General features: G+C 46.5%; 1 protein-coding gene across 1 annotated transcript; it reads left to right on the forward strand.

The window, feature by feature from the left end:
• Nucleotides 1-98,983: 98,983 nt before the first annotated feature.
• Nucleotides 98,984-103,018, forward strand: LOC123060910 (serine carboxypeptidase-like 26). Its single transcript, XM_044483780.1, has 10 exons — nt 98,984-99,417; nt 99,596-99,703; nt 99,825-99,920; nt 100,017-100,109; nt 100,824-100,912; nt 101,231-101,506; nt 101,581-101,729; nt 102,014-102,109; nt 102,367-102,472; nt 102,596-103,018. The coding sequence occupies exons 1-10, from the start codon at nt 99,132-99,134 to the stop codon at nt 102,740-102,742; spliced, it is 1,446 nt and encodes a 481-aa protein (XP_044339715.1). The 5' UTR covers nt 98,984-99,131; the 3' UTR covers nt 102,743-103,018.
• Nucleotides 103,019-144,179: the final 41,161 nt, after the last annotated feature.

Consider the following 144,179-nt stretch of genomic DNA (forward strand, 5'->3'; position numbering starts at 1 on the left):
TGATGTTGTTGAATCTGATGATGAGCTTGAAACTGAAACTCCTGAAACACCTGCTAGAACTAGCCTTCCTAGATATGAATTGCCTAAGGTACCGGAAGGTTATGTTATGAATGAGGAGACAACTAGAGATATTCTTGCTTGTAAGGATAGAGATGATTTAGAGAAACTATTATGCAAGTATAAGGAAAAATCTCTGAATGCTAGAATGAAATATGATCCTAAGTTTGGTACTTCACTATCTTTATTGATGATAAGGATTATGAATTCTCTGTCAACCCAGAGTTAATTACGTTGGTTGAATCTGATCCTTTCCATGGTTATGAAACTGAAACTTTTGTGGTGCATCTTACTAAGTTGAATGACATAGCCACCCTTTTTACTCATTGTCGTGGGATATCCGTGGCCACCTATGGGACTGGGCGGCCCCTTGCAGGTTTGGCGGGGGATGTCGCGTTGCACAAAGAGCAGACCAACGTGTGGTAGCACGGGAGAGAGCACACAAGCAATTTACCTAGGTTTGGGCCGCCACGAGGCGTAAGACCCTACTCCTGCTTTGTGGATTGATGGTGGAAATGACCATGGTGGTGTGTGGTACACTTGCCTGGCAAGACCCACCTCAGGGCTACGGTGACTACACGCGTATGGTGGCATGGGTTTGTCATGCTTCCAACCCTCTAACCCCTCCTACGAATGCCATGGGCCTCCTTTTATAGATTAAGGAGTTGCCACAGTGGCAAAATGGTCATTACCCACTAATATGATAGCAAACAGTGCTATCATACCTAACTCTGCGGGCTGACAGGGTGCATTAAATGCACCGCTCAGTGTCACATCACTAGCTGCCCAGCAATGCCTACCGGGCTTATCTCGCCAGCTCCGCATCTGTTGTCTTGACACATTGATGGACGGGTGTCATCTGTGGGTTTCTTCCATAGGAGACGGCTGCCATGTGGCAAATGTTGCCACTTAATCACCTTGCGGCTTGACACCGCACTGATTGACGACGTGGGTCGTACTCACATGGTTGGCGGGGTGTTTCAGCCCCCGCAAGCCCCCGGCAGACCCAGCCGAGGAGTCTTGGTTGCTTGCTTCTGGTGGTAGCCTGGCCCCTTGTCGGGCTCGCCTGCCCGGCAAGGGAGGCCCTTTCCTTGTAGATATCTTATTCTCCTGGCTTGTCCTTGATCTTTTTGGGTTGTATGTTGGTTCTTCAAATATCTTGATTCTCCAATCTCTGGCTTGAGCCTGTGCTTCAACCTTGATCTTGTGCATGTGCACAGTTGATCAATATACCCGGGGTCTGTTGCACCGACAGAAGCCCCCAGGCCTGCCCCGAATGCGCTGCGGAGCATCGTCGGGGTAGGGCCAAATAAGTGCACAAGCAGGGCAGTTGAAGGGGCTGGCCCCTTGAAGTTTCCCATTGCTGCTGCGGTAGTCATGATTCCGGGGTGGTTTCTGATTTCTCCGTGCGTGACGTAAAGCCAATAGTGGTGGGACCGTGATAGTGATGGCCCGTGAATGACTTTAGTGCACAGGGTAGAAACTGCCAAATTACTCTTCGCACGACGCGCTCTTATCCTTGGCCACGTATGTTGCATGCATCACGTGGGGTAGGTAATGGAGGCACGTGGCGTGGGTGAGCATCTTGAAGAGGGCCTACCTGCCTTGAATTAGCAGAGGAGGGCGGTGGTCGCCCGTTGATGGAGCAGCCTCCCTCCTTGTCCCGCCTATAAAAGGAGGGGTGAAGGAGGGTGGAGTCATTCATCTCTGCATCCCTTTTCTTCTTTTCTGGTTCTCTTCTTCTTCTGGTGATGCTGAAGAGAAGGGCCCGGTGCCAGCCCCCGGGCTTCGGCTTGGAGAAATTGCTGCCACATGTTGGTGCTGACGCATGGGGAGTGAGCCTGGTCCTTGGTGCAATGGATCTCTTGATCTCTTCGAAGCTTGGCTAAGAGGCGGAGCTAGGGACCACCAGTAATCCCAGCATTGCTCCTCCTAGAGGCCTTGGGGTCGTTGTCGATGAGAGGCGCGCCTTCTGGTTGGTTGGAGCGATGGTAGCGGCGTATACCCGTTGTGGGTGATGCCGCTACCGCCTCTGCCCCTTCCCCCTCTCCCCCTTTCCTCCTTTCGCTCAGGGAAGGACGACGGGCCTTGGTCGTCTCCTTGCACAGCTCTTGGGTGCACGCCACCTACTGGTCGTGGTGGATGTGACTGCTCCGCCGGTCCCTTCGTCGCGACCCTCCCCAGATGCTCCTTTTATTCTCCTGTCCCTCTGACCTTGGCACCCTGGGACTAGGAGCAGAGAAAGGAAAAGAGGGGTTATAGTTTTTTATCTTTTTTCAATCTTAAACTTGTAGGCAATCGCCAGATTTTAATTCAAATAATGTAATCTCTCAAGTTCATCTTTGTATTCTGTAATGCTTGTACTTGTAACTGCATATGAATGAAAAATATGAACCTTGCCAGGAACCCGTGCATGTGTATGTCCATGCAGAGGCGAAGTGCCTCTTTAATAGAATAAATGAGTTTTCTCCGACAGGATATCCTGCCGACACCCTCTTCTTCTGCCAGAGAACTAGGTCTATCGGGGAACAGATAGAGGGCCAGCCCCCACCAACTCCTTTTTCCCAAAGGCCACTGCGACCACCCTGACCGAAGCAGCGTTCGAGTCATGGATGAGAGCACCCAAGTTTCAAAGAGAGAGGCAAGGTTTTCTCATGAAAAGTTGTAGCTTTACGGAATACTAATGGACAAGAGGTGAACTTATCTGTATGGCTTGCCGAGGATCGCCATGCCGTGTAATCTTCTCGTCCTTTGTTGGAGCCAAGTTCACGTCAAGAACCTGTAAATCCATGTAGACGAAAATGAATGCAGGATGCAATCCTATCTATATGCATATGCAAATGCTCATGAAATGCTTATGCAATGATCTGGGTGTGCTCGTGCATGCATGCAATCTTAGTTGGGGCCCCCCTACAACGCTTCTTTATTTTCTCTTACACGGGGTCATTGCCCCGGCTTGTACAAGGGGTTACATGCAACTTCAGCAAGGCCATGTACAATGGGTGGCTGTCGGGCAGGGCCCGATAGCCTCTGCGCCTTACGGGTAGAACTTACGGAGATGCTCAATGTTCCATGAGTTTTGCAATAGTGTGCCATCTCCAGTCTCCAGACGGACTGTGCCAGGTCTAGTGACTCGTACTACCCGGTAAAGGCCTTCCCACTTCGGTGATAACTTGTGTGTACCCTTGGCGGACTGAACGCGCCTAAGGACAAGGTCACCTTCCTCAAAACACCGGGCACAAACCCTGCGGCTGTGATAGCGATGCAGGGCTTGCTGATAGCGTGCAGCATGCGTAGCGTCCCAGAGGCGGTTCTCCTCGAGTAGCACAGCATCATCATGCGGGTGCTGATCTTGCGCTACTTCATCATAGGCAAGCACCCGAGGAGACCCGTAAATGAGTTATGTGGGGATAACTGCTTCTGCCATGTAGACCAGGGAGAAGGGAGTCTGCCCGGTAGCTCGATTAGGTGTCGTTCTGAGGGACCAGAGAACTACCGGCAGCTCCTCGATCCACCGCTTGCCGTATATCCTCTGCAACAAAAAACGAGTAACAACCATGATCTCATGGGCTTGGAAGTAGTGGCGCAGTTTCCCTTGAGTCCATGATGAGGCCAAATATCAACTTTTGCACACCAGAGTACCTCGACCTAGCTCCTTGTAACAAGGAGCTGACGAAGTAAACTAGGCACTACACCACTTTCTTCCTTGCCACGTCCTTGGGGCTGCTCTCGCTGACTAGCTCACTGCTGTCCTGTTCCTCTACTAACTCTGTCGTGATCTGGTCACTTTCCGTATCTTCTGCTTCCCGCTGCGCTACCAATGCTGCACTGACTACTTAGTTGGTTGCCTCCAAGTAGAGCAACAACGACTCTTGGGGTTTTGGTGCAACCAAGGTGGGCACAGACGACAGGTAGGCCTTCAACTCTTGCAAGGTTGTATCTGCTTCCGGGGTCCATTTCATTGGCCCTGTCTTCTTAAAAATGTTGAAGAACGGCAGGGCACGCTCGGCAGACTTGGAGATGAATCTGCTTAGCACGACAACACATCCCGTCAAGCGCCTTACATCCTTGACTGTCATTGGTGCTTGGATCTGCTCAATGGCCTTGATCTTGTCGGGGTTGGCTTCAATCCCCCGGTGGGACACGAAGAATCCAAGTAGCTTGCCATAGGGAACACCAAATGCACACTTCTCCGGGTTAAGCTTCAACTTGATCTTGTGCAAATTAGCAAATGTCTCCTCCAAATCCCGGATAAGGGTGGTCTTATCCTTGGTCTTGACCACAATGTCATCCATATAGGCTTCGATGTTTCTATGTAGCCGTGGTTGAAAACCAATCTGGATTGCTCTTGCAAAAGTAGACCCGACACTCTTCAATCCGAAAGGCATGCGGACAAAATAGTACGTACCACATGGAGTGATGAATGATGTCTTCTCTTCATCTTCTTTGGACATGAAGATCTGGTGATATCCGGAGTATGCATCCAAAAAATAGAGCAGATCACAACCTGAAGTGGAATCTACAATTTGATTGATGCACGGCAAGGGGAATGGGTCCTTCAGGCAAACCTTGTTGAGATCTGTGAAATCAATGCAAAGCCTCCATTTCCCATTCGCCTTCCGAACTACCACTGGGTTTGCCAACCATGTAGGGTGCAGTACTCCTCTGACTAATCCGGTTGCCTCTAACTTCTTGATCTCCTCGGCAATGAACTGTTGTCGCTCCAAGGCTTTATTCCTAACTTTCTGCTTGATGGGTCAGGCATGTGGGCAGAAAGCAAGGTGGTGCTCTATTACCTTCCTGGGAAAACCGGGGATATCAGATGGTTGCCAGGCAAACACATTGATATTCGCCCGCAGGAAGGCAATGAGCGCGCTTTCCTATTTGTCATCAAGGGTGGCGCTGATGGTGAAGGAACGAGCCATAGCAAGCGACGACGTGGCGTGCCGAGCGCGCTTTCCTATTTGTCATCAAGGGTGGCGCTGATGGTGAAGGAACGAGCCGTAGCAGGCGACGACGCGGCGTGCCGCAGACCATCAACACCAGCTAGCCCTGCCGGGATCTTCTTCACTTGGGTGCAGCAACCTTGGATCTGTTGGTGTTGGAACACTCCGGCACGTCATCAACGGGTGTCGTGCACTCGGAGGGGGCACGCTTCCCGGACTGCTGTCCGGAGGTCCTACAATCCCTCTTTTCCCTTGCTTTCCTTGGCAGGAACCGTTGCTACCGCAGCCTCTGCTACGACAGCATCCCGATACATCATGTCCACACAGATAAACGCATCCTTCTCATCTGATGGGATGGATATGACTCCCAATGGCCTAGGCATCTTCAAAGTGTTGTAAGCATAGTGGGATGCTGCCATGAACTTGGCCAAGGTTGGGCGTCCCAGAATCCCATTGTACGGCAGGGGGAGCTCAACCACATCAAACACAATCTTCTCAGTCCTATAGTTCAGCTCTCCCCCAAACGTCACCGGCAACATAATCTTTCCCTTGGGACGGCTCCTGCTGGGATTGACTCCTTGAAATGTGTCGGTAACCTCCAGCTCTTCCTCTCCTATCTGAAGCTTGTTAATAACTGCTAGGGAAATCAGATTCAACTCGGCCCCGCCGTCCACTAACATCTTTGTGACCTTGAGGTTGCGAATTGTTGGGGAGACCAACAACGGCAAACACCCTACCACGGTGGTGCGGCAAGGGTGGTCATCCTCATCAAAGATGATGGCGTGCGAGACCACTTGAGCGGCTTCCGAGCCTCTGGCGCTGGCTCCACAACATTGACCTCTCATGCCCATCGCTTGAGCTGGCAATGGGAGGTGTGCAAGGATGCACCTCCATCGATGCATAGGGCATCAGTGGCCCTCTAAAATTCCTGCTCACTTGTTTCCTCTTCATTCCCTCCATCACTCAAATCATCATAGATTTCCTTCTCTTGGCCCCTGGTAGGTTTTCCTTGGTTCCGAAAGGGTTTGGCGAGGTGGTTTTCTTCACCGCCTCGGCCCTTTCTGCCAGCAACATTCTGAACTTTCTCCTTATCATGCTTCTCATACTATGCTCTCTGTCTCTTGACGAGCTGCTCAACTTGATAACATTCATGAATGTCGTAGCCTTTGGTCCGGTGGATCTTGCAGTATGGCCCATTACGTTTCCCAGCTTTTTCCGCAGCAACAGCTTCCCGGTAGGCAGTGCATGTGGCAACTTCCTTGCCAGGGGCCTCAGCTTTGGCCTTGGTGGTACTAGGCGTGCCAGAACCTTCCATAGTCATCACTGTGTAATCTCTTGGCTTGTTGTTGCGCTTCTTGCCCTTTCTCTGACTGGTTGATTCATCTTCATCCTCTGAATCAATATTGATGCAATCTTCCTCTCTGGGCAACTTCCTTTGTTCCTCCATCCAAGCACACTTATCCACTAGTGTGTATAGCTCCTTCGCAGTCTTAGGCAACCGCACACTCACCTTAGAACAATGTGACGGTTGCGCACATTGGACTAGAAGGCTGCTATAACAGCTGACGGATGGATATTTGGAATATTCCTATGAACTTTACTGAATCTTTGTAAATACTTATGGAGAGTTTCTCCTTCCTTCTGCTGGAGTGGTTGTAGGTTGCTGGGCCTGTCGGGCTCCTGGTGACCATCGGTGAAGGCACCAATGAACTCGTGGCACAGGTCTGCCCATGACGAAATGGAGTTCTCCGGCAGGTGCATGAGCCAAGATCTCATGTTGGACTTGAGGGCCAATGGGAAGTAGTTGGCGAACACCTTCTCGTCTCTTCCCCCGACAGCCTGAACAGTGATGGTGTAGATGCTCAAGAACTCTGCCGGGTTCAGTCTCCCATCGCACTTCTCGGGTATCTCTGGCTTGAACGTGCGAAAGGATGGCCAACGGACTTGCCGCAGCTCACGTGTAAAGGCAAGGCAGCCGACCTCGAAAGGTAGGCACCCACCAACACCGAACGCAGGCTCGTCGACGTTGAGGCCGCCGCACCCGTCGGTCTGGCGGGGGTCCTCGAGAGGCCGCCCCATGGCGACACGCGCGTCTCCCCACCGCGTATCCTCCGGGGTTCACCGTTGGCCTGGACGTGCTCGAGGGTCGAAAGAGGCCATCGAGACGTCATTGGAGTCCAGATCTTGTTGCGCCCGTGTTTGCTGTCATGGTGGGGACTGCATGGTAGGGACAGCCCCCTTCGTTCGGCTCGCAGTATGGGCGGTCATCGTCACTTGGGGAGGTCGTGGCGGGCCAGCACGTCGCGAGCCCCCAGCCTCAGCGAAACCGAGCAGACTCTGGATGGTGGCGCGCCACTCACATCCATCTGCTCGGCTGCTGGCGGGAACCTTAGTAGCAGATGTGGCCGCGCCATAGCCTCAGTGGCTGTGCTTGGCATGGATGTTGATGACTTTGACCGCACCATCGCTTGGCTCCTGACGGTGCCCGCGGCGGCGGTGGCGCGCCCGCACTATGGTGGGAAGACCACCTGGGCAGCGGGGTCACGCGGCGATGGCGCTCGAGGGTCCACGGCTCCATAGGGTGCAGTGGTTGGGTCGGCTCGCCCGGGAGGTGACACACGCGACGTGACCCCCCCCCCCTGTGGCAGGGATGGCCGAAGTGCGGTGGCTCATCCCGGATCGAGCGTCGTTGTTGTGGCTGCGCCCGCTGGTGGGAGGAGGGCGTGCAAGCGGAGTTACCCTCCCGTCCGCACCTTGCGGAGCTTGACCGTCGAAACGCTACTGAAGGTGTTCTCCTCCGACACCTTCAGCCCCGTGTTGTCCGCCGGGGGAGTGGCGATGGCGCCACATGCTCCTGCCACGCCCCCAGCAGCACTCATGTCCTCACTTGTCTCCGCATCCCCTGCGGCATCTGAGGCCGCGGGCGGCGGAGCCTTCGAGGTGGATGGCTGGGCTGAAGGGCCGGACTTCTTCTTCTTGGGAGCCATGGTCGATGGCCTCGCCGAGGATGGAGATGGCGATGAAGATGACGCGTTGCGCACGCTTTCAGGTTCGCACAAGCGACCCCCCTACTTGGCACACCAAAGATGTCGCGGGATATCCACGGCCACCTATGGGACCGGGCAGCCCCTTGCTGGTTCTGCGGGGGACGTCGCGTTGCAAAAAGAACAGACCAGCATGCGGCAGCACGGCAGAGAGCAAACAAGAAATTTACCTAGGTTCGGGCCGCCGCGAGGCGTAAGACTCTACTCCTGCTTTGGTGGATTGATGGTGGAAATGCACGTGGTGGTGCATGGTACACTTGCCTGGCAAGACCCGCCTCAGGGCTACGGTGACTACACGTGTATGTTGGCTTGGGTTTGTCAAGTTTCCAACCCTCTAACCCCGTCCTACGAATGCCATGGGCCTCCTTTCATAGATTAAGGGGTCACCACAGTAGCAAAATGGTCATTACCCACTAATATGATAGCAAACAGTGCTATCATACCTAACTCTGTGGGCTGACAAGGTGCATTGAATGCACCGCTCAGTGTCACATCACTAGATGCCCAGCAAGGCATGTCGGGCTTACGTCGCCAGCTCCGCGTCTGTTCTCTTGACACGTTGCCGGATGGGTGCCATCTGTGGGTTTCTTCCATAGGAGACGGCTGCCATGTGGCAAATGCTGCCACTTAATCACCTTGCAGCTTGGCACCACACTGATTGACGACGTGGGTCGTACTCGCGTGGTTGCCGGGGTGTTTCAGCCCCCGCAAGCCCCCGGCAGACCCTGTCGGGGAGTCTTGTACTGGTGCGCGTCGGTCCTAAACACACGGTTTTTAACCCCTTTCCGTGATGGCATTCGGAACCGTCGCCAAGTGAGTGTGGGCGATAGGGGGTCCTTCCCACACGACCCAGAAACCGCTGGGGATATGCCCTCCTGGCACACACGCTAGGAAAAATGAGGTCCTGTGCGACCGGCGAGCACTCAAATACAGAAATACGTACAGTAGTGCTAAGAAAATACAATTATACAGGCGAAATCATTTCCGATTGTAAGTACATCCCACACAGTCAGTCCTCGCTAAATGTTTCTGTTTGTATGTACGTCCCACACAGTCACTACAAGGAAAACGTTTGCGCAAGGTGGCGTAACGCAAACAGTTTTGATGTGAATGTCGTGTGTGATTGTTCATTGATCCAACATAGTTATTCCTAGAAACTGTGTGTGTTGCCTAAGGTCATCGCCCACGGTGGTTTCTCATTAACCGTTTGCAATAGGAAAACCCAGTTAGCAAGCTAATTAACCAATTAGTGGGCTAATTAACCTATTATTAATATTCCATTTACTAATATAATTGACATTCATATTAAGCACATAATATATTTCATTTCCATATTAAGGAAGCATGATTTCATAATTGAAATACATCGGAGTACAACATGATATAGCTTCAGTACTCAGCTACCCCATTACACAACTGCACAGCAGCAAGTTTCACATGCAACATCTAGAACCTTTCGAAATTAGCATCATAGACGGTACATAGAGAGATGCATCTGATCTGGAAAACTGCTGAAGCAGAAGGCGAATATTGAGCCTTCCTTCATGATGAAGGTCTTTGCAACTTTAGGCCACTGCCTGTGGATGATTGACCGTCCATCCTTCGACCTCTTCAGGAACACTTCAATATTGAACCGTGGGTGTTGTATGAAAACTTTCCTCGCCTCCTGACCATAGAGTTGGTTTGAGAGGTAATCATCAGTGAAGCCTGAAATCAAGGATGTGCATAAATATCTTCTCTATTGGAAATGGGGCAAAGGAGTACAAAAAGGCAAGGTATAATAGTTAGTATCATCTTGTAAACCTCAGTGCTTCCCATTGTTTCCTTGCAACACATATAAGGTAGTTAGTAATCAGGTTAAGTAAGGGTTCGCATGCTATCAGTAAAATATGTTGATGATAAATAAGCACATTACAGATTCATCAGATTAATTCAAGCCACATGGAAAACCCATTTATCCTAACCAAGCATGATTAAGAACTAGGAAATATAGCACTTGTATATGTTTCTCATGTATTAAGTGCAGCCCAATTTGATTTATTCCTCACATGGTATACAATAACAGAATGCAGCCACAACAATTGAACATCGCATTGCAGAATTGAACCAAGCAGTTAACTAAACACCACAACAAATGAACCAAACGTTAACTGAGCACCTTGCACAATATAACATACTCCTAATAGAAGATTAGACAGTTAACCAAAGCAAGCATGCTTAACAACTTAGAAATATAGCAATTTTATTTGTTTCTCATGTATTTAGTACAGCCAAATTCAATTTATTCCTCACATGGTATACAATAAGAGGATGCAGCACAACAATTGAACATCGCATTGCAGAATTGAACCAAGCAGTTAACTAAACACCACAACAAATGCACCAAACATTAACTGAGCACCACATTGCACAATATAACATACTCCTAATAGAAGATCAGACAGTTAACCAAACCAAGCATGCTTAACAACTTGGAAATATAGCAATTGTATTTGTTTCTTATGTATTTAGTACAACCAAATTCAAATTATTCCTCACATGGTATACAATAACAGAGTGCAGCCACAACAATTGAACATCGCATTGCAGAATTGAACCAAGCAATTAACTAAACACCACAACAAGTGAACCAAGCCACAACAAATGAACCAAGCAGTTAACTAAACACCAATTGAACAATACAACATACTCCTAATAGAAGATCAGACAGTTAACCAAACCAAGCATGCTTAACAACTTGGAAATATTGCACCCTGAAGAATGGAACATCACATTTGCAGAATTGAACTAAGCAGTTAATTGAACACCACATTACACGACATATAGAACATATACACTATAGCAGAAGATTGAATGGTAAAAGAAGATAGCACAATTCACTAGAATTTGTTAAGGAAAGGCAGTAGCTAGCAAATTGAACATGGGTCCTTATAGTGAGCTAATAAGACAAGCTACTCCTCATTGTCGGAGATATCGATGACGATTGGCTCCTTGGACATGGAAGAGGGTGAGGCCTCCGCATTGTGGGTGCCCTCGTTGTAGTGGTGAGTTTCCTGAGCCACTCCGGGCACCAACCTGCTGGCTCTCGAGATGAGGTAAGAACACGCACGCTGAGAAAACACCTCGTAGTCTTCGTCGACGGCACCAACGGTGGCCTCGAGAAAACGCCATGAACTGTCGTTTAAAGCAGCCAACCACATCGTGGCGTCGGCGCGCGAGGCGTCAATGGTGGCCTCGACGGCGAGGTGCTCCTCCAAGATCTGGGGATCGACACAAATGGCAGCCATCGCGACCTCATCCGCGTGTGCGACCGCGATTTGCTTCTCCGCTGCCAAATGCTCCTTGAGGTCCTGGTACTACTGTGGGCACCATGGCTTAAGCAGGCGCTTATTTCGTGGAGGGGTCGGTGCTTTGGGTGGAAGGTGGCGTGCTCGCGCCAGCGGTCGGGGCATGTCGGATGTGGAAGGAGGAGGAGGAGGATGGGGGTCGGGTGTGGATTACCTGTCTGGATAGGCGAGGCCGAGCGGCGTGAAGGAGGGTCGCCAACGAGGAGGCGGCGGCGCTGCAAGCAAAGAGTGAAGGTTTCAACTTGGAAAGGAAGGCGGAAAGAGGGGAAATGTGGCTTTTGGTAAGGGGGAGGGGGCGGGGAGGTAGATATTTCCGCTGAAGCCGAAAATTTGGAATCACTTCAGCCAAAAAACTGGCGCGCAAAGTGTCATCAGACACGGTCCAAAGATATTTTGTGCTGCATCTCACACAGTTTAAAGTAAATTGTGTGGGATCTACTTGATTTTTCATCTTGATTTGAATTACATAATGGGATCACAGCGGCCATGGACGGTGTTTCAATTGCTAGAACTTTTATCTGCAGTGAACATGCAACTATAGGTGTGTCATCAAAAAATTGGAATTATTCAAGGTTCGTTTGGACATTTTAATGCATTAAGTGAGTTTTCAATGCATTTATGTGCATAATTTAAATTTGAACTACATGCACATGCTCCAGTGCATATAAATTGGTTGAAAAATCAAATCTTTGTCCTTGGGTGCACGCTTAGGTCCCATGCAAGAAATGGGAATGAACGTCAAACACCCTGCCACCATCACTCGGCCGCAAACATTGAGATGCCTGGTTTTTAAATTCTAGTCAATCCAAAACTCGTCTGAAATTCATGAAACTTGGCATGCTATCATGGAGCGGTATCAACATGCTATGGTAAAAAATTTTGTCCCATTTGGGGCAGGTTTGGGTATATGCTTCTCACAAACCAGAGCTTCTCACAACAAGCATGATGGTTTTCGGTAGGGAACCCCCCACCTTTGGGGATGAAACGATATCCATTGCCTCTTATTGCTTTCAATTTTTTTTCTCATGTCAACATAGAACAACAGGAGTGTTGTGTGAATTTTTGTGATTTTTCGGGGTTCGTTTGGACATTTTTATGCAGTATCCGAGTTTTCAATGCATTTATGTGCATCATTCAAATATGAACTACATGTGCATGCTCCAGTGCATATAAATTGGTTGAAAAATCAAATATGTGTCCTTGGGTGCATGCTTAGGTCCCATGCAAGAAATGGGAATGAATTTCAAACACCAGGGCACCGTTGATTGCTGGCAAAACATCGAGATGCCTGGTTTTTAAATTCTAGTAAATCCAAAACTCGTCTGAAAGTCATGAAACTTGGCATGCTATGAGGGAGCGGCATCAACATGCCGTGGTAAAAAATTTATCCCATTTGGAGCAGGTTTGGATGTATGCTTCTCACAAACTGGAGCTTCTCACAACAAGCATGATGGTTTTCGGTAGGGAACACCCCACCTTTGGGGACAAAACGATATCCATTGCCTCTTATTGCTTTCAAATTTTTTTCTCGTGTCAACACAGAACAACAGGAGTGTTGTGTGAATTTTTGTGATTTTTCGGGGTTCATTTGGTCATTTTTATGCATTATCTGAGTTTTCAATGCATTTGTGTGCATAATTCAAATTTGAACTACATGTGCATGCTCCATTGCATATAAATTGGTTGAAAATCAAATATGTGTCCTTGGGTGCATGCTTAGGTCACATGCAAGAAATGGGAATGAATTTCAAACACTAGGGCACCATTGATCGCCGGCAAAACATTGAGATGCCTGGTTTTTAAATTCTAGTAAATCCAAAACTCGTCTGAAACTCATGAAACTTGGCATGCTATCATGGACCGGCATCAACATGTCGTGGTAAAATTTTTGTCCCATTTGGGGCAGGTTTGGGTATATGCTTCTCACAAACCAGAGCTTCTCACAACAAGCATGATGGCTTTCGGTAGGGAACGCCCCACCTTTGGGGACAAAACGATATCCATTGCCTCTTATTGCTTTCAAATTTTTTCTCGTGTCAACATAGAACAACAGGAGTGTTGTGTGAATTTTTGTGATTTTTTGGGGTTCGTTTGGAATTTTTTATGCATTATCTGATTTTTCAATGCATTTATGTGCATAATTCAAATTTGAACTACATGTGCATGCTCCAGTGCATATAAATTGGTTGACAAATCAATTATGTGTCCTTGGGTGCATGCTTAGGTCCCATGCAAGAAATGGGAATGAATTTCAAACACCAGGGCACCGTTGATTGCCGGCAAAACATTGAGATGCCTGGTTTTTAAATTCTACTAAATCCAAAACTCGTCTGAAATTCATGAAACTTGGCACGCTATCATGGAGCGGCATCAACATGCTGTGGTAAAATTTTTGTCCCATTTGGGGCAGGTTTCGGTATACGCTTCTCACAAACCGGAGCTTCTCACAACAAGCATGATGGTTTTCGGTAGGGAACGCCCCACCTTTCGGGACGGAACGATATCCATTGCCTCTTATTGCTTTCAATTTTTTTCTCGTGTCAACATAGAACAATAGGAGTGTTGTGTGAATTTTTGTGATTTTTTGGGGTTCGTTTGGACATTTTTATGCATTTTTTGAGTTTTCAATGCATTTATGTGCATAATTCAAATTTGAACTACATGTGCATGCTCCAGTGCATATAAATTGGTTGAAAAATCAAATCTCAAGGTAAAGGTTGATAACTTCACTTATAATCTATTGTTTAACCAAAAATTTGTTGTGCATACATATTTGCCTGCGCCTGCTCTTTTTGACTATCACAGCAAAGGAAGATATTTTGTTCTTGAGAGCGAGGCCCGAGCTCACAACGCAGCAGTGGAAGCAGCACGGCAGGCGAAGGCATACCGAGAGCCTCCGTAAGCTACCACACCAACTACTATCTAGGCTACTGATTGACTACCAAGTTAGGCCAAAAGCCTAAGCTTGGGGGAGCACGTGTTCTCACCGACGTTACATTCATGTCCACTTATTTTCATTTGTCGGTGTTCACACTTTTCAGTGTATCATCCATGCTTAGATTTACTTTCTTGCTTTCTTCTTGTGTATTTGAAAAACTTTAGTAAAACAAAAAAATAGTTGTAGTAGTTTACTTTCTTTGCATGCTTAGTAGTAGCCCTAAAAAGAAAACCCAAATAGATTTCCTTGTTCTTGTTTTGCTTGTTGGGAGCATTCCCATGTAAATAGTTTTTCTCGTTTTTGCTTTTCCCTTTTATTTGCTTGTTAAAGAAAGCCAAAAACTCCAAAAATATTTTAGTGTGTTTCTCTGAATTTCTTTTCTTTTTATTCAATTTTTACCGAGGAGAAGACCATGATGAAAATGTTGAATGGCCCTCATATTAATAAATGTTAATCTAATAAAGAGCCCATTTTACCTTGTCTCTCCCGTTGAATAAAATGTTTGCAGATTCCAGATTAGTCCACGGCACTCATGCACTATTATTATTTTCATATCGTTCGGTCGTGCAAGTGAAAGGCAATAATGACGATATTCGATGAACTGGTCGTGGCAGAGAGAAACTGATATGAACTCGACTTGTTCTGTTTGTGTAAATATGTTTAACCTAGTATCCACGTGATACATCTCTGATGTATCTATAATTGTTGATTGTTCCATGCCAATATTCTACAACTTTTACATACTTTTGGCAACTTTTTATACTATTTTTGGGACTAACATATTGATCCAGTGCCCAGTGTCGGTCCCTGTTTGTTGCATGTTTTTTGTTTTGCAAAAAATCCATATCAAACAGAGTCCAAACGGGATAAAAACTTACGGAGATTTTTTTTGGAATATATGTGAATTTTGGGAAGTGTAATCAATGCGATATGATGCCTGAGGGGCCCACAAGGGTGAGTGGCGCGCCCCAGGGGGTAGGGCGCGCCCTGGGCCCTCGTGGCCACTCCGTAAGGCGGTTGGTGCCCTTATTTCGCCGCAAGAAAGCTAATATCCGGATAAAATCGTGTCAAAATTTCAGCCCAATCGGAGTTACGGATCTCCGGGAATTTAAGAAATGGTGAAAGGGCAGAATCAGGGAGCGCAGAAACAAAAGGAAACGGAGAGAGAGAGAGACAGAGACAGAGACAGAGACAGAGAGAGAGAGAGAGAGAGAGAGAGAGAGAGGGAGATCCAATCTCGGAGGGGCTCCCGCCCCTCCGCCTCCATGGAAGCCAAGGACCAGAGGGGAAACCCTTCTCCCATCTAGGGGGAAGGTCAAGGAAGAAGAAGAAGAAGAAGAAGGGGGGGGCTCTCTCTCCCTCTCTCCCGGTGGCGCCAGAACGCCGCCGGGGCCATCATCGCGACAATGATCTACACCAACAACTTCACCGCCGTCATCACCAATTCTTACCCCCTCTATGCAGCAGTGTAACCCCTATTTTACCCGCTATAATCTCTACTTAAACATGGTGCTCAACACTATATATTATTTCCCAATGATGTATGGCTATCCTATGATGTTTGAGTAGATCCGTTTTGTCCTATGGGTTCATTGATGATCGTGATTGGCTTGAGTTGCATGTTTTATTATTGGTGCTGTCCTATGGTGCTCTCCGTGTCGCGCAAGCATGAGGGATCCCCGTTGTAGGGTTTGCAATATGTTCATGATTTGCTTATGGTGGGTGGCGTGAGTGACAGAAGCACAGACCCGGGCAAGTAGGTTGTTTGCGTATGGGAATAAAGAGGACTTGATATTTTAATGCTATGGTTGGGTTTTACCTTAATGATCTTTAGTAGTTGCGGATGCTTGCTAGAGTTCCAATCATAAGTGCATATGATACAAGGAGAGAAAGTATGTTAGCTTATGTCTCTCCCTCCTATAAAATATCAATAGTGATTACCGGTCTAGTTATCGATTGCCTAGGGACAAATAACTTTGTTGCATGACAAGAAGCTCTCTACTAAAACTAACTTAGTTGTGTCTTCATCTAAACAGCCCCTACTTTTTATTTACGCATTCTTTATTATCTTGCACACCTATCCAACAACACCTACAAAGTACTTCTTGTTTCATACTTTTTCTAGGTAAAGCGAACATTAAGCGTGCGTAGAGTTGTATCGGTGGTCGATAGAACTTGAGGGAATATTTGTTCTACCTTTAGCTCCTTGTTGGGTTCGACACTCTTACTTATCTAAAGAGGCTACAACTGATCCCCTATAATTGAGGGTTAGCAAGACCTTTTTCTGGCGCCGTTGCTGGGGAGCAATAGCGTGGGCTGAATATTCTCGTGTGTGCTTGTTTGCTTTATCACTAAGTAATTTTTATTTGCTGTTCTAAGTTGTTCTCTATCTTTAGTTATGGATATGGAACACAAAATACCAAAAAAATTAGGTTTACTTGCTACTCATGGAGATGGGGAACCTCCTAAAACCCTCGGTGCTCATTATGTGAAAGATATTATGCACTACTTTAATAATCCTGAGAAAACCCCATTCAATTATTTAATGGGAGACACGTTGGATCAACGTGAATACTTTAGGGATTATCACTTGACTCAAAAGGAAAACTATTATGGGATCAAATTTATATGTTGCATTGGTATGCTCGGCAACTATGCTTGAGATATAATTATACTTGTTGCTCTAGGATGAAGGCTCTACACCTTCCCTTTTCATGCAAATTTAATGATAATGAAACCATAGCTTATTATGCTATTGATATATATGATTACTATGATGTGGAATGAATAGAAGAATTTGTTGCTTTTAAGGGTGCTTGTGAAATTGAATCTTTATTTAAAGAGTTTGAAGATTTTGATGATTCAGTTTATAGACCTGAAAATTTAGCTATCCTTAAATATTGCTATAAGAATTATAAATACAATTATGATATTGATGAATTGATTGAGAAAGTCTCCGCTGTCCGAGAAGAGAATAATATTTTGCAGCTGTCTATGGAAGAAGAAATTTATAAAACTGTGAGCTCATTGGATGAAAACAATGATGAGGAGAGCGAAGAACAAAAGGAGGAAGATCGGATTAGCTACCCGTGCCCACCTTCTAATGAGAGTAACTCTCCAACTCATACATTATTTAATGTCCCTTCATTCTTAACGAAGGATGAATACTGTCGGTGTCAAAACCGGCGGATCTCGGGTAGGGGGTCCCGAACTGCGCGTCAAGGTCGGATGGTAACAGGAGACAAGGGACATGATGTTTTTACCCAGGTTCGGGCCCTCTCGATGGAGGTAATACCCTACTCCTGCTTGATTAATATTGATGATATGGGTAGTACAAGAGTTGATCTACCACGAGATCAAGGAGGCTAAACCCTCGAAGCTAGCCTATGGTATGATTGTTGTATATATTGTATATCTATCGACTAGCCTGGCCTCGGTTTATATAATGCACCGGAGGCCTAGGATAACAAGAGTCCTAGCCGAATACGCCAGTGGGGGGAAGTCCTTGTCTTGATCGCCAAGTCTTGTGGAATCTTCCTTGTATGCGGCAGCCGTCCGAACTGGCCCATGAGTATACGGCCACGGGGGTCCTCGGCCCAATCTAATAGATCGGGAGACGACGTGGTGAGTACCCCCTAGTCCAGGACACCGTCAGTAGCCCCCTGAACTGGTCTTCAAGTTAGGGACGCTCCTCGATTCTTCCGAACTGTTCTTCATCTTCGGTTGCCGGTCTTGAAAACTGGTTCAACAAATCTTCTTTATCTTCGATCTTGAGGATCGCCGAAATGCATTCGACGAGTTTACACGTCGAGTATCCGAGGAGCCCCTTTAAGTTTCTGGCCTTTATCAATGCCTTGTTTATTTTTATGCCACACCTCGGGTTTGAAGTTGTACCCGAGAGGCAGTGTCCTCTTGCGTCCGAGCTCTAACGCCGGACTGCATTTGAGGTATCTTTTGCGGCCGAGCACCAATGTCAGACCGCTTCCGAGCTCCAACACCGGAATGTATCTGAGCTCCAATGCCGGACTATGTCCAAGCTCCAACGCCGGACAGTGTCCCAGCTCCAACGCCGGACTATATCCGAGGTGTCATATCACCTTGGTTCAAAAAAGTTGAAGGAGTTTAGCCGAGCTTAATGCTGGAAATGCCCTCTATGGAGCCAGCCACTAGCGCCCGAGCTTTATGCCGAACTGCTTCCGAGGTGGTGCACCACCCCGACTATGGGCTGATTTTTTGTCAATATTTTTTATTGGTGCAATTTATTCTCTGCCGAGATATATAGCCAGTAGCCCTCAAGGTGTGTATCGGTCTAAAACCCGAGATGCACATGAAGGATGACATAAGACCGCTGATCCCAGTAGCCGCTGAGACTCAGGTTGATTTGCAAAATCGGCCTGAGGATCAAGTCCTAGCTCGGTAGAATACTTCGGGACACAAAAGCGGCATGCTCAGTCCTCAAGACTCAGGTTGGGTGCGGCCGACCAACCCGAGGATCAAAATCTCCTCGGAAACTATATTGCACATAAAATTTTCTGCATTGGACAAGCAATGCAGTAGCCCCCGAGACACTGGTCGGGTGGCAACACCAGATCGGGGATCGATGTGCCCCTTTAATATTTGTAAATAATAAGCCCGAAGCCCAGTAGCCCCCGAGCCTTAATGCGGGCACGGGTGGCCGAATTAAGGATCAATATCCATAGTAAAATCACAAATTATGTGTAATGACTCTATGTATCCAAGTACTTTACGTCATTAATGCTCAGATCCGCATTGTACCAAACTTTGTTGACCGACCATCGGCTTCCACCTCCTCGGCCAGTAGCCGAGGAGTGTTTGTCCTACTTTATAAAGCCTTTATGAGGGCAAAGATTTACAACAAACAAGGCAATCTGGCCATACGGTTTTATAAACAAAGGTACGCAGAGAGATATGTTATATTACTGTTTAACAGAAGAAATGTATTCCAAAGAAAATAGTCCCGCTATCGGTTCCTTTCTTTGGGTTGTCATGCTAAGCATGATCATGAAACCTCAGTTCGAATGTAAGAGCAAAATATCGAGGATTTAGTTTGGGAGGCCAGTTAATAGCCCCCGGTAGTGTTCGGCGACAGTCGAGGTCAAGCCGTAAACACTTCGGCCAATGTTATGAATGGCCCGTCATAGTCATCGGATCGCTGACCAGTTTACGCTTATTGTGACAGTCAGTTTTCGGCTTTCTCCACTAAGGTGCTTAACCACGTGAGCTGGAAGCACAATCCTAGTGGTTCTCCCTTTGCACGCCTAGCTGAACAAAACAGAACGTAGGAAGCAAGTGCAGGAGCCGGGCAACCCAACTATTGACCGAAGAGACAATTTGAAACCGATGCATATATAGCAATATCTGAGAATGTTTTTGCCGAATCCCTAAAGGTGTCCGGCGTTGCACTGCGAGACTAATGCTGGAAAAGCACAAATAGTTTAAAAGTGCCAAAAAGCTTGGAAAACCAAGAAACTTCAGTAAAAACATGACGTCCGAACAATATCAAGTGTTCGGTGCCAATCCAAAAATTGGTCTTAGAAAAAGAAGTGCTTCTGTCGTGCTTTAACATGATACATCCTATCTCAAGACTTCGAGTAGGTCAGCCTACGGCTTCAACCTCCTATCCCGAGGGCGGAGTACTTCTCATCAGGCAAGTTTAGCAAACTAAACTCTAGCGGCTTTGAGAGAGAAATTAGGCTCCCCGGCTAGTGACCGCACACTCGTGTCGAAAAAAGGAGTGATAAATAATAATAAAACTTTGCAACGACTAAGAAGAAGAACACTTATTATAAAACAACTCAAATAAACTTAAGATCCCCCAAGTGACTTGGGTAGAAGAATGATTGCATGTACCAAAGTACTTATATCATATCTATGTTCAACCGAACTTTAAATGTGTCTTAACCGACCGTCAGCTTCTCCCTCTTCGGTCAAGGACCGAAAAGTGTTATGTACTCCATCGGTCGAGAATATCGGTAGTGTTTCCAATAACCAGGCAATCAGGCCATAAGGCTGTAACAGACAAAGCGCACTCAGGGAACTTATGATATATTACCGTGAAGTGTAAGAAGCATCTTCGAAGAAAATAGTACCCCCACCGATACCTTTCTTCGGTGCTCATTGTTATTATGAGACTTGTGCAATAGATTTTTTGTACTCATGAGTTCCGTTGTGTGCCGACCATCATTGAAAACTATAAGAGCGCTAGCTTTCGGCTTCACCCAATCTGAGGTCCGGCTCGGTTGACCCGATCGTGACAATCGCAGAGGTGCTCCCTTTACTCCCTAGCCGAACAATCGGGAACGTAGGGGTAAACACAGGAGCGAGGCAACCCAGCTTGCAAATCGCTTAAGTCAATATGGTACATATTGTGGCGTAATACACGAACAAGGAACGAAGCCGTACAAGTATAATCATATGCAACAGGAAAAGCTTCATAAAGGAAGCCCCCAAGTAAACGGGGTATTTGAATTTATACGTCACAAACAAAGTTTGGACAAGGAAATTTTTTACAAGCAACTTTTTTCCAAAAAAGTATAATGCTTGGTCGAACCGAGCACAAGTTAGAAATTAAAGCTTAGAGCATAAAGGCGACTTAGCTAGTTAATGTGTTCGGTATTGATGACGCGGTCCGAGCTTGATGCGGGGCAAGGTTCCATCCCCCAAGCTGGTCCCGAGGTGGCGGAGCGGAGAGCTCGACACGCCGAAGTGGTGACATAGCACGGTCAATGCAGACCGACAGAGTGACGCCAAAGTCCCCGGATTATTTTCCTGTGCACAAAATAGAGCAAACCGGAGATAATAGTAATAATGATAATTTTAAAAAAATGTTGCATAATAAATAATTTATGCAAAGTGAGGAATAGAAGAAATATGGCCTGGCGCCGAAGTCAATGTCGATGCAGGGCGTCGGCGTGATGTAGTAAAGGCGTGGCAAAGCCTGAATTCATAGGTCGGTCCGAGCTCCGGATGCGGCGTTCGCCGGACTATGTACGGAAACTGACCGAACCACCATGCATCTGCGTACATATGACGGACAAACCAGAGTAATAATTCCTTGGGAAAAATGAACCCAAACAAGCAAAAAATACTGGGATTAATAGCACCTGGTTTATTTGTTGTAGCAATCCGAAGGAAGGTGATTCCTAAAATTGGGACCCGCTCCGCACACCCATTGCCTGATGGGCGATAAAACGACGGCATGGCAATGCTGGTAAAGGTTGACTCGCCGAGGCAAAGCCCTCGGCCCAGCTAACATGACGGAGCTGGTCGGCTAGTGACGCCGAAGTGTCCGGAGTAGGTTGATGAAGAGATGTCGAAGCCTCGATGTCAGTCGATGAGTCAAAGTAGGTCGGCGTGATGGACACCAGCTTGAAAAAGCAATAGTGCGGCCCTGTCGATGTAGGTCGTGACGTGGTCGATGCCGGCTTGATGAAGCGACCGTGCGGCAATGCCGGTATTCCCGCTCCGTGTAATCCGTGGGGCGGCGATGTCGGCGATGATTTATCCTTCGCGATGCCGGGCTCTTGTTCGGCCTGCCAAGATGATGATCCAAAGAAGTTGAGCTCGGCTCAACAAAGTGACGCCGTGTCTAGCGCAGGTCGGCAGCCGTGGAGTAATATTGCCGAACTGGTTTGACACCAGTATGATGTTGAAGATCATGTTCAAAAGATCTTACAATTAGTGGGATGTGTTCTGGAACAAAACACAATACCCCATACAAAACTTCCTTCAAAAGGGATGTCCGAAATCCTGTTCATAAAAAAGATGAACTCGGGTCGGATTCGTTTTCGCGCAGAAAACAGATCCGAAAAGTGATGCACTAATCGGAAGGTTCCCGGAGTTTGGACGGTCGGATCGAGCCGAAATTTTGAGAGGTGGTAGATATAGGAATTCCGCAGCCGATCAACGGTTGGATCTTTCAAAGGACGTCCGAGCTAGAAGCTGGACACCACGCCCTAAACTCATCCAAATTCCCGTCCAGATTTGACAGGGTTCCGGTATATCGTGGATTGCCAGAGATTCCTCCATCGGAACTCGACGAAATTTTCCAGGGTTGTTGTAGACTCAATTCCGCACAATTCCACCAAAGCGATCGTCAAAGCGATACTCGAGGAGGTGGTGGTGGCAGATACGAGTTCGCTGTCCAGAAAAACAGCACGGTCGCTTGAGGGCAATGTTGACGTTGAGCCCCCGAGCTCCATAGATGATTCCTCCGTGATCTTGATAGAGATCGGAGTTGATGTTTGATGAAGGCCCTCGTCCGGACATGGTGATCCGAACACGGGGCGCAATTCTTGGTCGAACCAAGGTGACCAGTCGAACTGGTGACGAAGACGCCGAAGTTGCAGTTGATCTGCAGGCGAGCCATCGATCCTTTTGTCGATCACACAGCGGAACTCTCAATGAAAGCACCAATGTCGGTGTCAAAACCGGCGGATCTCGGGTAGGGGGTCCCGAACTGTGCGTCAAGGTCGGATGGTAACAGGAGACAAGGGACACGATGTTTTTACCCAGGTTCGGGCCCTCTCGATGGAGGTAATACCCTACTCCTGCTTGATTAATATTGATGATATGGGTAGTACAAGAGTTGATCTACCACGAGATCAAGGAGGCTAAACCCTCGAAGCTAGCCTATGGTATGATCGTTGTATATATTGTATATCTATCGACTAGCCTGGCCTCGGTTTATATAATGCACCGAAGGCCTAGGATAACAAGAGTCCTAGCCGAATACGCCGGTGGGGGGAAGTCCTTGTCTTGATCGCCAAGTCTTGTGGAATCTTCCTTATATGCAGCAGCCGTCCGAACTGGCCCATGAGTATACGGCCACGGGGGTCCTCGGCCCAATCTAATAGATCGGGAGACGACGTGGTTAGTACCCTCTAGTCCAGGACACCGTCAAATACCATGATAATTGCTATGATCCCGTTGATTTGTTTGAAATATCCCTTTTTTATGAACTTGATGCTTGCTATTCTTGTGGCCAAGATGCCAATATGAATTATGCTTATGGAGATGAACTTGCTGTTGTTCCTTATGTTAAACATGAAATTGTTTCTATTGCACCCACACATGATAGTCCTATTATCTTTTTGAATTCTCCAAACTACACTATATAGGAGAAGTTTGTACTTATTAAGGATTATATTGATGGGTGGCCTTTTACCGTTGTACATGATAATTTTGATGAATATAATATGCATTTGCTTGCTGCTCCTACTTGCAATTATTATGAGAGAGAAACTACATCTCCGCCTCTCTATGTTATGCATTGGCCTTTACTTGGTGTGCATGAATTGTTCTTGTATGACATGTCGATGCATAGGAAGAGAGTTAGACTTTGTCATTTCTTGATATATTTTTCTTTGTGCTCACTGCTAAATGCCACATCATTGCTAATTCAAATTGGCTTTGATATACCTTGGGATCCGGGTGGATTCATTACTTGAGCACCTTATGCCTAGCTTAATGGTTTTAAAGAAAGCGCTGCCAGGGAGACAACCCGGAAGTTTAAGAGAGTCATTTATTTTTGTTGAGAGCTTTTATATAGTTTAAAAACAAAAAAATAAAGAGGGGAACCCAAAACTTTTCACAAAGGAAAGTGAAAGTGAGAGAGACAAGCATTGTTGAAGTGAGGGAGCTCCTTGAACTTTGTTCATGCTCACGGGAACTTTGTGAATCTTGATTACATAAAATTTAAAAAAAAATTAACTATCCCATTGTACAATTCCATTGTATTATAAAAATAATGTGCCAAGATTTGCCTTTAGGATGTTTACATTGCTTGTTGGTTTGAGCGGTGCAAAACAGAAACTTTGGCTGTAGTGCGTGATTTTACATTTTTTACTCGAACGTCAAACGGTTCTGAAACTTTTTGCAATGTCTTGATATACAAATTGTTAATTTTTCCTAATTGTGTATGAATTTTTGGAGTACCAGAAATATGGTGAATGTTCAGATTACTACACACTGTCCTGTTTAAGACAGATTCTGTTTTTGATGCATTGTTTGCTTGTTTTGATGAAACTGTCAATTTCTATCAGTGGATTAAGCCATGGAAAAGTTATATTATAGTAGCTACAATGCAAGAAAAAAATATGAATTGGTTTGAAACAGTACTTAGAGTAGTGATTTGCTTTATTATACTAACAGATCTTACCGAACTTTCTGTTGAGTTTTGTGTGGATGAAGTGATCAAGGATCGAGGAGGTCTCGGTATGAGGATAAGGAGGAGAGGAAAGAGCTCAAGATTGGGGATTACCATGGCACCCCAAGTAAATATTCAAGGAGACTCAAGTGTCTAAGCTTGGGGATGTCCTATAAGGCATCCCATCTTTCTTCAACAAGTATCGGTATGTTTTCGGTTTCGTTTCGTTCATGTGATATGTGCAAATCTTGGAGCGTCTTTTGCATTTAGTTTTCACTTTTATTTGATGCACCATGATGGTATGAGATAGTCCATGGTTGATTTATAGAATGCTCTTTGCACTTCACTTATATCTTTTGAGTATGGCTTTATAGAATGCTTCATGTGCTTGACTTATATCTTTTGAAGTTTGGATTGCATGTTCCCCTACACATAGAAAACTGCCATTTGTAGAATTCTCTTTTGCTTCATTTATATTTGTTAGAGCGTGGGCATATCTTTTGTAGAAAGAATTGAACTCTCTTGTTTCACTTATATCTATTTAGAGAGTTGACAGGAATTGGTCATTCACATGGTTAGTCATAAAATCCTACATAAAACTTGTAGATCACTGAATATGATATGTTTGATTCCTTGCAATAGTTTTGCGATATAAATATGGTGATATTAGGGTCATGCTAGTGGGTAATTGTGAATTTGGGAAATACTTGTGTTGAGGTTTGCAAGTCCCGTAGCATGCACGTATGGTAACCGTTGTGTAACAAATTTGAAGCTTGATGTGTTTCTTTGGTTGTCTTCCTTATGAGTGGCGGTCGGGGACGAGCGATGGTCTTTTCCTACCAATCTATCCCCCAAGGAGCATGCGCTAGTGCTTGGTTTTGATGACTTGTAGATTTTTGCAATAAGTATGTGAGTTCTTTATGTCTAATGTTGAGTCCATGAATTATATGCACTCTCACCCTTCCATCGTTGCTAGCCTCTTCGGTACCGTGCATTGCCCTATCTCACCTCGAGAGTCGGTGCAAACTTCGCTGGTGCATCCAAACCCCGTGATATGATACGCTCTGTCACACATAAGCCTCCTTATATCTTCCTCAAAACAGACACCATACCTACCTATTATGGCATTTCCATAGCCATTCCGAGATATATTGCCATGCAACTTCCATCATCTTCATATACATGACTTGAGCATTCATTGCCATATTGCTTTGCATGATCATAAGATAGCTAGCATGGTATTTTTCATGGCTTGTCCATTTTTTATTTCATTGCTACGCTAGATCATTTCACATCCTGGTACACCGCCGAAGGCATTCATATAGAGTCATATATTTGTTCTAGTATCGAGTTGTAATATTGAGTTGTAAGTAAATAAAAGTGTGATGATCATTATTAGAACATTGTCCCATGTGAGGTTATCAAATAATAGAGGCCAAAGAAGCCCAAATAAAAAAGAGGCCAAAGAAGCCCACCAAAACAAAAAAACAAAAAAATGAGAGAAAAAGAGAGAAGGGGCAATGTTACTATCCTTTTACCACACTTGTGCTTCAGAGTAGCACCATGTTCTTCATATAGAGAGTCTCTTGAGTTATCACTTTCATATACTAGTGGGAATTTTCATTATATAACTTGGCTTGTATATTCCAACGATGGGCTTCCTCAAATGCCCTAGGTCTTCAAGACCAAGCAAGTTGGATGCACACCCACTTATTTTCCGTTTGAGCTTTCATACACTTATAGCTCTAGTGCATATATTGCATGGCAATCCCTACTTGTCGCATTTACATCAATTGATGGGCATCTCCATAGCCCATTGATTAGCTGCATCGATGTGAGACATTCTCCCTTTTTGTCTTCTCCACACAACCTGCACCATCATATTCTATTCCACCTATAGTTTTATGTCCATGGCTCACGCTCATGTATTGCATGAAGGTTGAAAAGTTTGAGAATACTAAAGTATGAAACAATTGCTTGGTTTGTCATCGGGGTTGTGCATGATTTGAACATTTTGTGTGACGAAGATGGAGCATAGCCAAACTATATGATTTTTTAGGGATGAACTTTCCTTGGCCATGTTATTTTGAGAAGACATGATTACTATATTAGTATGCTTGAAGTATTATTGTCTTAATATCAAATGATAGACTATTGCTTTGAATCACTCGTGTATTAATATTCATGCCATGATTAGATTACATGATCAAGATTATGCTAGGTAGCATTCCACATCAAAAATTAACTTTTTTATCATTTACCTGCTCGAGGATGAGCATGAATTAAGCTTGGGGATGCTGATACGTCTCCGTCGTATCTATAATTTTTGATTGTTCCATGCCAATATTCTACAACCTTTACATACTTTTGGCAACTTTTTATACTATTTTTGGGACTAGCATATTGATCCAGTGCCCAGTGTCAGCTCCTGTTTGTTGCATGTTTTTTGTTCGCAGAAAATCCATATCAAACAGAGTCCAGACGGGATAAAAACTTACGAAGATTTTTTTGGAATATATGAGAATTTTGGGAAGTGGAATCAACGCGAGACGATGCTCGAGGGGCCCACGAGGGTAAGGGGCACACCCCAAGGGGTAGGGCGCGCCCTGGGCCCTTGTGGCCACTCCGTAAGGCAGTTGGTGCCCTTCTTTCACCGCAAGAATGCTGATATCCGGATAAAAATCGTGTTAAAATTTCTGCCCAACCGGAGTTACGGATCTCCGGGAATTTAAGAAACGGTGAAAGGGCGGAATCGGGGAGCGCAGAAACAGAAGGAAACAGAGAGAGAGAGAGAGAGAGAGAGAGAGAGAGAGATAGAGAGAGAGACAGATCCAATCTCAGAGGGGCTCCCGCCCCTCTGCCGCCATGGAAGCCAAGGACTAGAGGGGAAACCCTTCTCCCATCTAGGGGGAAGGTCAAGGAACAAGAAGAAGGGGGGCTCTCTCCCCCTCTCTACCGGTGGTGCCAGAACGCCGCCGGGGCCATCATCGCGACAACGATCTACACCAACAACTTCACCACCGTCATCACCAACTCTTCCCCCCCTCTATGCAGCGGTGTAACCTCTCTTTTACCTGCTGTAATCTCTACTTAAACATGGTGCTCAAGGCTATATATTATTTCCTAATGATGTATGGCTATCCTATGATGTTTGAGTAGATCCGTTTTGTCCTATGGGTTAATTGATGATCATGATTGGTTTGAGTTGCATGTTTTATTATTGGTTCTGTCCTATGGTGCTCTCCGTGTCGCGCACGCGTGAGGGATCCCCGCTGTAGGGTTTGCAATATGTTCATGATTTGCTTATGGTGGGTGGCGTGAGTGACGGAAGCACAGACCCGAGTAAGTAGGTTGTTTGTGTATGGGAGTAAAGAGGACTTGATGCCTTATAATGCTATGGTTGGGTTTTACCTTAATGATCTTTAGTAGTTGTGGATGCTTTCTAGAGTTCCAATCATAAGTGCATATGGTCCAAGAAGAGAAAGTATGTTAGCTTATGCCTCTCCCTCAAATAAAATTGCAATAATGATTACTGGTCTAGTTATCGATAGCCTAGGGACAAATAAATTTCTCGTGACAAAAAGCTCTCTATTGAAACTAACTTATTTGTGTATTTATCTAAACAGCCCCTAGCTTTTATTTACATGCTCTGTATTATCTTGCAAACCTAGCCTACAACACCTACAAAGTACTTCTAGTTTCATACTTGTTCTAGGTAAGGCGAACATTAAGCGTGTGTAGAGTTGTATCGGTGGTCGATAGAACTTGAGGGAATATTTGTTCTACCTTTAGCTCCTCGTTCGGTTCGAAACTCTTACTTATCAAAAGAGGCTACAATTGATCCCCTATACTTTTGGGTTATCATGCACTGCACCGAAAGAAACATTTTTAGCATTTTTTCACGTGATCACCAGCATCGTTTTTTGTTGTACTAAGGAGACGAGGCTAGTCATAGTGGAAAGTAACTTACACTAATAGTAACTCTATGGTTATCCTAAGAGCAAGTACTACCTTCGTCTTGGTTTACTCTTCATATTTTGTAGTTTCAAATTTTGACCATAGATTTAACTGACAAAATGTTAATGCATGTCACTAAAAATTATATCATTGGATTCATATTTGAACATAATTTCAAATGGTATAATTTTTGGTGACATGCATTCGTATTTTCTTAGGTAAATATATGGTCAAAATTTTACAGTAAATACGAGGTAGTACAAAAGTGGGCTATGACGGCCCTCCATTATGTAGGCCAAAACACGTGCCAAATTCACTTTTGATGCATTGGGCATCAATGCCCTCCATTGTGCACCCGCTGCCCCAATTTGGATCACCTACTTTGCTCCGATGCCAAATTAACTCATGCAATGAAAAATACTTGTGTGGGAGAGGGAGAGGACTGAGGCAATAAAAACACTTGTTTGGAAGAGGGAGAGGTTGGTGTAGTTGGTTTGATTGATTTGTTTATACATGTGGGTCTGTCTACATAGCGGTGTCAACTCTCTCACATTGCTAGAGCGGTGTCAAAATCTTTTGATTTGACATCAATGCTTATTATGTGGCATACTTTTGAGAAGTATGGCATCGGCCACATAGTGGAAGGCAACAAATGCCCAATCTCTTCATGTGCTCCTAGGTAAATGAGAGGAAAGAGAAAGAGAGAGTGAAAAATTATCACTAGCCTTAGAGCCAACCCTATAGCCAACCCTATCGTATGAGCGAATGATATTGGTAGCTCTTAATGACACGGCAACTTATACAGCCAGCTGCTCTAATATGTTCTTTTCTTTTGCAGACAAAAAAAGACCCAAAAGTGGAAAATGTGTTGCAACATAACAATCTCATCGAATGCCTTGATCTCCATCTGACAGAAATTGATTTGACCGACTACCGAGGCACCACATCCGAGATTAAATTGGCTAGGTTCTTTGTTCTGGAGGCATGTGTGCTCAAGGTAATGAGGTTTGGCATTCTCCAGCGCAATGATGAATGGCTTGCTGATCACCGCAAGCGTCTAAGCCTAAGTGACGAAGCCTCCATAGAAGTTGAGTTTGTTTTTGAAACATCAAGTCGCAAGAGATAGAAAAATTTATTTGCCCATTAGTGATATGTCAGGGTGGCGGATTTTAGTTTGTATGATAATGCTGCATGCACCTGAAGTAACGAAAGTTCTTACGTAAACCTCCTAATGATTCCCCCTTCGTAGGTGCAACATTACTCCTAGCATTTGTAATATTAGTTTGAAACTTGTAATATTACGAATATCCTGCACAAGGTACTATGTTACGATAAATGTTCGCATGCATAGGTGCAGCAACAAAATACCCATTACTCCAGTACAATATTTATTATTACTAGTGGCAACGCACTGGAAATTATGTCGAACACGGCTAGTTGTCAGCAGGCTAGCTCTACAGCCATGATGATAGTGACTGCACATGGTGAGGCTGACTTTGGTATGCCGAACACGCCGCCTACACTCAGGTGTCATCTGTGGCGTAGGTTCCTGTCACTTCACTGTGAGGAGCAGCGCGTAATAATTTGACCAACGGGTAGTAAAGTACTACTACATTGGTAGTACTACTAGTACTAGCACCACCGTCTGGATTTAGTAGTACTACCACCTCCGTCTGGATTTAGTATTTGACTAGCAATATCTAGTAATGCATGTCACAAAAAATATACTACTCCCTCTGTAAATAAATACATGGAGTATTGTTTTATTCGGTTTTGAATGTAGTTTCTCATGATATTATACACTCTCCCTTCCGGCAGATGGCTCAAATATGAAATCTCATCAATCTGAAATCTCTACATGTAATGACATTAATTACCAAATAAACATCAAGTTATCTCATTTTCCCCAACTTGGTCTTGGTGGGATGACTATAGTGCACCGATACGGAGGGAGTAAGGGCTGAGGTGTAGATGGCCAACTCACACATGAATGCAACGCAGTCTACACTTCTCATATAAAGGCTCCCCACTAGTCCAATCCATCTACGAATCCTACGCACCTATGCACCCTGCAAGAGTGGTCACTCCAATCGCAAGATCAGTTGAACAGAAGCTGGACCCATGGAGGCAATGAGCGCGAGCATGAGACAGCTGTGCCAGATGATCCACGACGCCGGCCTGCAGCCAGGCACCGAGGAACGTCTCCAGGTCGTGCTTGAGGCCGTCAGGGCGAGAGGCCTCTTGGATGACAACTTCGTCTCCTTGTTCGACAAGGCCCTTGTCTGCTTCCTCGACAAGTTCACCATCGTCAAGAAGCTCGTGAACGAGCTTGACGCACGCCTCCAGCCCAAGCTCTGCGATGCCTGCCACCCTCAATGACCTCTATAGTCACAACCACTTCGATGCACTGGTGGCCCTTCGACTACCCGTCGTCGCGCCGGAGAATGTCCACCTCGAGGTCACGCTCGCCGCGCAGCGGCTGGCTCAGCAAGACACCATCGACATAATCACCCATGTCTACGAGCAAATTGTCCACAAGGACGACTACATGCCAGAGGAGGACGATAGGACACTGGCCTTCTTGGACCACAGGGCAACCTTGGACGTCATTGTTCAGAAGCGCGTTGAGCTCGTCGCCAATGCTGCTGCTCCTCACCCGTTGGTTGGTGACCCGGCGCACTAGGGCGAGAGGATGTCATTGATGGATCTGTATGCATCTTTATTTTTGTGTCAATTCCATGTATACTGTAATTTTCTTACCTTTTGTATCAACTTCATAACTTACATACGTACCATGCATGAACCGCGCCACAACCGAACTTCTTATATATTAATATTGACATGTAATGGGAATGTTTAGGACCCATGCAAGAAATGGGAATGGATTTCAAACTTCTGGGCATGGTGGTTCAATTTGCGAAGGCGCACACATAAACAACGAAAACAGAGTCATTTTTGAACAAAGAGCTGCCATGTTACAATCAGAAACAGAAGTAGTATTGAAACCATGGGCGTTCTACTAACCATTTAAGTGCTTCCACGTGTCCCTCTATTAATTGGATACTCGGAGGCGCCATGCGGGTGGTACTACACCTGTCGCGGTTTATTGTTCCCCCTTAGTGTTTTATGCCAAATTTTGACTATGAATTCAATTTACAAAATGGTAATGCATGTCACAAAAAATAGTATCATTGGAAACTATGTTCAAATATGAATCCAACCATATAAATTTTTATAGCATACACTAAAAATTTGTCAATTAAATCTATGGTCAAAATTTAACACAAAATACGAAAGGGCCAACAAATCAAGACAGAGACTTTGAGTAGATCGGAGGCGTGTGAGCAGGCCGCTTCACAGGATCGCCCTAGACGGTCATTCCGGTCCGCCCCTCAACGCACACTGGCTATGCATATCACTTACGTGTGGGACCGCATGTAAGGAAAGCAATTATGGCCGAAATTGGCAAAACTCCCTCGTTTATCATGCGGGAAAAGCCCAGCGCTAGCGTTTTGAATCATTATTTCTATTTTGAGGGAAAATTGTTATTTCTATCTATCAGTTGCTCCAGGAGCAGAACCAAGTGTTACAACTTACTAGTACTAGTACAAGTTCAAAAGGAAAAGCATCGTGTTCATCTTGCACCTTCACTTACAAGTGGGACTGCAGTTGAGGAAACCGACTATAGGCAAACCCCCACCCCGCCTGCTGCGTGATGGCCGAGTTAGAGAAACAAGGAGGGAGAAGAGATAGCTATAGCTCGGACTGCAAGAAATATACTGTCAGATGGAAGTCGTGCTGGTGGCGTGTGTCGTACTCATGGACGTGAATGCTTGTTCTGGCCCATGCCACCCTACTATATATCAAGGATTCAAGGTGATGGTTACATACAGCGAACACACTAATATATGTCCCACCTCACACTGTGGACAAATTTCCTGGAGTCTATGCTAGGCTAAAAAGTGTTCTTTGTGAGGGTGGATGGCTGGTCTCAAGTTTAAAACTTGTTGTATTACGTATACGTAGACATAGAGATAGTGCGGAAGTTTTGAAAGTTTGAGTCCAAACATCATAATGCAATTTCTACCGTTGATTGGACACATCCGATGACCTAGGATGATGGGATTCACAGCTACAGTAAAAACACCCACCCGACGCGCGAAGCATGTGAAGCTAATAACTAGTAGTACTATTGTTGATTGGACTCATCTAATAACCTGTTGCAATGCACATACAATTATGTATTCGGGAATTTTTTTGCCTCATCGCAGCACCCACTCTGAGAAGCGAATCGAAAGCCATTCATTAGTTTAGTAAGTTTAGACTAGCCACAGTGGAAGTAACTTCAGCAGTAACATCGAGTCCAACTCAGCAAATTTGCTTATGTGGCAATGAGTTAATGAGGAGAGAGGTAGTTTGAGTAACATAGCTAGTTACTTTAACATCACATGTCCCAATGCAATATGAGTCTATAACTTAATAAATGGATCTTTGCATGACACCACACTTATGTTACTACCCACTATGACGGTAGTAAGATAGTCTAGGGATATGTGTATGTTACTCTCCATTGTGGCTAGTCTTATCATAGGCATATCATTTAGTACGACATACAACAGGTCATCAATGCACAATGACAACAAGGATACATTATAAATACTAAAGTTTTCCGCACACAACAAATAACAAAGCAATGAAATAAACTTTAGGCCAATCAATCCTTGGCGTTGGAAATGCTTGCTTTGAACCATAAGTGATTCTCTGGGCAGGGCCAGCTATTGTCAATCTCGAGACCAACGCAAGACTCATCATCCAGGCTGAAGTGGTCTATATCAGGATGCATATTGTGATAGACAGGGTAGGGAACCATAGCAATGTCCGAGGTATAGATACAGTTGTGTCTCATAAATGGTAGTAATGTTGTGCCAACAGCAACTGGATCATCTTTCACCATCAGTGGATAGTTTAGTCCAAGGAAGAGCGAGTTTTCTCCAAGACTATCAATACTGAACCAGGCAAAAGGTGCTAGTGCTAGCACACTATTATCCATCCCTAATACCCTGCAATGGATGTCGAAATAGGTCCGAAGAGTGTGACCATGGGAAACAACATATGCTTCCTTAGTAACATCAGCAATGCCCTGTATACAGACAAGAAGAGGTGATCCATCAGAATAAGTTGCTAGGCGCCATTGAGTATGTAGGTCCTGCTCGTCTTCATGCTCGTGATCATCACCATCGTCTTCTCCCCCTTGGTTAGAAAATTTTCCAAGTATTGGTGGGGGAATGTTGACGGGACCTTGGAAATAGAGAAGGTTAATTAGTATGAGGATACTAACTCACATGCATGGTGAATGTAACAATTATAATTATAGTGGAAGACAAACGTACCGAAACAATGAGGATCCCACACAAAAACAGTGCCAGAAGTGGTGGTAGCAAACACAAGACCCTCGTATTGAATTGCATCACAGTACACGGATGTGTACAAAAACTGATTTTTGAGCAATATCCATCGAGTCGAAGGACTAAGGATGGCAACAAGCTTGTCAAAGATAGTGACAACACAAGCATTCCTGTAATCCCAAGAGCGACTTCACACTCGACAAATTTCTATCTTCTGTAGACAACATGTAATGCCCTCGATGCGGCTATATCTCCCACGTGTCGAAGCATGACTTAGAGGCATAACCGCATTGAAAGCAATGTCGCAAGTGAGGTAATCTTTGCAAACAACCCATGTAATACATAAAGGGAAAGAGATACATAGTTGGCTTACACTCGCCACGTCACACAAATAGCATAAATAACATTACATTCATCCAAATACACTCAAGGTCCGACTACAGAACCAAAATAAAGATAAACCCCAAATGCAACATAGTCCCCGATCGCCCCAACTGGGCACCACTACTGATCATCTGGGAAAGACACGTAGTATCATCCTGAGTCCTCATTAAACTCCCACTTGAGCTCAGTTGAATCACCTGGAGCGGTATCATCGGTCCCTGCATCTGGTTTTGGAAGTAATCTGTGAGTCATGGGGACTCAGCAATCTCACACCCTCGCGATCAAGACTATTTAAGCTTATAGGAAGGGTAAAGGTATGATGTGGAGCTACAGCAAGTGACTAGCATATATTGTGGCTAACATACGCAAATGAGAGCAAGAAGAGAAGGGAAAAGCATGGTCGAACAACTATGATCAAGACGTGATCCTAGAACAACCTACGTCAAGCATTACTCCAACACCGTGTTCACTTCCCAGACTCCATCGAGAAGAGACCACACGATTACACACGCGGTTGGTGCATTTTAATTAAGTTAAGTTTCAGGTTTTCTACAACCGAACATTAACAAATTCCCATCTGCCCATAACCACGGGCACGGCTTTCGAAAGTTCAAATCCCTGCAGGGGAGTCCCAACTTAGCCCATCACAAGCTCTCACAGTCAACGAAGGATATTCCTTCTCCCAAGACAATCCGATCAGACTCGGCATCCCGGTTACAAGACATCTCGACAATGGTAAAACTAAACCAGCAAAGCCACCTGAATGTGCCGACAAATCCTGATAGGAGCTGCACATATCTCGTTCTCAGGGCACACCGAATTGTCCAAGGTTCCGGTGGGCCAGCCCAGAGTTGCCCCTGGTGGCCACCGGCAGCTGACGGGTTGGACCAACACTCAGAGGAGCACTGGACCAGGGGTTTAAATAAAGATGACCCTTGATTCCGCGGAACCCAAGGGAAAAAGATGCTAGGTGGTGAATGGTAAAACCAATGTTGGGCCATGTTGGAGGAGTTTTATTCAAGGCGAAGTGTCAAGGGGTTCCCATTATAACCAAACCGTGTAAGGAACGCAAAATCCGGGAACATAACCCCGATATGACGGAAACTAGGGCGGCAAGAGTGGAACAAAACACCAGGCATAAGGCCGAGCCTTCCACCCTTTACCAAGTATATAGGTGCATTAAGATAGACAAGATAATATAATGACATCCCAACAATAAACAAGTTCCGACAAGGAACAAACTCCAATCTTCACCTACAACTAGCAATGCTATAAGAGGGGCTGAGCAAAGCGGTAACATAGCCAAACAACGGTTTGCTAGGACAAGGTGGGTTAGAGGCTTGACATGGCAATATGGGAGGCATGATAAGCGAGTGGTAGGTATCGTAGCATAGGCATAGCAAAAGAGCGAGCATCTAGCAAGCAAAGATAGAAGTGATTTCGACGGTATGGTCATCTTGCCTGCAAAGTTCTCTGAGTTGACTTGATCCTCGTAAGCATACTCAACGGGCTCCTCGATCACGTACTCGTCTCCCGGCTCTACCCAAAGCAAGAAACACAAGCAAAGGGAGAACAATCGACCATGTGCAATGCACAAACAACATGATGCAAACATGGTATGATATGTGGGATGTGATATGTGATGCATATGCATGATTTGGAAAGGAATGATTGAACCTGGCCTCAACTTGGAAAACCAAGAGTGCCACTGGAAAGAGGAGTTGATTTCGGTTAAAATTGATATAAAGATCACCGGAATCGGATGCACGGTTTGGAAATGACAAGCAAAACAAATATGGCACCGGTCTGCGATTAACAGCACGAGACCATCTAAATGCATCATAAACAACAAGCTACAACACTCCAACATAGCAACAAAATACATGGCAGGGATCCCCTCATGATGCTTGACAAAAGATGAACACTAAGCTACGGCTAAATCACTCATTAACAGGTTCAAACAAGCATGGCAAAAGTGCAAAAGATAACAGGTTTCAGACTTGGTGAAATTAACAGCAAGTCAGGAATTTATCATGAGGAAGCAATGTTTAGAGCATGATAACTACATACTACAGGAACATATCATGGCAAAGCAAGACATGGCATGAAGCTACTCAAAGCATAAAACAGAAGTCCCTTACTAACCATAAGCCAAAAGGGATCAGAAAATACAATTGCAACCATGCGAACATAGCAATTAACGATAACAGATTCAGACTTACAGAAAACTGGAGCATGCAAAACAGATATCAAGTAGGCATGTTTACAAGCTTGATGCACTCACTACAAAGCATGGCATGAAAATCTAAGCATACACCCAGCAAGTAGACATGGCATGAAGGCTAGACATGGCAAGAACAACATCAAAGCATGCACAGATCAACAACAACAAGCTTGGAAAAATTGCAAAACATGTTAACAATCTGCCAGGAACATTTTATAGCAAAAGTAGAGCTCGATTGATTCAAGCTAGGGTGCTCCATAAATGCAAACAAAGCCATGGATGGATAGAGCACCACAATATTTACAAAACATCCTTACTGATCATGCTCAAAAGAGGCACGGATCACTAGGAAACAACATGAACACATGGCATAAAAATTACAGCAGGACAATGACTCGGAATATTTCTAAGTCCCTGAAATCAGCAACATTAAGTAAGCTACTTAGCATGCTTGTGCTAGTCACCACAGAGATCACAAAAATACATGGCATACACCCTTGTAAAGATGGCATGGCATACTTCAAAACACATGCAGAGCTCGGGATCATAGCATGCACACATTAATCATGGCAAAAATGACAAAAGTGCATTTGCTGATGATAACTTGAAACTAACATCACATAGCCCTCTTCCAACAGCATTTCAGGCATCAAGATGATCTCAAATGAATTTGATGCAATGAGATGAAATGGAGTACTCGTCAAGACGAACATTTCGATATGCTACACACATGAATCGGAGCCACGGTAAGGAAGTTATGATGCGTCAAAGTATGCAAAATATTAGGGTTTCGGGCGAAAAAGTCAACCGTCTCGATTTGGATCTAGATCGGACCTCGCCGGGGCACTGCTCACCGGAGTCGTGGACGTCGAGGTTCGTCGCCGAAAATGGACGCGGCGGCCGGATCCGGGCGATGAACTCACCGAAGCAGCGCGGGAGGAGGAAGAGGAGGTCGGACCGGCTCGAGACGGCGCGGGCGGTGAGGGGCCGCCGCGGCGGGGCTTGGCGATGGCGGGCTCCGGCGGCCGGAGCGAGCTGGCCGGCGAGCCGGCGGAGCAGGGAGAGCGGGCGGCGCGCGGCAGGAGGAAGACGGCGCGGGGCACGGGCGTTGCTGTGGGCCGGGGAGGGCCGGCGATGGGCCCCGCGGGCCCTGTCGGATCCGACGAAGTGGGGCGCCAGGCGGCTGACGTGTTAGCGCCTGATTGGTCCGGCGGCAGTGCGCGGACGCGTCCGGCTAGACTTCGGACATGTCCGGCGACTGGAGAGGAAGGAGACTAGGGTTTCGGGGAAAGAGATCCGAAAATGAAATGGAGGGGTCTATTTATAGAGGTAGAGGGAGCTAGGAAGCTCCAAATGAGGTGTGGTTTGCAGCCACGCGATCGTGATCGAACAGCCTAGGTGATGGAGGAGGTTTAGGTGGGTTTTGGGCCACTTTGGAGGGGTGTTGGGCTGCAAAACACACGAGGCCTTTTCGGTCCCTCGGTTAACCGTTAGAGTATCGAACGAAGTCCAAATGGCACGAAACTTGACAGGCGGTCTACCGGTAGTAAACCAAGGCCGCATGACAAGTCTTGGTCCAATCCGAAAACGTTTAACCCCCACACACGAAAAGAGGTAGAAAGGGACAGCGGAGGACATAGGAGCGCCGGAATGCAAAATGGACAACGGGGAAAATGCTCGGATGCATGAGACGAACACATATGCAAATGTGATGCACATGATGACATGATATGAGATGCATGACAAAGACAAAACACACGGAGACAAAAACCCGACAATGAGGAAATAGAATAACTTAGTGCCGGAAACGGCAAGAGTTGGAATACAAATAAGGTAAATTACATCCGGGGTGTTACACAACAGTCACCATGACCGTATTTGAATGTACGTACATCATCGGTGTGCTCAACCTCAGGGCAGTCTGAGATTTTTGGAAGTGGAACCCAGTGATGAGTGTACACATTCACAAGTTCCCACTCGCAGTTGTACCCAATATAATCAACCCAATCTCCATTTGCGCCTGCCCAGGCCTTACCCTTAAGCGATGGCATCTTAACATCACACGCATCATTATCAAGCGGCATCAACTTGCACAAGGCGAGGCTTCCGTTATCCCCACGCCAGTGAGCAGGTCATGGCTAAGAAGATAGGGGAGATCAAACCGCTCCTAAACCCTTGGGTTCTTTGTAATGATGTTATTTTTGAGTCGAGAATGGTCTTGAACGAACCTGCTGTCGATGTCAAAACCGGCGGATCTCAGGTAGGGGGTCCCGAACTGTGCGTCTAGGATCGATGGTAACAGGAGACAGGGGACATAATGTTTTCCCAGGTTCAGGCCCTCTCTATAGAGGTAATACCCTACGTCCTGCTTGATTGATATTGATGAATATGGGTGTTACAAGAGTTGATCTACCACGAGATCGTAATGGCTAAACCCTAGAAGCCTAGCCTATATGACTATGGTAATGAATGTGTCCTTTCCGGACTACCCCCTCCGGTTTATATAGACATCGGGGGGATCTAGGGTTTACATAGAGTCGGTTACATAAGAAGGAATCTTCATAGTCGGTCACCAAACTTGCCTTCCACGCCTAGGAGAGCCCAATCCGGACTCAGGTATAGTCTTCGGCCTTCATGTCTTCACAGCCCATCAGTCCAGCCCAATAGATAATAGGCCGGACGCCCGAGGACCCCTTAGTCAAGGACTCCCTCAGTAGCCCCTAAACTTGGCTTCAATGACGAGGAGTCTAGCGCGCAGATTGTCTTCGGCATTGCAAGGCGGGTTCCCTTCTATCCGAACTTCAAGATAGTCTTTGGATGCGACGATAGCATCCGGACCTGTCATACACACCATACATAACCGCAGTGGAGCGGCAGACAAAAAACGGTCCGAAATTATGACCGGACAGAGGTGATGATATTCGTCTGCCGCTCCATGTTTCGAGACGCAGTTGCCATTGGCACATCTTGTCGAAGCAGAGATCGTGCCCCCCTTATTGCGGGATTCTCATCAATACGGGGGTGGTTAACCCAACCGTGCCGTTTATACAGCCCTTGGGAATAGGCGAATCTTAAGGCAAGTGAGGAGGCGTTCGATATTCGTTGCCTTTATAAGGGGATAAGGATTCCCTCTTCCTCTCTCACGCCCTCTCTCCGTCTCCGCCTTTTCAATCTCGAGCTCCAACGCCCAAGTTCTCATCTCCTTCCCATCCAAGCAACCATGTCTGGATCCAGAGGTCAGGGCAAGTGGATGGTATCCTCCGTCAAGGAGGAGAACATTACAGAGCTTTGGGCGGCCGGATACTTGGCGAAGGAGATAACTCACCGCCTGTCGGCCGAGGGACAAGTCGTCCCCATGCCGGAGCCCACCGAGAGGGTGGTGTTCCTCCCCCATTTCTTCCACGGGCTAGGGTTTCCACTCCACCCTTTCGTTCGTGGGCTGATGTACTCTTACGGGATAGATTTCCATGATCTTTCCCCGAATTCCTTCCTCAACATCTCGGCGTTTATCGTCGTGTGCGAGGCCTTCCTCCACATCCAACCCCACTTCGGGCTGTGGCTCATAGTCTTCAACGTGAAGCCGAAGGTGGTGGACGGCCAGCATGCGGAGTTGGAGGAGCTATGGTGAGCAAGCTGTCCAATGTATCCTGGCCCAAAGGCACTTTTGTGGACACAGTGAAGGAGTGGCAGAAGCAATGGTTCTACATGACAGAACCTCGTGGCACCACCTGGGCTGCAGCCACCGAATTCCGCTCCGGCGCCCCCACGCGACTCACCTTCTGGGTCGAGAAGAGTCCGGACTGGGGTTCCCCTGACGAGGTGATAGCGTTGCAGACGCGCGTTCAGAGCATGTTAACCAAGAAAGTCAAGCTCGTCGATGTGATCCAGGTGATGCTGGTTTGCCAGATACTTCCATGCTAGCGCCAAAGCCATCCTCTATGGGAGTTGAACCCGAAGAAGGATCAGACTCTGGTGTGGCTCTTCGAGACTACTCACGAAGGTGCATGGAAGTTGCTCTTTAAGGGCAGTGAGAAGCCACCGGCCATGGATTCAGACCGTGGTCATGATTGTAAACACCTCGCCAGTGAGGTATGCTATCTTTCGATGTATCCCCAACTTAATCATTTCAAGGATGATGTCTGAGCTTATCATTGCATTTCCAGAACTGTATGGGGAGGGCAAAGCGGATCCGGTGTCAGGCTCTGCTGCCTGAACAACCGGTCATCTCGGATCTAGCGAAGATGCTGGTGCCAGTGCCTTATAAGGCACCGAAGAAGAAGGCCAAGGGGGCCAAGGGTGGCCCCCGTCGCAAGGGCACTTCGGACGTGACGTCCGAAGACGACGAAGCCCATTCCTCTATCCCTGAGGACAACGGCGAGGAAGAGGAGGAGGAGGAGGAGGAAAACAACCCTCCCCCTGAGGAAAGGAAGAATAAGAGGGCGGCTTCGGCGCATCCGGAGAAGAGCGTCCCAGCGGTCAACACCGCATGGGACGTTGATAGCAGCCCGGAGAAGCGCCCCCGCACTAAGCCCAAGGCCGCATCATAAGTGACACGGCTTGCTCATGCACACATCCGGCCCTTTCTCTTCATTATCATGACATAGTTAATTGTGCTATTGCAGTCTGGCCCGCGACCTTATCCGGTGATCCTCATCTGGAGGTTCGTTGGCTCTGTCGGAGATGGCGAGCATGTCGCCACCGCCTGCTTATTTCCCCGGGGCCAAGGACGACACCGAGGTGTTATCCCGGAGGACCACTCCGAAGCCGGGAAGAGCCCAGGACGCTGTCCGGGAGGCGCCACAGGGCGAGACCTCCATTGCCGGACACATGGGGGGGCAATCCCCATGGAGATTGGCGTAGAGGGTCGTATCCAGTTCGGCCCTCCGCTGAATACGATTCCGGAGGTCCATAGGGCTCCGGAGTCAGGGAGAAGCCCCCTTTGAAGGAGGGGGATGTGCCGCTTCCACCGGTGGCCCTTGTCCATCCATGGGCGTCGGATAATGTGATGGAGGCGCTTCGAGGCGCCACTGTAGTGGACGAACATTGTGTCCTTATGGGTGCGGTGATCGAGAAGATTCAGTCCGTCAAGAGTGGACTGAATGAAGCCTGCAGCAGCCTGTTGATAGGTTTCAAGGTAAGAAAGAGAAAACCCCCGTGTAACCAGTAGCCCCTGAGACACTGTCTGGTGTTCGGCAAGAAGAACCGAATAGAGGATCAATCTTCTGTTGTAGGAGACTAACAAATATGTATGAATAAGGAGGCGTCGCTGTTGGCCGTGACCTCCCATGCTGCCAAAGTCTCTGAGCTGAGGCAGAGGCTGGAGCAGACCGAGAACGAGCTCGGCGAGGTTAAGGTTCGACTCGAGGAGAAGCAAGGTGAGTGACGGCTTGCTGTGTGTTTAGAAAGGATAGGCGTTGTGCATTGACCGCTGTGTCGTAATATGTGTAGGAGCCGTGACCGAGGTCGAGGCCCTGAATAAAGCCCTGGGCAAGGCCGAGGCGAAGGCTGTCCAGTAGCAAGCTGCCCGTAAGAAGTCCAAGGCCCGGGTCAAAGAAATCCAGCAGGAGCTCCAGGATGCGGTCAAGAAATGTGAAGCCTTGGAGCATGATGCGTCGGTTCAAGGGACTGAACTCGCCAAGGCTCGTCGGAGCACGGATACCGCATGGAATGAGGCCCAGGCTGCCCTCCTGGAGATCCAGGAGACCAAGAAGATCACGGCAGGTAAGGCATTTAAGATGCAAAGCAAGTATGCGGAGAAGCAGTACCTTTTACTAACCCGGGTTCGGAGTTCCCCAGGAGCTTTTGCGGATTTACCCCATAGTGTATCAGACGCCGCGAAGTTCTGCCGAGCCGAAGGAGGAGGTTCTATGGAGAAGCTATTTTGGTCACAGTATGCGGCGCCAGAGCATCCCGTGTCCTTCACTGATCAACTAAAACAGCTGGTGGAGCTGCATAGGGTGGCCGAACTAGCCATGAAGGATTTCATAATCCGGCTATGGCCAGTCGAAGCTATACCAAGCAGCTACTTCGGACTTGTGAGGCGGATGGTGAACGCCTGTCCTCAGCTGGACGTCGTCAAGCGCTCGGTCTGCATTGAAGGTGCACGCATGGCCTTCGCCCGTTGCAAGATGTGATGGGCGAAGATGGACGCCGTCGAGGTGACGAGAGGGCCACCAGAGGGAAAGGAACACCGTAGACCTGAACGGTATTTTGCAGATATCTTGGAGGGGTCACGCCTTGCGGCAGCACAATGTTCGCATGACATTGTATTTGAATAGATGTATTCATGTTACCTTTGCCTTGTATTATGGTAAGAAAGCCTGTTTTGTAATATAATATTGGTATGCTTTGAATTGTTTCCTCCTGTGCAGCCGTGTTGTATGCAATCTGAGGGTTGGCCAGTCGTCGGCTTCTGCCCTCACGTAGGTAGTACGAAGGTGTTCGGGATGGATTCTAAACAATCTTGATCCAATTATATGGTCCTTGAAGGAGTTGTTTAGCGCGACGAACAAGGCAATCAGACTGTACGGCTTAAACGCCCTCACTTAGCCATAGGAGTTTTATAATAAAGCATATGTGCAGCCCCTGGTTCAAACCAGGGTGCTGTCAGCATCTGATCGGGAAGTGCCAATCCTTCGCACAATGCGGAAAAAATCTCCAATGATTTGTGACCCTCGAACAGCTGACCGGCTCTCGCCGTATCATGATAGTCAGTTTTCGGATTTCTCTACTGAGGTGCTCATCTGGTCAAGGCCAGGGCACAATCGCAGTAGTTCTCCCTTTACTACCCTAGCCGATTTAGCGGAACGTAGGGTAGCAAGCACAGGAGCCAGGCAACCCAACTATTGACCAAAGACATGATTCGGAGCCAATGCATATAATGCTAAATTCGGGGTGCCGAACTTATCTTTAGGGATTGTTCGGACTTTGTTGCCGTATCATGGGGCGATGGGGAGCCCCTGGCAAATATGAAACGTACCAGAGTGTACGGCTGCTAGGAAATAAGTAATATAAAGGAAAACAGAGGGAGAACGGAGATAGGGTCCAGAGCCCTTGAACTTGGATCATGAACTGTTTCCATTATAGTTGGGTTAATGCGTCCAAGCGCATTGGTACAAAATATTGCAATAAGCACCCGACTATTTGACATGCCATACCTGAAGGCGGACTGCGCGTGGGTCCTGAAAAACGGTTAGCCTCTAGGGCTTCCCATGTATGCTTGTGCTCCGTGTCAATCCGGTGTGTTTGTCCTTTGACGGTATCGTTAATTGGGCCATCGAAGGAGGCCCCCATAGGCGAAACCTGAAACAAGAGAAAAGGAGATAGTAAAGTTATATGTGTGTCCGGGATCGGTCTGGCCGAACCGTGGATCCCGGGATAGCTTGTGCCTCCGTCGATGCCCATGGAATTTTGAGTGCGTAGTTATGGACACGTGGTATGAATGCCACTACCTCATCGGGATTGGGATGGAGGCCGAATTGCTAATCGAGCTCTTGATGAGTCGCACTATCCTGTTGCAGTGTAGTCCGGACCCTCTTAATGGTGTCCAGGGGCTCAGCAGCCAGACTATGCTGCTGCTTTAGAAGGCCGCTTTGTACCTCTGCTGCTAGGGCGGCGGTGTGCTCCTCTATCCAGAGGGAGCGTTCTATGTTTCTGTTGACTGTTATGACGCCGCGCGGACCGGGCATTTTCAGCTTGAGATAAGCATAGTGTGGTACCGCGTTGAATCTAGCAAACGCGGTTCGTCCGAGTAGTGTGTGGTAGCCACTGCGGAAGGGGACGATATCGAAGATTAACTCCTCGCTTCGGAAGTTGTCCGGGGAACCGAATACCACCTCCAGCATGATTGAGCCCATGCAGCGGGTCTCAACGCCTGGTATGACTCCTTTAAAGGTAGTCTTTGTGGGTTTTATTCGTGAGGGATTAATGCCCATCTTCCGCACTGTATCCTGATAGAGCAGGTTGAGGCTGCTACCGCCGTCCATTAGGACTCGTGTTAGGTGAAATCCGTCGATGATTGGGTCGAGGACCAGTGAGGCTGAGCCGCCATGCCGGATACTAGTTGGATGATCTCGACGATCGAAGGTGATCGGGAATGACGACCACGGATTGAATTTTGGGGCGACTGGCTCTACCGCGTAGACGTCCCTAAGTGCTTGCTTGCGCTCCCTTTTGGGGATGTGTGTAGCGTATATCATGTTCACCGTTTTGACTTGAGGGGGGGGGGGGTTCTTCTGCCCTCCGGTGTTCGGCTACTGGAGCTCTTCGTCCTCATCCTCACTTTGTGATCCCTTTTCTTTGTTTTCGACATTTAACTTGCTAGCCTGTTTGAAAACCCAACAGTCTCTGTTGGTGTGATTGGCTTGTTTGTCTGGGGTGCCATGTATCTGGCACGGATGATTGAGTATGAGATCCAGGCTGGATGGTCCCTCGTTGTTCCTTTTGTTGGGCTTCTTTCGCTATCCGGACTTGGAGCCGCTGAATCCGGCGTTAATGGTGATTTCATCGCTGTTGTCTCCATTGCTTCGGTGTTTGTGTCTATTGCGCCGGATCTTTCCGGAGCTGTTCTTGGCCTCGGAGGAGCCTGTCTCGCTGGCTGTGTTTTTGCTACGAGCCAGCCAGCTGTCCTCTCCCGTGCAAAAGTGGGTCATGAGTGCCGTAAGGGCTGCCATGGACTTCGGCTTTTCTTGGCCGAGGTGGCGTGCTAGCCATTCGTCACGGATGATGTGTTTAAAGGCCGCTAGGGCTTCGGCATCCAAACAGTCAACAATCTGGTTCTTTTTGGTAAGGAACCTAGTCCAGAATTTTCTGGCTGATTCTCCAGGTTGTTGAACTATGTGGCTTAAGTCATCGGCATCGGGTGGCCGGACATATGTACCTTGGAAGTTGTCAAGAAAGGCCTCTTCCAGATCCTCCTAGCTGCCGATGGAATTCTCGGGCAGGCTATTCAGCCAGTGTCTAGCTAGCCCTTTGAGTTTCAGTGGGAGGTATTTGATGGCGTGGAGGTCGTCTCCCCGGGCCATGTCGATGTGGAGAATAAAGTCCTCAATCCATATTGCGGGGTCGGTTGTTCCGTCGTATGATTCAATATTGACGGGCTTGAATCCCTCGGGGAATTCGTGATCCAGCACCTCATCTATGAAGAAGAGAGGGTGTGCGGCACCTCTACATTGGGCCGCATCATGGCGCACCTCCGATGGAGTGCGTCTGCGGTTATCGGCCCGGGTGTGACTAGGTTTGTCACGCCCGAATAGGTAGCCGTCATCCCGAGTTGGGAAGCGTCCTCACGATCCATAGATTGATCTGGTGTGTTCTGCTCTACTGTCTAGCTCCTGCCGAAGGTCGTATGTATGGTCCTGAGCTGTTCTGTCCCTGTTTTTGCGAGGTAGTGGGGTGGGCTGTTGTTCGACCTGAGTTGCCGCTTTATCCCGACCGTGGGGTGGTTGGTCCGCCGCACTATCTCGACCGCGTGGTGGTCGGTCCGCATTGCGTGAGGGAGGTATGGGATTTAGTGCCTCCTCATCGAACTGAGGTAGCAGTCTACGTTTTGGGTAACTCTTGGCTGGGCACTTGAGGCCGTACTCTTCGGCTGCCAGGACATCAGTCCACCTATCAATGAGCAGGTCTTGATCGTCTTGAAGCTGCTGCTTCTTCTTCTTCAGGCTTCTCGCGGTGGCTATTAGCTGGCGCTTGAAGCGCTCCTGCTTGAGGGGTGCCTCAGGCACGATGAAGTCCTCATTGCTGAGGCTATCATCATCCTCGGAGACTGGATGATAACTATCATTGTCTGGGTCATTGGGCATGGTCTGATTATCAGGGTTATCTTGCCCGTTGTCTTGTTCCTCCTATTCGGATGCATCCCCGACAGGGTCTTCGTTGTTTTCAGCGTCGCCCGGAGTACTATTCTCTCCGGTGCTAGTATTTCCGTCATTTGAGCGACGAGGCTTAGGGCGGCGTTTAGGGCGCCGGCGCTTGGACTGTGTCTCACAAGGTTTATTCACAATTGGATCTCCTTTGTCATCGTCGCTAGCTTTTTTAGGTGTGTCGACCATGTACACATCGTACGAAGAGGTGGCCGTCCAACATCCAGTAAATGGCGGGTTTTGGCCTTGCTCCTGGTCGGCATCGTCGTTCATACCATCGATGTCTTTGGAGCCATAATCGAGCACGTCGGTTAAATCATCGACAGTGGCTATGAAGTGGGTGGCGGGTGGGAAACAAAATTTCTCATCATCAGCCTTTGGCTCGAACCGAACATAGTTCGGCTGTGAGTCCCTTTCCAAGGACAAGTTCTTTAAAGAGTTTAGCACATCACCCCAAGGTGAGTGCTGGAAGATGTGTGCGGCGCCGAATTCAAAAATCGATAACCGATCCAGCTCGGTGTCTGCAGGCGTGTATGGTCCAGAACTTATAGTCAGAGACGAATCCGGAGTTCCATTGACGCAGATATTGCGAGGTGCCGAGTCTGTGTGTGGCTCCAACACCGCGGACTCTGTGGCTTCGGATGACACGATCTACTCCGGTTCTAAGACCATTGCAGCAACAGGAACCATCTCCTGGATGTGATCCGATGACAGATTTAAGTCATGTTCCTCGGAGCGAGTGGGAGCGATCGTTGCGGTCTCAAATCCATTGAAGATCAAGTCTCCACAGATATCCGCAACATAGTTCAGGTTTCCAAATTTGACCTGGTGGCCAGGGGCGTAGCTATCGATCTGCTCCAGATGGCCGAGCGAGTTGGCCCGTAGTGTGAAGCCGCCGAACACGAAAATCTGTCAGGGGATCAAGGTTTCTCCTTGGACAGCGTTGCTATAGACGATTGAAGGGGCCATCGAACCTTTCGTCGATGGCACAGTGGAACTCTCAATGAAAGCAGGTGTCAAAACCGGCGGATCCCGGGTAGGGGGTCCCGAACTGTGCGTCTAGGATCGATGGTAACATGAGACAGGGGACACAATGTTTACCCAGGTTTGGGCCCTCTCTATAGAGGTAATACCCTACATCCTGCTTGATTGATATTGATGAATATGGGTGTTACAAGAGTTGATCTACCACGAGATCATAATGGCTAAACCCTAGAAGCCTAGCCTATATGACTATGGTAATGAATGTGTCCTTTCCGGACTCCCCCCTCCGGTTTATATAGACACCGAGGGGATCTAGGGTTTACATAGAGTCGGTTACATAAGAAGGAATCTTCATAGTCGGTCGCCAAACTTGCCTTCCACGCCTAGGAGAGCCCAATCCGGACTCAAGTATAGTCTTCGGCCTTTATGTCTTCACAGCCCATTAGTCCGGCCCAATAGATAACAGGCTGGATGCCCGAGGACCCCTTAGTCCAGGACTCCCTCACCTGCGATGCTAGCCATGGTGATGACGTCGCACCGATCAGTAAGTTCCTCCACCACGTCATCTTTCATATCAAGGCAAGAATAACGGGGTCGTTTCCTGCCTGTTCCCTCCATTGAGAAGATGGACAATGGAAGAAGGAAGAGTCAAGGCATATGGAGGGAGGAAGAGCGTGTGACATCAGTTCCAAATCAAGAGGGAAAGGTGAAGAGGCAGTGGACAGTTGCCATGGTACATGTAGAGGCTAGTAGGGAGCGGATGGTTGCCACGATACAGGAATAGGCTAGTGGGAAGCGGACAGTCGCCACAGTATAGAAAGAGGCGCCCCGGCCTACATAGATGCCCATTCGAAAATTGTACAAAAGGACTCGCTGTCGTCTCACTGACATGTTGGAACGGGACCACTTGTCAACAAGACATGGTGTGTCATTTCTCGTCCAGAATGTGATCTGGCTACGTTGGATCGAGGTGCTGCATTATTTCTTGACTTTATTTTTTTAATGGCGTGCCATTCAGTTTTGAATCACAACTAATAGGTACTGTATGCACACAAAATATAAACTACTCTACCACTACTCTACCTTTGGTATTAGTATATAGGTTGGAGCTTCAGCGCTTGCTTGCTAAGGGCTGCCCACTTGCTTCTCACACTATCACACTCTCTCCAGATCTAAAAAAGATGGCGGTGGCCCCTCTCTCTCCCTCCTCACCGGTGGTCACAAATCCACCAGGATCCCGTCCAGCGATGAAGAAAAGGACCTGCAGCGTTAACGCACTTGTCATCGGCGGGCGAGGTCACACACTGATGACAAGGATGTCCTCTCAGACCTAGCGCTGGCGGGGGATGGCCTCCATCCCCAAGCCCGTTGCCGTAGTGTGTGCGGAGGATGACAACAACGAGCGAAGCCACTTCCCGGCGACCCCGGGGTATGCTACCTCTTTTCGAACCATACCCTTGTTCTATTGCCCCATCTGCCATGTCGCTGCATGTAGATCATTTTCCACTCCCCCATCTCCCCAATTTACTATCCTCCGCTTTGCTGGTCACACAGATGAAAACCTTAATTTGCACTATTAAAGGAAACCCTACTTCATGCATACTAATCCATGTCTGGTTTGAATAAGGAAAGAAAGGGAGAAAGTAATGTCGAAGAGACTAGGTATCGAACCTGCATCTTAGTTGAAAAGGGGAAAATCAGTAGCTAAGGAACGAGTCTATTGTCTCTTGGTTGAAAAAGCGTAGAAAGGCATGACATCACAATAGAGAATGACTAGGTCGATCGGTTTGTTGTCCTCACATAGGAAAAAGGTGGCTAAAGAGAACAAAAATGGGACGTAATCCACATAAGTTGACTGGATATTTGTTTCTCTGGGGAACCATCCCTCCCTCACCACTCTATGCGTCTATGGAGGTACATCGTAGTGTGCGCCCACTGTCTGAACAGCCTCCCCATGCTCTTATTGCCACTTTTTTGCTGTTAGTATAACGCCACTAGTAAAATCTAGCAATGCTACTGCTAAAGTGATGCCACATTTAACTAATGCCGCAGTCAGTCTAATGCCACCGATAAATTTAAGCAATGTCATTTAATGTCACTGTATTATTTCAGGGTTAACTGTTGATTGTGGATGTATTAAAGATTTTTGAGCTAAGGCATTCTAATGATGTTGCACAGCAAGTATACCAACGATGAAACTTGTTACTACCTTCAGATTTTTGCATGTTAATGCTTATAGATTACATACCTCACTTCATGGCGTTATGATAAGTCAATTTTTTTGTACAGAGTCACCAAAATGCCAAGGCAGTGATGTCATTTTATTTCAGTTAAACTGCATAAAAATTATGAAGAGAAGAGGAAAGGTAGGAGTGGGCACCTCCTCCTCCTATTGTTTTCTTGATTCATTTGATCAAGTTTTTATGTTTGATCAATTATCAATATTGGGATAGCAATTTTTTAGGTCCCTCGAGTTCTAAATGATATTTGCCTTGAAGGTACATGGTTTGCAATATTTTTTATACTGTCATTAGTTAATAATGCTAGTTACCTTCAGACTTTTGTATTTGGTCTAATGTTGTTGCACAGCCAGTATACCAATGCTGAAACTTGTTACCTTTAGATTTTGTATAGTTAATGCTTATAGAACTATTCCAGTGCTAGCTTATGGAAATTTATCAGTAAAACCATTGTATTGTACCCCGTAATAAAAAACTATTCTACTGTTGTACTAGCCACTGGATTAGTGTATATTTGTACTATTCGAATGGTGTTGCATTAGCCTATGGACATATATAGGGTGTGCCAAGCTTTCCCAGATATGTGCTCAAGAAAACTACAACCTATTTTTCTAAATACTAGACATTTGGGTACTTTAAATTAAACTGTGAAAACGTCTTATATTAAAGAACACAGGCTGTAGAGTTCGTTCAAATTATGCCGGCAAAGCTAGTCACACCTTTGTTAAAATTAATGTTCATAACGTTATCGGAGGAGGTTTGCATGTTTCTCTCTATTACCTGCCGATTACATACCTGACATCATTATGTAATGGTAAGTCATTTCTTTTTGTACAGTGTCACCGAATTGTCAAGGCGGTGATGGCATTTTATTTTAGTTGAACTGCACAAAAAATGCTTAAAAGAAGAGGAATGGTTTAGTATTTCAGAAAATACTATGTATGCCTTCTGACATCGGCTGTTGTTGCATTATTTATTCCTTCAAATAGGGTGTTAGAAACAGTCTTGCTACCTTTTCCCATTAAGAAATTGGAATGCTTATATGTGTGAGTCTATGCTTCAACTAGTGCCACTTTTATAGTAAACACACTTTCAATATTTGTGCAAACAAGGATGCTCGATTTTAGTGGAACTACACAGAAAGTCCATGTGGTTCAACATTATGAGCATTTCTTCTTCCAAACAGTTATATCCAATTGGTGGCACTATGAGCTATTCATTACCAAGGTAGGTTTGCTACAATATGGCTACTGTTTTTGTACTATCATTAGATAGTAACATTAGTGGTTTGCATGTAAATTTATTGGCAGGGTGGACCTATATTGGTGGTGCAAGACATGATTCATTGATTGGATGCTCAATTTCGGTTGTATCGATTTCACCTCTTCCATCACCGCAAACGAAGTGACCTCAACTTTTGTGGAACTACACAAGAGAATAATATAGCCACTACATGCAGTGCCATATGAAAATAGACACAGAAAGATTTGATAGTCACTTCATAGATTGCACAAAAGTAGTACGTACTGTACTGTTTCTTGGCCAACACTAGGTGCTTCATTGCTTTGGTCTGATTATCCAATGGGCATAATTTTGCCGAAGTTAAAGTTGTATTCCAAAAATAGTCTCGACATATGATCAACAGATGACCAATTCATATTTCAATGGATGTTCCTCCATCCTGTGTGGTTCATTCTCATGGTTCCATCTGTTGGTGAAACCAGTTACGTTTGCAATAGGAAATGTGGACTTCACAAACAAATTTGTTTTTCACTCCATACTGAATGTTGGCCCAGAGAAGCATCCGTGTTAGTAGCAAGAACATATGTTTTTTCTTGATCTTTGCTTTAGGAGCTACATATTGTATATGATCTGTGCATCATTGAGATGCATTAACATGTTGATCTTATGTATGGGAATCATACTAGTTGGTTGTGAATTTGGGCTACTAATGTGAGCATATTAAAGTGCCAGGCATGTGAGTCTTGTGTGAACATTTCGAACGGATTGGCTCTTACTACTGTGTGCAACATGATCCTTATTTATGTCTGCTCATTGTTTACAATTTACTAGAAACTCCTTATTTCTCTTTGCTCAGTGTTTACAAGTTACTGATCGATCACTAGCTAGCCTACTGATGCGCTCCTGGCAGTTTTAGTTATGACGCAAGATCCAACGGTGGCAGTTTTTTGAATAAAAATGCCTACCACTGAAGAAACTGACACGCTGTTCTGAAGAAAATGCCATGTGAATCTGAAGAAACTGCCAGCAAAAAACATTCGCAAATGCCTTAACTCCTAGAGAACGTTCATCAGCTATTGCGATGCTACACGAACACTATCCGACCAACTCGATCATACACGAATAACCAGTTGATCACGCACGTACCTCATCTGGATGAATCGAGTGCACTCCTTTGACCATCATGCTGATGTGTGACCAATCACAGATGAGATGCACCACTAACCGGATAGGACGGGACGACGCAATCATAATTTCAGTTTTTTCTAGTTTTCCATGGCAAGCTGGCGCGCTAAGCCATGCCTACTTATGCATTGAATTCCGGTGACCGCGATGACCGTCGCGTTTCCCGTGACACATTGGTTCACCTACCATCCACCTATAATTATTGGTTCCGGGGGCGTTCTCCGTTGGCATCATCACCGAACTCGCCCTATCCTCATAAGCCCCCACCGGCCCGATGTCACTCGCCACTTGCCCTTGCTCTCGCCACGTCCGTCATGCCCCCGCCCATCCGCAATAGGCGATGCCGGAGGTGCTCACCACCGGAACCAATGTTTGGTTTTTCACCGGAAGGCAGACAGAGGGAGGAGGCATTCTATCGGTCTTTAGATGGCAATACAGAGTATGAGGACTTGTTGGAGCGCGACCGCCTAGCGGAGGAGCAGCGTATCGCTGATTTGCACCGCCAACGGGGCATGGAGCATCAACGCACCGACGATCTGAGTCGCGAGCAGGGCGCCCGCATCTGGGCCGACTACGTGGAGGCCGGCGCCCAGCAAATAGCCCTAGAGGCTGTCAGGCACGCACGCGTTCGCGATGCTGAATTTTACTACCAGCTCATCAAGTGGTTTTCCCGCTTAGAAGCCAAAGCTTCAGTGGACCATGTCGGCACAGAAAGGGCCAACGTGCGCGAGCAACGCGCCCTATCGCACCTCTGGCAAGTCCGAGGCAAGGAGGAGGACATCGCTGTCGGCATTTAGCATGTACCGCAGATGGCGGCCGACATCGTCTAGTTAACTAAGAGTAAGTTAGTACTTGTACACAAGAGTATTAGTGTGAGTAGATAGTTAAGTTGGCTATGATGGTTGTCACCTTGGAAGTTCAGTACTCTATCTTTGGATGAGACCTGTTGCTTTTCTTTGAATGTTGAACTTTCTGTGTGAACATGTGGAATGGGTTGTATTTGTCCACCACGGATTTAGAGGTTGACTTGTGGGCCTGCTAGGTTGACGTTTATACAATCAGGAGATGATTGTACGTGGAGAGAATGACAGCAGGGACCCACTAGGGTCATGGCAGTACGCAAGCAAGTGCATCCTTATTTCAAGCCAAAAAAATGGTTCCGCCTAATGGATTCCTGACATCTGGGTCCCATGCCATTGTCAACGTAGTCAATAAACAAGAGAATTGCACAACGAGCGGCTGACACCAGGGACCCAGCAGCTTGCCCAGTTCTTTTAGTTTTTCAGACGGAGCAGGGTATCAACTGGGATATGCGGGGCACTCTTGCCAGTCTAGCCAGCCTTTTCTTTTATGTTTACCACAAGGCCAGCCTATTTGTTATTTTTTTTTCTTTCTGAAAATGTCTAGCCTAGTTTTTTTGTTTTTTCCAGAATACCCAACCGAGGCCTACTTGCTTTACCAGCCCTGCTGGGCTGCAAGGGATGCATTCGGCTTGCCCAGAAAATGGGCTATTAGTAATGAGAAATGGGATGTACATTTTTAAGACATGACAAATTGACAATTAGTTTCAAATTTCTTTTTTTTTGCATTTCTACATTTTAAACTTCATTGATTTTTATGCAGGAAAAATTATTTGGGTTTTAAATTGATATAAAATTACTTTTCAAATTAGTTTGAATGTGACTTGAAATTTCGGGATTAAAAACAGTTCGGACCGCACCGAAATATGCAAAATTTCCTTGAGTTTTCTAATTGTGGCCACAATATGGACTGTAATGCTAACAAAAACAATATGGGCTCCAAAAAATCCTTATGAATTAGAAAATGGGCTGTAAATTATTAGAAATAATGGCAGATGGTTTGTATGCTATTTTCCAAAGATTTAAGGCTGGCTTGTGGGCCTACTAGATTGACGCGTACTCTTTCATAAAAAAGATTGATGTGTACGCAAGGCTGTGTCAATTTAGTCAACACACGAGAGCAGTGACTGTTGGATGTCCATCCAATGGTCGTCATGCTTCTTCAATGTCTGATCTTCCTGCTCCACCCACCCAAACCAGCGCCAGCTAGATAGACTGCTCCTTCCTCTCGTGGTCGGTTGTGATGCCGTGCACGCCTCACCGGCCCACCCTACTCCCACAGCTGGCTAGGCCACCCCTCTACCCACCCGCACCACCGCCACCAAGCCAACGGGAGAGACTCCATTCTTCCTCGTCTACGGAGCAGAAGCGGTTCTCCCTCGCGAGGTCAGGCATCGCTCCGCACGGGTCTTGGTGTTTGACGAGGCACGCTACAACGCCACGCGAAGGATGGACCTTGTGCTGGGGGAGGAATGCCGTTGTCAAGCCTCGCTACAAGCGGCAAGGTACCAGCAGGCGCTGCGGCGGTACCACTGCTGCAGTGTCCGCTCCAGGACGCTCGAGGTGGGCAATCTCATGCTGAGGCGGCTGCTCTCCTGGGAGGGGCTGCATAAGCTCTCGCCCATGTGGGAGGGCCCGTTCAGGGTCGCCCGTGTCTCCAGGCCTGGCGCCATGCACCTGGAGACGTAGGACGGGATCCCCATCCAGAACGCTTGGAACATCCAGCACCTTTGGAAGCTATACCCATGAAGCAAGGCCCCGTACCTGTGAAGGTCTCCGCTCATGACACTCTCATGTAATAATGAGTGGGGCTATACACGCCCCGGAGTCTCCGGAGTGCCGCCCTCGGGCCTCGGGGGCTCCCTCCCATGTCCTAGTGGCAGCACTTAGCTCCGCGCTGGTGAGAAGACTAGATTAGCTGCCGGACGCGGTTGTTCATTTGCTTTCTGTAGCTAGTTTGCAACCTTTTAATGAAGTTGGAGTCCTTGCGTTTCTCGATTGCTTGGTTGAGTTTCCCTCTTTTTACCTTGCTTGCTTCTTTGTCTTGCGTATGGGAGGGCGGCAGTTTCCCGACGCTCTCCCTCGTGTGCCTCGCACGGGGGGTGGGCAGGTGTGTGCGTGCGCTGGGCTAACCTAGACCGCGGACGGACACACCTCGCCAAAGCCTTATCTCCCTAGAGCTTCAGCTCCCTTGATCTTCGCGAGGCGCCCTCGAATGAGCTCATGATTGGCGCACCCTCTTAAGTCCGTGCCCCCGGGTACTGCAATGTGGTGCATTAAGCCATGATTAGCCCATGCCAGAGGGCTCGCACAAGGATTTTCTAAACAAACTCTACAGCTTCATGATGCCTCCTGAGCCGGCAGCAAAGAGGCCTCACCAGATGCCACGAGGTGCGCCCTCGCGAGATGGGAAGCTACCCCGAGCGCATCGAGCTAAGTTATCCTTCTACATCTACGTGGAGCACGCATATAATAGCATACACAAGAGCAATAAACATAGCATAGCGGCATAAGTACCACAATTCATTACATGCCCTAGCAGGGCCATCTACTTTTTTCAAATGCAGGAAGAAAAGGAAGGTTAAACAAAAGCGGCTCGCATGACCGCAGTAGCTCCCGGGCCCAGCTCAGTCCGATCCATCCTCGTGCTTCACCGCCGCGTGATGGCAGGACAACCCACCGCCATCCTCGAAGCAAGCGCGACGGCGAGGCGGCTGGTCGTAGCAGCCGCTGCTGGTGCTCTCGCTGGCGGTGGAGCTGCCGCTGTTGGACGAGCCACGGCCGTCACCAAGGGCAAGCTCGCCCTCGGAACCACCACGACCGTCGCCAAGGCCGAGCTCACTATCGCTGTCTTCGGGGCAGTAGCCTACGCGACAGCCCTCTTCCCCAAACACCCTCACGAAGAGGGTTGCTACGCCGTCGTACTTGAAGTGGAGGGTGCACCTCCTGCTCAGGCCGTGCGCACGGGTGAACGCCTGCCAGCCTCGGGCCAGAGCCACATTGCCTGCGGCGGAGACCTCCATCATGACCCAAGAGGCCCTGCTGCAGCAACCATCAGCCTGCAGCCAAAGGCCACCAGGACCCGCGACCAGCAGCTCACCTGCAAAGGAGCACGAAAGCTGAAGCCAAGTGCCGGCAGGACTCCCTGACCACACGACGAACTCTGGCAGCACATCCATCGAGTGAAAGCGCGGCAGAGGAGGTCGCGTGACCATGGCGCGCCTCCCTTTGGCGCAAGGGCTACTTCGCCTCGAGCGGCTCCCACTGTGCGAGGAGACACCGCTGCAGCCGCTGAGGACGATGCCGGTCCCGGATGGAGTACGCCCGCGCCCCCGGGGAGCCACAGCGGCGGTTGCGACATGATTGCGGGGGCGGCCCCGCCCCCTCTTAGGAGGTGGCAAGCCGGGCCCCTCCTGGCGAGCCTTCCCCTTCTCCGCGGCCGAGAACCTCTTCGTTGGTGCCATGGGGGTTGTGGCAAGATGGCAAAAGCAAGGAAGAAGAAGAAGGAGCAGGCGGCGAGGAGAAGGAGATGAGCAACGGGGGCTTCACCCCCCTCATTTATACCCAGAAGGAGGCCAACCGCTGGCCTCCACGATCGCGCATAATGATGGTTTTTCTCTGCATGCAGCAGGGTCTCGTCAAGTCGAGGGCGGTTGCCGAGGCAGCATGGGGAAGCAGAGGCACCCACATCCCATCAATCGCCACGCGTCGACCGAGGCTACAGGCTGTTGGGGCCCATGGCGCTCCGCACTTGCCCTTTAGCTTCGCCTTGAAGCCAAGTCCGAGCGCGTCTTGGGCCCGGGGGCTACTGTCAGCGTCCTGGGAACGAGGGTACCCAGACTTGCCTGCCTGCAGCCCAAGGCGTGGCTTCATCAATGGCCCGGTATGTCCCAGCTTCAGCAGCAACAGCTCAAGACCCTCGCGAGAAGCCAAGCCTCACGAGGCAGATGGCACCAAGACCTCCCTTAGGGCGGCCACACCAGGCAGGCTCATGAGGAGCGGAGATATCTATGCAAGGAGCAGCTCGCGAGGTTTGCATGACGTGAGCCATGGCGATCAAGGCCAGGCGGGCACCAGCGGGCGTAGTGTAAGTTTCCCCTTTGGCGCCAAGGAGGCAAGGGCAGGCGCGGAGTCTCGAGGAATCAAGCAAACGTTTCCTTATCGGTGCAACAAGACAAAGACCAGCAGGACGCCAGGACGGAGGTCATTGCAGAGCCCACGACGGCGTCACCACCAGAGCCTTTGGCAGGCGAAGACTACTTTTGTTAGGATAACTTGTACTAGTTGTCTCCCTTCAAACTTGGCCGTTGTGGGATCCCTTCCCACCTACATTTGGGAACAGGACCGGCCACTATAAATAGGACTTAGCCACCACCATAGAGGGGGGCGGATCATTCAGATCACTCTACCACCTCACCAGCTCTTCGAGCTCAAGAACACATCTCCTCCTGAGGCTGTTAATCCACTGTACTAGTTCATCCTCAGCCATCTGAGGCAATCCACCATAATACTGGAGTAGGGTATTAGACCACACGGTGGCCCGAACCAGTATAAACCCATGTGTCTCTTGTTCTTTGGATTCGTCGAGCTAGGTCGTGGAATCGCTGATTGTGCAGGCTGGGGAGGGAGTGTTCTTCGTGCGCACCCTAGAGTTCGAACCTCTCAAGGGTCTGCGGAACCCAAAATTCGACAGCCACTCCCGGGAAGAAGCCCAAGTCTGGACCTAAGCCTGAAACTGAGTGCTTCTACTGCAAAGGGACTGGACACTGGAAGCAGAACTGCCCCAGGTATTTGGCAGATAAGATGGATGGCAAAGTGAACAAAGGTATATTTGGTATACATGTTATTGATGTGTACCTTACTAATGCTCGTAGTAGTGCCTGGGTATTTGATACTGGTTCAGTTCCTCATATTTGCAACTCGAAACATGGGCTACGAATTAAACGAAGATTGGCTAAGGACGAGGTGATGATGCGCGTCGGGAATGGTTCCAAGGTCGATGTGATCGTCGTCGGCACACTACCTCTACACCTACCTCCGGGATTAGTTTTAGACCTGAATAATTATTATTTAGTGCCAGCGTTGAGCATGAACATTATGTCTGCATCTTGTTTGATGCGAGACGATTATTCATTTAAATTAGAGAATAATGGTTGTTCTATTTATATGAGTAATATCTTTTATGGTCATGCACCCTTGAAGAGTGGTCTATTTTTGTTGAATATCGATCGTAGTGATACACATATTCATAATATTGATGCCAAAAGATGCAAAGTTGATAATGATAGTGCAACATATTTGTGGCACTGCCATTTAGGTCATATTGATGTAAAGCAGATGAAGAAACTCCATACAGATGGACTTTTGGAATCACTTAATTATGAGTCATTTGATGCTTGCGAACAATGCCTCATGGGCAAGATGACTAAGACTCTGTTCTCTGGAACAATGGAGCGAGCTACTGACTTATTGGAAATAATACATACTGATGTATGCGGTCCGATGAGTGTTGAGGCTCGCGGCGGGTATCGTTATTTTCAGACCTTCACATATGATTTGAGCAGATATGGGTATATCTACTTAATGAACACAAGTCTGAAACATTTGAAAAGTTCAAAGAATTTCAAAGTGAAGTGGAGAATCATCGTTACAAGAAAATAAAAGTTTCTATGATTTGATCGTGGGGGCGAATATTTAGTTACAAGTTTGGCCTTCATTTAAAACAATGTGCAATAGTTTCGCAACGCATGCCACCAGGAACACCACAGCGTAATGGTGTCCAAACATCGTAACCGTACTTTATTAGATATGGTGCGATCTATGATGTCTCTTACTGATTTACCACTATCGTTTTGGGGTTATGCATTAGAGACAGCTCATTCATGTTAAATAGGGCACCACCTAAATTCGTTGAGACGACACCGTATGAACTATGGTTTGGCAAGAAACCTAAGCTCTCGTTTCTTTATAAGTTTGGCGTTGTGATGCTTTTGTGAAAAAGCTTCAGCCTGATAAGCTCGAACCCAAATCAGAGAAGTCCGTCTTCATAGGATACCCAAAAGAAACTGTTGGGTACACCTTCTATCAAAGATCTGAAGGCAAGATCTTTGTTGCTAAGAATGGATCCTTTCTAGAGAAGGAGTTTCTCTCGAAAGAAGTGGGTGGGAGGAAAGTAGAACTTGATGAGGTAATTGTACCTTCTCTTGAATTGGAAAGTAGTTCATCACAGAAATCAGTTCCAGTGATGCCAACACCAATTAGTGAGGAAGCTAATGATGATCATCATAAAACTTCAGATCAAGTTACTACCGAACCTCATAGGTCAACCAGAGTACGTTTCGCGCTAGGGTGGTACGGTAATCCTATTCTGGAAGTCATGTTACTAGATCATGACGAACCTACGAACTATGAGGAAGCGATGATGAGCCCAGATTCTGCAAAATGGCTTGAGGCCATGAAATCTGATATGGGATCCATGTATGAGAACAAAGTATGGACTTTGGTTGACTTGCCCGATGATCGGCAAGCCATAGAGAATAAATGGATCTTCAAGAAGAAGACTGACGCTGATGGTAATGTTACTTCTACAAAGCTTGACTTGCTGTGAAAGGTTTTTGACAAGTTCAAGGAGTTGACTATGATGATACCTTCTCACCCGTAGCGATGCTTAAGTCTGTCTGAATCATGTTAGCAATTGCTGCATTTTATGATTATGAAATCTGGCAAATGGATGTCAAAACCGCATTCCTTAATGGATTTCTAAAAGAAGAGTTGTATATGATGCAACCAAAAGGTTTTGTCAATCCTAAAGGTTCTAACAAAGTGTGCAAGCTCCAGCGATCCATTTATGGACTGGTGCAAACCTCTCAGAGTTGGAATATACGCTTTGATAGTGTGATCAAAGCACATGGTTTTATACAGACTTTCGAAGAAGCCTGTATTTACAAGAAAGTGAGTGGGAGCTTTGTAGCATTTCTAATATTATAAGTGGATGACATATTGTTGATTGGAAATGATATAGAATTTCTGGATAGCATACAGGGATACTTGAATAAGAATTTTTCAATGTAAGACCTTGATGAAGCTACTTATATACTGGGCATCAAGATCTATAGAGATAGATCAAGACGCTTAATTGGACTTTCATAAAGCACATACCTTGATAAAGTTTTGAAGAAGTTCAAAATGGATCAGTCAAAGAAAGGGTTCTTGCATGTGTTACAAGGTGTGAAATTGAGTCAGACTCAATGACCGACCACATAAGATAGAGAGAAAATGAAAGTCATTCCCTATGCCTCAGCCATAGGTTATATCATGTATGCAATGTTGTGTACCAGACCTGATGTGTGCCTTGCTATAAGTTTAGCAGGGAGGTACCAAAGTAATCCAGGAGTGGATCACTGGACAGCGGTCAGGAACATCCTGAAATACCTGAAAAGGACTAAGGATATGTTTCTCGTTTATGGGGGTGACAAAGAGCTCGTCGTAAATGGTTGCGTTGATGCTAGCTTTGACACTGATTCGGATGACTCTAAGTCACAAACCGGATACGTATTTATATTGAATGGTGGAGATGTCAGTTCGTGCAGTTCCAAGCAAAGCATCGTGGCGGGATCTACGTGTGAAGCGGAGTACATAGCTGCTTCGGAAGCAGCAAATGAAGGAGTTCATATCCGATCTAGGTGTAATACCTAGTGCATCGGGTCCAATGAAAATCTTTTGTGACAATACTAGAGAAATTGCCTTAGCAAAGGAATCCAGATTTCACAAGAGAACCAAACACATTAAGAGACGATTCAACTCCATCCGTGATCAAGTCAAGGAGGGAGACATAGAGATTTGAAAAATACATACGGATCTGAATGTTGCAGCCCCATTGACTAAGCCTCTTCCACGAGCAAAACATGATCAGCACCAAGACTCCATGGGTGTTAGAATCATTACCATGTAATCTAGATTATTGACTCTAGTGCAAGTGGGAGACTGAAGGAAATCTTCCCTAGAGGCAATAATAAAGTTGTTATTTATATTTCCTTATATCATGATAAATGTTTATTATTCATGCTAGAATTGTATTAACCGGAAACTTGATACATGTGTGAATACATAGACAAAACAAAGTATCCCTAGTATGCCTCTACTTGACTAGCTCGTTAATCAAAGATGGTTAAGTTTCATGACCATAGACATGTGTTGTCATTTGATGAATGGGATCACATCATTAGGAGAATGATGTGATGGACAAGACCCATCATTATCTTAGCATAATGATCGTTAAGTTTTATTGCTATTGCTTTCTTCATGACTTATACATATTCCGTTGACTATGAGATTATGCAACTCCGGAATACCGGATGAACCCCTTGTGTGCTATCAAACATCACAACGTAACTGGGTGATTATAAAGATGCTCTACAAGTGTCTCCGAAGGTGTTTGTTGGGTTGGCATAGATCAAGATTAGGATTTGTCACTCCTAGTATCGGAGAGGTATCTCTGGGCCCTCTCGGTAATGCACATCATGATAAGCCTTGCAAGCAATGTGACTAATGAGTTAGTTACAGTATGTTGCATTACGGAACGAGTAAAGTGACTTGCCAGTAACGAGATTGAACTAGGTATGAAGATACCGACGATCGAATCTCGGGCAAGTAAACATACCGATGACAAAGGGAATAACGCAAGTTGTCATTGCGGTTTGACCGATAAAGATCTTCGTAGAATATGTGGGAACCAATATGAACATCCAGGTTACGTTGTTGGTTATTGAACGGATATGTGTCTCGGTCATGTCTACATAGTTCTCAAACCCATAGGGTACGCACGCTTAACGTTCGATGACGATTTGCATTATGAGTTATTTGTTTTGGTGACCGAAGATTGTTCGGAGTCCCGGATGAGATCACAGACATGACGAGGAGTCTCGAAATGGTCGAGAGGTAAAGATTGATATATTGGATGATAATATTAGGATGCTGGAATAGTTCCGGAATGTTTCGGGTATTTTTCGGAGTACTGGGAGGTTACCGGAACCCCCCGGAGAAAGTATTGGGCCTCATGGGCCATAGGGGGAGAGAGGGTAGCCCACAAGGGGGTGGCACCCCCCGCAAGGGGAGTCCGAATAGGACAAGGGGAGGGGGTGTGCCCCCCCTTTCCTTCTCCCTCTCCTCTCCTTCCCCCTTTCCCCCTTCGTTAGAAGGAAGGGGCCAACTAGGACTAGGAGTCCAAGTCGCCCCCCCATGGTGCCCCCCTAGGGCCGGCCTCCTCCCTCTCCTCCTTTATATACATGGGCAGGGCACCCCTTGGAGACACACCAATTGTTCCAAGCCGTGTGCGGCGTCTCCCTCCACGGTTTACTCCTCCGGTCATATTGCCATAGTGCTTAGGCGAAGCCCTGCGCGCATCACATCACCATCACCGTCACCACACCGTCGTGCTGATGAAACTCTCCCTCAACACTTTGCTGGATGAAGAGTTCGAGGGACGTCATCGAGCTTTACGTGTGCTGAACTCGAAGGTGGCGTACGTTCGGTACTTGATTAGTTGGATCGCGAAGACGTTTGACTACATCAACCGCGTTAAACTAACGCTTCCACTTTCACTCTACGAGGGTACGTGGACACACTCTCCCCTTCTCATTGCTATGCATCTCCTAGATAGATCTTGCGTGTGCGTAGGAATTTTTTTGAAATTGCATGCTATGTTCCCCAACACTCGCCGTCGTCCACCGCCTTGATGCTCTCGGCGCGGGGTGGTCAACGAGATCAACGAACGATAGTCATTGGGAGAGGACTTTAGTCGGTGAGGCTGATAGCTGGACCCACCAGCTACATCTTCGAACACAAAGAAGTGCTTCCTTACTCACAAAATAAAAATGATTCCTCCCCTCACATCTGGGACCCAACAGCTATATCTTCGCACGCAAGGAAGTGTGTCCTTATCCTCCCTGATAGCCGGGACCCATCCGGTCGAAGCGTACTTGCGTTGTTTGTCTGGTCTTGAACGTATACATACGTACTGGTCGATCGGTCTCTCTGCAAGTATGAACCGTGGCCCAGTAAGTAGCGGCACGTGTTGTAGTAGAGCACCCGGCGTAGTAGTTCACGCAGTCCCATCTAAATCATGTACGCGTACATACATCCACATGGCAAAAAATACGACCACATACGTGTGGGGTCTCGAATGCGTACCCGCGCATACGGACGGCCAGGGCTCATGTACATGGACAGGCAACAAACGGAAGCAATGACGTCATGTTCATCGGTCAGCCAACTGGCAGGGTCAGAATGGAGAAACATCATCTTGTTCATCGGGAGGCAACAGACTGGGTCGGAATGTGTCATGTTCAGCGGGAGCCAACCGGCTTGGACGGAACAGCCAAAACGGGGTCTGGCGTGCCGCAGAACGGAGGAAACGGCCTTCTGTTCTACCGGCCACGGTTGAAACGGGGCCCTGTTCATCGGGAGGGGTCTGGGGTACCGCAATACGGAGGAAATGAACTTCTGTTGGAGCACCTAGGGTCGAAACGGGGTCCTGTTCATCGGGGCGGGTGTGGCATACCGCAATACGGGACTCCACGGGCTACTGTTCATCCATACTTGTCCTCCATACTCCACCGGCTACTGTTCATAAAGCCTCCACAAGGTCCTGTTCATGCACCCCCAACCGTTTGGGATGTGGCGGCCTCCTGAGGGTCCTGTTCATCCAGCGACAACCGCCTACTATCACGGGGGCCTGTTCATCCAGCGACAACCGCCTACACACGGTCAGGGTCCTGTTCATATCCAATCCCCACCGGGAACTGTTCATCCATAGCCAACCAACCGGCTATGTCGACTCACCATGTCTCAACTCGTTTTACGTATCGCGTGCGCGGCAGCAACATCATTGTTCATCCAGAGGCAACCCAACACACCGGGTGGCTACGTCTCGCACGGGGGCTCGATCGGCTTCAATAATCACTCGGGTTCAGTTAGCAGCACCATGCAGCCAAGGGATCGCTCGGGTTTAGTTAGCAGCCAAGGGATCGATCGGCTTCAATATGTAGCTAGCTAGTGGGATCGACAGATCGATAGCTCGAGTTCAGTAAGCGAGCGCCTCGCTCGGGTTCAATTATAGCGAACATGTCTCGCACACCACGCGCGCATACGAGAGAGAAACGCGCAAACAACACTGCATCGCTCGGCTCGAACACCCACTGTAACCGAGAACTGCGCGAAATTTTCCTCGCCCTCACTTCTACCATGATTTTTTTATGTTATGGACGGCCTTGGCATGTCATGCAGGTGCGTCCCCGGCCCGCCCAAGATGAAAAGCCCATTTTCTATCATGATTTTTTGTCATAGAAGTAGGAGCCCATCACATCTATAATGATATGTGGTTTTGTCACAATTGTCGTCATAGAAGTGTCATAACGATGACATAATTTTTTTTCGTTCGGGCCAAAATGTCATGGATGTGTCTTTTTTGTAGTGTCACCAGGGAGCCACAAGCTTGGGTGGCCCACCGAGGCACGCCATGCAAGCTTGTGGGTTCCACAGAGGGGCCCCGAGGCCTATCTTCCGCTAAGCCATTGCCCAAGAAAACAAATCAGAAGAATACTTTTGGGACGAAGCACCGCCATCTCGAGGTGGAACCTATGAAGGAGAAGTTTTGCTCACCGACGGAATGAATCTGCCGGGGATACTTCCCTCTGAGAGGGGGAAATCGAAGCCGCCATCATCACCAACACTCCTCTCATTGTGGGAGGACTCATCTCCATCAACATCTTCACTAGCACCATCTCATCTCTAAACCCTAGTTCATCTCTTGTATACAATCTTTGTCTGAAACCTCAGATTGGTACATGTGGGTTACTAGTAGTGTTGATTACATCTTGTAGTTGATGCTAGTTGGTTTATTTGGTGGAAGATCATATGTATAGATTGTTAATCATATATTATTGTCCTCTGATCATGAACATGAAGATGATTTATGAGTATTTTCGTTTGTTCTTGAGGACATGGGAGAAATCTCATTATAAGTAATCATGTGAAGTTGGTTTTCAATCAAAGTTTTGATGACGTGTTATTTGGTCTTCCTCTAGTGGTGTTGTGTGAACGCTGACTACATGACACATTACCATGCTTGGGCCTAGGGGAAGGCATTGTGGGATTAGTAAGTAGATGATGGGTTGCGAGAGTGATAGAAGCTTCAACCCTAGTTAATTTGCTATTCTATAAGGGGCTGATTTGGAGCCATATGTTTCATGTTATGGTTTGATTTATCTTATTTTTCTTTCATAGTTGTGGATGCTTGCAAGAGGGGGTAATCATAATTAGGTTGCTTGTTTAAGAAAGAACAACACCTTAGCACCAGTCCGCACACATAGCATCTTATCAAAGCAGTGAAAGCAAGTCAATGAATCGTGATGAAGATAACTAGACGAAATTCCCATGTGTCCTCGAGAATGCTTTAATCACTACAAGAAGTACTTCCGTCTTGTCCTTTGTAATAAAAAGGATTGGGCCACCTTGCGGCACCTAGTTACTTTGTTACTTGTTACTTGCTACGAATTATCTTGCTCTGGATGAAGAATTTGGTGTTGAGTGTCAGATCGAGTGCCAGGAGGTGGTACATGTGGGTGTCAAATACCTGGCAGTACTCACTCATGGAGCCTATTTGTCGTAGATGGAGTAGCTTGTGCATTTCTAGCTCGAACTCGTCGATGCCAAACTCCCTGGTGATCGCAGCACAGAACGCCTCCCATGTCAGGACGCCATGCGTTCAGCGAAATGCTTGGAGCCAGTGTGTCACTTGCCCTTCGATGTGCAAGGTGGCCATAGTCACCTAACTGTACATCGGCATTCTATAGAGATCGAAGTAGGCTCGGCAGTGGTCGAGCAATAGGTAGGGCACGCTGTCGTTGAAACGTGAGAAGTCATGCTTGGGCGGCTTGATGTAGTCATCGCGTGTTGCCCTTGTTGATCCTGGATCTCTTGCAAGGCTGATGATGGACTGCCACGGGCAGTACTATGGTCCCGGTGCAGCCGGTTGCGCCAGTAGCGATGGCCATTGATTGAAGAGCCTTAGCAATGGTGGAAACCCATGTGTTGGTCCGAGCAGCTAGCGGAGTGGTGGTGGCGGCGGAGGGTTGAGCACGGCGCCATATCCGGTGGATGGCGGTGAAGGGGATTGCTCCATGGTGTTGCATGCATCATCCACATCGCCTTGCATGAGATTGATTTGCTTGGCGAGGTTGCGCAGCTCGTGGGAGACCTAGTTGTTGAAGGTAGTTTGTGCTTCAAGCCGCTTGCCGTTGTCGATCTTTTGGTTGTCAGAGCGGGTAATGAGAGCCTCGAGCATGGACTTGAGGCTGGTGGTGTTGTCATCCATGGTCGCTGATGAAGCTATGTACCTAGGGTAGGGTCATGGACCTGTCCTAACTGCCCTACCCAAGGACATCTCTAGAAGAAATCACCCTTCAATCGACTTGGAGGTGTTCCACTCGACAGACTCGAAGACACTCGACCAAGAAGCAATCACTCGACCAAGATCCAACCACTCGATGGCCAGGAGACCTAAAGTCACTCCGCACGCTAACTGTCGGTCATTAAGTAGCTTTTATGGTCATTATAGCACATTATTAGGGGCGTTACCAGTAACGCCCGACCTTAATGTATTTGTAACCCTGCATAACTGAGGGCCGGAGGGGTCTGGCGAACTCTATATAAGCCACCCCCCTCCTCAGTGTAAAGGGTTCGCATCCCTGTAATTCATACACACATAATCCAGTCGACCGCCTCCGGGCTCCGAGACGTAGGGCTATTACTTCCTCCGAGAAGGGCCTGAACTCGTAGACCTTGTGTGCCTACAACTACTCCATAGCTAAGATCTTGCCTCTCCATACATACCCCCCTACATTACTGTCAGACTTAGAACCATGACAGTTGGCGCCCACCTTGGGGCCGGTGTCTTAGGAATTTGTTGGAGGAGTTGCGATCTTTTCCGATCCAAATCATCATGGTTTCTGGCGGAGTTTTGGTGGAGGGCCGCAAGATCTGTCTCGGCGCTCTCACGTTCATCGCCGACGACTCTGCTTGGCTTCAGGAGGCTCCGCTCGACGTCGACGCACTCCCTGTCCGCGGGGCAACACACTTTCGCGCGTGCGTTCACGGCATCCTCTTGCGGCAACCGTCGACCCATTATCAGTCGCCCCCTGTGTTGTCCTCCATCCCTATTTCCCGTCGGCGCAAGTGCTCCGGTCGGTCAAGACTTCAACGGTGGGTGAGACACGCGGTGGCATGCCAGTCGGCCACCCCTCAAGTCGCGGCGATCGAGCCCGACGAATCCCTCTACGGCCTGTTCGACCTGTCGACTGGCTCCGCAGAGACCGCATCCGAGTGCGACAGCAGTGATCCGGCGGTGGAGGTTCTGATGGTCGATGGACCGCGCAGTCCTCCCGGTTTTCCCCGCACCGACGGAGGCGCAGGTGGAGGCGACCCGTCGCATCCCCATGAGGAATATCTCCTCGAGCCTCTCACGTCGCTGCAAAGAGAAGAACTTCGGTGCCGGAACATGGATGCACTGCACACTCCTCTTGTTGGAGAAACCCCCGAGGCTCATGCCTTGGAGGATGCGCGCCTGGCAAACTTAGCTGAGCGCACTCGACTAGAGAACCTCCAGCGAGCACTCGACGAGCGTGCGCGACAACGGGTTCCAGAATCCAGTCGACATCAGCTCTTTCCGCCCCCGCAGGTATATCGAACTCCGATTCAGAATTTAGCAGTTACGGCCCGTATAGCAGAGTCGATCCAGCCTTCCCAATCAGAGGCTGGCAGAGGCTTGCTGCAGATCAGAGCGTTACTCCGGGCAGCAGGAGACCAGAATTCCGCTATTTCTCAGTCGCGGAACAGGATTCATAGCATATCCATTGTTGCGGACATAGTCCAGTCGGCTCATAGTCCAAGATCGCCCCCGAGGCGTGAGGGACGTGGGGACCGGCGTGATTAGTACGGAAACCGTGAGCAGTATGATCACCGATTCGATCGTAACGATCGATGTCGAGTGCCCATCCCTCTCCCAAGGAGTGGATCGTATGTGCCTTGACAGCAGGATGACAGGCGCCCTCATAGTGTTGGGCAAAGGATTCCAGTCGACCCCAGGGAACCAGGCTTTGATGCGAGATCCATTCTCGTTCAAGGTTTGGTCGACAGGAACAGAGCTCACCGAGAAGGTCACGACAGAGATGCACCTACCAGTAGCAGAGTACATGTTTCAGGGCTAGAGTGCTTTAGTAGAGCCATCAGGGCTGTTGTGATTCCTCCCAACTTCAGGTTGGCGACTGGAGTAAGTAAGTTCACTGGTGAGTCCAAGCCCGATACTTGGCTTGAAGACTACCGAGTGGCTGTCCAGATTGGCGGTGGCAATGATGAAGTGGCCATGAAGCACCTGCCTCTCATGTTGGAGGGCTCGGCCAGAGCGTGGCTAAATCAGTTAGCACCCAGCAGCATTTACACTTGGGAAGATCTCGTCCAAGTGTTTATCACTACATTTGAAGGAACATGCAAGCGACCGGCAGGACTGACGGAACTACGGTCTTGCGTGTAGAAGCCAAATGAAACCTTAAGGGATTACATCCAGAGATGGATCACGTTACATCACACGGTAGAGAATGTGCCTGATCACCAAGCAGTCTGTGCCTTCAAAGAAGGCGTCAAGTACAGAGAACTGAATCTGAAATTCGATCGAACCGGAGACATGTCTCTGAATCGGATGATGGAGATTGCCACCAAGTACGCTAATGGTGAAGATGAGGATCGACTCCGGAGTGGCAAGCACAAGTCAGTCGCCCAAGAAACCGGAGGAGGAAATTCCAATCAGAAACAGAAGTGGAAAGCCGAGCTAGCTGCTCCTGGGGAAGCCTTGGCTGTAACTCAAGGAAAGTTTAAGGGGAAACCCAAAGGGCCTTGGAACCCCAAGAAAGTTAAAGATCAAGACAGAAATGATGTGTTGGATTTTCCATGTCACATCCACACCAAGAAAGATGAAGAGGGTAAGCTCATTTACCCGAAACATACCACTCGAGAGTGTCGGCTCTTGATCCAGCAGTTCCAGGGCAAACAGCCCAAAGATAAGGAAAAGGAGTCGGACAAAGTTGAGGACCAGGAAGACAGTGATGATGGATACCCCGAGGTCAATTCCACCTTGATGATTTTTGCTAATGTTGAAAGCAAAAGTCGACTGAAAGTTATCAACCGTGAGGTGAATATGGTTGCTTCGGCGACACCCAGTTATCTGAAGTGGTCTCAGACTGCCATCACATTCGACCAATCCGATCACCCAACGCACATTGCCACCCCTGGGAGGCAAGCTTTGGTGGTCGACCCAGTTGTTGAAGGCACTCGACTGACCAAATTCTTGATGGATGGTGGCAGTGGTTTGAACATACTGTATGCTGAGACGTTGAAAGGGATGGGTATTCTGATGTCCAGACTCAGTACCAGCAACATGAGTTTCCATGGAGTCATTCCTGGGAAGAAGGCTGAGTCACTCGGCCAAATTGCTCTTGATGTGGTTTTCGGTGATTCCAAGAATTACCGCAAAGAAAATTTGACGTTCGAAGTTGTGGATTTCTAGAGTGCTTATCACGCTATTTTGGGCAGGCTAGCTTACACACGCTTCATGGCTCGACCATGTTATGTGTATCTCAAATTGAAGATGCCTGGTCCCAAAGGTGTGATCACTGTTACGGGCAATCGGAAGAAAGCAGAAGAGTGTTTTCAGAAAGGCTCAAAGATCGCTGATGCTCATATGGCAGTGGTGGAGCTGCAGGAGTACCAGAAGACTGCAGACCCGAGTGGTTTGTTGCAAGCCAAGAAGCCCGCTACAGAATCAGCTTTTCCGTCGTCTGGTGAAACGAAGCCGGTTCACATTCACCCGACCGATCCCAGTGCTGCTCCGACTCATATCTCAACAACACTCGACTCCAAATAGGAAGAAGTGCTCATCCAGTTCCTCCATGAGAACTGGGACATCTTCGCATGGAAGCCTTCTGACATGCTGGGTGTTCCCAGGGGGCTGGCTGAGCACCGCCTACGAGTCGACTCAAAAGTGAAACCCGTCAAAGAACATCTCCGACGGTCCGCCGTCCAGAAGAGAAAGGCTATTGGTGAGGAGGTGGCTCGGCTCTTAGCAGCGGAGTTCATCCGAGAAATTTACCACTCCGAGTGGCTCGCCAACGTTGTCATGGTCCCCAAGAAGGACAAGTCACTTCGCATGTGCATTGAGTTTAAACATATCAATCGGGCCTGCCCGAAAGATCATTTTCCTCTCCCCCGCATCGACCAGATAGTCGACTCGACTGCAGGATGTGAGCGACTGTCTTTTTTAGACGCCTATTTCGGGTACCATCATATCCGTCTGTATGGACCTGACGAGATCAAAACAGCTTTCATCACTCCATTCGGGTGCTTCTGTTACGTTACCATGCCATTCGGCCTCAAGAATGCCGGAGCCACATTCATGAGGATGACTCAGAAGTGTTTGCTCACTCAAAACAGTCGGAATGTGGAAGCGTACATGGATGATATTGTGGTCAAGTCATGGAAGGGTTCCGACCTGCTGACTGAACTTGCTAAAACTTTGCCAACCTCAAGAGGTATGATATCAAGCTTAATGCATCAAAGTGCACATTCGGAGTTCCTGGCGGAAAGTTACTCGGTTTTCTCGTTTCCGAACGGGGAATCGACGCCAATCCAGAAAAAGTCAGTACTATACTCCGGATGAAACGTCCCGTGTGAGTGCACGACGTCCAGAAACTTACTGGTTGCTTGGTCGCTTTAAGTCGATTCATCTCTCGTCTCGGTGAAAAGGCATTGCCACTTTACCGATTGATGAAGAGGTCAGACAAGTTCGAGTGGGCTCCTAAAGCTGATGCAGCATTTGCAGAGCTCAAAGCTCTACTCTCCACCCAGCCGGTGCTTGCTGCTCCAATCAGCAAAGAGCCTTTGCTGCTTTACATCGCAGCCACGGGGCAAGTCGTTAGTACGGTACTTACGGTCGAGCGGGAAGAAGAAGGAAAAGCCTTCAAAGTTCAGCGCCCAGTATATTATGTTTCTGAAGTTTTGACCCCGTCAAAGCAAAGATATCCTCATTATCAGAAGCTTGTATATGGGATTTATATGACCACAAAGAAGGTTGCTCACTACTTCTCTAATCATTCCATTACGGTCGTCAGCGACGCTCCATTGTCAGAGATCCTGCACAACAGAGATGCAACTGGTCGAGTGGCAAAATGGGCGATTGAACTCCTTCCTCTAGATATCAAGTTTGAGGCAAAGAAAGCTATCAAGTCCCAAGCAATAGCAAATTTCGTCGCCGAGTGGATTGAACAACAACTGCCGACTCAGGTTCACTTGGAGCATTGGACCATGTTCTTCGACGGTTCCAAAATGCTGAATGGTTCTGGTGCCGGAGTAGTATTGGTCTCCCCCCGAGGAGATAAGCTCAGATATGTTCTTCAAATCCACTTTGATTCCTCCAATAACGAAGCAGAATACAAAGCACTTTTATATGGGTTGCGCATGGCCATTTCACTCGGCGTCCATCGCCTCATGGTCTATGGCGACTCAGATTTGGTGGTTAATCAAGTGATGAAAGAGTGGGACGTCAGAAGTCCGGCCATGACTGGTTATTGCAATGCAGTGAGAAAGCTAGAGAAGAAATTCGAGGGGTTAGAACTTCATCACATACCCCGACTGAAAAATCAAGCAGCTGATGATTTGGTGAAAAAAGGTTCCAAAAGAGAAGCCATTCCCAGCAATGTGTTTTTGGAACACATCCACACACCATCAGTTCAGGAGGATCCCTTCACTGAAGAAGCCCCACAGCCAAAAAGTGCCACGGATCCGATTGAAGTTGAAGTTCCAGTTGTGGTCGACCTCATCATGGAAGTTTTGGTCATCACTCCCGACTGGACGGTACCGTGCATCGCGTACATCCTAAGGAAAGAACTCCCAGAGGACGAAGAAGAGGCTCGACAGATCGTCCGTCGATCCAAGGCCTTTACAGTCATAAAGGGACGGTTGTATAGAGAAAGCGCGACTGGAGTCAGTCAGAAGTGTATAACACCAGAAGAAGGTCAGATAATCCTTGATGATATCCACTCGGGGACCTGTGGTCATCATGCGTCCTCTCGGACCATTGTGGCTAAAGCATACTGCGCGGGATTCTACTGGCCAAGAGTGAATGAAATGGCGAAAGAGATAGTCAACAAATGTGAAGGATGTCAGTTTTACTCCAATATGTCGCACAAACCCGCGTCAGCCCTGAAAACCATTCCACTCGTCTAGCCCTTCGCTGTTTGGGGACTAGACATGGTTGGACCACTGAGAACGGGCAGGAGCGGCTTCACTCATGTGCTAGTAGCAGTCGGCAAGTTCACCAAATGGATTGAAGCTAAGCCTATCAAGAATCTTAATGCTTGCACTGCTATCAGTTTCATCAGAGAGTTGATATTCAGATATGGAGTTCCGCACAGCATCATCACTGACAATGGGTCAAACTTTGATTCCGACAAATTCAGAGCCTTTTGCGCCTCTCAAGGCACACGAGTCGACTATGCTTCAGTCGCTCACCCCCAGTCGAATGGACAAGCGGAAAGAGCAAACGACTTAATTCTCAAAGGACTGAAACCCCGACTGATGCACGATCTCAAGCACGCAGCAGGTGCATGGGTCGACGAGCTTCCATCAGTTCTTTGGGGATTGAGGACAACCCCTAACCGATCGACTGGAAGAACCCCATTCTTTCTGGTCTACGGAGCCGAAGCAGTTTTGCCGAGTGACCTGCTTCACAACGCACCCCGAGTCAAGCTCTACCCTGAAGATGAAGCAGAACAAGCCCGGCAGGACGCAGTCGACCTCCTGGAAGAAGAAAGATAAATGGCCATGATCCGATCGACCATCTATCAGCAAGACTTGCGTCGATTCCATGCCAGAAATGTGAAGAGTCGAGCCTTCCAAGAAGGAGACTTGGTCCTCCGAGTGGATCAACAGAAACCACACAAACTCGCTCCTACTTGGGAAGGTCCCTTCATAGTCACCAGAGTCCTCCACAATGGAGCATACCACCTTTATAATGTCGATCGCCAGATTGATGAGCCACGAGCCTGGAATGCGGAGCTGCTCTGCCCCTTTTATACTTGAATTCTCACTCGGATGAGATGTAATAAGAAAAACTTCTGTAGTTTATTTATCAAAGATAAGAGCGTTATAATTTTCCCAGTGATTGTTATTGTTTTTGTTTGCGTAAGAAATCCCCCAGTGGGTGGCTTAGCTGCGAATCCGTTTCGCCTAAGTTTGTAAAAATAATTTCCTACCGAGTGGTGAGCCAGCCTCCCACTCGGGGGCTTAGCTGCGAACCTGTTTCGCCTAAGTGTTTGAAAATCCTACCGAGTGGAGAGCCAGCCTCCCACTCGGGGGCTTAGCTGCAGTCCAGTACTCGCCTAAGTGTTTGAAAATCCTACCGAGTGGAGAGCCAGCCTCCCACTCAGGGGCTTAGCTGCAGTCCAGTACTCGCCTAAGTTTGAAAAATCCTACCGAGTGGAGAGCGACCCTCCCACTCGGGGGCTTAGCTGCAGTCCAGTACTCGCCTAAGTTTGAAAAATCCTACCGAGTGGAGAGCCAGCCTCCCACTCGGGGGCTTAGCTGCAGTCCAGTACTCACCTAAGTTTGAAAAATCCTACCGAGTGGAGAGCGACCCTCCCACTCGGGGGCTTAGCTGCAGTCCAGTACTCGCCTAAGTTTGAAAAATCCTACCGAGTGGAGAGCGACCCTCCCACTCAGGGGCTTAGCTGCAGTCCAGTACTCGCCTAAGTTTGAAAAATCCTACCGAGTGGAGAGCGACCCTCCCACTCGGGGGCTTAGCTGCAGTCCAGTACTCGCCTAAGTTAGAAAAATCCTACCGAGTGGAGAGCGACCCTCCCACTCGGGGGCTTAGCTGCAGTCCAGTACTCGCCTAAGTTTGAAAAATCCTACCGAGTGGAGAGCGACCCTCCCACTCAGGGTCTTAGCTGCAGTCCAGTACTCGCCTAAGTTTGAAAAATCCTACCGAGTGGAGAGCGACTGTCGGTGTCAAAACCGGCGGATCTCGGGTAGGGGGTCCCGAACTGTGCGTCTAGGCCAGATGGTAACAGGAGGCAGGGGACACGAAGTTTTACCCAGGTTCGAGCCCTCTCGATGGAGGTAAAACCCTACGTCCTGCTTGATTAATATTGATGGTATGGGTATTACAAGAGTTGATCTACCACGAGATCAGAGAGGCTAAACCTTAGAAGCTAGCCTATGGTATGATTGTTGATGTGTATGTTGTCCTACGGACTAAAACCCTCTGGTTTATATAGACACCGGATAGGGTTAGGGTTACATAGAGTCGGTTACAATGGTAGGAGATCTAAACATCCGTATCGCCAAGCTTGCCTTCCACGTCAAGGAAAGTCCCTTCCGGACACGGGACGGAGTCTTCAGTCTTGTATCTTCATAGTCCAGGAGTCCGGCTTGAAGGTATAGTTCGGCTATCCGAACACCCCCTAATCCAGGACTCCCTCAATAGCCCCTGAACCAGGCTTCAATGACGATGAGCCCGGCATGCAAATTGTCTTCGGCATTGCAAGGCGGGTTCCTCCTCCAAATACTTCATAAAAAATCTTGAACACAAAGATAGTGTCCGGCTCTGCAAAATAAGTTTCCACATATTGCCATAGAGAGGACAATAATATTGACACAAATCTAATCTGCTGACGTATTCCGTGGTGCGACACGCCACGGCCAAGCCTTTATCCATTTAATTATCCCACCTCAGCGCGTTGTGCGAGGCGGTTTCCTTGGCACGTCTTGTTGAAGCAGAGATCGTGCCCCCTCATTTCGGGATTCTCGTCAATACGGGCGTGGGTAACCCAACCGCGCCTTTGATTACGGCGCTTGGAGATAAGCAAGTTTTATCAGGCTGGTGGGGACACATAATCACGTACGCCCATATAAGGGGATAAGGATCCACCTTTTCACTCACGCCTTCTTCCTCCTCTACCTATCCATTCTTGCGCACTCGAGCTCCAGCGCCCAAGTCCGCACTACCACCTCGACCTTCTCCAGTCATGTCCGGAGCGGGAGGCAAGTGGATGGTCTCCTCCGTCACGGAGGGACACATAAAAAAGCTGAGGAAGGCCGGATATCTGGCCAGCGACATCGCGCACCGACTCCCCAAAAAGGGGCAGCTCATCCCCACTCCTAGGCCCCATGAGAGGGTGGTATTTCTCCCCCATTTCCTCCGCGGACTGGGCTTCCCTCTGCATCCATTTGTCCGGGGGCTCATGTTCTACTACGGCCTGCATTTCCACGATCTGTCCCCGAACTTCATCCTCAACATCTCGGCGTTTATCGTCGTGTGCGAGGCTTTCCTCCGCATCCGCCCCCATTTCGGCTTATGGCTAAAGACCTTCAACGTCAAGCCGAAGGTGGTGCGCGGTAGCCAGGCGGAGTGCGGCGGTGCCATGGTTGGCAAGATGGCCAACGTCCTATGGCTCGAGGGCTCCTTTGTGGAGACCCTAAAGGGGTGGCAGTCGGGGTGGTTCTACATCACCGAGCCATGCGACCCCGAATGAGTCGCAGCCCCCGAGTTTCGGTCCGGACCCCCTACGCGGCTCACCTCCTGGAAGGATACCGGCCTGTCGTGGGGTAAAAAAGGAGATCTGACCGGACTCCAAACATGCATCCAAACCCTGGTGGACAAGAAGCTCAAGCTTGTCAACGTAGTCCAGGTTATGCTCATCCGCCTGATCCTCCCGTGTCAACGACGGGCCTTCAACCTTTGGGAGTTCGACCTGGCGCAGCATCAAACTCTTAACAGGCTCTTCGACACAATGTACGAACATGCCTGGAGGATGCTTTTCAAGGGCACCGAGGCTCCTGCATCCGCTGCTGAGGATCGCGGATTCAGTGCTCAGCACTGCACTCTGGCGGTAAGCTGTTTTCGTCTTTTTACAAGGTATTAGTTTTTCACAGTTTGACTCTATGCGGGATCTAAGCTCCCTTATCTTTGACAGGATTGGGAGGTGACATCCGGACAGATCAACTGTCCGGCTCCTTTGCCCGAAGGACCAGCGGACGCTTGCTTGGCGAAGCTGCTGGTTCTGGCGCCCTATGTGGTGCCGGAGAAGAAGGCCACGAGAAGGGCCACGGGGACTCGAAAGAGTGCCCGGCGCCAGGAGGTGTCGGACTCGTCATCCGGTGGTCCCGAAGCGCCTTCCTCTCGTGAAGACGAGGAGGAAGAAGAAGAGACCTCTCCCCTCCAGCGGGAGGAGAGAAGAAAAGGAAGGTCGCCCTCTCTGAGGAGGCCGGAGGGTCCAAGAAGGGAAAAACCCTTCCTCCGGACTGCTCCACCGACGTCGACGACGACGAAGAGGAGTGGCAGCCCAGGGCCAAGCCCCTGGCGAAATCGTAAGTATCCAGATACCGGAGCGACTCATAGTATTTGTCTATTGCACAGCTTTCCCTTACGTCGAATGTGTTTATGCAGCCCACCTAAAGACCGGCTCGAGACATCATCGAGCGGCTCACTGGATCCGTCGGAGGTAAACTCGCTTCCGATGGCTTCATCCCCCGGCCCTGTGGACGACACCGAAGTGTTGTCCCAACAGGTTCCAAGCCGGGAGGAGGTGGTCCTGGAGGCACCGCAATGCGACCTCCCGCACTCCAGGAGTAAAGGGGATGAAACCCCCCAGGGCTCCAAGTCCGGCTTAAGGCCGGACACAGCTCCGGAATCTTTAAGGGTTCCAGAGTCCGGCGGGCGACCTCCTTCCAAGAGGAGCAAGCCTGCCGTGCCGGTGACCTCCGTCCAAGCGGAGGCGCCGGACAATATGTTGGAGGCGCTCCAAGGTGCCTCCATCGACGAGGGGCACCGCACTATTATGAGTGCGGTGATCCAGAAGGTTCAGTCCGCCAAAAGCGGACTGACTGAAGCTTGTACAAGCCTTTTAACAGGCTTTGAGGTAAGTAAAGAATGTTCAAATAATGTTACCGCATAGATAGTAGCCCCTGATGCTCTGTTGGGTGTTCGGGAAGAAAAGCCGAATAGAGGATCAAAGAATTCACAGGAGTCTAACAAAAGGAGTCAATATGCGTGTGCAGGCTTCTCTGCTAGCATCCGCCGCACTGACTGCGGAAGTTGACGTGCTGAAGCGGAGTCTCGAGAAGTCCGAGCAAGAGCTCGGGCGTGCCAAGAAGCAGCTCGAGGAGAAGGAAGGTAAGAAATACCCTATTTTAATATGTATATAAAAAAAGGTGCAGTTGCAAAAAATGACAGGATTGACATGGCTATTGTAGGGGCCATGTCTGAGGTGGCGACCCTTAAGCAAGCGCTGCTTGAGGCCGAGAAGAGTGCGGCCGTGGAGCGCACCGAGCGGGAGAGGTACGAGGCTGAGGTTGGCAAGGTGCGGCAAGAGCTCCGGGTTCTCATGAAGAAACATGAGAGTTTGGAGCTTGACTCGAAGACGCGAGCGTTCGAGCTCGCGGCAGCTATAGAGAATGCCAAGTCTGCCAAGGACGAGTCCCAGAGGACCCTCCAGGAGTTGGATGAGGTGAAGAAGATTGCAGCGGGTAAGGCATTCTTTATGCAAAGCAAACACATAAACGTGCGTTACCTATTACTTACCCGAATCCGGAGCTCTCCAGGAGCGTTCGCAGATCTTCCCCGGAGTGTATCTGATGCCGCTGCATTCTATCGAGCCGAGGAGGGAAGCTCGACGGAGAAGGTGTTCTGGTCCCAGTACGCTGAGGCCGGACACCCCGTGCCCCTGAGCGACCAGCTGAAGCAACTGGTTGAGCTCCACAAGGCGGCTGAACAGGCCATGAAGGGCCTCCTAGTTCGGTTGTGGCCTGGAGAGGCCCTGCCTGGGAGCTATTTCGGGCTGGTGCGGTGGCTGGTGGAGGCCTGTCCGAGGCTTGAAGACATCAAGCGCTCCGTCTGCATCGAAGGTGCCCGTAGGGCCCTTGCCCGTGCTAAGGTGCACTGGGGCAAGCTGGATGCGGAGAAGCTTGTGAAGGATGGGCCACCGCCGGGGAAAGAGCATCGCAAGCCCGAGTATTATTATAAGGATGTTCTGAAGGGTGCCCGCCTTGTTGCGGATGAATGTACCAAGGATGTATTTTTTGAATAAAACCCGCTCGTGTTATCCTGTGCGCTGAAAACTTGTTCATATGCGCTAAGAAATGCTGCTTGAATTTAAAATATTACCTTATGTGCGGCTGTTTATCAATACTGAGAGATGGCGAGTCGTCGGCTTCTGCCCCCTTGCCGCTAGTGCTGGGGTGTTCGGGGATAAACATGGGCGCTCTTTTTCCCATATTTGGGTCCTTCGAGGGAGGCGCTCAGCCCAATGAACGAGGCAATCGGACTATAATGCGTGAACACTCTCACTTAGCCATAGAATTCTATAATTTTAAATTTCAGCGAAGCCCCTAGTATTCGGAAGACCGAGTTCGGGGCGCTATCCACACCTTGGCCGGACAGAGCCGACTCCTCGCCCTAAGCGGAATAAGTCTTTAAGGACTCGAAAAGACCTCTCGAACAGCGACCAGCTCTCGCCTCATCATGACGATCAGTTTTAGCTTTCTCCACTGAGGTGCTCGGCCCAGCTCAACTGGGGCACAATCACAGTGGTTCTCCTAGTGCTACCTTAGCCGATATAGCGGAACGTAAGGCACCAAAACATAGGAGCCGGGCGAACCCAACTATTGACCCAAGACATGATTCGGAGCCGATGCATATAATGCTATAAGTTCGGGGTGCCGCACTTGTGAAAGTGTTCGGACTTCTTACACCATGTTGAGGGGTACTGAAGCCCCTGGCGTATTTTGGCCGTACCAAGGTGTGCGGGTGCAACATGTCATTAAGGAAAAAAGGTAATGCAAAAAATAGACAAAATCTATGCATTGTTCATTAAAATGGCTGCGATCAAAGCAGAACGATACAAGTAATGTGATAAACAAAAAGTTGGACTATTTAACATCTCTGCTCCAGGGGCAAGCTGTGGAATAGTATGCGAAACAGGTATACTGCTCGTGATAGAGACCACCTGTGATTTCCATAATGCGGCATGGCTTGTCTGCTTCCTGGTTCTTGCATCGTTTGTGCGGTAGTTGAACTGCCGAACAGTCCTTCCGGAGAGTAGAGTCCTGAAAGTAAGAGAAAAGTAAAAAATCGGCAGCCCCTGGTGCGGTTTAAGCCGTGTTTTGGGCGTGCCGTGATGGTGCCCCTCCCCCTGTGCCTAGGGTATCTCCAGAGCGTAGTTATGGACGCGAAGTACTGGCGTCGCCTTTTTGCGAGGGTTGGGGTCGGGGCCGAATTGCTATGCCTGCTCGGAACGTGCCAGGCGGTCTTGTTGTAGGTTACTCCGGGCGCGCTTGACGGTGTCCGATCATTGAATGGCCGGACTGGAGAACTGCCTGGAAAGGCTGCTTTGTACTTCCGCTGCGAGGGCCGCCGTGTGCTCCTCCGTACGGAGGGAGCGTTCGGTGTTTCCATTGACCGTAATTACTCCTCGAGGGCCTGGCATCTTGAGCTTAAGGTATGCATAGTGCGGGACCGCATTGAACTTGGCAAATGCGGTTCGCCCGAGCAGTGCATGATAACCACTGCGGAACGGGACTATGTCGAAGATTAACACCTCGCTTCGGAAATTATCCGGAGATCCGAAGACCACTTCAAGTGTGACTGAGCCTGTGCAGCTGGCCTCTACACCTGGTATTATGCCTTTAAAGGTCGTTTTGGTGGGCTTAATCCTCGAGGGATCTATGCCCATTTTCCGCACTGTATCCTGGTAAAGCAGGTTCAGGCTACTGCGCCGTCCATAAGGACTCTAGTGAGATGAAATCCGTCAATAATTGGGTCGAGAACCAATGCAGCGAATCCGCCATGACGGATGCCAGTGGGATGGTCTCTTCGATCAAAGGTGATCGGGCAGGAGGACCATGGGTTGAACTCTGGGGCGACTGGCTCTACCGCGTATACGTCCCTTAACGCGCGCTTCCGCTCCCTCTTGGGGACGTGGGTGGCGTATATCATGTTCACCGTCCGCACTTGTGGGGGAAAACCCTTCTGTCCATTGTTGTTCAGCGGCCGGGGCTCCTCGTCGTCATCGCTATGCAACCCCTTGTCTTCCTTGTCGCCGCTTAATCTGCCTGCCTGCTTGAACACCCAACAGTCCCTATTGGAGTGATTGGCCGGCTTTTCGCGGGTGCCATGTATTTGGCACAAGCGGTCGAGTATTCGGTCCAAGCTGGACGGGCCCCTAGGATTCCTTTTGAATGACTTTTTCCGTTGACCGGATTTAGAGCCTCTGAATCCGGCATTAACTGCCGTATCCTTAGCATTGTCGCCGCTGATGCGGCGCTTCTGTTGGTTGCGACGCGACCTGCCACTAATGTCCCTGGTGCCCGAACGACCAGGGTTCTTGGTCATGTTGTTGCTCCGAGCAAGCCAGCTGTCTTCTCCCACGCAAAAGCGGGTCATGAGTGCCGTGAGTGCTGCCATAGATTTCGGCTTCTCCTGTCCTAGGTGCTGGGCAAGCCACTCGTCGCGGATATTATGCTTGAAGGCTGCTAAGGCCTCTGCGTCCGGACAGTCGAGTATTTGATTTTTCTTTGTTAGGAATCGTGTCCAGAATTTCCTGGCCGATTCGTCTGGCTGCTGAATTACGTGGCTTAGGTCGTCAGCGTCTGGGGGTCGCACATAAGTGCCCTGGAAATTTTCGAGGAATGCGGCTTCCAGGTCCTCCCAACAGCTGATTGACCCTATTGGCAGGCTGTTAAGCCACTGCCGGGCTGGTCCTTTAAGCTTGAGTGGGAGGTATTTGATGGCGTGGAAATCATCACTGCGGGCCATGTGGATATGAAGGAGATAATCCTCGATCCATACCACGGGGTCTGTTGAGCCATCATATGATTCGATGTTTACGGGTTTGAAACCCTCGGGGATTTGATGATCCATTATTTCGTCTGTGAAGCACAATGGGTGTGCGGCGCCTCTGTATTGGGCAATATCATGACGTAGCTCCAATGAGCTTTGTCTACTATGTTCGGCCCTGCCGAATTTGTGGCTGGCGTGACGGTTGTCGTCTCGAGCCATGGGGTGCCTACGCGATCCGTAGATCGATCTTGTTTGTCTTGTCTTGTCCTCCAACATGTCTCGTAAGTCCGGCGCGTATTCCCGTGCCTTGGTACGGGGTGCGGCTTGGGTGGAGGGCCATGAGGCCTCTCTGTCGCAGCCACGAGGTGGCCTGTCGGCCGTGTCGAGTGCTTCCTCCTCTAATCGGGGTAGTAACCTGCGCTTCGGGTAGCACTTGGAGGGGCGTCCGGGTTTATGCTCTTCGGCCGCAAGGACTTCAGTCCATCTATCGACTAGCCGATCTTGATCAGCTTTAAGTTGTTGTTGTTTTTTCTTGAGGCTTCTTGCCATGGCCATAAGCCTGCGTTGAAAACGCTCTTGTTCGACGAGATCCTCTAGCACGGCGAATTCGTCGTCGTCGAGGCTTGCCTCGTCTTCGGAGGGAGGCATACAATTATCGTCCTCGACCTCTCTGTCGGCCGCTCTTTCATGAGGGCTGGTTTCTCCATCCTCCTGTGCTAAATCTTGCTCGGGGGGATGTTCTTCGGCGCTTTCCGGGGTATTATTATCTCCCGTGCTGGAATCGCCATTTTTGTGTTGGCGGGATTTTGAGCGGCACCGCTGACGCTGGCGCTTTTGCTGTTTCTTGGAGGGGTCATCCTCCGCTGTTCCATCGCCCTCTCCCTATTTTGGGGTGTCCACCATGTATATTTCATATGACGAGGTGGCTTTCTAGGGCCTAGTAGGTGCTGGTTCTTCATCATCTCCTTCATCGGCGTCCATACCGTCGGTGTCTTCAGAGTCAAAGTCGAGCATGTCGGTTAAGTTGTCGACAGTGGCTACAAAGTGGGTGGTGGGTGGGCTTTGAATTTCTTCATCGTTCGAATCCCAACCTTGCTGACCGTAGTCCGGCCAGGGCTCTCCTGATAAAGAGAGAGACTTCAGTGACTTCAGGATATCGCCGAAAGGCGACTGCTGAAAGACGTCCGCGGCCGTGAACTCCATGGTCGGCATCCAATTGGATTCGCTCGACAAGGGCGCGGAGAGTTCGGAGTCCGGAGAAGAATCCGGCTGCATGGAGTCACGAGTCTTGCAGGGTATGGGGCTGGTGTTCGGCTCAACCGCCGTTGGGATCTCAGCCCCCGAGGCGGCGTCCAACCGTCTGTCCTCGATCGGCGCGGCCGGCTCCGAACTAGGGGTCGGAGCCGACGCGGGTGCGCCCTCCAGGGCACTGCTCGGCAGTAGAGCTAGATCATGCCCGTCGTGACAGTGCGGCACGCTTGGCAGTGGTTCAAATCCGTCGAAGATCAAGTCCCCGTGGATGTCTGTCGTGTAGTTTAAACTTCCGAATCTGACTTGACGGCCAGGGGCGTAGCTTTCGATCTGCTCTAGATGGCCAAGTGAATCGGCCCGCAGTGCGAAGCCGCCAAAGACGAAGATCTGTCCGGGGAGAAAGGTCTCACCCTGGACTGCATCGCCATTGATGATCGTAGGAGCCATCGGGCCTGACGGCGACGGCACAGAGGAACTCTCAATGAAAGCACCAATGTCGGTGTCAAAACCGGCGGATCTCGGGTAGGGGGTCCCAAACTGTGCGTCTAGGCCGGATGGTAACAGGAGGCAGGGGACACGAAGTTTTACCCAGGTTCGGGCCCTCTCGATGGAGGTAAAACCCTACGTCCTGCTTGATTAATATTGATGGTATGGGTATTACAAGAGTTGATCTACCACGAGATCAGAGAGGCTAAACCCTAAAAGCTAGCCTATGGTATGATTGTTGATGTGTATGTTGTCCTACGGACTAAAACCCTCCGGTTTATATAGACAACAGATAGGGTTAGGGTTACATAGAGTTGGTTACAATGGTAGGAGATCTGAACATCCATATCGCCAAGCTTGCCTTCCACGCCAAGGAAAGTCCCTTCCGGACACGGGACAGAGTCTTCAATCTTGTATCTTCATAGTCCAGGAGTCCGGCTTGAAGGTATAGTTCGGCTATCCGAACACCCCCTAATCCAGGACTCCCTCTGCGACCCTCCCACTCGGGGGCTTAGCTGCAGTCCAGTACTCGCCTAAGTTTGAAAAATCCTACCGAGTGGAGAGCGACCCTCCCACTCGGGGGCTTAACTGCAGTCCAGTACTCACCTAAGTTTGAAAAATCCTACCGAGTGGAGAGCGACCCTCCCACTTGGAGGCTTAGCTGCAGTCCAGTACTCGCCTAAGTACGAAACACATCCCAATCCGCAAGGACAACGAGGTGCAGGTCAACTGCCACCTTCTCCTTTGGAGCTTCGCCACAAATACAACGTGCGCTCCATCCCAATCCGCAAGGACGACGAGGTGCAGGTCGACTGCCACCTTCTCCTTCGGAGCTTCGCCACAAATACAATGTGTGCTCCATCCTAATCCGCAAGGACGACGAGGTGCAGGTCGACTGCCACCTTCTCCTTGGGAGCTTCCCACAAATACAACATGCGCCCCATCCCAATCCGCAAGGACGACGAGGTGCAGGTCGACCGCCACCTTCTCCTTCGGAGCTTCGCCACAAACACAACGTGCGCTCCATCCCGACCCGCAAGGACGACGAGGTGCAGGTCGACTGCTACCTTCTCCTTCGGAGCTGCGCCACAAATACAAAAGTTGTCTCGAGTGAAGAACGAGTTCCACTCGACAGAGAATTCGTGAAGATATTCAACGATAAACCAAGTTCAGATAAATCCTAAAGGTTCCAGACCGCAGATTGAAGTGCTCGGGCATTCAGCCCGAAAGAGTTTAACGGTTACAAAAACCACTCGGCATTCCGAGGCAAATTTAAGGTGGGGCATAAAAGTTTGTTCACTCCGCAGGAGGAGGACTGGCAGGCTCGACAAACTCGTCCAGGTCGACGCCGTCGGTGATCCGAGTGGCTGCAGCAATAAAAGTCTCCATAAAAGATTGGAAGTCATGCCTCTGGGTGTTGGCGACCTTGATTTCTGCCAGCTTATCTTGTCGCACCTCCTTGCAGTGGACACGAACCAAAGACAGAGCCACATCAGCACCACACCGGGCAGAAGATTTCTTCCACTCCTGCACTCGACCAGGGATCTTGTTAAGTCGAGTCATCAGAGACTCGAGATCATTCTGGAGCGTGGCCCCTAGCCAAAGTGCCGTGTCGATCCGTGACGTGGCGACCTTCAGTCGAGCCAAGTAGTCCACAACACCGTCGATGCGGGATTCCGGCCGGAGCAGATTCATGGCAGTTTCATCTTTCACGGGAGAGTTGATGGGGTCCAAACCTGGCTCAATCCGCCCAGTCTCCTCCTCGAAGTTCTGGCAAAACTCTGCATTCATGATCCAAGGATAAGTCAATTTTCATATGCTGAGTCGACAAAAAAAACATCAGTCGGAACAAAATGTATACCTTCAAGCTTGATGAACAACTTCTTGGCAAGGCTCCTCAGATAACTCTCCAGATCAACCCTCCTGCGAGCGATGCCTTCCATCTTCTCGTACAGGCTGACATTGTTTTTCTTCAAGCGCGTGCACTCCTTGTTGGCTTCGTTCAGGGCAGTTTTCATCTTGGCTTTCTCTTCTTCCAATTGGCCGACTGAAGCTAGTTTCTGTTCAGCCAGAGCGGTTCTGTCGTCAGCTTTCTTTTGAGCAGCAGCCAAATCCTGATCCTTCTTCGCTAGAGCTTTGTTCAGTTTTTCTGCAAAGAAATGGTGCTTGATTCAGAAAGAGCAGAAGGGTACTCAAGCCTAAGACTGTTGGAAATATGCCCTAGAGGCAATAATAAATTAGTTATTATTATATTTCCTTGTTCATGATAATCGTTTATTATCCATGCTAGAATTGTATTGATAGGAAACTCAGATACATGTGTGGATACATAGACAACACCATGTCCCTAGTAAGCCTCTAGTTGACTAGCTCGTTAATCAATAGATGATTACGGTTTCCTGACCATGGACATTGGATGTCGTTGATAACGGGATCACATCATTAGGAGAATGATGTGATGGACAAGACCCAATCCTAAGCCTAGCACAAGATCATGTAGTTCGTATGCTAAAGCTTTTCTAATGTCAAGTATCATTTCCTTAGACCATGAGATTGTGCAACTCCCGGATACCGTAGGAGTGCTTTGGGTGTGCCAAACGTCACAACGTAACTGGGTGGCTATAAAGGTACACTACAGGTATCTCCGAAAGTGTCTGTTGGGTTGGCACGAATCGAGACTGGGATTTGTCACTCCGTGTAAACGGAGAGGTATCTCTGGGCCCACTCGGTAGGACATCATCATAATGTGCACAATGTGATCAAGGAGTTGATCACGGGATGATGTGTTACGAAACGAGTAAAGAGACTTGCCGGTAACGAGATTGAACAAGGTATCGGGATACCGACGATCGAATCTCGGGCAAGTATCGTACCGCTAGACAAAGGGAATTGTATACGGGATTGATTAAGTCCTTGACATCGTGGTTCATCCGATGAGATCATCGTGGAACATGTGGGAGCCAACATGGGTATCCAGATCCCGCTGTTGGTTATTGACCGGAGAGTCATCTCGGTCATGTCTGCATGTCTCCCGAACCCGTAGGGTCTACACACTTAAGGTTCGGTGACGCTAGGGTTATAGAGATATTAGTATGCGGTAACCCGAAAGTTGTTCGGAGTCCCGGATGAGATCCCGGACGTCACGAGGAGTTCCGGAATGGTCCGGAGGTAAAGAATTATATATAGGAAGTGCTATTTCGGCCATCGGGACAAGTTTCGGGGTCACCGGTATTGTACCGGGACCACCGAAAGGGTCCCGGGGTCCACCGGGTGGGGCCACCTGCCCCGGGGGCCACATGGGCTGTAGGGGTGTGCGCCTTGGCCTATATGGGCCAAGGGCACCAGCCCCAAGAGGCCCATGCGCCAAGAGATAAGGAAAGGAAGAGTCCTAAAGGGGGAAGGCACCTCCGAGGTGCCTTGGGGAGGATGGACTCCTCCCTGGCCGCACCCTTCCTTGGAGGAAGGGCCAAGGCTGCGCCCCCCCCCCCTCTCCCTTGGCCCTATATATAGTGGGGGGAAGGGAGGGCAACCATACCTAAGCCCTGGCGCCTCCCTCTCCCTCCCATGACACATCTCCCTCCTCCCGCAGCGCTTGGCGAAGCCCTGTTGGAATCCCGCTACTTCCACCACCACGCCGTCGTGCTGCTGGATCTCCATCAACCTCTCCTCCCCCTTGCTGGATCAAGAAGGAGGAGACGTCGCTGCTCCGTACGTGTGTTGAACGCGGAGGTGCCGTCCGTTCGGCGCTAGGATCATCGGTGATTTGGATCACGACGAGTACGACTCCATCAACCCCGTTCTCTTGAACGCTTCCGCGCGCGATCTACAAGGGTATGTAGATCCACTCCTCCCTCATTGCTAGATGACTCCATAGATTGATCTTGGTGACACGTAGGAAAATTTTGAATTATTGCTACGTTCCCCAACAGTGGCATCATGAGCTAGCTCTATGCGTAGTTTCTATGCACGAGTAGAACACAAAGTAGTTGTGGGCGTTGATTTTGTTCAATATGCTTACCGTTACTAGTCCAATCTTGATTCGGCGGCATTGTGGGATGAAGCGGCCCGGACCGACCTTACACGTACTCTTACGTGAGACTGGTTCCACCGACTGACATGCACTAGTTGCATAAGGTGGCTAGCGGGTGTCTGTCTCTCCCACTTTAGTCGGATCGGATTCGATGAAAAGGGTCCTTATGAAGGGTAAATAGCAATTGGCATATCACGTTGTGGTTTTTGCGTAGGTAAGAAACGTTCTTGCTAGAAACCCATAGCAGCCACGTAAAACATGCAAACAACAATTAGAGGACGTCTAACTTGTTTTTGCAGGGTATGCTATGTGATGTGATATGGCCAAAGGATGTGATGAATGATATATGTGATGTATGAGATGATCATGTTCTTGTAATAGGAATCACGACTTGCATGTCGATGAGTATGACAACCGGCAGGAGCCATAGGAGTTGTCTTAATTTATTTATGACCTGCGTGTCAACATAAACGTCATGTAATTACTTTACTTTATTGCTAACCGTTAGCTGTAGAAGTAGAAGTAATAGTTGGCGAGACAACTTCATGAAGACACGATGATGGAGATCATGATGATGGAGATCATGGTGTCATGCCGGTGACGATGATGATCATGGAGCCCCGAAGATGGAGATCAAAAGGAGCAATATGATATTGGCCATATCATGTCACTATTTGATTGCATGTGATGTTTATCATGTTTATACATCTTATTTGCTTAGAACGACGGTAGTAAATAAGATGATCCCTCATTAAAATTTCAAGAAAGTGTTCCCCCTAACTGTGCACCGTTGCGAAAGTTCGTCATTTCGAAGCACCACGTGATGATCGGGTGTGATAGATTCTTACGTTCGAATACAACGGGTGTTGACGAGCCTAGCATGTACAGACATGTCCTCGGAACACATGCAAAACACTTAGGTTGACTTGACGAGCCTAGCATGTACAGACATGGCCTCGGAACACAAGAGACCGAAAGGTCGAGCATGAGTCGTATGGTAGATACGATCAACATGAAGATGTTCACCGATGATGACTAGTCCGTCTCACGTGATGATCGGACACGGCCTAGTTGACTCGGATCATGTAATCACTTAGATGACTAGAGGGATGTCTATCTGAGTGGGAGTTCATAAGATGAACTTAATTATCTTGAACATAGTCAAAAGGTCTTCGCAAATTATGTCGTAGCTCGCGCTTTAGTTCTACTGTTTAGATATGTTCCTAGAGAAAATTTAGTTGAAAGTTGATAGTAGCAATTATGCGGACTAGGTCCGTAAACTGAGGATTGTCCTCATTGCTTCATAGAAGGCTTATGTCCTTAATGCACCGCTCAGTGTGCTGAACCTCGAACGTTGTCTGTGGATGTTGCGAACATCTGACATACACATTTTGATAACTACGTGATAGTTCAGTTAAACGGTTTAGAGTTGAGGCACCGAAGACGTTTTGAAACGTCGCGAAACATATGAGATGTTTCGAGGGCTGAAATTGGGATTTCAGGCTCGTGCCCACGTCAAGAGGTATAAGACCTCCGACGATTTTCTTAGCCTGCAAACTAAGGGAGAAAAGCTCAATTGTTGAGCTTGTGCTCAGATTGTCTGAGTACAACAATCATTTGAATCGAGTGGGAGTTGATCTTCCAGATGAGATAGTGATGTTTCTCCGAAGTCATTACCACCAAGCTGCTAGAGCTTCATGATGAACTATAATATATCAGGGACATATATGATGATCCTTGAGATATTCGCGATGTTTGACACCACAAAAGTAGAAATCAAGAAGGAGCATCAATTGTTGATGGTTGGTGAAACCACTAGTTTCAAGAAGGGCAAGGGCAAGAAGGGATACTTCATGAAACGGCAATCAGCTGCTGCTCTAGTGAAGAAACCCAAGGTTGAACCCAAACCCGAGACTAAGTGCTTCTGTAATAAGGGGAACAGCCACTGGAGCAGAATTACCCTAGATACTTGGTAGATGAGAAGGCTGGCAAGGTCGATAGAAGTATATTGGATATACATTGTGTTAATGTGTACTTTACTAGTACTCCTAGTAGCACCAGGGTATTAGATACCGGTTCGGTTGCTAAGTGTTAGTAACTCGAAATAAAAGCTACGGAATAAACGGAGACTAGCTAAAGGTGAGATGACGATATGTGTTGGAAGTATTTCCAAGGTTGATCAAATATCGTACGCTCCCTCTACCATCGAGATTGGTGTTTGCGTTGAGCATAGACATGATTGGATTATGTCTATCGCAATACGGTTATTCATTTAAGGAGAATAATGGTTACTCTGTTTATTTGAATAATACCTTCAATGGTCTTACACCTAAAATGAATGGTTTATTGAATCTCGATCGTAGTGATACACATGTTCATGCCAAAAGATAGTAATGATAGTACCACCTACTTGTGGCACTGCCACGTAAGTCATATCGGTATAAAACGCATGAAGAAGCTCCATGTTGATGGATCTTTGGGCTCACTCGTTTTTGAAAAGTTTGAGACATGCGAACCATGTCTATTGGTGTATATGCATGAAGAAACTCCATGCAAATGGACCGTTTGGACTCACTTGATTTTGAATCACTTGAGACATGCAAATCATACCACATGGGCAAGATGACTGAAAGCCTCGTTTTCAGTAAAATGGAACTAGAAAGCAACTTGTTGGAAGTAATACATTTTGATGTGTGCAGTCCAATGAGTGCTGAGGCATGTAGTGGATATCGTTATGTTCTTACTTCACAGATGATTTGAGTAGATGTTGAGTATATTTACTTGATGAATCACGAGTCTGAATTATTGAAAGGTTCAAGTAATTTCAGGGTGAAGTTGAAAGATCGTCGTGACAAGAGGATAAAATATCTATGATATGATCATAGAGATGAATATCTGAATTACGAGTTTGGCACAGAATTAAGACATTGTGGAAATTGTTTCACAACTAATACAGCCTGGAACACCATAGTGTGATGGTGTGTCCGAACATCATAACTGCACCCTATTGGATATGATGCATACCATGATGTCTCTTATCGAATTACCACGATAGTTTATGGGTTAGGCATTAGAGACAACCACATTCACTTTAAATAGGGCACCACGTAATTCCGATGAGATGACACCGTATGAACTATGGTTTAGAGAAACCTAAGCTGTCATTTCTTAAAAGTTTGGGGCTGCGACGCTTATGTGAAAAAGTTTCAGGCTGATAAGCTCGAACCCAAAGCGGATAAATGCATCTTCATAGGACACCCAAAACAGTTGGGTATACCTCCTGTCTCAGATCCGAAAGCAATAAGGGATTGTTTCTAGAATCGGGTCCTTTCTCGAGGAAAAGTTTCTCTCGAAAGAATTGAGTGGGAGGATGGTGGAGACTTGATGAGGTTATTGAACCGTCTCTTCAACTAGTGTGTGGCAGGGCACAGGAAGTTGTTCCTGTGGCACCTACACCAATTGAAGTGGAAGCTTATGATAGTGATCATGAAACTTCAGATCAAGTCACTACCAAACCTCGTGGGATGACAAGGATGCGTACTACTTCAGAGTGGTACGTAATCCTGTCTTGGAAGTCATGTTGCTAGACAACAATGAACCTACGAGCCATGGAGAAGCGATGGTGGGCCCGGATTCCGATAAATGGCTCGAGGCCATAAAATCCGAGATAGGATCCATGTATGAAAACAAAGTGTAGACTTTGGAAGAACTACTTGATGGTCGTAAGGCTGTTAGGTACATATGGATTTTAAAAGGAAGACGGACAATGATGGTAAGTATCACCATTAAGAAAGCTCGACTTGTCGTTAAGATGTTTTCCGACAAGTTCAAGGAGTTGACTACGATGAGACTTTCTCACTCGTAGCGATGCTAAGAGTCTGTTGGAATTATATTAGCGATTACTGCATTATTTATGAAATCTTGCAGATAGGATGTCAAAACATTGTTTCCTCGACGATTTTCTTGAGGAAAGGTTGTATGTGATACAACCGGAAGGTTTTGTCAATCCTGAAAGATGCTAATAAGTATGCAAAGCTCCAGCAATCCTTCTAAGGACTGGAGTAAGCATCTCGGAGTTGGAATGTATGCTTTGATGAGATGATCAAAGATTTTGGGTTTATACAAAGTTTATGAGAAACTTGTATTTCCAAAGAAGTGAGTGGGAGCACTATAGAATTTCTGATGAGTATATGTTGTTGACATATTATGGATCAGAAATGATGTAGAATTTCTGGAAAGCATATAGGGTTATTTGGAAAGTGTTTTTCAATGGAAAGCCTGGATTAAGCTACTTGAACATTGAGCATCAAGATCTATAAGGATAGATCAAAACACTTAATGGTACTTTCAAATGAGCACATACCTTGACATGATCTTGAAGGGTTCAAGATGGATCAGTCAAAGAAGGAGTACTTGCCTGAGTTGTAAGGTATGAAGCTCGACCACGGCAGAAGAAAGAGAAAGGACGAATGTCGTCCCCTATGCTTTTGTCATAGGCTCTATACGGTATGCCATGCTAAGTACCGCACCTGATGTGTGCCTTGCCACATATCTGGCAAGAGGGTACAAAGGTAATCTAGGAGTAGATCACCAGATAGCGGTCTAAATTATCCTTAGAGGAATAAGGATATGTTTCTCAGTTATGGAGGTGATAAAGAGTTCGACGTAAAGAGTTACGTCGATGCAAGCTTAACACCTATCCAGATAGCTCTGAGTAGAGATACCGGATACGTATAATGGAGCAACAATTTAGAATAGCTCCAAGTAGAACAGTTATTTGAAATGGCTCCAAATATAGCGTAGTAGCTGCATCTACAAGATGACATAGAGATTTGCGAAGTACATACGGATCTGAAAGATTCAGACCCGTTGACTATAACATCTCTCACAAGCATAACATGATCAAACCCAGAACTCATCGAGTGTTAATCACATGGTAATGTGAACTAGATTATTGACTCTAGTAAACTCTTTGGGTGTTAGTCACATGGGGATGTGACCTTGAGTGTTAATCACATATCGATGTGAACTGGATTATTGACTCTAGTGCAAGTGGGAGACTGTTGGAAATATGCCCTAGAGGCAATAATAAATTAGTTATTATTATATTTCCTTGTTCATGATAATCGTTTATTATCCATGCTAGAATTGTATTGATAGGAAACTCAGATACATGTGTGGATACATAGACAACACCATGTCCCTAGTAAGCCTCTAGTTGACTAGCTCGTTGATCAATAGATGGTTACGGTTTCCTGACCATGGACATTGGATGTCGTTGATAACGGGATCACATCATTAGGAGAATGATGTGATGGACAAGACCCAATCCTAAGCCTAGCACAAGATCATGTAGTTCGTATGCTAAAGCTTTTCTAATGTCAAGTATCATTTCCTTAGACCATGAGATTGTGCAACTCCCGGATACCGTAGGAGTGCTTTGGGTGTGCCAAACGTCACAACGTAACTGGGTGGCTATAAAGGTACACTACAGGTATCTCCGAAAGTGTCTGTTGGGTTGGCACGAATCGAGACTGGGATTTGTCACTCCGTGTAAACGGAGAGGTATCTCTGGGCCCACTCGGTAGGACATCATCATAATGTGCACAATGTGATCAAGGAGTTGATCACGGGATGATGTGTTACGAAACGAGTAAAGAGACTTGCCGGTAACGAGATTGAACAAGGTATCGGGATACCGACGATCGAATCTCGGGCAAGTATCGTACCGCTAGACAAAGGGAATTGTATACGGGATTGATTAAGTCCTTGACATCGTGGTTCATCCGATGAGATCATCGTGGAACATGTGGGAGCCAACATGGGTATCCAGATCCCGCTGTTGGTTATTGACCGGAGAGTCATCTCGGTCATGTCTGCATGTCTCCCGAACCCGTAGGGTCTACACACTTAAGGTTCGGTGACGCTAGGGTTATAGAGATATTAGTATGCGGTAACCCGAAAGTTGTTCGGAGTCCCGGATGAGATCCCGGACATCACGAGGAGTTCCGGAATGGTCCGGAGGTAAAGAATTATATATAGGAAGTGCTATTTCGGCCATCGGGACAAGTTTCGGGGTCACCGGTATTGTACCGGGACCACCGGAAGGGTCCCGGGGGTCCACCGGGTGGGGCCACCTGCCCCGGGGGCCACATGGGCTGTAGGGGTGTGCGCCTTGGCCTATATGGGCCAAGGGCACCAGCCCCAAGAGGCCCATGCACCAAGAGATAAGGAAAGGAAGAGTCCTAAAGGGGGAAGGCACCTCCGAGGTGCCTTGGGGAGGATGGACTCCTCCCTGGCCGCACCCTTCCTTGGAGGAAGGGCCAAGGCTGCGCCCCCCCTCTCCCTTGGCCCTATATATAGTGGGGGGAAGGGAGGGCAACCATACCTAAGCCCTGGCGCCTCCCTCTCCCTCCCATGACACATCTCCCTCCTCCCGCAGCACTTGGCGAAGCCCTGTTGGAATCCCGCTACTTCCACCACCACGCCGTCGTGCTGCTGGATCCCCATCAAACTCTCCTCCCCCCTTTCTGGATCAAGAAGGAGGAGACGTCGCTGCTCCGTACGTGTGTTGAACGCGGAGGTGCCGTCCGTTCGGCGCTAGGATCATCGGTGATTTGGATCACGACGAGTACGACTCCATCAACCCCGTTCTCTTGAACGCTTCCACGCGCGATCTACAAGGGTGTGTAGATCCACTCCTCCCTCATTGCTAGATGACTCCATAGATTGATCTTGGTGACACGTAGGAAAATTTTGAATTATTGCTACGTTCCCCAACAAAGACAAACCAGTCGACAAGCTCGTCTTACCATTGGCGGCGTCCTTGGCCTTTTGCAGCTCTGTCTTGGCCAATTCCAAGTCAAGGTTTAGCTGGATCTGCTGTTTCTCCAAGTCAGCAAAGCGAGCTCCAAGATCGCAAGATTTCTGCAAACAGGGAGGGGAAGTTATTTTACAGCGAAAAATGACAAAGACAATCAATACTAAGACTACGGTCAACTGCCCGCAGTCCACCATAGTCTCGGGGACTACACCCAGTGGGTGCACTTTGCGTGCCCCCACCGGTTCGGTTTACACTCGACACGGCCAGACCAGATCGAGCGAAAGAATCAAAATACAAAGACTACAGTCGACTGCCAGCAGTCCACCGTAGTCTCGGGGACTACACCCAGTGGGTGCGCTCAGCGTGCCCCCACTAGTCCAAAAATTCAATCGGCGCACCCAGTGGGTGTACAGATGCAAAGATTTTCGGAAAGAGAGTCTCCAGATAGCATATCCTAACAGAACAAGCGGTGACCAGCTAACCTGAACATTGCTTTGGAGAGCCGAGCGGGCGTCGTAGGCGGCCTGACTAGCATCCCGCACCATCTTCACCTTCTCCATCATAATGCCCGCCTGGCGTATGGCTTCCTTGGCAGCATTCACTTCGTCCTCTGGGACATGATGGATCACAAAAACTGAAGGTGGGTCGGCAGGAGCTTGAGCAGTCGACGAAGAAGGCAGGGCACTCGACAATGGTACGGCGAAGGTAACAGAACCCCGATTGGCATCACCAGCGTCCTGAACGACTGGTTCCGCCATCGGCGTCGACTGTGGCACCTTGCTTGCAGGAGCTTTCCTATTTTTCCTCGTCAAAGGCCTCTCAGGCTCTTCGTCATCATCATCGGGGAGGTCAATAATGTTAGGAGCTGTTCAAAGATCAATCACCAAAATCACATCACCCAATGGTACACATTGCAGTTGAGTCGACCAAATAAAGACAGAATGACAGAAATCATACCCAGATTGGAAGTGACTGCATCCTCCATTACCTCATCCTCATCTCTGTAAGCTGAGGTCCCGGAAGTAGCAGCGCTGCCAGTTCCAAAGTTCGTCTGGTTAAATCAAGAAAAAATAAACAGCACGGAGCGTCGAGTGAATACAAAGGGAGACACTCACGCAGAAGCGACGGGGATGTCAATCTTAATTTTCGGCAACGCCTTCCGAGGCTTCTGCTCTGCAACTTTGAGATGCTTTGACACTTTTTCGGTTGGGGTTGGTGAAGATGTCCGAGGACGCTTTGAAGACTGACCAGTCTGAGCAATCGCCTTTTCACGGGCGCTCGGTCATTCTTGGTCAAGCTTGGATCGCCTCTCCCTGCGAGGAGGCGACTCGACTTCTTCTTCGTCACTTGAGTCGTCGCTTTCTTCGTCCTCTTCTCCGTCAGAATGCCATTCGCCACTCTCGCCGCTGCTCGCCTCTCCTTCCAGATCTTGCTCTTGCTCTCCGTTGGGCACTAAGTACATTTCGATAAGGGCCTGAAAGAAAGCAGGAAGAATAAAGTTAGTCGACGCAGTATAGACAGCTGCGCGAGTGAATTCAGATTATAATCAAAAGCTCAGAATCAGACCTTTTCTGGTTCGTGGGACTGGTCGAATGGAGGAACTCTCCTGGCTCCCCTGGGGTTGTCCTTGTTTCCGGTGATGCCCGACAGCCACCCCTCCAGTGTGTCGTCATCGACCTCCTCCGGGTGAATCCGAGTGGTGTCGTCAAGACCCGAATACATCCACATCGGATGGTCTCGAGCTTGAAGAGGCTGGATGTGCCGCCGAAGGAAAACCTCCAAGAGATCCATACCAGTGACCCCGTCACGGATAAGCTGGACCACTCATTCGACCAGCACCCTAACTTGCGCCTTCTCCTCCGGGAGCACCTTCAAAGAGGAGGGTTTCCTCACTCGGTCCATGGTAAAAGGAGGGAGGCCAGTCGACTGCCCTGGCGTCGGCTGGTCTTTGCAGTAAAACCAGGTCGACTGCCATCCACGGACCGAGTCGGGAAGAATCATGGCCGGAAAGGAACTTTTCCCTCTCATCTGAACACCAAGACCCCCACACATATGAATCACTTGTGTTCTCTCGTCACTCGGATTGGCCTTTTTCACCGTCTGAGAATGACAGGTGAAAATGTGCTTGAAAAGACCCCAGTGAGGCCGACAACCCAAGAAATTCTCGCACAAAAACACGAAAGCAGCGAGATACACGATTGTGTTGGGAGTGAAGTGGTAGAGTTGTGCCCCAAAGAAATTCAGAAATCCCCGAAAGAAAGGGTGAGGAGGCAAGGAAAATCCACGGTCGACGTGGGTGGCAAGGAGAACGCGCTCACTCTCCCGAGGTTGCGGCTCGGATTCCTTCCCCGGAAGCCGCGCCAATCCATGGGGGATCAGTCCTCCGTCGGCTAGGTCGTCGAGGTCTTCTTGGTGGATCGCCGAGCTGATCTAGTCGCCCTGGATCCAGCCCTTTGGCAGGCCGGCTCGTGAGGAAGATCCACCCCGACTGGTCGCCTTCCCCTTCGCCTTTGCCGTCGCCTTCTTCGCTCGCTCCAGAGCCGTCGTCTTCTCCTTCCCCATCGTCGCCGGCGAGACGCGTACGGAGCGGCGGCGCTGGGGCGAGAGCGAGCGCGACGAAGAAGCCTGAAGAGGAGAAGAGGAAATGAGACCGCACTGTTCAAGAAACCCCGGTCCGGCGCCTTATATGAGGTCACTTCCGAGTGGCTGACTGGTAGGCCCGGACGATCCTTTCAAATCCTGTAACAATCGCGCACGAGATACGTGGCGAAAAAGGTGGCACAGAGATCGAGGCGGCTCCGCCCTATCCCATCTGATTATTGCGGCCTCCCCCGTCCCGCGCGCTTCCCAAAATTTGAATCCCGCGAAATCTGCGGGCAGCAGAACAACTTGTCGGACGGAAGATCTCCTCCACACCGTCACCGGAGCTTCTCAAGTAAAGAAACTCACTCGACAAAAAACCAAGAATGGATCAAGGCGACTGAAAAGGAAGTTGCTGTCATCACTCAGGTTCATTGATCCGAAACAAGATATGCTCATGGCATGAAAAATGAGTCGGAGAAGTTCTCAGCTCCTTCCCCACTCAAACCTCGATCCATTCGGGGGCTAATGATGAAGCTATGTACCTAGGGTAGGGTCATGGACCTGTCCTAACTGCCCTACCCAAGGACATCTCTAGAAGAAATCACCCTTCAATCGACTTGGAGGTGTTCCACTCGACAGACTCGAAGACACTCGACCAAGAAGCAATCACTCGACCAAGATCCAACCACTCGACGGCCAAGAGACCTAAAGTCACTCCACATGCTAACGGTCGGTCATTAAGTAGCTTTTATGGTCATCATAGCACTTTATTAGGGGCGTTACCAGTAACGCCCGACCTTAATGTATTTGAAACCCTGCATAACTGAGGGCCGGAGGGGTCTGGCGAACTCTATATAAGCCACCCCCCTCCTCAGTGTAAAGGGTTCACATCCCTGTAATTCATACACACATAATCCAGTCGACCGCCTCCGGGCTCCGAGACATAGGGCTATTACTTCCTCCGAGAAGGGCCTGAACTCGTAAACCTTGTGTGCCTACAACTACTCCATAGCTAAGATCTTGCCTCTCCATACCTACCCCCCTACATTACTGTCAGACTTAGAACCACGACAGCCGCCAGCAGCTGCCGCGCCCGCGCAGAGGGTTTTGACGGCGCCGTTGCTTACTCTCTGAACCGATCGAACACAGTCGGGGATTTTGGGTGATCTCGCCGAAGCAAGTCACACCTGCGACGGTGGATGTTACCATTCTAGATCAAGAGGATTGCAGAGCAACGTAGGATTTTTTTTGGGGGGGGGGCAAGAATCATTGGCTCTGATTACGAATTGTCACGCCCCGATCTGGATCGTGGGCGACCAGATTAGGCTAGGGAAATCAGGAAGTGGATGAGCGAGACTTGGAGAAGGTGGTGAGCACAAGAGTGAAGCGAGATGGGATTTCGGAATTCATCAATATAGTCTGTCCACACACACCCTAATGGGCTTAAGTATAGATGCAACACCCACGATCAGCTGGCCACGCACGCACGAATCTCTGGTCCCTGGGACCCACTTGCCAGTCACACGGTGGTGTCGAGCACTGCCGGTGTGACAAAGTGCCAAAAGGATTTCAAGCCTGAATTATTTTTGCTCGGCCATACTATTAAGAGAAAGGCATATTCCGAATTGCAATCTTGGATAGAAAGATTTGCATACTTCTCTCAATTTTCTTGCTTTTTGTATAACTGCCTTTGTAGATGTGCAAGCAAAGACAAACAAAAAAAATGCATGCAGTACAATTGTATGGGACGGTATGGGAAGTCCCCTCCATCAACAGATCGGGTCCGATACGGCTCAGCAGGTGACACATGTGTTTCTCCGGAGACGTCGAGCAATGCCTGTCGCCCTCAAGTGAAGCCGTCGGCGATGCATGCCGATGGATGCTACGCACGGCGTCTCATGCGGAGGGGTCAAGTCATGCCTGCTACCGGCCGGCACGCACGGTGGCTCTGGCGGAGGTGTCATGTTTAGCCTGTTGCTGCTGGATCGAAGGTGGTGCGATAGTGGCAGGAGGCAGGCGGTATGGGATTTCTTTGTCTTCCGGTATCTTCTCCGGAGGTATCCGGTTATCGAGGAGTCGGTAGCCGGATATGGGATGTAAGACTTCAATGACGAGTTTGTGCACTCCGGTGGAAACACAAGATCTATGACCTGGCTATGTCGATGTGTGCCTGCGTCGTGTCCTTACTGAAGATGGTGGATTGAAGCTTCACTTTAGGAATGAGAATACAGAGTTCAACCTTGGGTTGGACTCACCAACATCGACGCACGTGTGGCAATTTCTTTTTGAAGGCGTAGCCTAGAAATTGTATATTTTTCATTTTAATTTTGTCTTATATCATAGGGTTAGTTAGTGGCGGAGCCAACCTTTCAAAAAGGTCGGGCAAAGTCTATGCATGCATGGTGACGTTGCCAGTATTTGCACCAGAGCATCAGCAATTAGCATTACTAACCATGTTCTGGTAATATTATTTAATAGAGACTGGCCGGAGCAGCCCGGGCAGCCGCCCCAGGTTGCCGGGAGGTAGGGTTAATGTCTATCAGATGGAGCTACTGTCGCGAGGCATTCAGCCTCGAATTTTAATTTTGCCTTTTTTTCGGGTCTGGTGTTCGGCTGCTGATTTCTCATTTTTAATAATATATGGCTACGCGCATCAAGGCTTTCGAGAAAAAGAACATGTAGTACAATGGTACTGTTTTCGGTAAAAATGAAAAAGAAAGAGAGAAAACAGAAACTGCAAACGCCAATCTCACTTGTCTCATGCACGAAGGTTTCTACTGTATGCTCGTCCAACTTGATGAATCGGTACGTGTGACCGTGTCAGCGTTTAGTCAGTCACAAGGCAAGCCGCCAAAAGCATCAGACGCATACGCCAACAACGCACAGACACGAGTCGGAGATGCCCTCGGCAAGGCTGCGGTGCCGGTGCCGGTGCCGGTGCCGCGCAGCAAATAAAATTCGTTATCCCTGGTTCACATGCAGCCAAGCCGGCCAATGGCCTCCTCTCACTCTCACCCCCACCCCCACCCCCACCCCCCAGCTCTGAGCTCCCTCCAACTTCACATGATCTTCTAGTGTGATCTCACTCTCACACAGATTGACTTGCGCCCAGCCCCTGCCTCTCTGCTCTTGCTGTCCCAGCCAAGCCACTCACTCTCACATTTGCACATTCTCATGGCGGCAGCGGCGAACCAAGACAAGCAGCGGCGGCAGCTCATCCTTGCTCTCTTTCTCCTCGTCTTGGCCTCCCAGAGTTGGCGCTGCTGCTCTGCAGGTTACGGTAGTGGGCAGGAAGCTGATAGGGTGGTCTTCCTCCCCGGTCAGCCAAGGAGCCCGCAGGTCTCTCAGTTCGCCGGGCATGTCACCGTGAACAAGCGGAATGGGAGGGCGCTCTTCTACTGGTTCTTCGAGGCTCAGTCACAGCCCTCGCACAAACCTCTCCTGCTCTGGCTCAATGGAGGTTTCTTACTTTGCACTTATTCACTTGTCTGTTCTCTCTCTTTTATTTTACCTCACTTATTTCAGGAAATGTTTTGTAGAGATTATCTTGTGTTCCTCTCCTCGCGGTTCAGTAATAATTCGGTTGCTACTTGGGGTGAAAAATAAACAACTTTTTTGTTCCCTGCACATGCATGCAGGACCAGGCTGCTCATCAGTTGGATACGGAGCTGCTTCTGAGCTAGGACCTCTCAGGGTGAGAAGATTTGCAGCAGGGCTCGAGTTCAACAAGTTTGCATGGAACAAAGGTGTTGCAGCTTGCAAGCATTGCACTTGTGCTAACTTATTATGAATTTATGATTATCCCAACGGTTCTACCTACGTAAAAAAATCTGAATATTGGTATTGTTCTCGATTGACTCTTGCCAGAAGCCAACCTGCTCTTCGTGGAGTCCCCTGTTGGGGTTGGCTTCTCCTACACCAACACATCCTCTGACCTCACCAACCTCAATGATGATTTTGTAGGTAACTGAGTATTCTTTTCGGGAAGTGTGCTTGCTTTTCATAACTGTTTGAGGCGTTTTGAAATGTTCATCAATTTCCATTTTCTCTTTTGTATAGCTGAGGATACATATAATTTCCTGATTAATTGGTTCAAGAGGTTTCCGCAGTACAAGGACCGGGAATTCTATATCTCAGGAGAGAGCTATGCAGGTAAATGTTTACATCGACAAGACACTTGTTCTTCAGGCCTTGATTTCCAGAGTTGATCTTAGTAACCTGCAAACTTAATTTTTTCAATATAGTTGTCCTACATGTCTGACAAAGTCGTAAAAATAATAAGTCAATCTGGCCTTTCAAATTAGGTTCTTTACCAATTCCTATTTATTTTAGTGTAAACCATAAATCATTAAATTTAAAGGAATTGGGCAATAATTGATGTTAAAGCATAGATGGGAAATTTTGGTGAGAAAATTTTAAAATATTAATCCTGGCAAGTCATGATGCTCCTGTAGTTCAGAGGAAACTTAAAGGTGGGTAATATGCTCATCTCATTTTCCCCACCCATTCCTGCCTACCTTCTTTTTGGCCAATTTTAGTGTTCGTTTGATCCCCTTTTGTCGAATTTTGTGACTCATTTTCTACAACATATTATCAAACAAGCACACAACACGGTTCAGCAACCTCAGATTGGGCCTACATTGCTATGTGTCTTGTAACCTGGGAGAACAGAGGTTTACCATACCATGGAAACAAAGCAAAGTGAATAACATTTTGGTGGCATGGCCCTTTAGATTGGTTCCGGTATTCCTGACATGTCCAATGGTCATATTAGACTTCTGTGATATTTCAGACATGGTGGAGCAAGAGATGCGCTGCAATTCTATTTTTGTAGATCACTAGTGAAGAATTTTAAATTTTATACAGGTCATTATGTGCCACAACTAGCTGACCTTGTCTATGAGAGGAACAAAGACAAGAAGGCCAGCACATACATCAACTTTAAAGGGTTCATTGTGAGTATATAATTTGATAGCTTCTGTTGTTTATATTGCTGGTTCGGCCAGTGGCCTTGTTCATTCTTGTTTGAAAATGGGATTACATAATGTATTGTTTTTTATAGTTTATAACTTCGAAATAATTCATGTATTTCCTGGGATGATTTAGATGAAAAATATTGCATACTTATTTCTGTGAAAATTACAACAATCTTGGGATTTGTTAACCTTCCGATGAACTTCCATTTTTTTCTATAAATGTATATATTGCCTAGGTTTTCTGTGGATAGTTTGAAATTTTATAACATCATAACATTTATATTGGCCCAAATGTAGGTTGGAAATCCATTAACTGATGATTATTATGACTCGAAGGGACTGGCCGAATATGCTTGGAGCCATGCAGTTGTATCAGATGAAGTTTATGATCAGATAAAAAAGAATTGTGATTTTAGAGCCTCAAACTGGACCGATGATTGCAACAAAGCCATGAACACCATCTATGGACAGTACCAGTTGATCGACATATACAACATTTATGGGCCCAAGTGCAATCTTGGACAAACATCAGCAGCATCTGTTGTTGACAAAGCACTCAAATATAGTGACCATGTAAGGGACAGACAGTTTAAATTAGAACTTCTGCTTCTGAATTTCTAAGTATGTTAATTTCTTTGGCATGGTAGGAACCTTTCAGGAGGAGGATTAGGTTGTTCTCAGGATACGATGAGTGCTACTCATCTTATGCTCAGGAGTACTTCAATAAGGCAGATGTGCAAAGGGCACTTCATGCAAATGTCAATGGGATGTTGCCTGGGAAATGGCAAGTTTGCAGGTGATTTCTGCAGATCTTTCCATTTTTTACCTATGAAATTTTAATCTAGTAATTACAACACTGAGTTGAATTATATCATGGGACATAGTTTAAAATAAGCGTTGCAATGTTAATATAGTTTTGATGTGATTCTACTTTGTGTCATTAACATTCTATCCAGGGACTCCAAACGAATGTCAAATGGACAACTGCCGACTCAAATTTGGAAAATGCTCCAAAGAGATAATTTTACACGTGGAGAAGAAATTGAATTTGACTTATTTCCATTTTCATTTACCATGCAGTGACTCCATTCTGAAGTCGTACAACTTTTCGGTACTTTCCATTCTACCAATATACTCCAAGCTCATCAAAGCAGGACTGAGAGTCTGGCTCTACAGGTGTATTTCTGCACCTTGTACCCTACCACCATGTGTCAGTTCTCATATGCATTAAAAGTAGACACTGTTTGTTACTTCCATGTACTGATATTATCCTCCCAAATTACTTTCTGTAAGACGGTAACCTTAAAACACAATTTTGCTGTTCTCTGATGGCTTAAAAATCTTAGAATAGATGTTCTTTTCATTGGCATGTTAGAATAGGTGCTATGTTGGTGTTCCGCAATCGGCAGTGACCTATAATTTTGTGCATGCAGTGGAGATGCGGATGGCAGGGTCCCAGTGATCGGGTCACGATATTGTGTGGAAGCACTTGGCTTGCCTATCAAGTCACAGTGGCAACCATGGTACCTGAACAAACAGGTCAGAAATTCTGAACAATCAAGTGAACATTCTCTGGGGCTACAATGATACTGCTAGTTAAGTTAGTTTCTGAATGCAATCTAGACTCCACTGGCCCTGACGAGAGAGACATTTGCACTGTAGGTTGCTGGAAGATTTGTGGAGTACCATGGTATGACCATGGTGACAATAAGAGGGGCTGGCCACTTGGTACCCCTCAACAAGCCCACAGAAGGGATAGCGCTGATCGACACATTCCTTCTTGGTAAACAGCTTCCTACACACCGATGATGGTTAAATTTGGGATCAGGTGAAATCTACCTATGACCCAAAATGAGTTCAAGGAGAGTTTATGTAGGAAGCATAACATAATGCATAATTTCTTCAAACATGGTAATGTTCTGAATTTTGGGGCTGATCCTTTCCGTGGATGAATCTGTCTTAAAAAAATGTTGATGTCCCATTTAGAGGTGCTTGGTAAATTTTTCATTGATCAGCTGGACATGTATTGATCAAATTGAGCTAGCGTTCAAGAAATGACAGGTGGCACATGCTAATCTTTTTTAACAGTCAAGGCTTAAAAGTTATCTTCTCACTAAACATATAAATATATATTTAAAGGTTTAAATGGAAGGAGGAATCGAACTCAGGTCGGGTAATATAGAATTAAGGGCATTTTTTAAAAATTCCAGTGGAATTTCTCGGAATCACTAGAATTCGAGTGGCATTTATAGTCTGCAGTGCCATTTTTCAAAGTTTGGAAATTGCAGTGGCGTTTCTCAGAATCGCCAGAATTCGAGTGGCATTTATCAAATTAACCCTAAAATTATGGAGGAATCGAACTCAGGTATGCTAGTTGCTAGCAGGCACTAGGAACCAATGAGCCAACACATGCTTGGTGCTATAAGATTAGATCTTGATTTACTTAGGGAAAAAATGCGGTCCTTTTCTCACTATTTTTTATCTGTTCGTTTTTCGTTTCTTTTCCATTTTTTTGTTTTTCCTTTTTGCTTCTTTTTTCTTTTTGACAAAAATGCTATGGTTTTTAAGTATTTGTAAAAAAATACAAAAGATGTTAGCTTTTTCTAATTTTGTTCAAAAATACAAATATTTGCATTTTAATTTTTTTAACAGAAATTTAAAGAAAAAATGCATCTTTTAAAATTGCTCAGAATGTCAAAACATAAAAAAAAATTGGAAAACGCTTGCGTTCTGCCGGCTGATGCGCGCAGGACATCATCCGCCTGCGCTGCCGTCTAATTAAACATGACCATACGGTGCAACAAGCCACAATGTGTGATCGAGACGTGCCCGGATTGCAACATCATTGGCGTTTCTGAGACATTGTCATGGTTGCAGAGGCGAGTTTCTGAAACATCATTGTTGTTGCAAAGACGCGTTTTTCAAACAGATCGCACACGCCTAGATCAATGTCACTGGTGTTTTTGAAACATCCCCATTGTTGCAAAAGCATGTTCCTAAAATGTTGTCGCAGAGGCGCGTTTCTGAAACATCATCCTTATTGCAGAGACAAGGATCTGTGAGCTCACGGGATTGTAACATCACTCATGTTGCTGATATATGGCCGATGTTGCAATGCTTACGCCGTCACTGATAGTGGCGAGACAAAGGGGACGTTGAGGGCCACTTGATTATGGTTGATCTCACGGTGGGGGAGCCGGCGGATAACTCGTAGCAGGACTCAACTGAAGGGGAACGTAGCATGCAATTTCAAAAAATTCCTACACTCACGCAAGATCTATCTAGGAGATTGTGTCCACGTACCCTCGTAGACCGAAAGCGAAAGCGTTTGACAACGCGGTTGATGTAGTCAAACTTCTTGTTCCGATCGATCAAATACCGAACGTACGGCACCTTCGAGTTCTACACACGTTTAGCTCGATGACGTCCCTCGAACTCTTGATCCAGCAAAGTGTCGAGAGAGAGTTCCGTTAGAACGACGGCGTGGTGACTATGATGGTGAAGTGATCCTCGTAGGGCTTCGACTAAGCACTACGCGAATATGACCGGAGGCGTAAACTGTGGAGAGGGCGCCGCACACGGCTAACAATGTTTGTTGTGTGTTCTAGCGGTATCCCCCCTTCATATATATATATATATATATATATGAAAATGGTTGTGTACTCCTGGGAGTACGTACTCTATGTATTTTTAAATATTTACGTATATACTGATGTGTTTGTACGTGAAAAGGTATATTACAAAAAGTACGTCGCAGATGATATTTTTTCAACTAAACTCATATTGGGGTATCTTAGAATATTTAATGAAGTATATTGAGAATAATAAAGAGGTATAATTAATGCGTATATGAGGTATATTGAAAATGGGAGTATATACTCCCATGAGTACAGAAAAGGAGTCATATATATATATATATATATATATATATATATATATATATATATATATATAAAACACTATTCTAATCCTAGGATTAGAATAGCTATTTGGATCACGGCGGCCCTATATAGGGCTATGTCAGGCTCTCCCGAACTCTCAAAAACGCAAAAAAGGAAAAACCTAACCGGCCCATTCCCACCCACCCCTCCCCCTGCACCTCTCGCCTCCTTCCAGACCCCCCCCCCCGACCACGTCCCTCCGCCGGCCCCTCGGCCCCAGCGCACCACCCCTGCCGCCGCCCCCGACCCCAACGCCCACCCGCTGTTGGCCACCGGAGCCGCGACACCCACCCCTGCGCTGCTGGCCACCGGAGCCGCCGCCCCCAGTCACGAGATCCGCCGGCGGCGGCCTAGACCCTGCGCCACCTCTTTCGGTCGGCGTTCGTCTACGAGCTCCCGCCTCCAGCCGTCGTCGGATCCCGCCTCTGTACACTGGATCACAGTGCTTCGTTCCTCCATGAGCTTAGATCCATTGAGGTAGGGTCTTCCCCACGCGCCCCCGATGTCGGTCGCGTCGTTCCTCAACGCCCACTCGGCTCTCGCTCGCCGCCCTGTCTCCCCTTCCTTCCTCTGCCCCACCGCTAATCATCGATAGTCTTGGTCCATCGCGATCTCGAGCAACTACACCGATTTTGTGCTCCATGTGCAGGTCCACCTTCTGCCCATATGTGTGGCTGCATCAAGCTACAACGAACACCGTTCCTCGGCCCTTTCCTGAACTGCAACCTCATCAGTATGTGGACCATCGAGGAATTTTTCCTGGGCGGCATTCTATGCTTTTCTTCATTTTCCTTGATTTTTGTGTCTCCACACTCTGCAGAATGTTTCTATTCTCTGCTTCAATTGAAGTAAAATATTTCTGTTTCAGACAAAATGCACGTACTAGCATACTCGAATTTCAGAGATGCCCATTTTGTTTTGGCTGAAAAGAGACACTGCCTTTTCATGATGGAGAAAATTGCTCCAGTAATCCAATTTTGTTCATGTGGTCACCGAGATGAAAATATGTCTGTGTTTCGTTTAGTATACATTGAGAAAGTTCATTTCTTTTTCAATTTGCTCCAGTAATCCTAGTATTTTCAATTTTTCATGTATGTATACATTGAGAAAGTTAAGTGTTGTTTCATTTAGTTCGCTCACACAGCCGTGCGAATCATTTGTTTTTCAGGCATAGGGAAGTAGGTGAGGCCATCCCAATCCAGCACCGCGCAGCTGTAGGGAGGTCAAGCCCATCGCGAGCTGCAGTCCACGGCGGTCACCCTGTCAATCCTCCTACATCATGCCCCACCCGCCCTTTGAAGTGCCCGCGACCCATCGCGTGTAGATGCTGTTTCACTGCCCAGTCAAATTCCACCACTATTTGCAGCTCCAATGTGCAATTCATCGTGATGCTCCTGGAGGTTCAATTTTTGTGTGTGTTGTTGCAGCTGACCTTGACACATTTTCTTCCTTTTGATGTGCCATTTTATGCATACTTATCACTGGATGCCCATAACATGTGCCGGGTACGGTGTTTGTGAAATCCCGAGAGACTCATTCATGTGTTTTTTGGTGATGGATAGAGAGATTCCTTGTTCATTTATGTACAAGTTCAGATTTTAAACAATTTAGTGGTTCGGTGTTTATCAAAAGCCACTCTTTTGTTTGTACTCCATTCTTTTGTTTGTGTGATTTGTCCTCTAAATTGTACAAGCTGCTGATGAACTTCATTTACACCCCGTTCCTGATGAATGTCACCATAAGGGCAGGGAGAAGGTCACATAAGGTGCAGAACGAATGTCAGAGTTTAGCAACAGGGTGTGTGATCTTTGTGTTTTTTGTGGGGTGCAAATCATGGGTATGCGATCTCACATCCTATGTATTATTGAGATGGCCTCCCTTAGCCTCAAACCATATTGCATACAAAATATGATAGTCGCAATGCTACCGTCATGTGTAAAGAAAATTAGATATGTACATGTACACAACCTACAATAACTTTACGGGTTAAATATTTGAGCAAGAAGTTAAAAAAAGTAGTTAAAAATATTTATAACGGATTTTTCCCATTTGTAAAAAACAGAGAAGTTCAAATCAAAAAGAGGAGCATTTCAAAAGATTGTATAAAAACTGATTTTCCCCATTCTATAAAAACTGGAAGTTCAAATTAAAATAACGGTGTTGTATCGTTGTTTATATAAAAAAGCATTTTCCCCATTACTAACCAATAGAACTAAGAAGTTCAAATTTAAAAAATGGTGAAGTTCGATGTCTATAAAAAATTCGGATTTTTCACATTATTAAAAAAATAAAATCAAGAAGTTCAAAAATTCAAAACAAAGAAGTTCAAAAAACTCGATTTTCCTCACTACTAAAGAATAAAACTAAGAAGTTCAAATTAAAATAACAAAAAAATCAAGCTTTATAAAACGTCAGATTCTCGTTCTAAAGAATAACTAATAAATTCAAATTAAAATAAGGGAATAACAAAAAAGTTTTAAAAAAGATTTTCCGTGTTTTTTAAAAAATTCAGATTTTCCCCGATACTCAAGATTAAGTCAAGAAGTTCAATTTTAGAAACAAAGTAATTCAATGTACATTAAAAACTCAGTTTTCCTCGTCACTGAAGAATAAAACCAAGAAGTTCAAATTAAAAACGTTTTCATTTTTCTAAAAATACATCAAATAAATTCAAATAAAAAAGTTAGAGCAGTTCGATATATGTAAAAAATAAGAGTTTTTCATAACTAAAGCGAAACAGAGAGAAGTTCAAACTGAGAACTGCCAAAAGTTCATGTTTTGCATGGTGTGCATTTCATAAGAGAAAGAAAAGAATAAAAAGGCAAAGTCCAAAATTTGTTGCTAGAAGTTCACGTGCCCGGCCTGAGAAAGTTCAAAATTCTTGTGAGAAAGGTTAAACAAAAATACGTGACAGAAGTTCAAGATGAAAACAACGGGAAGTTCAACTAATACAAGAAATGCGTTTCAGATAGGAATATAAGAAATAGAAAACAAAAAGCTTAAAAGGTTTGTTGAAAAAGTTCAACTGCTCTGTCCGGGGAAGTTCAAAAATTCTTGCGAGAGAGGTTCACCTTGTATTTCCATGTTCAATTTTTTCCGTATAAAAATCGAATACAATTCTTTACTCAAAATATGAAAAGGTGAAGTTCAAATTGAAATAACAGAGAAGTTCGGAGTTTATTAAAACATAGGATTTACCTGTTAAAAAATAAAAAACGCAAGCTATTTTTTGCACTTTTAAAAACAACTCATATACGGAAAAAATGGTTGCTAGAAGTTCAAGTGCTCGGGGAGGAAAAGTTTAAAAAATTCTTGTGAGAGAGCTTCACCGTGTATTTAGATGTCGAAAATACAAAAAAATATATGTTGTTTTTTTGTGTTTTAAAATAATTCCCTCAAACCAGAGAGAAGTTCAGAGTGATAACGATCGGAAGTTCACGTACTACATGGTGTGTATTTCATATAATAAAAATACAATAAAGTGAAACTGAGTGAAGTTCAAACATACATGTCCCAGAAGTTCAACTACTTCATGCGGTGCAAAAAACAGCACGTCAAAAAACAGAGTGAAGTTCAAACAAACATGCCCCAGAAGTTCAACTACTTCACACAGTGCATTTTCGTTCGCGATGAACGCATAAATCATGATCTCGCCATTTTTTAATTTACCTCAAAACGACAGGAATATCATTTGTGTAAGTTCAAGTCCTCGGTCGGAGAAAGTTAAAAAAATTATTGTGAGAGACGTTTGTACAAAAGGAATATTATTTATGTAACACTAACGAATGGATGAGAAAATTACAAACAGAAATACGTCACAGAAGTTCAACGTGAAAATAGTAGGAAGTTCAATTACTATGCTGAATGAATTTTAGATGAAAAAACTTTTAAAATCGTCGTGAGTATGAAAAGATGATCAACACGGGAAACTTGCGTGCTTACAGCAGCTTTCCACCGGTATATCACCTGCTCAATTCCGGTGAATGGATGGAGAGTTACAAGCAGTGGATGGAGACCTACGAGCAAAATAATCACGTGAAAAACAGAGTGAAGTTCAGGTACACGCGCCGAGAAGTTCAGATTCTTCACGCGGTGCATTTTTGAAGAATCTGATTCGCGATAAAGGCAGAACGCATGATCCTGCCGTTTTCGAAACTACTTGAAAACAGCTAGGAAACAAAGGACACCATCAACATGAAAAAGTATCGCATTTTCCGTAGCTTTTCAGCGGTATATTATTTGCCCCATTCCGATAAAGTTTGTAGAAATTACAGTGAAAATACGTTTTTCGCCATTTTCGAAACTGACTTAAAATCATAAAGAATTGGGAGAAACAATATATACCAAAGAGTTTCGCATTTGTTCAAGCTTTCCAACGCCATATCATTTGCTGCATTCGGACGCACGATTAAAAAATTAGCTCGAAAATACGAACTCAGTAGGAATTGGACCATTTTTTAAATTACTCTTAAACCATTCAAAATTAGAAAAAAAACTTCCAAAATAAAAAAGTAGCACATTTTCATAAGCTTTCCAACACCGTATCATATGTATCCATTGGATTAGCCGTTTAGAAATAACATCGAAAAAACGAACTCAGCTGTTCGGTTTACGAAATTTTACGTTTTTTCAAATTACTCTTTAACCATAGGGAATTAGAGAAACTTTCAATATGTGGAAGGAGCGGTTTTGCAGCAGTTTTCCAACGCCATATTATATGCCTCATTCCGATAAACTGTTTAGAAATGCGATTGAAAATACGATTCACGTTTTTTGTGCGAAGAAAAAACAGTTTTCAAAACTGCTCTTAAACCGCTTATATTTTGCCAAAAAATTAAGTTGGATCATGATATTGGTGTCCATAGCTTTTCAACGGTATATCGCAAGCCCCATTTAGACAATGTTGACGGAAGTCCAACCTAGTATATATATATATATATATATATATATATATATATATATATATATATATATATATATATATATATATATATATATATATATATATAGACAAAAGCAAACCTATGCAACAATCTCGTGGAGGTGGCAATCATAGCCACACGTTGAGCTTGGGATCCGGTTTAGAACTTTGCCATCTTTGAATTATTCACATTTTAGATGAATGAAATTTATTTCCTTTTTTAGATGTTTTTGGACCACTCACGCATGTGCCTATGCACTAGGCCCAGCCCGTAGGCTGCCACCTCTGTAGCGCGGCATACCTCAGCCCGGGAGAGAAGGTTCCGAGCCTACGAAAGGTTCCCACATCGGGAGCACGAGAAGGAGGGGGAGCGCGCCGCGCAGCAATGCCGCTGACGGAGCAGACGCAGGAGGAGTCAGCGCGGGCGGCATGGGAGACCGCATTCCTATGGGGTCTGCCGCCAGTCTTCGTCGGCCTCACCGGTGACAGCGCAAACGATGATGACAACTAGGGCAGCGTGCTGGTTGTTGGGCAGCATTTTTTTATGTATTGTTAATGTTTAGATGGATTTTGACCAGCGGTTGACCGCTGTTACTGTTTAATTATGTTTAAATTCGGACGCATATTCTTGAATATGAATTTTTAAATGGACGCGAAAAAATGTGTCGGCCACATTGAACGGTGGCCGAGACGATGGGCCTAAAAAAGCGAACAACCGACCAAACAGTCAAAATTCGAGTCCGGCTCGGCGTGTTGGACTTGCGTCCTCATCGAGCTCATGGAGCAGTCCAGAACTCATTTTTAAAGAAAAGGCTTGCTCCTCGTGATAGTGTAAAAGAAGGCTATATATAACAAAACAGCAGTAGCCTTTCAACATCAGTTACCTCACAGGAAGGGACGCGCAACACTTTGACTTTGACCAATTGTGAAAACGTAAATAGGAGCACCCATGTGATACAGCCTTTTGTGCATACCTTGTTGTATCTGCGCTCCTTTTGGTGGGGAAGAGATTGGGGACGGTTGGGCCTCGTTTTTTTCCATTCCATTGGGTTGGGCCCACACCAGCCTATTGCAATGTGATGAGGTCTTAATAGTAATAAGCATTGTAGTAGTAGAAACAGAAGAATTAGATAATGGAGGAATGTTGTCGACAGAAAAACAGTGGAGTGTGTGTGTAGCTAGCAACCAAATGAGAAGAGCAGAGTGTTCAAAGAAAAGAAAAGAAGAAGAGGGGAATCTTCATGTGGCTTAAGGCTGCAGTAAAGTGCGAAATCCCGCGCTGTCCGAAGAGCATTCGAGTGAGCTGACCACACACGCGCGCGGAGAGGAGGCCTGCGGGTGCTGCTAGCGGACAAGCAACCATCCTTGATCAAGCTGGATCAAGCAGCTTCGTTTGACCGTTTGCCACAGCTCGCACTGCCTCTTCCCGCAGCCATTTCACTAGCCACCGGAGCACTCTCACTTAGCTAGGGAGTGATTGTTAGGTATGCCCAGGAACACACGCACACACGAGGAAGAAGAAAAGCATAGAGGTTTTTTCTCCTGGCACTGCACACAACTTGTGTCTCTTTCTTTATTTCTTATCAACACAAAGGGGGGCATTCATGCACACACACGACCAGCCACACAACGGCTTGATTCGTTTACCACTCACCACTAGCTACTTAGCTAGTACATGCAGGCACACGTACTGGACTAACACAACTAACTCACATGCACATGCAGCCTACTCTCAAGAATCGACTCAAGTTTACGTGTATACCTCAACTAACTCGACGCCCTTAGAACTAGTCTCCCCGCTTGCCAACGTACTGATCCTCACACTCTATTAGCTACCTGCATCAGCTAGTTTTCATCCCGCTAACACACATGACTATTGACTAAGTGATCTAGGTAGCGTATGCAGACATGCAAACATCTCCTGGCTTGCCGGTCTGCACGCTCGCGCACCCGCCTTTGTGCTGCTCATCCGGCTGCTACACCATGTGGCCGAGCATGTAAACATTCGCACCTAGCTCACTCTACCTTGTTGAACAATGTCAAAGAGATGCAGCTATATATAGGGCCGATTTGATCGTCTTCACTACAGACTCAGTTTTGGTCTGCAATTAATGGCCCTTTCGGCTCTATAATGATGAGTTGACCACCAGCTAACACAGCTTGCAAGTCACAATGAATGGATGATTCATTGACAATTCAAGCTGAGTTGCAGCGTGCAACGTTTTCTCAGGCTTGCAATTGAAAACATGGCAGTAACAGTCCCAGCAAGAACGGGTCCTAGCTTGTTAAAACGTGATCGGCCGAGCAGCAAGGTTAGTTATTGACAAGCGGTTTTGAAGGTGCCAAACCCTTTGCAGTCGTTGCAGCCAAGGTATGTTCATACTTGCTAAAAAATATCTTAGAATGGATGGAACCTTTGAGCGTTAACTACACAACAGAACTTACATCACATGCTTACCCAAAACGGTTCATGCTCGAGGACCAATGCTAGAAAGGGGCTGCACACATTCTATGAATACTCCTGTCATCTCAGGTCATAGGCTGCCATTTTGGTCCGCTGCTATGTAAAGGACCCCCACGTGGCTTCCTCTTTGGTAATAGAGATCATCCAAAATTCAAGAAATAGGAACCTTATCTATAAGAAAGTTCGGATCTCAATGCAAACAAAGGGTTCAGATAGCAACCACCCTAGCTAGTGTTGATAGCAAATTCATGCTATATATATATATATATATATATATATATATATATATATATATAGACAGAGAGAGAGAGAGAGAGAGAGAGAGAGAGGTTGGAGGGGAGGAGAGGCAGCCAAGAGACGCCCCAAGTAGGGGGAATCCTACTTGGGGTCCTCCCAATTCGGCCTTCCCCTTTTCCTATTCCTATTCCTATTCGGAGTAGGAAGGGAAGAGGGGGAGGGGGAAATCATATTCCCTTTTTTCCTTTCCTCCTTCCCCCTTTCTACTCCAATTTGGCCAGCCATATGGGAGGGGCGCACCAACCCCTTGGGGGATGGTTTGTCCCCCTCTTGGCTCATTAAGGCCCATGTAGTTGCCGGGGGATGTCCGGAACCCCTTCCGGTGACCAGATATGCACCCGGTACCCCCGGAACACTTTCCATGTCCGAATATCATCGTTCAATATATGAATCTTCACCTCTCGACCATTTCGAGACTCCTCATCATGTCCGTAATCTCATCCGGGACTCCGAACAATATCCGGTCACCAAATAACATAACTCATATAATACAAAATCTTCATCGAACGTTAAGCGTGCGGACCCTACGGATTCAAGAACTATGTAGACATGACCGAGACACCTCTCCGGTCAATAACCAATAGCAGAACCTGGATGCTCATATTGGTTCTACATATTCTACGAAGATCTTTACCGGTCCAACCGTAATGACAACATACGTATTCCCTTTGTCATCGGTATGTTACTTACCCAAGATTCGATCGTCGGTATCTTCATACCTAGTTCAATCTCGTTTTCGGTAAGTCTCCTTACTCGTTCCATAATGCATCATCCCGCAACTAACTCATTATTCACATTGCTTGCAAGGCTTATCATGATGTGCATTATCGAGAGGGCCCAGAGATACCTCTCCGATACTCGAAGTGACAAATCCTAATCTCGATCCATGCCAACCCAACAAACACCTTCGGAGATATCTTTAGAGCATCTTTATAATCACCTAGTTACGTTGTGACGTTTGATAGCACACAAGATATTCCTCCGGTATCCTGGAGTTGCATAATCTCATAGTCAAAGGAATATGTATAAGTCATGAAGAAAGCAATAGCAATAAAACTGAACGATCATAATGCTAAGCTAACGGATGGGTCTAGTCCATCACATCATTCTCCTAATAATGTGATCCCATTTATCAAATGACAACACATGTCTATGGTTAGGAAACTTAACCATTTTTTATTAACAAGCTAGTCTAGTAGAGGCTTACTAGGGACATAGTGTTTTGTCTATGTATCCACACATGTATCAAGTTTTCGGTTAATGAAATTCTAGCATGAATAATAAACATTTATCATGATATAAGGAAATATAAAATAACAACTTTATTATTGCCTCTAGGGCATATTTCCTTCATCAACTTTTTAGAAAAGGCGGGAAAAAATTGAGCAGGAATATGTTTTGAATTTTTAATTTAATTGAAAAACACTAACAAATTTGGAATTAAAAACCACTAAAATACGAACAAAAAATTGAGACCATTTTTTAGAAAGTCCCCAAAACAATTTTTTATTTGTGTAGATTTTTTTAAACTGGAATGTTTTTAAATGCCACGCAAATTTTGAAAGCACAAACATTATTTGAAACTCCTGAATATTTTTTGAATCTATGAACAACTTTTGAAAAGGGACCATTTTTTGAATTTATGAACAAATCCACGAGCACTAGTTGGGGAAGATGCCTAAGCATTTTTTTCTTTTTCTTGCTAATTCATTTTTCTCCTTTTTGAACTTTATCATTCTTTTTGAAACCTTTTCAAAAATGTGGAATATTGTCCGGTATATGAAATAACATTTTTTAAGCAATTGTTCTCAGTTATGATTTTAAATTCTTTTTCCTTCAAATATTTATTAAATGCTTATTTAAAAGCATTTATTGTTTTCCATTTTTATCTCTTTGATTCATTAGTTATTTAAAAACTTAAAATAACAGTTTTAAGTACCTGCTTAAATTATGAATGCCTACCATGGGCATGCTCATCTGCTAGCAAAATTTGGGGTCATTTCAAGAAGGCTCTGTTTGAGAGCACGTTGTTTCTCGACATCCGTCAAATGACCCCAATTTTTTTGTTAGCAACATGCCAAGTTATTTTGGTTTTTTACAATTTTTGCATTTTCTGAAGTTTCTCGGTCAAAAAAGGCTGATAAATGGGCGTACATGTCACAACTTGCATACGGTGTTTGAAATCATTCAAAACTGACATGCATGCCTACCATGGGCATGCCCATCTGCTTGCAAAGGTTGGGGTCATTTCAAAGATGTACAATAATAGACCATGTTGAACAAAGAGTGTTCAGGTAGGCTAGAAGGCTCGGTCTAAGAGCACGTTGTTTTTCGCCATCCTTGAAATAGCCCTAATTTTTTTTTGCATTGTCTTGTATGACCAAGGCCATGCACCATGCCAAGTTGTTTGGTTTTCTGACAAGTTTTGCATTTTCTGTAGTTTTCTTGGTTAAAAAAGGCTGATAAATGGCGGGACGTGTCGCAACTTGCATACGGTATAAAAATCATTTAAATCTGATATGTATGCCTACCATGGACATGTCCACCTGCTTAAAAAAGTTGGGGTCAATCCTATTATTTCTAAAAAATCATGTTCAACGGAGAGTGTTCGGATAAGTCAAAAGAGTTTGTTTGGGAGCACCTCATTTCTCGACATTGTTAACAAATCCCAACAATTGATGAAAATTTTGAACAAAAATTGCAAACCACACACTTCTTTTTAAAGTTTATCAAATTTTTTTAAACGCAGACATTTCTTAATTTGAGAACAAAAAAATTAAAAAGGAAACATTTTATGAAATTCTAGAACATTTTCAAAAATTATAAACAATATTTGAAAACAAAAACATTTTCAGTTATTCCATACATTTTTCTTAAATAACATATTTCAAAAAGAAAAAAGTTCAAACATGACAAAAATGAACTAATTTAAAAAAAGAAGAAAAATGGAAAAATAGAAAAGAAAAAATGCTTAGCCCTTGACCCAATTAGGAGACGGCATCGCTCTCGTCGGGTTGGCCCAAGCGTTCATGAATTTGAAAAAAGTTCATCGATTTTGAAAAAACATATTCACCATTTTTTTAAATCACGGATTTCAAAAATGTTCACTAGAAAAAGTTGCAAAAAAGTTCTAGAAATTGAAAAAGATTCACAAATTTTGAAGTTCATGAATTTAATACTTTTTAATTTAAAAATTCCAAACATTTGAAAAAACAGAAGAAAAAAAGAAAAAGAAAAAAAATCAAAATAAAACAGAACAAAAACCTGGTTTAAAAAAAATGGAAAATCCAGGGGAAAGCCAGCTGGCCTGCCTCAAGTAGGTCGCGCCCTAGAACTTTAGCATGATCCTAATCGTAGCGGATTGGTCATCTCGATATCCTGGTGGCATAGGGATCGAGTCATGTGTGCTCCCTATTTTTTTTCCCTATTTCCTTTAATTGGTGTGCGCCCTAATGGGCGTGCCTGTTACTGTAGATGCTTAAGGCGAGAGATGTATTTTTAAAAAAATCATCCTATCCTTTATTATGAAGGGGTATGAAAAGATATCGTTTGTTGATATGCTTAGGAAAGTTGTACCGAAACATACATGCATTATGAATCACTGTAAAGGTCACCCCCTTTAGTTGAAAAGTTTTTTGAACCACTTACCATACACAGGTAGTCGGTACAGAGTTTGTATCGAGCATGTACATGGAAGTTAATTTTATGGCAATCTAAAGAGGTAACTAGGCATGTGCCACTTTAAACATTAGCCGATTCAACTTATGACATTTTGACAATCTAAATTTGTCTTTCTCAGATAATAGCCACATGTAAATGATTTTATTTTCAAAATGGATGCATATGATTCGCCTCATCCATTAATTAAGAAGGGAATAGAATCTGATTTAAACATGCACATGGCGACATATGCCCCTTAGTACAAAAATCATCATTCTCCTGCTATTATGTTCCCTAGTTCTTTGGCTCCCGCGGTGACCCAAAGTTTCGCATCAAGTTTGATGGTGTTGAGAAGGATTGGATGGCCGCTTTTATGTCGGAAGACATGGGCATTCCGTTCATTCCAAACAGTCTAGGTAATAAAATTGGAAGGCAGGTCATAGCCTTTCTATTAGGGATGCACTTGGCAAACAAATTGTCCCATCACTCCATGAGAGATCACTCCAAGTGACAAGAGGAGGTACCAATGGCCCCAAGGTGAAACCACTCATTTGTCAAATTCCATAGCCTAATAGTGAGGCGACACTTGAAGAAAAGGTGCATCCTGGATTCTTTCCCCCTCTTGCATAGAGTGCAAAGATCACAATTTGGCCACCCACACTTGGTCAATCCATCGGTCCAAATCCTATATTGACTGGCTAGCCAAGCAAAAAATCTTGACCTTTGGAGGAGCCCAAAGCTTCCAAGTTGATCCATAGTAGAGTGGATGATCCCCAAAAATTCCACCGCGTAAGCGGAGGCCGTCGAGTCTTGTCCATTAACCGTGTACTTCGGCACAATGGCATCCTCCACATGCTCCTCAAGGTGAAAATCTCAAAGAAGCGTCCAAAGGGTGATTGCGACGCCCCCGATTCAATCGTACACTAATCATCCATACAAATGTGTACGATCAAGATCAGGGACTCACGGGAAGATATCACAACACAACTCTACAAATAAAATAAGTCATAAAAGCGTCATATTACAAGCCAGGGGCCTCGAGGGCTCGAATACAAGAGCTCGATCATAGACGAGTCAACGGAAGCAAACAATATCTGAGTATAGACATAAGTTAAACAAGTTTGCCTTAAGAAGGCTAGCACAAACTAGGATACAAATTGAAAGAGGCGCATGCCTCCTGCCTGGGATCCTCCTAAACTACTCTTGGTCATCGTCAGCGGGCTGGATGTAGTAGTAGGCACCTCCCGAGTAGTAGTAGTTGTCATGACAGTGGCGTCTGGCTCCTGGGCTCCATCGTCTGGTTCCTGGGCTCCATCGTCTGGTCGCAGCAATCGAGTATATAAAAGGGGGAAAGGGGGGAGCAAAGCAATCGTGAGTACTCATCCAAAGTACTCGCAAGAAAGGGGCTACACTACACATGTATGCATTGGTATCAAATGGAAAGGGGGTATCATATGTGGACTGAACTACAGAATGCTGGAATAAGAGGGGGATAGCTAGTCCTTTCGAAGACTACGCTTCTGGTAACCTCCATCTTGCAGTAGAAGAAGAGAGTAGATGGTAAGTTCACCAAGTAACATCACATAGCATAATCCTAACCGGTGATCCTCCCCTCGTCGCCCTGTGAGAGAGCGATCACCGGTTGTATCTGGCACTTGGAAGGGTGTGTTTTATTAAGTATCCGGTTCTAGTTATCATAAGGTCAAGGTACAACTCCAAGTCGTCCTGTTACCGAAGATCACGGCTATTCGAATAGATTAACTTCCCTGCAGGGGTGCACCACATTTCTCAGCACGCTCGACCCCCTTTGTCCGGACACACTTTTCTGGGTCATGCCCGGCTTCGGAAGATCAACACGTCGTAGCCCTACCTAGGCACAACAAAGAGGTCAGCACGCCGGTCTAAATCCTATGGCGCAGGGGTCTGGGCCCATAGACCAGTGCACACCTGCATATTGCGTACGCGGCCGGCGAGCAGACCTAGCCTCCCTTATACAAGAGCAGGCGTTCCAGTCCAACCCGGCGTGCGCCGCTCAGTCGCTGACATTAAGAAGGCTTCGGCTGATACCACGACGTCGAGTGCCCATAACTGTTCCCGCGTAGTTAGTTAGTGCGTATAGGCCAGTAGCCAGACTCAGATCAAATACCCAGATCTCGTTAAGCGTGTTATTTTGAAGTAATCGCGAACGCCGACCAGGGCCAGGCCCACCTCTCACCTAGGTGGTCTCCGCCTGCCCTGTCGCTCCGCCACAAAGATCCACACAGAGGGCCGTCGGGAAAGTATGTCCTTCCAGCCCCCAATTCGTGAATCAACCGCGGGTACTCAACGAGCCTACCGGACTTTAGCCACAACATATATCATGTGTAGTAGGTATAATATATACCCGTGATCAACACCTGATGTGATCACGGCCCGATAGTATAGCATGGCAGACAGACAAGAATGTATGGCCACTGATGATAAACTAGCATCCTATACTAAGCATTTAGGATTGCAGATAAGGTATCAACAACTGTAGCAACAATGACAGGCTATGCATCAGAATATGATTAACGGAAAGTAGTAACATGCTACACTACTCTAATGCAAACAGTTGAGAGAAGAGTAGGCGATATCTGGTGATCAAGGGGGAGGGGGCTTGCCTGGTTTCTTTGGCAAGAGAGAGGGGTCGTCAACACCGTAGTCATACTGGGTAGCAGCGGCGCCGGTCTCGGTGTCTAGCTAGAGAAGAGGGGGAAGAAACAATAAATATTAAGCAAACAGATGCATAGAGATGCATGACATGACAAGTATCGGTGCTAGGGGTGCCCTAACGCGGTATGAGGTGGTACCGGCGAAGCGGGCGAACATCCGAGAAAGTATCCCTGGTGTTTCGCATTTTCGGACAAATGAATCGGAGGGGGAAAGTTGCAAGTTCGCTATGCTAGGGATGCGTGGCGGACGAACGGGCTGCGTAACTAGATTCGTCTCGTCGTTCTGAGCAACTTTCACGTACAAAGTTTTTCCATCCGAGCTACAGTTTATTTTATATTAATTTTAAAAGATTTAAATCATTTTTAGGATTTATTTAATTATTTAATTCAACATTATCCAGAACAGTGTTTGCTGATATCAGCATGACATCAGCAGTTGACCTGGTCAACCTGACATGTGGGTCCCACCTGTCAGTGACACATTTAATTATCCAGTTTTAATTAATCTAAACATGATTAATTAGGGGTGGGCCCCATTGTCATTGACTACTTAATTAACTAACAGTAGTTAGTTTAATTAGTTATTTGGTTAATCTAATTATGATTAATTAGTTTAATTAATTGTTTAGTTTAATTAATCAAGATTAATTAAGTTAATTAATTATTATTTTTATTTTTTATCTCTTTTTTTTTGTTCTGGGCAGGGCCCCAATGTCATTGGCCGAAAGGGCCATAGCGGGTGTGGGCTATCGGGTGCGGGCGGAGCCCGACGCACACGCAGGCAACGGAACCAGGCGCCGGACCTGGCCGGCGGCCAGCCGGGGCCATAGTGTGAGGGTGTGGCGGGGCATATGGCGGGCGAGACCAGACCCGGGGGGAGAGCTGCGGACGGCGCCGACCGCAAGAAGCAGCGCTGGGGGTGCGTGCAGCGGACGGCCGAGGCATGTGGGGCAGCGGTGGCGGCCATGAACGAGCCTGCGTGCTCGGGGGGCGCGACCGCGACGTGGTCAGGGGCGCGGGCGGGCGCGGCGGCCGGAGCTGTGGGGGATGGACCAGGGGTGGCGGCCGGCAGCGAGCAGCGTGGGGGGGGGGCATGGCACAGCGGCATGGCCACCATGGGGCAGAAGCGGGGCGAACGCAGAGGCACCGCAGCGGGTGTTCGCGGGCACGGCGAGCGCGGGCGCGCGCGCGAAGGAGGAGTGGGGGCGCGCGCTGGAGCAGGGGAGCGGTGCGCGTCGACGGGGCGGTGCGGACGACGCGGAAGCTCACCGTGGGAGCGTGGGGTCGAGGCAACGGGGCGCGGGGAGCGGCTTGGGGAGGAGGTCGAGGAGGACGGCAGCGATCCGGCGAGAAGGTTCGGCGTCGGGCGGCGTCGGGCATCAAGCGAGGTGGCGACGTCGAGCCTGATCCGATCTGGATCGGGGGGAGAGGAGGGGAACGACGTGGGGGGAGAGTGGGGGGTTCGGTGGGTTAGGGTTTCGGGGAGGGGGGTTAAGGCGGCGGGGTGGGCCGGCCTATTAGGCCCGGAGGCCATCTGGGTCGTGGCCCGGCGGGGAGGGGGGGTTCTCTTTTCCTTTTATTTTTTTGTTAGCTTTGTCTTTTCCTTTTTTTTCTTTTATGTATTTCTCTTTTCTGTTTTGATTCCTTTTATGTATTTAGGTTTTTTTATAAAAGCATGGATTTTCTTCATGAAAAATAGTTAGGGAATATTTTCAACACATCGAACATTTTAGTTTTGACTTTTGAAAACTTTAATTGTTTTAACTTAATTCAAATTTTGAATTTGAATCCGTTTCGAACTAACGCGAGATTATCAGCAGTAACCGAGGTGACGTGGCATCATTAACGCAGGATTATTGTAGCATGATTATCCGGGCGTTACAAAACTCCTCCACTACAAGAAATCTCGTCCCGAGATTTAGGAGGTAGAAGGAAACAGTGCGGGGTATTCATCACGCAGGCGGTCCTCTCGTTCCCATGTGGCTTCATCTTTAGAGTGATGTGACCACTAGACCTTGAGGAACTTGATCGCTTTCTGATGTGTGCGGCGTTCAGCTTGGTCGAGAATGCGGACCCGATGCTCTTTATAGGAGAGGTCCTGCTGCAATTCGAGCACTTCATGATCCACTGCTCGGATTGGGTCCTTGAAGCAACGATGGAGCTGTGACACGTGGAACACATCGTGAACCTGAGAAAGGTTCGGCGGAAGCTCCAATTGATATGTCACTTTTCCACGCCTTTTGAGAATAGTGAAGGGACTAATATAGCAAGGAGCTAGCTTGCCCTTGATCCCGAAGCGGTGAGCACCCTTCATTGGTGTAACTCAAAGATAAGCCTTTTCGCCAGGTTGATAGACCATGTCTTTGTGATGACGGTCATACTGACTTTTCTGACGTGACTAAGCAGTCTTGAGATTCTCGCGAATAATGCGGACTTGTTCTTCGGCCTGTTGGATAATATCCGGACCGAAGAGTGGACGTTCCCTAGTTTCTGACCAGTTCAGAGGGGTCCGACACTTTCGTCCATATAACACTTTGAAGGGGGACATCTTCAGACTAGCTTGATAGCTATTATTATAAAAGAACTCGGCATATGGAAGAGATTCCTCCCATTTCTTGCCGAAGGAAATTACACAAGCTCGAAGCATGTCTTCGAGAACTTGGTTGACGCGTTCAACCTGTCCTTGCGACTGAGGATGGAACGCAGTACTGAATGATAGATGAGTTCCCATAGCTTCTTGGAAACTTGCCCAGAATCTTGAAGTGAACAAGCTGCCACGGTCTGAACTGATAACTAGTGGAATACCGTGAAGTGAAACAATTCTGGACATGTAGAGAGTTGCAAGCTAACTAGCAGTGATTGTTTCTTTGACCGCCAGAAAATGTGCAACTTTAGAAAGCCAGTCAATGACGACAAGAATAGCATCATTACCTTTTTGCGATTTGGGAAATCCAGTGACGAAATCCATTTCAACATGGTCCCATTTCCATTCAGGAATAGAGATAGGTTGCAGAGTTCCAGCAGGCCTTTGATGCTCTGCTTTGATACGACGGCAAACGTCACACTCAGCAACATAACGAGCAATGTCTTGCTTCATATTAGACCACCAGAATCTCTAACGAATATCCTGGTACATTTTTGTACTACCAGGATGGATGGACAGAGGCGTATCATGAGCTTCTTTCATAACCTCCTGTGTCATATCATGGTTTTTCTCTGAACATGGCACCACTAGGAGGCCTTTGAAGTACAAGGCGCCATCATCGGCGATAGTGAAGAATGAGGGCTTTCCTTCAGCTAGATGGCCTTTAATCTTGTGGGCTTGAGAGTCATATCCCTGAATTCTCTTGATGGAGTCCAAGAGATCTGGTTCGACAGCCAGGGTATTGAGGGAACCCAGGGAAACAACACGGAGGTTCATCTTGCGGAACTCCTCAGGAGGTGGAGCGAGTGCTCCAGGGGAACAATGTGGAGGTTCAGCTTTCTAAATTCTTCGACAAGCGAGGGCTGAACTTTGTGAACCCGGAGGTGGTTGCAGTAAGACTTGCGGCTCAAGGCATCAGCCATTACATTAGCCTTGCCTGGGGGTATAGGATATACCCACGTCAAAGTCTGCAACAGTCTCCATCCATCTCTGCTGACGAAGGTTTAGATCTGGCTGAGTAAATAGATACTTCAGACTTTGGTGGTCGGTGAAGATCTCGCAACAATTACCGAGAAGGTAATGTCGCCACTGCTTCAGAGCATGAATGACATCAGCAAGCTCGAGGTAATGAACTGGGTAGTTTTCTTCATGAGGGCACAGTTGACGAGAGGCATAAGCAATCACTCTGCGCTCTTGCATTAGGACACAGCCTAATCCTTGACGGGAAGCATCATAGTAAATGACGAAGTCCTTCTTAGTATCAGGTGGAGCAAGCACTGGGGCAGAGGTCAACTTGTCTTTGAGCGCCTGGAAACTTTCCTGACACTTGTCTGTCCATTGGAACTTGACACCCTTATGCAACGGATTAGTCAGAGGCCTAGCAATCTTGGAGAAGTTCTCGACGAATCGACGACAATAGCTGGCGAGACCGAGAAAACTTCGGACTTGCTTGACATTCTTCGGAGGAGTCCAACGAGAATAGCCTGAACTCGTTCAGGGTTGACGGCAATACCATCCTTGGAGATGACATGCCCAAGATAGGTTACTTCGGGGAGCCAGAATTCACACTTGGAATACTTAGCATAGAGTTGATGCTCTCGAAGCTTTTCCAGCACAAGACGAAGATGTTCATCATGTTCTTCCTTGTTCTTGGAAAATACAAGGATATCATCCAAATAAACCACGACGAACTTGTCGAGGTAATCCATGAATATATAGTTCATCAGACGAGTGAAAGTGGCTGGAGCATTCATTAAGCCGAATGACATGACGGTGTACTCGTATGATCCATACCGAGTCACGAAGGCGGTCTTTGGGATATCCTCTTCATGAACACGGATCTGGTGGTAACCCAACCTCAAGTCGAGTTTGGAGAACACTGATGAGCCAGCCAGTTGATCATAAAGATTATTGATCCGAGGAAGAGGATATTTATTCTGAATGGTAGCTTGGTTTATAGGTCGGTAGTCTTGGACCAATCGATTTGTCCCATCCTTCTTCTTAACAAAGAGAGAAGGTGCTCCCCAAGGAGAGCAACTAGGGCGAATGAAACCTTTGATAAGAGATTTGTCGATTTCCTCCTTAAGCTCAATGAGTTCATGTGGTGGCATCTTGTAGGGTCGTTTGGCTATAGGAGTGGTGCCTGGTTTCAAGTCGATGATGAATTCGACAGCTCTAGCAGGGGGAATCCCTGGAAGTTCTTCCGAAAAGACGTCTTGGAATTCACGAATGATGGGAATGTTTTCAATGCCCTCGAGTGGTGCAGCGTTCAATGCATTCAAGGCATAAAGTCATGCCTCGGCATTTTAAACCAGATGAGCCTGGTAAGTAACTATTTCATTGAAAGGGTGTAGCAGATGGACGGTCTTAGTGGCGCAAACTATAGAAGCAGTATGCGCTTTCAACCAATCCATCCCCAGAATGAGGTCGATGTTAGACGACTTCAGGATAATGGGAGAGGCATATAATTCCTGCCCTTTGATTTCCACGGGGACGTCGATGCCAACCAGTGAGGTTTGACATTGTCCCACGGGGGGTTTTTACCACTACCGAAGTGTTCATCTCCTCACATTTAACGTCGTGCTTGTATACAAAATCTTCTGACATGAATGAATGTGATGCTCCTGAATCGAATAGAATAGATGCAGGTACTGAATTTACGAGGAGTGTACCGATCATAGTAGCATGCTGGTCTTGAGCTTCATTAATATCAACGTGCTTGGCATTAACACGACCATAAGACCTGGCATTGTTGTTGCGAGGCTGGTTGCTTCCACGGCCAGCTGCAGGGAGGGCCAGTTGATTCTGGTTCTGGTTGCATTCCCTAGCACGGTGTCCTGGCTGACCACACCTGAAGCACAGACCATTATTGGGAGTGGGAACAGGAGCTCGGGGTGGTGGAGCTGGAAGTCTTGGCCGCCTAGTTGGTGTGGGAGGCAGACGCGGTGCAGCATAGGACTGCCTTGGAGTAGGTGCAGTAGGCTGGTACATGCTATTGGGAATCCATATTCTACGCTTCTGCGAAGACGGGTCCGAAGAGGAGCCCATGTCACGGTTGCGCCTGTGAGAGCTCTAGTGTTCCTGCAGACCAGTTTCGACATTGATGGCCTTGTTCACCAAGGTGGCAAAATCAGCAAAGTCATGCACTAAAAGTGCGAGCTTGATATCAGCTTGAAGACCATCATGAAACTTCTCCTGTCTGCATGCATCAGTTGCAATGTCTTCTTCAGCATAGAGGGACAAGTCCAGAAACTCCCACTTATAAGGTTCCACAGTTTTGTTGCCTTGGTTGAGGCTGCGGAACTCACGCTTCTTCCGGTCCATGACTCCCCGAGGAATGAAGCGGGCACAGAAAGCAGCTTGAAAGTCTGGCCAGGTGATGATTGTTCCAACTGGCAGAGTATGCTGGTGGCTATCCCACCATTGAGCAGCGGGTCCTTTCAGGAAGAATGAAGCAAAGGTGACATAGCTTGCAGGGGCTACATCAGCAAACTCCATCTCATAGGTGATGTCACGGAGCCAGTCATCGGCATCCAGAGGCTAAGTTGAGCTGCGGTACACAGTTGGGTTCAGACGCATGAGATCCTGCAGAGTCACTTGGGTTGGCTGCTGGTTCATATTGGGGCGAGGAAACTGAGCCATAATATTCTCCATGAATTGGCGATTCAGCTCAAACTGTTGCATCATACCAGCCATGTACTCAGGCGGTGGTGGGGCATGGCCACCACAACCACGACCACCTGGTCTAACCATCCTGCTAATATATAACAGGGGTAGTTTAGCATTGAGAATTTGCAAGGGCAAAAATCATTCATGATGAAACATGCATAATGAAAGGAACACGATAGATACTTCATAGTAGTTGGCATATCTTACAAAAGAGATCATGCATAGAGTTCGGTACACAGAGTTCAGTACATAGGCTAAGAACATCGTAGGCGGCACGCAGGCTCGCGGCGAATGCATCTAACACTAACAAGCAAGCCTACATCAGTCCCATGAGGAACTTTGGAGGTAGGTGTAGCCGGATAGCTGGTAGTGACGCTAAGGGAAGTCCTCCACGTGAGTAGCCTAGGGTCCATGGATACTCTGGTGCGGAACCCGGCGCGTAGGTGGCAGGAGAGGACCAAGTGCGGGAGAGTATCCTCCCACATCTAGGGATGGCAATGGGTCGGGTTTGGGGCGGTTGGAGCTGGTCCAAATCCAACCCATGACCCATCTTCCTACCCTCTGCCCATCCACCAAATTATCCATGGGCACAACTTGTGCCCATGCCCAAACCCACTGGATACCCACATACCCATGGAGCTCCATGGGCATAGAAAAGTCAGCATGAAGCCTTCCCAAAGATCAAATTAACTCATCATCATTCACTCACAAATGACAACATAAGCTACATGCATAAGTAGGCAACAAGTAATATGATGAGTCCTTAAGTGTGACATACCAGAGGTTGATTCTGCAGCATATAGCTCATGGAACAAGTTGCATATTTCCTGTCATTTCCCATTGATTCGCTCTTTCTACTATCACTGGCATATGATCCCACATGTCATACAGGTATCCATTGGATATCCATGGAGCACAAACTATAACCATGCCCAACCCGGCTGTTCGTGGGTATCCATATCCACGGACCCATGGGCGAAAATGTGCTCCATACCCTTGCCCAACCGGGTCGGGTATCCATGGGTATCCAGATCCATGGATAAAATTGCCATCCCTACCCACATCCGGCTAGCCGACACCCTGGGGCATCACGGTCCTGGCAGGGTAGATCATAGAACGCGACAGATCACCAGATCGGACGGAGGGGAGCAACAGCGTCAGAGCACGGTACAAGTGCTGACGGGTGGTGTACAACTTGTGGCGAAGAGCTCGGTTAGCTCTATCCATCCCATCAGCATGCAGAACCAGGTTCTGATGATAGAAGGGCTCTCGGGTGACAGTAGAGTAGGCAGTAGTGTAGTATCCCTCCGCACTGATACGTCTCCAACGTATCTATAATTTTTGATTGCTCCATGCTATATTATCTACTGTTTTGAATGTTTATGGGCTTTATTATACACTTTTATATCGTTTTTGGGACTAACCTATTAACCCGGAGCCCAGTGCCAGTTTCTGTTTTTGCCCTGTTTTAGGGTTTTGAAGAAAAGGAAAATCAAACGGAGTCCAATTGACCTGAAACTTCACGAAATTCATTTTTGGAAGGAAAGAAGCCCAGAAGACTTGGAGTGCACGTCGGGGGATCTGCGAGGAGGTCACGAGGCAGGGGGGCGCGCCCACCCCCTAGGCGCGCCCACCCCCCTAGGCGCGCCCTCCACCCTCGTGAGCCCCTCGTGGCCCCCCTAACGTACTTCTTCCGCCTATATATCTCCATATAGCCTAAAAACATCCGGGGGCACAATAGATCAGGAGTTCCGCCGCCAGAAACCTCCGTAGCCACCGAAAGCCAATCTAGACCCGTTCTGGCACCCTACCGGAGGGGGAATCCTTCTCCGGTGGCCATCTTCATCATCCCGGTGCTCTCCATGACGAGGAGGGAGTAGTTCTCCCTCGGGGCTGAGGGTGTGTACCAGTAGCTATGTGTTTGATCTCTCTCTCTCTCTCTCTCGTGTTCTTGATTTGGCATGATCTTGATGTATCGCGAGCTTTGCTATTATAGTTGGATCTTATGTTTCTCCTCCCCCTCTTCTCTCTTGTAATGAATTGAGTTTCCCCTTTGAAGTTATCTTATCGGATTGAGTCTTTAAAGATTTGAGAACACTTGATGTATGTCTTGCCGTGCGTATCTGTGGTCACTATGGGATACCACGTGATTCACTTGATGTATGTTTTGGTGATCAACTTGCGGGTTCCGCCCATGAACCTATGCATAGGGGTTGGCACACGTTTTCGTCGTGATTCTCCGGTAGAAATTTGGGGCACTCTTTGAGGTCCTTTGTGTTGGTTGAATAGATGAATCTGAGATTGTGTGATGCATATCGTATAATCATGCCCACGGATACATGAGGTGACATTGGAGTATCTAGGTGACATTAGGGTTTTGGTTGATTTGTGTCTTAAGGTGTTATTCTAGTACAAACTCTAGGGCTGTTTGTGACACTTATAGGAATAGCCCAACGGATTGATTGGAAAGAATAACTTTGAGGTGGTTTCGTACCCTGCCATAATCTCTTCATTCGTTCTCCGCTATTAGTGACTTTGGAGTGACTCTTTGTTGCATGTTGAGGGATAGTTATGTGATCCAATTATGTTAGTATTGTTGAGGGAACTTACACTAGCCAAAGTATGAACCCTAGGCCTTATTTCCACGCATTGCAATACCGTTTACGCTCACTTTTATCACTTGCTACCTTGCTGTTTTTATTATTTAAGATTACAAATACCTTTATCTACTATCCATATACCACTTGTTTCACTATCTCTTCGCCGAACTAGTGCACCTATACAATTTACCATTGTATTTGGTGTGTTGGGGACACAAGAGACTCTTTGTTATTTGGTTGCAGGGTTGCTTGAGAGAGACCATCTTCATCCTATGCCTCCTACGGATTGATAAACCTTAGGTCATCCACTTGAGGGAAATTTGCTACTGTCCTACAAACCTCTGCACTTGGAGGCCCAACAACGTCTACAAGAAGAAGGTTGTGTAGTAGACATCAAGCTCTTTTCTGGCGCCGTTGCCAGGGAGGTGAGTGCTTGAAGGTATATCTTTAGATCTTGCAATCGAGTCTTTTAGTTTCTTGTTTTATCACTAGTTTAGTCTATAAAAGAAAATTACAAAAAAATGGAATTAAGTTTGTCTCATACGCTTCAGCTTTTTAATATCTTTCGTGAGTATGATGGAAAGGATAATTGTGCTCAAGTGCTAGAAGAAGAAATCTATAAAATGTTTGGCACTAAATATTTGAATGATGAGCATGATTGCAATGTTGTTAGTATGAATTCCTTGAATATCCATGATGCTAATGATATGCAAAGCCACAAGCTTGGGGAAGCTATGTTTGATGAAGATGATATTTTTTGTCCCCCAAGTTTTGATGAGCAAATTTATTATGATGAAAGTATGCCTCCTATATATGATGATTATTGTGATGACACGTATGCTTTAAAGAATAATGATAACAATGAAACTTGTCATCTTGATTTCAATTTTCAATCCCATGATCGTTACTTTGTTGAGTTTGCTCCCACTATTATTCATGAGAAGAATTTTGCTTATGTGGAGAGTAGTAAAATTTCTATGCTTGTAGATCATGAAAAGAATGCTTTAGGCTCTGGTTATATTGTTGAATTCATTCATGATGCTACTGAAAATTATTATGAGGGAGGAACATATGCTTGTAGGAATTGCAATAATATCAAGTTTCCTCTCTATGTGCTTAAAGTTTTGAAGTTATGCTTGTTTTACCTTCCTATGCTAGTTGATTATTGTTCCCACAAGTTCTTTGCTCACAAAATCCCTATGCATAGGAAGTATGTTAGACTTAAATATGCTAGTCATATTCTTCATGATGCTCTCCCTATGTTACAATTCTTATGTTTTATATGAGCATCATTGAAATCATCGTGCCTAGCTAGGGGCGTTAAACGATAGCGCTTGTTGGGAGGCAACCCAATTTTATTTTAGTTCCTTACTTTTTGTTCCTTTTTAGTAATAAATAATTCATCTAGCCTCTGTTTAGATGTGTTTTTATGCTTTTAATTAGTGTTTGTCCCAAGTAGAACCGTTGGGAAGACTTGGGGGAAGTCTTTGTGATCATGCTGTAAAAAATAGAAACTTTAGCGCTCAAGAGAATTGCTGCCATTTTTATTTGGAGAGTGCTATTTAGTTTATTATTTTTTCAGGTGATTAATAGATAAATTCCTCAGGTCCGGCAATTTATTTGAGAATTTTATGAGTTCCAGAAGTATACGTTTGATCCAGATTACTACAGACTGTTCTGTTTTTGACAGATTCTGTTTTCGATGTGTTGTTTACTTATTTTGATGAATCTATGGCTAGTAAAATAGTTTATGAACCATAGAGAAGTTGGCATACAGTAGTTTTAACACCAATATAAATAAATAATGATTTCATTACAGTACCTTGAAGTGGTGATTTACTTTCTTATACTAACGGAGCTTACGAGTCTTCTACTTTAAGTTTTGTGTTGTGAAGTTTTCAAGTTTTGGGTAAGGATTCGATGGACTATGGAATAAGGAGTGGAAAGAGCCTAATATTGGGGATGCCCGAGGCACCCCAAGATAATATTCAAGGATAGCCAAGAGCCTAAGCTTGGGGATGCCCCGGAAGGCATCCCCTCTTCCGTCTTTGTTCATCGGTAACTTTACTTGGAGCTATATTTTTATTCACCACATGATATGTGTTTTGCTTGGAGCGTCAATTTATTTTGTTAGGATTTGCTTGCTGTTATTTAGAACAATGTTTTGCATCTTTTATTTCAATAAAAGTGGCATTGATAGCCTTTACTATGCCTATGTTACAAGTATACATGTTGCTGTTTGAAAACAGAAAGTTTACCGCTGTTGCAATAATTCCCTAGAAAAGTCAGAATGTGATAAAATGTTGAAACCTTTTGCATATTAAGATCTGCTAAATCTACTACAGTGGGATTTTTCTTTCATAATTATTGGAGCCAGGGAAGTATGGATGTTGCTGCATTCTTTACAGACTATCCTGTTTAGGTAGATTGCTGTTATGTTTGCATTGTTTGCATATGGTTGCTTCTTTAATGATTCTATTTGAGGATATGACTATTAAATATGCAGAGGCATTTAGTATGCAATGTTGAATAATAATTTTAGTGATTTGCTACAGTAGAGTATGATAAGGTTTTGACAATGGTTTATACTAACTTATCTCACGAGTTCCTTGTTGAGTTTTGTGTAGATGAAGCTTTTGATATTTAGGGAGACCGTGACATGAGAGGAATTAAGGAGACACAAAAGCTTAAGCTTGGGGATGCCCAAGGTATCCCAAGATAATATTTCAAGAAGTATCAAGCATCTAAGCTTGGGGATGCCCCGGTTGGCGTCCCACCTTTCTTCTTCAACAATTATCGGTTAGTATCGGTTGATCCTAAGTTTTTGCTTCTTCACATGATGTTTGCTATTTTTAGATGTCATTTTATTTTCTTTTGTTTTGCTTGCTGTTTGAATAAAGTATCAAGATCTGAAATTCTTAAATGTTAGAGAGTCTTCACATAGTTGCATAATTATTCAACTACTCATTGATCTTCACTTATATCCTTCGGAGTAGTTTGTCATTTGCTCTGGTGCTTCACTTATATCTTTTAGAGCATGGTGGTAGTTTTATTTTGAAGAAATAGATGAACTCTCATGCTTCACTTAGATTATTTTTAGAGTCTTAAATAGCATGGTAATTTTCTTAAAATCCTAATATGCTCAAGAATAATAAAATTCTCTTATAAATGTGTTGAATACTATGAGAAGTTTGATACTTGATAATTGTTTTGAGATATGAAGATGGTGATATTAGAGTCATGCTAGTTGAGTGGTTATGAATTTGAGAAATACTTGTGTTGAAGTTTGTGATTCCCATAGCATGCACGTATGGTGAACCGTTATGTGATGAAGTCGGAGCATAATTTATTTATTGATTGTCTTCCTTATGAGTGGCGGTCGGGGACGAGCGATGGTCTTATCCTACCAATCTATCCCCCTAGGAGCATGCGCGTAATACTTTGCTTTGATAACTTGTAGATTTTTGCAATAAGTATATGAGTTCTTTATGACTAATGTTGAGTCCATGGATTATACGCACTCTCACCCTTCCACCTTTGCTAGCCTTTCTAGTACCGCACACCTTTCGCCGGTATCATACACCCACCATATACCTTCCTCAAAACAGCCACCATACCTACCTATTATCGCATTTCCATAGCCATTCCGAGATATATTGCCATGCAACTTTACACTATTCCGTTTATTATGACATGCTTCATCATTGTCATATTGCTTAGCATGATCATGTAGTTGACATTGTATTTGTGGCAAAGCCACCGTTCATAATTCTTTCATACATGTCACTCATTGCATCATTGCACATCCCGGTACACCGCTGGAGGCATTCATATAGAGTCATATCTTGTTCTAAGTATCGAGTTGTAATTCTTGAGTTGTAAGTAAATAAAAGTGTGATGATCATCATTATTAGAGCATTGTCCCAGTGAGGAAAGGATGATGGAGACTATGATTCCCCCACAAGTCGGGATGAGACTCTGGAGGAAAAATAAATAAAAGAGGCCAAAGAAGCCCAAATAAAAAAAAGAAAAGAGGCCATAAAAAAGAGAAAAGGCCCAAATAAAAAAATGAGAGAAAAAGAGAGAAGGGACAATGCTACTATCCTTTTACCACACTTGTGCTTCAAAGTAGCACCATGATCTTCATGATAGAGAGTCTCCTATGTTGTCACTTTCATATACTAGTGGGAATCTTTCATTATAGAACTTGGCTTGTATATTCCAATGATGGGCTTCCTCAAAATGCCCTAGGTCTTCGTGAGAAAGCAAGTTGGATGCACACACACTAGTTTCTTTTGTTGAGCTTTCATACACTTATAGCTCTAGTGCATCCGTTGCATGGAAATCCCTACTCACTCACATTGATATCTATTGATGGGCATCTCCATAGCCCGTTGATACGCCTAGTCGATGTGAGACTATCTTCTCCCTTTTTGTCTTCTCCACAACCACCATTCTATTCCACCTATAGTGCTATATCCATGGCTCACGCTCATGTATTGCGTGAAGATTGAAAAAGTTTGAGAACATCAAAAGTATGAAACAATTGCTTGGCTTGTCATCGGGGTTGTGCATGATTTAAATATTTTGTGTGGGGAAGATGGAGCATAGCCAGACTATATGATTTTGTAGGGATAGCTCTCTTTGGCCATGTTATTTTGAGAAGACATGATTGCTTTGTTAGTATGCTTGAAGTATTATCATTTTTATGTCAATATGAACTTTTGTCTTGAATCTTTCGGATCTGAATATTCATACCACAATTAAGAATAATTACACTGAAATTATGCCAAGTAGCACTCCGCATCAAAAATTATGTTTTTGTCATTTACCTACTCGAGGACGAGTAGGAATTAAGCTTGGGGATGCTGATACGTCTCCAACGTATCTATAATTTTTGATTGCTCCATGCTATATTATCTACTGTTTTGAATGTTTATGGGCTTTATTATACACTTTTATATCATTTTTGGGACTAACCTATTAACCCAGAGCCCAGTGCCAGTTTCTGTTTCTTACCCTGCTTTAGGGTTTCAAAGAAAAGGAAAATCAAACGGAGTCCAATTGACCTGAAACTTCATGGAATTCATTTTTGGAAGGAAAGAGCCCAGAAGACTTGGAGTGCACATCGGGGGATCTGCGAGGAGGTCACGAGGCAGGGGGGCGCGCCCACCCCCTAGGCGCGCCCTCCACCCTCGTGAGCCCCTCGTGGCCCCCCTGACGTACTTCTTCCGCCTATATATCTCCATATACCCTAAAAACATCCGGGGGCACAATAGATCGGGAGTTCCGCCGCTAGAAGCCTCCGTAGCCACCGAAAGTGAATCTAGACCCGTTCCGGCACCCTGCCGGAGGGGGAATCCTTCTCCGATGGCCATCTTCATCATCCCGGTGCTCTCCATGACGAGGAGGGAGTAGTTCTCCCTCGGGGCTGAGGGTATGTACCAGTAGCTATGTGTTTGATCTCTCTCTCTCTCTCTCTCTCTCTCTCTCTCGTGTTCTTGATTTGGCACGATCTTGATGTATCGCGAGCTTTGCTATTATAGTTGGATCTTATGTTTCTCCTCCTCCTCTTCTCTCTTGTAATGAATTGAGTTTCCCCTTTGAAGTTATCTTATCGGATTGAGTCTTTAAAGATTTGAGAACACTTGATGTATGTCTTGCCGTGCGTATCTGTGGTGACAATGGGATACCACGTGACTCACTTGATGTATGTTTTGGTGATCAACTTGCGGGTTCGGCCCATGAACCTATGCATAGGGATTGGCACACGTTTTCGTCGTGATTCTATGGTAGAACTTTGAGGCACTCTTTGAGGTCCTTTGTGTTGGTTGAATAGATGAATCTGAGATTGTGTGATGCATATCGTATAATCATGCCCACGGATACTTGAGGTGAAATTGGAGTATCTAGGTTACATTGGGGTTTTGGTTGATTTGTGTCTTAAGGTGTTATTCTAGTACGAACTCTAGGGCTGTTTGTGACACTTATAGGAATAGCCCAACGGATTGATTGGAAAGAATAACTTTGAGGTGGTTTCGTACCCTGCCATAATCTCTTAATTCGTTCTCCGTTGTTAGTGACTTTGGAGTGACTCTTTGTTGCATGTTGAGGGATAGTTATGTGATCCAATTATGTTAGTATTGTTGAGGGAACTTACACTAGCGAAAGTATGAACCCTAGGCCTTATTTCCACACATTGCAATACCGTTTACGCTCACTTTTATCACTTGCGTCCTTGCTGTTTTTATTATTTAAGATTACAAATACCTTTATGTACTATCCATATACCACTTGTTTCACTATCTCTTCGCCGAACTAGTGCACCTATACAATTTACCATTGTATTGGGTGTGTTGGGGACACAAGAGACTCTTTGTTATTTGGTTGCAGGGTTGCTTGAGAGAGACCATCTTCATCCTACGCCTCCTACGAATTTATAAACCTTAGGTCATCCACTTGAGGGAAATTTTCTACTGTCCTACAAACCTCTGCACTTGGAGACCCAACAACGTCTACAAGAAGAAGGTTGTGTAGTAGACATCACACACCAACATCGGATGCGATAGCAATGTGCCTGAAAGGGGAAGTGTCCAACTCCCGATACTCTCTAAGAAGACGTGCCAGAGCAGCATAAGCAGCATCATGGACCACCATGTTGATAGTCACTCCAACACCATGAGTAGTGTGCATCACGGTAGTGGAGTCATACTCTCGAGAGTAGAGGTGAACGATGGCACGGTACTGCTCTTGGAGAAAGTCCTGGTACTCCTCGTAGACAGTGTACTCAGGGTGCCAGCGATAACCCAGATATGTCATCATCTCAACCAACACAGCAGGTGATCCTGAGGCACCAATGGCCGTCGTGTGACGCACGACCTGTCTCGTGGGTTCCATCTGAAAACGAAGATGTTTCAAAGGAGTCAAATGACAGTGTGGATAATGTTCAATATACTACTCTAAAGAATAGCTAGGGCTTATCCAACTTTGGGGTGAACATGGTCACTGGATCCTAATGTTAGAGTTAATAAAATCGTTTAACCCAAGTAGGAGAGAGTTTAGAGTCCCAGAGTAAGGATCGAGGAGTAAAAGATCCTAATACCACCCAAATGGCGACGTGGGCCCGTAAGGCACACAACCATGTTAGTAAAAGTTTTTGTAATGTCTAGACTTGACTTCGACCAAGGAGTCTGGAAGGGGGATTCCTACAGGCAATCGGCTCTGATACCAACTTGTGACACCCCTGATTCAATCGTACACTAATCATGCACACAAACATGTACGATCAAGATCAGGGACTCACGGGAAGATATCACAACACAACTCTACAAATAAAATAAGTCATACAAGCATCATATTACAAGCCAGGGGCCTCGAGGGCTCGAATACAAGAGCTCGATCATAGACGAGTCAATGGAAGCAAACAATATCTGAGTACAGACATAAGTTAAACAAGTTTGCCTTAAGAAGGCTAGCACAAACTGGGATACAAATCAAAAGAGGCGCAGGCCTCCTGCCTGGGATCCTCCTAAACTACTCTTGGTCGTCGTCAGCGGGCTGCATGTAGTAGTAGGTACCTCTCGAGTAGTAGTAGTCGTCATCGACAGTAGCGTCTGGCTCCTGGGCTCCATCGTCTAGTCGCAGCAATCGAGTATAGAAAAGGGGGAAAAGGGGGAGCAAAGCAACCGTGAGTACTCATCCAAAGTACTCGCAAGCAAGGGGCTACACTACATATGTATGCATTGGTATCAAATGGAAAAGGGGGTATCATATGTGGACTGAACTGCAGAATGCCGGAATAAGAGGGGGATAGCTAGTCCTTTCGAAGACTACGCTTCTGGTAACCTCCATCTTGTAGCAGAAGAAGAGAGTAGATGGTAAGTTCACCAAGTAACATCGCATAGCATAATCCTAACCGGTGATCATCCCCTCGTCGCCCTGTGAGAGAGCGATCACCGGTTGTATCTGGCACTTGGAAGGGTGTGTTTTATTAAGTATCCGGTTCTAGTTGTCATAAGGTCAAGGTACAACTCCAAGTCGTCCTGTTACCGAAGATCACGGCTATTCGAATAGATTAACTTCCTTGCAGGGGTGCACCACATTTCCCAACACGCTCGATCCCCTTTGTCCGGACACACTTTTCTGGGTCATGCCCGACTTCGGAAGATCAACACGTCACAACCCTACCTAGGCACAACAGAGAGGTCAGCACGCCGGTCTAAATCCTATGGCGCAGGGGTCTGGGCCCATCGCCCATTGCACACCTGCACGTTGCGTACGCGGCCGGTGAGCAGACCTAGCCTCCCTTATACAAGAGCAGGCGTTCCAGTCCAACCCGGCGCGCGCCGCTCAGTCGCTGACGTCAAGAAGGCTTTGGCTGATACCATGATGTCGAATGCCCATGACTATTCCCGCGTAGTTGGTTAGTGCGTATAGGCCAGTTGCCAGATGAGGGAGTCCTGGATTAGGGGGTCTCCGAACAGCCGAACTATATCCTTTGGTCGGACTGTTGGACTATGAAGATACAAGATTGAAGACTTCGTCCCGTGTCCGGATGGGACTCTCCTTGGCATGGAAGGCAAGCTAGGCAGTACGGATATGTAGATCTCCTCCCTTGTAACCAACCTTGTGTAACCCTAGCCCCTCCGGTGTCTATATAAACCGGAGGGTTTACTCCGTAGGACAACATACAATCATACCATAGGCTAGCTTCTAGGGTTAGCCTCTATGATCTTGTGGTAGATCAACTCTTGTAATACTCATATCATCAAGAACAATCAAGCAGGAAGTAGGGTATTACCTCCATCAAGAGGGCCCGAACCTGGGTAAACATCTTGTCCCCCGCCTCCTGTTACCATACGCCTTAGACGCATAGTTCGGGACCCCCTACCCGAGATCCGCCAGTTTTGACACCGACATTGGTGCTTTCATTGAGAGTTCCACTGTGTCGTCACCATAAGGCTTGATGGCTCCTTCGATCATTGGTAGCGATGCGGTCTAGGGTGAGGTTTTCCTCCCCGGACAGATCTTTGTATTCGGCGGCTTCGCACTGCGGGCCAATTCGCTTGGCCATCTGGAGCAGATCGAGAGCTACGCCCCTGGCCATCAGGTTAGATTTGGAAACTTGAACTACACGGCCGATATCCGCAGAGACTTGATCTTCGACGGATTCGAGCCCGTGTCAGGTGTGCTGCACAAGCACGACGAGCATGACATAACTTTGCCGTCGGACAGTATTCAGGAGATCGCATCTGCAACTACTCTGGCCGTCAATCCGGAGCAAATCGCGCCATCCAAGAGCGAAGGGATAGACCCCGCCACGGAGGCCACGCTCTCAGCGGCGATAGAGCCGGATGCTGACTTCACCCCTTACGGGAGCCGTGTCACCGAACCACTGGATTCATCCCCAGCCACGGACTCCGAGCCGCTTACATCCGTGCCCGTCGAACCCAACTGGGCGCCAATCATGGAGTTCACCTCCGCGGATATCTTTCAACACTCACCTTTCGACGAAGTGCTAAATTCATTAAGGTCTCTCTCCCTGTTAGGAGAACCTTGGCCGAACTATGTCCGGCTAGAATGGGATGCAGATGACGAAGAAATTCGCTGCCCACCCACCACCCACTTAGTAGCCACTGTCAACGATTTAACCGACATGCTCGACTTTGACTCCGAAGACTTCGACGATATGGACGACGATGCAGGAGACGAATAGGAACCACCGCCCATAGGGCGCTGGACCGCCACCTCAGCATATGATATATACATGATGGACACCCCCAAAGAAGGCAATGGCAACAAGACAGCGGAGGATGACCCCTCCAAAAAGCAACCCAAGCGACGACGCCAGCGGCGCCGCTCTAAGTCCGGCCACAGCAAAAGTAGTAATACCGGCACAGGAGATAATAACACTCCGGATAGTACCGAAGACAACAACAATCCCCTCCAGCACGATGCAGAGCCGGAGGACAGACAAGCTAGCCCTCCAGAGCGGGCAGCAGATGGAGAACCGGAGGAGGACAATTACATGCTGATATGTCTCCGTCGTATCTACTTTTCCAAACACTTTTGCCCTTGTTTTGGACTCTAACTTGCATGATTTGAATTGAACTAACCCGGACTGATGCTGTTTTCAGCAGAATTACCATGGTGTTATTTATGTGCAGAAACAAACGTTCTCGGAATGACCTGAAACTTCACGGAGCAACTTTTTGGAAAATATAAAAAATACCTGCAAAAGATGAAGGCCAGGGGGCCCACCACCTGTCCACGAGGGTGGGGGGCGCGCCCCCTACCTCGTGGGCCCCCTGATGCCTCTCTGACTCCAACTCCAACTCCATATATTGTGTTTCGGGGAGAAAAAAATCAGAGAGAAGGATTCATTGCGTTTTACGATACAGAGCCACCGCCAAGCCCTAAAACCTCTCGGGAGGGCTGATCTGGAGTCCGTTCGGGGCTCCGGAGAGGGGAATCCGTCGCCATCATCATCATAAACCATCCTCCATCACCAATTTCATGATGCTCACCGCCGTGCATGAGTAATTCCATCATAGGCTTGCTAGACAGTGATGGGTTGGACGGGATATATCATGTAATCGAGTTAGTTTTGTCAGGGTTTGATCCCTAGTATCCACTGTGTTCTGAGATTGATGTTGCTATGACTTTGCTATGCTTAATGCTTGTCACTAGGGCCCGAGTGCCATGATTTCAGATCTAAACCTATTATGTTTTCATCAATATATGAGTGTTCTTGATCCTATCTTGAAAGTCTATAGTCACCTATTATGTGTTATGATCCGTTAACCCCGAAGTGACAATAATCGGGATACTTACCGGTGATGACCGTAGTTTAAGGAGTTCATGTATTCACTATGTGTTAATGCTTTGTTCCGGTTCTCTATTAAAAGGAGGCCTTAATATCCCTTAGTTTCCGTAAGGACCCCGCTGCCACGGGAGGTTAGGACAAAAGATGTCATGCAAGTTCTTTTCCATAAGCACGTATGACTATATTCGGAATACATGCCTACATTACATCAATGAACTGGAGCTAGTTCTGTGTCACCCTAGGTTATGATTGTTACATGATGAACCGCATCCGGCATAATTCTCCATCACTGATCCATTGCCTACGAGCTTTCCATATATTGTTCTCCGCTTATTTACTTTTCCATTGTTATTGCTATCATCACTACAAAATACCAAAAACACTACTTTTACTACTGTTACCACTATTATCATATTACCTTGCTACTAAACACTTTGCTGCAGATATTAAGTTTCCAGGTGTGGTTGAATTGACAACTCAACTGCTAATACTTGAGAATATTCTTTGGCTCCCCTTGTGTTGAATCAATAAATTTGGGTTGAGTACTCTACCCTCGAAAACTGTTGCGATCCCCTATACTTGTGGGTTATCAAGACCATTTTCTGGTGCCGTTGCCGGGGAGCATAGCTCTATTCTTTGAGTCACTTGGGATTTATATCTGCTTATCATTATGAAGAACTTGAAAGATCCGAGAACCAAGATTTATCCCTCAACTACGAGGGGAGGTAAGGAACTGCCATCTAGGTCTACACTTGATTCACCTTCTGTTTTGAGTAAGCTTGCGACACCTAAACCTGCTTCTGCTATTTGTTCTGATATGTCACATGTTATTGATGATGCTACTTCTGCTATACATGATACTTATGATGAAACTACTTCTATGCTTGATACTACTGTGCCACTTGGTGATTTTCTTGATGAACAACTTGCTAGGGCTAGAGAGATTGAAAATATTGAATCTGATAATACTGATGAAAGTGATGATGAAGAATCACTTGTTATTCCTAAGGGTTATGTTTTTGATCAAGAAGCTTCTTTAGCTATTTTAGCTTGCAAAGATAGAAACAAACTGAAGAGGTTATTAGCTAAATGGAATAAGCAATCCCTAAATGCTAGAATGAAATCTGACCCTGCTTTTGCTACTTCACCTATCTGTGTTACCAATAAGGATTACGAATTCTCTGTTGATCCTGATATAATTACTTTGGTTGAATCTGATCCTTTCCATGGCTATGAATCTGAAACTGTTGTGGCACATCTTACTAAATTAAATGATATAGCCACCCTGTTCACTAAAGATGAGAGAACTCGTTATTTTTATATCCTTAAAATATTTCCGTTCTCATTAAAGGGTGATGCTAAGATATGGTTTAATTCTCTTGATCCTGGTTGTGTGCGTAGTCCCCAGGATATGAATTATTACTTCTCTGCTAAATATTTCCCTGCTCATAAGAAACAAGCTGCTTTAAGGGATATATATAATTTTGTGCAAATTGAAGAAGAGAGTCTCCCACAAGCTTGGGGGAGGCTTCTCCAATTACTGAATGATTTGCCTGATCATCCTCTTAAGAAAAATAAAATACTTGATATCTTTTATAATGGACTAACCGATGCCTCCAGAGATTACTTGGATAGTTGTGCTGGTTCTGTTTTTAGGGAAAGAACACCAGATGAAGCTGAAATTATATTGAATAATATGTTGACAAATGAAAATAATTGGATACCTCCGGAGGCAATTCCTGAGCCTATTCCTAAACCAACTCCGAAGAAGAGGGGTATTCTATTTCTCAGTCTTGAAGATATGCAAGAGGCAAAGAAATCTATGAAAGAAAAAGGTATTAAAGCTAAAGATGTTAAGAATTTACCTCCTATTGAAGAAATACATGGTCTTAATTTACCGCCTGTTGAAGAAACATATGATCTTAATCCATTACCTATTGAAGAAACTCATGGTCTTGATAACCCGACACAGGTAGTAAAGGTAAATTCTCTCTATAGATATGATAAAGCTGAAATCCCATTTACTAAGTTTGCTAGCCCATGCTTAGATGAGTTTGATAGATTTATGGCTAAGCAAGAAGATTTTAATGCTTATTTTGGTAGACAATTGAAATAAAATTCAAATATGCTTGAACACTTGGGTGATTATATGGCTAATGTCAAAGGTGAACTTAAACTTATTAGTAAACATGCTTCTATGGTTACCACTCAAGTAGAACAAGTACTTAAAGCTCAAAATGATTTGCTCAATGAATTGAATAGTAAGGATAATGATAATGCTGTTAGAGTTATGACTAGAGGTGGTAAAATGACTCAGGAACCTTTGTATCCTGAAGGCCACCCCAAGAAAATTGAGCAAGATTCTCAGAGAAATAATATAGATGCACCTAGTCCTTCTAAAAGGAAGAAAAAGAAAAATGATAGGACTTTGCATGATTCTAGTGAACCTATTACTGAAACACCTGAGAATCCAAATGATATTTCTATTTCTGATGCTGAAACACAATCTGGCAATGAACCTGAAACTAGTGATAAGGTTAATGATAATGTTCATGATGATGCTCAACCTAGTAATGATAATGATATAGAAATTGAACCTGCTGTTGATCTTGATAACCCACAATCAAAGAATCAACGTTATGATAAGAAAGACTTTGTTGCTAGGAAACATGGTAAAGAAAGAGAACCATGGGTTCAGAAACCCATGCCTTTTCCTCCCAAACCATCCAAGAAAAAGGATGATGAGGATTTTGAGCGCTTTGCTGAAATGATTAGACCTATATTTTTGCATATGCGATTAACTGATATGCTCAAAATGAATCCTTATGCTAAGTATATGAAAGATATTATTACAAATAAAAGAAAGATACCGGAAGCTGAAATTTCCACCATGCTTGCTAATTATACTTTTAAGGGTGGAATACCAAGAAACTTGGAGATCCAGGAGTACCCACTATACCATGCTTTATTAAAAGAAACTATGTTAAAACTGCTTTATGTGATCTTGGAGCCGGTGTTAGTGTTATGCCTCTCTCTTTATATCGTAGACTTGATTTGAATTAGTTGACACCTACTGAAATATCTTTGCAAATGGCTGATAAATCAACTGCTATAACTGTCGGTATTTGTGAGGATGTGCCTTTTGTAGTTGCAAACGTTACCATTTTAACGGACTTTGTTATTCTTGATATTCCCGAGGACGATAGTATGTCTATTATTCTTGGAAGACCCTTTTTGAATACTGCAAGGGCTGTTATTGATTGCACTAAAGGCAATGTCACTTTTCATGTTAATGCTAATGAGCATACAATACACTTTCCGAGGAAACAACCTCAAGTTCATAGTATCAACTCTATTGGAAAAATTCCATCGATTATATTTGTAGGTTTTGAATTTCCTCTTCCTACTGTCAAGAAGAAATATGATAGTTTTATTATTGGGGATGTGCATATCCCCGTTGAGGTAACATAGTGTTATTCGAAATTTCTTCAGTTCCATGTTATTCGGAATGAGTTAGTTAACAAGACTTGATCAACCTTGTTAGTGGATTCCTTTTGATGATCATGAGATGGATGAAACTAGAAGGCACAACCTGCTGTACCCCACTTTTACTTTCTGTTATTTATATTAAATAAAATAAAAATAAATATTTTTCTGACTATTATCTGATTATCCGTGCAATATAAAAATACCTCGAAAATAAAAGTTCTCCAAATGCCCTGAAATTTAAATATGATTTTTTCCAGAATATTTGAGAATATTTGGCACTGAGAACACAGCAGGGGGATCAACCACCTGCCCGCGAGGGTGGAGGGCGCGCCCTACCCCCCTGGGCGCACCCCCTGCCTTGTGGGTCCACGGTGGCCCTCCTCCACTTATTCCTGCACCCACACACTCCTTCTTCCTCCCCCAAACACGAATATCCAGCTCAAGCACGAGTTCTAGCTCATTTTGCTGCCATTTTCGATCTCCTTGCTCAAAGCACCTCTCACAAAACTGCTTGGGGAGATTGTTCCTTGGTATGTGACTCCTCCATTGGTCCAATTAGTTTTTGTTCTAGTGCTTTATTCATTACAACTTTTTGCTGCTTAGGTGACCCTGTTCTTGAGCTTGCATGTCAAATTTATATGGTCAAAAGTAGTTTTGATGCATGATATAGGCCCTAGGCACTTGTAGGAGTAGTTGCTATCAATATTATTGAGTTTGGTTTACTTTTATTTTGAAGTTACTAAAAAATTTCAGAATTTTTCAGAGGAAGAAAAATGCTTAGGAAAATGTTCCAAGGTGGTTCCTCAAGGAAGCAAGGACCCAGGCTTGCAATGCGTGATGCTGATGAAGAGGCACCAAGAGACGCTCCAGTGCGTCCTTGTGAGTGGCCTTCTGAAAATTTTATGGATCGAGCAGGAATTAAAGAAGAATTCAACGCATATTTGCGTAACGCCGATCTTGTGAGCTTCGAGGAAGAGAAGTGCAGTCAGTATCACAACCTCACCATTACCTTTGTGAGGAAGTTTGAATTTTCAACTTCACATAATTCTCTAACTGTCCTGTTTGATCTTTATGAAAATTCTTATACTATGGACTTAGAGGACTTTACCACTGCTTGCAAACTTCCACAATGGGGTAGTATAAGGGATCCTCGCAAATCTGAATTTAGAGATTTTCTTGCTAGTATAACCATGGGAGAATCTAGAGATATAACACAAGCTACCATAGGGAGCATTCACTTTCCAGCTATACATTATTTTGCTCTCTTCATAGGTAGATGCATTAATGGTAAAGATGAGGCATGTCACATGTGTGTCCCTGATCTCAGTATTCTTAGGAGTGCTGTGTTAGGAGATAAATCTTATAATTTGGGAGCCATTGTTGCACGTAGGTTGCATCTTAATAGATTTAATGGACATTTCTTTGGTGGAATTTATGCAACCCGCATAGCTAATTTTCTTGGTGTAGCCATACGCGAAGATGATATTGAATTACCTCCTGCTTATCTAGATTTAAATGCTATGGTTCACCACCAGTTTGTCAAGAGGAATGAATCACCTCTCGAGTATCGACTAATCTTTGACAGACGCCATGCTGTCCATATTACTCTCCCTGATCCTGCCTTATTTGATCATCAGGCAAAAGGAAGATATACTATTACCAGAGAGGAGGCAGATGAGTATGAGAGGAAAGCGGAGGCCGCTCATCGCCATGCTGCAGCTCAGCAGGCGATAGCCGCTGCATCGCAGTACGACCCCAGCTACTATTATGGATATCCGCCAGGCCAGCCGTGGCCATAGACCAACTTAGGCCAAAAGCCTAAGCTTGGGGGAGTATGTATTTCTCACCGACATTACATTTATGTTCACACACTCATTGCCAGATGTCGGTGCTCATACTTTTTCATTGTATCATCCATGCTAGTTTAATTCTCCTTTTTATGCCTTCTTCTTGTGTGTTTAATAAACCTTAAGAAAAACCAAAAAAAATCAGTTGTAGCTTTTAATTAGTTTACTTTCCATGCTTGTAGTAATAATTAAAAAG

This window comes from Triticum aestivum, chromosome 3A, assembly GCF_018294505.1.
Source record: "Triticum aestivum cultivar Chinese Spring chromosome 3A, IWGSC CS RefSeq v2.1, whole genome shotgun sequence".
NCBI classification, from domain to species: Eukaryota; Viridiplantae; Streptophyta; class Magnoliopsida; order Poales; family Poaceae; genus Triticum; species Triticum aestivum.

Coding starts and splice junctions, on each gene's coding strand:
- LOC123060910 (XM_044483780.1), top strand. CDS start 99,132: ATGGCGGCAGCGGCGAACCAAGACAAGCAGCGGCGGCAGCTCATCCTT. Junction 99,704..99,824: donor CAAGTTTGCATGGAACAAAG/GTGTTGCAGCTT, acceptor GACTCTTGCCAG/AAGCCAACCTGCTCTTCGTG. Junction 102,110..102,366: donor CTGAGAGTCTGGCTCTACAG/GTGTATTTCTGC, acceptor TTGTGCATGCAG/TGGAGATGCGGATGGCAGGG.